The 143,738-nt window shown below is 37.4% G+C and overlaps 10 protein-coding genes across 16 annotated transcripts; 4 read left to right on the top strand and 6 right to left on the bottom strand.

The window, feature by feature from the left end:
- Nucleotides 1-2,189: 2,189 nt before the first annotated feature.
- On the bottom strand, nt 2,190-10,574 carry mrpl38 (mitochondrial ribosomal protein L38). The gene is made up of 9 exons (XM_030121415.1): nt 10,477-10,574; nt 8,818-9,006; nt 8,578-8,709; nt 7,136-7,338; nt 6,207-6,279; nt 6,061-6,106; nt 4,316-4,474; nt 2,595-2,731; nt 2,190-2,423 (listed from the first exon to the last, which is right to left on the bottom strand). Exons 1-9 carry the CDS (start codon nt 10,559-10,561, stop codon nt 2,287-2,289), a joined length of 1,161 nt encoding a protein of 386 aa, XP_029977275.1. The 5' UTR covers nt 10,562-10,574; the 3' UTR covers nt 2,190-2,286.
- Nucleotides 10,575-11,171: 597 nt separating this feature from the next.
- On the top strand, nt 11,172-18,286 carry trim65 (tripartite motif containing 65). 2 transcript variants are annotated; one of them, XM_030121406.1, is made up of 8 exons: nt 11,172-11,270; nt 11,651-12,105; nt 12,217-12,312; nt 12,717-12,947; nt 13,127-13,295; nt 13,623-13,712; nt 14,079-14,296; nt 15,069-18,286. In XM_030121406.1, exons 2-8 carry the CDS (start codon nt 11,677-11,679, stop codon nt 15,375-15,377), a joined length of 1,542 nt encoding a protein of 513 aa, XP_029977266.1. In that variant the 5' UTR covers nt 11,172-11,270; nt 11,651-11,676; the 3' UTR covers nt 15,378-18,286. The 2 variants fall into 2 exon arrangements, with proteins under 2 accessions (XP_029977266.1, XP_029977267.1); XM_030121407.1 differs by having other exon boundaries at nt 11,196-11,270; nt 11,654-12,105.
- On the bottom strand, nt 18,135-24,921 carry wbp2 (WW domain binding protein 2). Its single transcript, XM_030121421.1, has 8 exons — nt 24,698-24,921; nt 23,569-23,677; nt 23,229-23,364; nt 23,023-23,115; nt 21,696-21,842; nt 21,476-21,598; nt 19,758-19,834; nt 18,135-18,445 (listed from the first exon to the last, which is right to left on the bottom strand). Exons 1-8 carry the CDS (start codon nt 24,754-24,756, stop codon nt 18,398-18,400), a joined length of 792 nt encoding a protein of 263 aa, XP_029977281.1. The 5' UTR covers nt 24,757-24,921; the 3' UTR covers nt 18,135-18,397.
- Nucleotides 24,922-27,407: 2,486 nt separating this feature from the next.
- On the top strand, nt 27,408-45,935 carry unc13d (unc-13 homolog D (C. elegans)). Its single transcript, XM_030121402.1, has 34 exons — nt 27,408-27,544; nt 28,976-29,002; nt 30,383-30,439; nt 30,526-30,582; nt 30,657-30,764; nt 30,844-30,903; nt 31,065-31,131; nt 32,619-32,799; nt 32,875-32,919; nt 32,998-33,069; nt 33,156-33,225; nt 33,819-33,923; nt 35,118-35,210; nt 35,317-35,417; nt 36,001-36,118; nt 36,901-37,022; nt 37,103-37,193; nt 37,278-37,334; nt 37,438-37,535; nt 37,696-37,747; nt 37,843-37,973; nt 38,068-38,185; nt 38,862-39,014; nt 39,123-39,218; nt 39,304-39,510; nt 40,093-40,167; nt 40,250-40,329; nt 40,554-40,668; nt 42,031-42,105; nt 42,209-42,292; nt 42,927-43,047; nt 43,121-43,244; nt 43,338-43,564; nt 44,889-45,935. Exons 1-34 carry the CDS (start codon nt 27,485-27,487, stop codon nt 45,002-45,004), a joined length of 3,363 nt encoding a protein of 1,120 aa, XP_029977262.1. The 5' UTR covers nt 27,408-27,484; the 3' UTR covers nt 45,005-45,935.
- unk (unk zinc finger) lies at nt 45,033-58,687 on the bottom strand. Its single transcript, XM_030121403.1, is given in 16 exon segments — nt 45,033-47,682; nt 49,214-49,474; nt 49,581-49,762; nt 51,062-51,247; nt 51,370-51,471; nt 52,111-52,132; nt 52,134-52,295; nt 52,427-52,492; nt 53,671-53,969; nt 54,063-54,147; nt 54,864-54,981; nt 55,082-55,217; nt 55,654-55,784; nt 56,258-56,434; nt 57,481-57,690; nt 58,177-58,687. Coding segments are annotated over 16 exon segments (2,442 nt in total). The 5' UTR covers nt 58,326-58,687; the 3' UTR covers nt 45,033-47,526.
- Nucleotides 58,688-58,710: 23 nt separating this feature from the next.
- Nucleotides 58,711-60,759, top strand: LOC115410022 (histone H3.3). The gene is made up of 4 exons (XM_030121427.1): nt 58,711-58,824; nt 59,583-59,720; nt 59,806-59,959; nt 60,047-60,759. Exons 2-4 carry the CDS (start codon nt 59,593-59,595, stop codon nt 60,173-60,175), a joined length of 411 nt encoding a protein of 136 aa, XP_029977287.1. The 5' UTR covers nt 58,711-58,824; nt 59,583-59,592; the 3' UTR covers nt 60,176-60,759.
- LOC115410010 (uncharacterized) lies at nt 60,455-81,259 on the bottom strand. The gene is made up of 17 exons (XM_030121413.1): nt 80,485-81,259; nt 77,315-77,449; nt 76,968-77,075; nt 74,137-74,212; nt 73,867-74,023; nt 71,950-71,995; nt 71,758-71,816; nt 71,601-71,636; nt 70,104-70,156; nt 69,876-70,008; nt 66,132-66,346; nt 64,880-64,925; nt 64,739-64,804; nt 64,576-64,635; nt 62,167-62,252; nt 61,817-61,911; nt 60,455-60,905 (listed from the first exon to the last, which is right to left on the bottom strand). Exons 2-17 carry the CDS (start codon nt 77,349-77,351, stop codon nt 60,871-60,873), a joined length of 1,308 nt encoding a protein of 435 aa, XP_029977273.1. The 5' UTR covers nt 77,352-77,449; nt 80,485-81,259; the 3' UTR covers nt 60,455-60,870.
- LOC115410011 (butyrophilin subfamily 1 member A1) lies at nt 79,940-92,733 on the top strand. The gene is made up of 10 exons (XM_030121414.1): nt 79,940-80,125; nt 82,550-82,641; nt 82,744-82,842; nt 84,173-84,280; nt 86,838-86,990; nt 88,605-88,745; nt 89,579-89,630; nt 89,969-89,995; nt 91,211-91,237; nt 91,315-92,733. The coding sequence occupies exons 2-10, from the start codon at nt 82,579-82,581 to the stop codon at nt 91,872-91,874; spliced, it is 1,230 nt and encodes a 409-aa protein (XP_029977274.1). The 5' UTR covers nt 79,940-80,125; nt 82,550-82,578; the 3' UTR covers nt 91,875-92,733.
- On the bottom strand, nt 92,459-116,636 carry itgb4 (integrin, beta 4). 4 transcript variants are annotated; one of them, XM_030121378.1, is made up of 42 exons: nt 116,160-116,636; nt 114,099-114,181; nt 113,432-113,514; nt 113,138-113,239; nt 112,827-113,031; nt 112,648-112,744; nt 112,385-112,556; nt 110,947-111,210; nt 110,772-110,861; nt 110,516-110,638; nt 109,639-109,806; nt 109,477-109,553; nt 109,166-109,374; nt 108,089-108,192; nt 106,889-106,984; nt 106,639-106,771; nt 106,392-106,523; nt 106,077-106,195; nt 105,959-105,992; nt 105,051-105,245; nt 104,794-104,897; nt 104,645-104,703; nt 104,379-104,551; nt 104,098-104,277; nt 103,833-103,981; nt 103,539-103,746; nt 103,125-103,445; nt 102,758-102,921; nt 102,480-102,660; nt 102,220-102,357; nt 101,946-102,128; nt 101,731-101,859; nt 100,627-100,779; nt 99,123-99,290; nt 98,896-99,042; nt 98,374-98,508; nt 97,175-97,324; nt 95,968-96,156; nt 95,696-95,851; nt 95,450-95,614; nt 94,370-94,489; nt 92,459-94,279 (listed from the first exon to the last, which is right to left on the bottom strand). In XM_030121378.1, the coding sequence occupies exons 2-42, from the start codon at nt 114,172-114,174 to the stop codon at nt 94,149-94,151; spliced, it is 5,982 nt and encodes a 1,993-aa protein (XP_029977238.1). In that variant the 5' UTR covers nt 114,175-114,181; nt 116,160-116,636; the 3' UTR covers nt 92,459-94,148. The 4 variants fall into 4 exon arrangements, with proteins under 4 accessions (XP_029977238.1, XP_029977239.1, XP_029977240.1 ...); XM_030121379.1 differs by lacking the exon at nt 98,374-98,508 and having other exon boundaries at nt 116,160-116,635; XM_030121380.1 differs by lacking the exon at nt 100,627-100,779 and having other exon boundaries at nt 116,160-116,634.
- Nucleotides 116,637-122,555: 5,919 nt separating this feature from the next.
- On the bottom strand, nt 122,556-141,611 carry sap30bp (SAP30 binding protein). Of its 3 annotated transcripts, none has more exons than XM_030121417.1 (10): nt 141,470-141,611; nt 139,988-140,097; nt 138,989-139,033; nt 136,117-136,156; nt 130,241-130,329; nt 126,092-126,183; nt 125,821-125,933; nt 125,682-125,740; nt 125,157-125,247; nt 122,556-123,324 (listed from the first exon to the last, which is right to left on the bottom strand). In XM_030121417.1, the coding sequence occupies exons 1-10, from the start codon at nt 141,567-141,569 to the stop codon at nt 123,143-123,145; spliced, it is 921 nt and encodes a 306-aa protein (XP_029977277.1). In that variant the 5' UTR covers nt 141,570-141,611; the 3' UTR covers nt 122,556-123,142. The 3 variants fall into 3 exon arrangements, with proteins under 3 accessions (XP_029977277.1, XP_029977278.1, XP_029977279.1); XM_030121418.1 differs by having other exon boundaries at nt 122,556-123,321; XM_030121419.1 differs by lacking the exon at nt 138,989-139,033.
- Between the last annotated feature and the right edge of the window lie 2,127 nt (nt 141,612-143,738).

The following is a 143,738-nucleotide window of genomic DNA, read 5'->3' as shown; positions in this document are numbered from 1 at the left end:
TCCAATGTGACACTTCGGCCTGTTATGAAGAATAGGTTTAATGAGTTGAGCTTTAACTGGCGTGGACTAAAGAATTCAAGACTGATCAGCATTCAGTCAAGTATGAATGTTTACCCTACTTTACAAACGTGCTTGTGACTGAACATGCCTTCATCCATGATGTAAATACCATTTTAAATGGCAGTCAATCGTCACTGGGCACAGGTACCAGATCGGCCAGCTTTTGTAATACATTTACAGCACGCTAAAGAGAGAATGACACCCCCCACTTCAAATTTACACAGGCTAAACAGACTCTACATGTTACAGGATGAAGGAAATGTGGAAACTAGTTTAATATATTTTTTGGGAAAAAAAAAAAACCCACACACCCCCAGAACAAAAAAATGCCACAATATTGTAAGGCTTCACACCAACCTTCTTTAGCAAGTAGCAAAACCCTGGACTCTTTTGACTTAAGTGAGAGAGCATCTTTAATAGATACATCATTGGCAGACAGGTCTGTAGGACAAGAGTTTAGTTAGTCACATAAAATATTCACTTTGGAATACTGGGTTGCCAGTGTTTTTACCCTTCAATCCCCTCATCTGATCTCTCAACATGATTCCCCTTTGCCGAACATCACTTGACCATATTCCTGCACCACAAACAGGGAGACATACAGAGTCATAAGAATTAAGTTTTTGGTACAATATATTTGAGTTTGGGTAAATTACATTTTACTACAGGAATTTACAATATCTTTGCATTAACATTTTCCAGTGGTTAAAACCCTCAAGTTTTCTTCTTAATCTTTAATCTTACTGTTTAGTCTACCCTTGGAATAATTAGGCCTAGCTCAAAGAAGACTGTACAAACCTGTGGTGGCCCAAGCAGTCAGCAGATAGAGGAACAAAATCCAAATAGCTTCCATCACTTCAGTCCCCAAAAGCAACTACTATGTGCACCTCATGTCAGGTTTATATAGTCAGTCCATGTGGCACAGCTGCTGCTCCTCAGGTGTAATTAGGTCAGAGGTCAGGGTGAAGCCACTTCTCCTTTACTGGATTTAGATTTTCTGTGACTGTTGATTGTAGCTCTTAGTCCCACATTTTTATGGAACTCTGATACTATGAGCTCACAGAAAAGGAAAAAATATTACAGCATAATTTTACTTTAAAATTGTCATGGATGAAGGGGATTAAGAGGATTTATATTATGTTCCATGCTCAATATGTATTCAAATAAAAATTCTAACACTGCACCTCCTCTTAATTATACAGCAGAAATGCATTGAATTAATTTTCTTCAACTCATTAAAATTCAGACACTTAACCTGTCACTAAAGTACAGATTTCACTTTCTAATACAACTGACAATATTGAACTTTCTTAAGATTTTTTTCAGATGCAGCTTTATTGGAGCATGCCAAGTGAATTTAACAATTTAAGAGAAGATATATGATCATGCATTTGTTGGTGGGGACTGAATGAGGTTCATCTGTGTTTATAATTGTGAAAGAGTTCAATATTTTATGTCATCTATTTGAGAAATTAAACTTGTAGACTCACGACATGCACATTAAATGTTTAATGCACTTGTTTATTCAGATATACAGTATACTACTATATTAGACAGAATCAATACCTTTAGGTTTATCTAGCATATATTTACTTTTTAATACACACTGTAACACTGACAAATGTAAGTGGACATGAAGATGAGTGAGACTGAATATTAGTGCAGGTTTAGCTTTTATCCAAGTCCTTGTTTTAAAATTAAATAAATCTAAAGGATTCGGTAATTTTTACTAGCTTTGTATCTGACATATTCTCATTTTGCCTAAATGGACTGTCATGAGCTGTCAGCCATTATCATCAAAACTGTAAGAAAAAGGCTTGAAAAATGTGAATGTTTGTGTAGAGAAATAGAAATATGTTAGTGTATGGTTTTAATTTTTTTTTTAGATTCATTAAAAAAACTGCTTGCTATTGGTATAGAAAGTGAAAAACATGACTTTTTTTATCATTGTTTTTTTCAACCTACCTGTTTTGTTGAATATATTTTTGAGTACCCAATGTTATTGTCTAAATAACATGTCACATAACCACCAAAATTAACCAGAATATCAAATTTATGATACATGCAAAGGATGAACTGTGATAAAAAATATGAACTTGCAACAAAGAAATTGCAGGAGTAAACATCACAATTTCAGCCCAACTGAAAAAAAAAAAAAAGTTTATTTTTTTATTATAAATATGAACATAATTCCTCATTTACGAGGGGCTGCAGCAGATTTTCTCATTAGTATATTCCATAGGTGTGCTCCTTCCCATCCCTGTATCTGTCCAGGTAACGAAGCGGCTGCTGATGTGGGTATTTCACCTGTGGAGGGTGGTACACTGGAGGCCGAATAAACTCAAACACAGGCTCCTTCATGTCTGCAGGGAGGAACAGAACAAAGTAATTATTACTAGACAGCAAATGGGCAGCATCAACACACCTATCTATGTTGTTTTGATCCTAACATTGACTTCACAACATCTAGGTCAGAGTGAGGAACAATACAAGACCAGACTTGTTCTGCGTTTGAGAGGATTTGCGTGACTCACTGAAGGTGTTGTGGAAGGTATTGGTGACAGATTCATCCCACTGGCTTTGAAAGAAGGCCAGACCCGCAGGCGTCATGTGGTCCTGGTGCTTTCTGTAGAAATCTACTGTCTTAAATGTGCGATCTTCCAGGGAGTGGCTGCACACAGGAGAAAACAGAAATAATATCAGCACACACACACAGCATATGCATCCACAAATCAGTCCATCTGGAGTCCATCAATGGCTATTATTTGATGCAATTTACTAAAAGGTATTGGGTACTGTTATAGTTAGGTGGTTTTTTTTTTGTTTTTTTTGTTTTTTTTTATGTTGTATGGTGTTGAAAATTGTGAGAAAAGTGTTTTTTGTTTTTTTTTTTAACAACAGCCTTGTAAAATGCCATGTGTCAATGACACCTTTCCTTGCCCATTCTACTGCTTCTAACATGTCAACTTTGAGAGATAAATATTCACCTGCTGCCTACTATATCCCACCCACTGTCATGAAATAATCAAAATTATTACTACTTTGTCAATGTTACGACTAGGGCTGCACGATTAATCGATTTAAAATCGAAATCGGATTTTTTAATTAGGACGATTTTTAAAAAAGGGAAATCGTAAAATCGATTTCATCTCTCTCGTGCCTGCGGGCCGCGCGCTTGTGAGCTACCGTAGACTCTTCCTCCTATCAGTGACAGCGGTCTGTCACAGAAGTCCGTGTAATGACCGGACTTTAAATGTGTTAATGAGCCCGCAGTACTTATAGCAATGTAAGCCGTGGCTTCACACACCGATCCCGCAACGGAAATATAACTGCACGTGGATCACTCATCTTACGTTGTCCCGGATCCGTACTGTACTGTCTTCCGAACCGGGTCCGGGTCTCGGGTCATCAGCCTCAGCAGAGGAGCTCAGACAGCCCTGTGCCCACACACATCCACCAGCTCCACAGATAGAATCCCTCCAGCGTGTCCTGGGTCGGTCAGTTCCACGCACGGATCCTCCAGTTTAAATAGAACCGCATGTGAATCACTCATATTCCGTGGTCCACGCACGAACGACTGATGCCTGTCACTGACTTACATTGGTATCACTTCTGTGGGCCCAGATACCCAGAAAAGAAAAGGAAAAAAAAAAAAAAAAAAAAAAAAAAAAAAAAAAAAAAAAATATATATATATATATATATATATATATATATATTTATATACACACACACACAATTAATGTAGTCCTCTGACTTGCTACATTTTTCATTCATAAATGTAAATTCTGTAACACAAAACCAAATATTATTTATTTTTTGAAAGATGTTGAACTTTATTTAAAGCCGTTAGATAAATCTGGAAACAAAAAGGCTATGAAAAACATAAGCATTTGCTCTGATTTGGACATTGTATTGTAGTGTATTCCCCCTGGCAAACTTATGTTATTTTCTTGTTGTAGACATTGTTTGTATACTCTATTTCATTCAATAAACATTTAATTAAGAAAAAATAAACTTCTGTGGATTCATCACGTGATACCATCACATATTTCAGGTCAGAGCAGTGCCTTGCATTGTGGGCTGCTCACGAAAACGACATGCTGACTTCTGTTGTCTTTTGTAGTTTTACCCAAAAATCGAAATCAAAATCGAGTTTTTAGAGGAAAAAATCGGGATTTTTTTTTTTTTTTTGCCAAAATCGTGCAGCCCTAGTTATGACTTATCCATGTATATCCTATATTGTAAATTCCTCACCATGGTGACGATCTAACATCCTCCTGGAAGTTGATAGGTCCTTCCTGCTTGAAGAGGACATAAACATAGCGGTGGAAACCTGTTCCTTTAGCGGGGAAGGGCGGTAGATAGTGGCACAGCTCGTCTCCAGCCTTTACTGCTCCTCCTGGTATGTTCCCTCTACATGGACAAAAGATACAGAACCATCTCAGACTCCCTTGGTCATATAAAAGCAGGTTAGATCTGCAATGATGTTTTCCGATGTAATACTGAAACTGGTTTCTATAAGCTGCGTCTTGTACTTAAAACGGTAATAAAGATCCTCTCCAAGTATGTTTTAAAATACGATACATGTTTTGTTTTTATTTTTCAATCAACACAGTTCTTCTTTACAGTCTTGTTGAAAATAACATGTTCTCCTCCTTGTAATGAAAGTAACACTGGTTGTAATGTGCGTGTCTGTTAAATGAGAGCACAGACAAAACTTTCCACTCCAGCAGATGAGATAAAAAATCAGTGAGAAATTTTTCAACAGCACCTCAAATAGCTATAATAAGCCATCTTTGTCAGCACCAAGATCAAAAAAGTGGCTGATGGTATGGCACTTTCCCTCAGTAACCTAAACCTGAGGCCACTTTCTACAGTTCATTTCTAGCAATACCCTGTCTTAAACAGCAGGTGGTGCTCTTGCAGATCACAAGTAATAATTGAGACATGTCCTTAACCTTTATCAACAAGACTAGGGACAGAGTAAATGTCTATCAAATAGATGAATGAAATTTTACCTGTTGTTTGCATGAAAACATTTTATATACATTTATTTTATATGGAGGCCCATTTCTATCACTATGATGAAAAAAATGTAATTACTTAGCATTTCCAAATAAAGTGAAATACATAGTGACGTAGTATGTCAAAATAATGAGACACTTTCTCAAATTAATGACTCATCCCTTATATACTTTGTCAAAATAATATTCTCATACATTTTTCCTCATTATTTTGAAAAATAAACCAATTATTTTGACTTACAGGGTCTTTTTTTTCCACATCATATGCAAACATTACCTTCCTTACAATTACATATTTTACATTTACAAATGCATTTACTCTTAATTACACCTGATACAGCTGACTTTAAAACCTGATGGACGTATACAATGTTTTGTTTCAGTAACTATAAAATATGTTCAAATATACAGTATGTGTAGATAAAGATGAAAACTCATATGGTTAAAATGGCCACAGTATCCAGTTTAGCTTATCGATCACAGTGATAACAGCATTTGCATTTTTTTGGTAGGCTGGATGCTTTTTCTGGCTTGTCACAGAGAAAGGCTGGTCAATAGAACTTTAATTGTGGATACATGACAGAAGTTATTTATGCATCCGATTCTTATACGTAGACACTATCAGTTACAGTAGATGACTAAACTGTAAATAATTCCAGAGCAGGATGAGCAGGAAGTGGAAACTCTAAAACTGTACCAAGATGGAGCTCGGTCATTGACATTTATCATAACAGAAGCATATTCTGAATGTGTCTCGGTTTGTGTCACTGAGGAAGAAGTAACATGCCCTGAATCACTTGTTTCTCCATATGTGAACTGTAGAGAAGCAAATGTTTGTTATTGCTAATGTAATTTTGTGTGTCATTTAAATATATGGAATTATTTAACAGGACTTTTAACCTTTTGTCCATAATCATAGTTTTTACACGTCTCTCTTAATACTAACAGCTGACATGACTTGAAGCAAAAACTCACACGAGCCAGTGGACATATTCTGCCTCATTGTCCAAAAGATGCTCATCTGAAAGAAAGGCACATTATTTTACGCATCTGCAACAGCTGTTACTATCATGAAGTGCTGCCTCATGTGGATGGTGATTTTACTTCTGGTGGATCCTGACCTGGACATGTGAGCAGAAGAGTCCACAAGGAGCCCTCCTCTGCCTCGAAATGGATCTGAGGTTCAGACGAAGCCTAAAGGGAAGAGTTACAACAGAAAAAAAACAGGATTTAAATAAAATTATACATAATCAGACATTAAAAGTAATTTATATACAAAGGATTCAGATTTTTCTAATGCATACGCGACTAAGATTGATGATGATGATTATTACTATTAATACTACTACCACGACTAATAATAATGATAATAATAATTATTATTATTATTGTTATTTAATAGTAGTAGTAGTAGTGGTCTTTTGTAAAATGCAAAAACAAGTTTCAATTACTGTACATCAAAATGATTTTGATGAGATGAAATTATTCCCCTTTGTGTTGTACAAAAAAATCAGATGCTTATAGGTATGATATTAGCATGGACCACAGGCAGCAAATTTTAGGATATTGTTTATATATATACATATATACATATATATATATATATACATACATATATATATATATATATATATACATATATACATATATATATATATATATATATATATATATATTTATTTCAATGGGTGGATAATTTAATGTTATTTCACAACTGATTTCATTTGATTTCAATTTAAGTAACATGCCAACTGAAAATGGCTGCTTTTAGATTGTATTTTTCTTCAAGACAAATTAATTTTGCAGCCTGTCTAAACAAGATACTTAGTAAATTTGTGAACTGTATATTTATGATTATAAGTGTCTGTTTAATAAAGCAAACAACTAGTTAGTTACAGGACTGTTTTGACATCACAAATGTAATTTTCTTTAATCTTTATTTAATCATCTTTAATATTAGAATTCCTAGAATATGTTGATAAGTTCAATATACAGTACATATGTATGATGACAAAACTGAATTAAAAACTGTCCAGGTTCTCTAACATACTTCAGTAGGTGTCAGCCGATTCCCATGAAAAACTTGACGACTGTTGTCCTGGCTGTAGCTGATGCGGAATGATACTCGAGGTAGGAAGTATGCCATGGGGAAGAGATCTTTGAAGATCCCATAGTGGTCTGCCAGCCTCTTTATATGAAATGGCTGTGTGGTCTTTTCCCACGTTTCCTGCACTTGATTCAGTGGAATCCTGTCTGTGGAAGAAAAAACAGAAAATAGAAGAGTTATTGCATCATAAATCAAAGAACAGCTTATATGCAAGGTTACTTAAGTTACCACATCTGAGGCTAAAAAATGAAGCCAACGCTTAAATCCCAAACCCTGACGTTTTTCAAAATGTCCTCTTGAAGGTCCAAATGCAACTCAGTGTCAAGGTACCAGTTAGTGTTCACCAGGTGTTATAGGCATGTGCCTCAAACACAATGATTAGTGTTCCATTTATCATATTTAGGAGACAAACACAGCAGAATTACTACTGAATAAATCAGTGAAAATAATCTTAGTCAATCATACAATTAAACTGGCATTCATTTTTTAGTAGTACCTTTTTATAAGTGACTAAAGTATTGTCTAAACTCCTGGTTCATTACATCAGTGCATCCTTTCACTTTATGCTCAACTGTGTTGACGTAAATCATTATTTAGGCAGCACAAATGAAGAGCTGACAACCAAAACACAAAGTCTGAAACACGTCATTAAAGCCATGTTATATCAGAGGAATGCATAATGATTTTGTTTGGCAAATGCAGTAGGAACTAATATTATCTTGCTAATAGGTCAATATTAACATGCTAAATTTGTTTTTTTCCCCCTCTAACTAAACTTTGTCTGCTCTTTATTATCACATGGAAAGTAATAAAATGACATCCAACTATATTTTTAGGACTCAGGGACACAGTAAGGCAGCAGATTTGATGCAGACTTATGATTGTAAGTATGCACAGAAACAGTACACAAATAATGATAAATGAGAAATCACCTTTCAGAAAAGTTTACTGGATGTTAATTTTGAGTTTTTAGTTTGGCCCAAGTCTCAAAGAATGACATAAACAAGGCAGAATTGATGAAATAGGCTATACACTGTATCCAGACACCAGGTTAGATAAAAACATTCATTTATTTTTCGAACCACTTTATCCTTAAGAGGGTTGAAAGGATGATGGAACCTATCTCACTTACCAACAAAAGAAGGCAGGTTGTACTTGGGATGCATCGCCAGTTGATCACAGGGATGATATAAACAATCACATACGTTCACTTCAGAGTGACCAATTAAACTATTAAGGGGCATGTCTTTGGACAAGACCAAGATATTTTGGCTTCAAATGTGATGTACTCTCAATGTCCATAGTATATACCTATAGTTGATCACTGTTTAGAAGTCTAATTATTGCATTAATGGATTGGTGGATTATTGGTGGATGCAACTTACAAGTGCGCAGACGACAAGCTCTCTCCAACTCAGCATTCTTCTTGTTGTCCCTCATCACTTGCACCCTCTCTTTCAGCTGTTGGGACCTTCTGGGTTGACAGTACGGCAGCCCGATGTCCACCCGCTCCACACCTACAACGAGACCAAACCTCCTGTCACTGTGAACTCACAAATACTTCAGCTAATACAAAATAAATGGCTATGGTCTAGATTAAAGGTCAGCCTCCAGATGTTTCTTACCATGCTCTGGATCTGCTTTTTCTACGTAGCTTCTATAAGTCTTCCACCAGGCTGGTTTGTTGTTTGCTTCTTGAGCTTCTGTGAAGTAACGATTGTAGCTGCGATACTTATCTAATGATTCCAGGTTTTCAACATCTATGTCCTCATTTGGCATGGGGCCGAGAGGACGCACACGTCGACACATGGGAGCTGTCAAGAGAAAACACCACAACAGATTGATTACAACAGTTTTTGTCAGGTATATACAGTATAACACTGTAGAATTTAAATATTGTATTTAAAAATGAAAGCTACATTTATGAAAAATATGTTGAAATTTTCAGTTCTGCTACTATGATTGGCAGTATCTTTTTCAATGCAGGACCAAATTACCTCTATGTATAACAGAATCTTAGTAATTATACAAATTATTTGATTTTGGTAGCAGCAAAGTGAAAAGTGGTGGAGAAATTAATTTTTTTTAATGCAAAACAATAAACTAAATATTTTTCATTGGTGGAAAAACCCTTCATGGTTCGTTTCATTGCAGGAAAAGTTCATCAACAGCTACTCAAAACAATTAATGTTGTACATGACCCTTTGGATTTGTTTAAAGTTCAGCACAGAAATTAACTATGTTCAGTAAAATGCAAAAGTGATGAGGATGGGAGAAACATTAGGGATAGAAAAAAAGAGGTTAACCCATAAAGACCCAAACATCCACCAGTGATCAAAATCATCTATTGAACTAAAATATTTAATAACTTCTGAACCACGAAACCTATCAATACATTGAAATAATTGTTATAAAGTACAGTTTGTCATCTTTTCATGGTCATCAGATATGACCCATTTGGAGGCTCTGTAGTGAACCTGGAAACACTGCCATCTTCTATAACATTGATTCACCAGTAAAACCCATGGAGTTTGATTGATGACAGTGGATGGAGACATTTGGTTTATGTTAAGTTAGTGATATATTTTGCTGAAAAAGTCATTTTTTTCTTCAGTTTTCTCTGTTTCTGATATAATAACCCTCAACTTGAATCTGATCTTTTATGAACATCTACATGATCAATAAATTAGATATAGGAAAAAACGTTATTTTCACTGAAAAAACACAAAACACAGAGGACACTATCATAATAAATGGTGATACATGACTGAAGAAAGGTTAAATAGAGAGAAAAATGCATTTGGACGCTGCCATAAACGTAGCACTGGGTCTTAATGGGTTAATACTAAATCCAGAACTACAAGAGTAGTGGAATAGAGCTAAAGGATTTTGCAAGATGACAAATTTAATACATGTTGCTACATGAATATTTTTCAAGAAAATCGATTAGATGAATTCGGAAAAGTTTAGAATTTTGTTAGAGTTGGCCTGGAATGACCCATTGCTACTACTACTATTACTACTACTACTATACTACATAAATTCAGTTTCCAGACTGTTTTGAGAGCTGTGCCCCTGTCACAGTCCATCAGAGACCACAATATATTACTACATTATGTTTCTTTTATGAGGGTACTGGCTACACTTGACATGTAACGCAGAGGAACACGTACCGATAACCTTCCCTAATCTAAGGTAACCCCCAGACATAAACACAGAACAACAGTTCGAACCCGTAAACCCCTCAAAGTGGACCAAAACAATGTATCCGATTAGCTATGTACCTGTTGTGACAAATGCTCTAGCATTATTGACCCCTAAATCTGTCCCGCTTCGCCAGACAGTAGTGCAAACCATGCGCAGCGCCATCTTGGACTTTTTTTTTAAGTCTACGGTGGCCTCGAAGACCCAAACTCGTCGACTTTTTTTTTTTTTTTTTTTTTTTTTTTTTAACAGATTACCATTTAAGTCAGACACTGTTGATTTGATGTTTTGGATGCTTTTAACAAACAATTGGAGTATGTAAAATATTTTTGCCATGTGATAGGTCATGTCAATCTGTAGGTATATCGAAACTGATGTTGCAATGACAAACAGAAAATATAGAAGTTACAATTTTCTAAAATAATATCAGATACTTTATATAATTCTTACCATGCACAGCTGCAAATTCTATTCTTGGCTGCTGTGACCCATGTTATTCCCCTCTTTCTTTACTTTATATTTGATTAATTTAAAAGGGTAAGACAACATTACCAAAACATGGCAAAAAATTATAGGGAGACGATGCACAAAATTAAATAAGATCATTCATTCAGAGAAATACATTGAAGGAGGTAGATAAACACATTGTTTCGATTGATTCTTTTTGTTTTCGAAGACTAGATTATTCATGTGTACTATTTGTTTTCATTTAACATTCTAAAGGTTTAGACATGGCATGGCGGGAATAATACAAATTTTCCCGACCGTACGTGAAGGCAGCATTAGTGCGTATGGCGTCATCAGGGAAGCTTCATCATCCTGACGATATTCAGTCACCAACAGTCAGATGCTGTGCACGAATGTAACTTTAATGGTAGGAATTAAATGTTGTTGTCTTTATTGGGTGTTGTCCATGTTGCGAGTGCAACAGGGGATTTATTTACAACTGAACGATACAGCAGATTTATATTTTTATCATCAGTTGTCCATAAGAGTCCTAGCTAACGTGAACTGATATGACTCTAGGCTAACCACAGCTAACGCTAGCTTTTCCTTCCACTTGAATAAGTTATTGTGTGATAGCTAACGTTAGCCTTTTTACCTAGCTTATAACTGTTATATAGCTGACACTGCCTTTGTGTATGTTGTGATAATTTTAAAGAATTCCTTTAAATTGGTAATGTAAATGACAGGCAGAGTAGAGAGCTGTCATCTTGATGGCTACATTTTGAATCCTCTCTTATTTCTCCACAGAAGAAGTGTCAGCTCATTCATCAGAGATGGAGCCTCAGAATCCAAATCTGACCTGTGCTATATGCCTAGAGCGCTTCAGAGTTCCTGTGACCATCCCCTGTGGACACACCTTCTGCCAAAAATGCATCACCATTCACTGGGACACCAAAAGCAAGGCTGATATCGGACCCCAGTGCCCAATATGCAATGAGAAGTTCCCCACCAGGCCCATTCTCAAGCGTAATGTGTCTCTGTCTGTTCTTACTGAGGCTGCGAATAACACAGGCCCCTCTTGCAGAGAGTCACTTATGAGGGGAACTGAAGTAGCCAGAGCTATGCTGCTGTGTGACCGGCATAAAAAACCTCTGGTTTATTTCTGTAAACAGGACAAAATGTCTGTGTGCTGTGAGTGTGGTATTAATGAGTGTGGGAACCATGAGAGGGTGCTCCTGGAGGCAGAAAGAGAAAATCAAGAGGTATAGTATCACTTGTCACCATGTGTGCCCAGTTGAGACTGTAACATTGACTTTACTCCCATATAATGGCTTTATACTCTAGTGTCTCATTATGATTTGCTTTTTCCTCAGCTGCTGCTTGAAAGAAAAGATAAAGAGGTGGGGAAACTCATTGAAGAGACAGAGAAAAGTGTCAATGATTTGGCCGAGAATATCAACCAAGCAAGGGTAAAGTCCAGTCCAGAGCTCTTCCTTATATACCAAAATAAATCAGAAAGATAACCTAACCTTTACTGGAGCACTTCTGGCCCTTTTGTCCTCAGATCCCACCAATTTTTATTCAATAAATGCAGAAGGAAAAAAAAAACAAAGAAACAAAAATTCGCTAAGTGATTATGAGATCAGTTGTTCTGTAAAAGTAGCCTACAAATAGTTTGAAAACATAGTCTCTCTTGTGAACTACTTTATTCACACATTGATATAGTTTTCCCATTTATGTTTCTACATGTATTTATCCTGATGGTGTTTTTACTACCTCCATGATATTAGACTTGCTATTTGATATGACCAGGAGAAAAAAAAAAAGACTGAAGTTTTTCTGCTGCCGATTCTTTGATTTGCTTCATCTTCAGGTGACTCTTCAGCAGACTTCAACATGGGTGAATGCCAAGTTCTCCAGCCTGATGAAGACTCTGGCTGAGAAGCAGGAGGCCTCAGACCTCTTTATCAATGAGCAGAAGGAGGCTGCCATCAATGAGGCTGAGGCACGACTCGCTGAACTGAAGGAACACGCACAGAAACTCAAAGAGAGCCAAGAACAGATAGCAGCACTGCATACTCTCCCTGACACTGAGCTCATCAAGGTCTGTACTGCTGCCCAAGTCAGCATTAATTGACTGATTATAACATAGTGCATCATATTGCATCACAGGACTGAAACATGGTGCTATTTTGTGATCCATAATGCTCGGATGATGCAAAACAATGCATGAATATGCGAGCAGATGAGGCATTATTTGTCATGTATGTCTCTTCTTCTCAGGAATCAATGCTGGTAGAGGTTCCGCATTTCAAGGATATTCCCACAGATGTCACACCAAACCTCCAGGAACGATTGAATGGCGTCACAGATGTGTTATCTAGGGTCTCCAAGCTGGTGCATGAAGACCTGGAGAAAGCTGTGAGTGCAGCTGTGGGTCAGGACAAGCAAGGTAAAACACATGATGGAACCATTTTCCCCTCAATAACCATCACATTATGAAAAATGAGGGGAAATGTGGCATATATTGAATACCATCTGTTTATTATTACAGAATATAGATGTTTTATAAAATTAAAGTGAAATTTTATTTAATTTAGTTGTTATTATATAATAAATAATGATTAATATGAAATACAACTAGATGTTTCTGGATTTTGTTGTTGTCACTCATACTCTGACTTTAATTGTAACTTTCACCCTAAAGTCACATTGGAACAACAAATTGACCGCAACCTTTCATTCCTGGTTCTTTTGTCTGGTTATGGTTGCTCTTCAGGGTCTCCTCAGGATAAGCGGCCCATTCTGGCTGTGGTTCCCAGTCCTGCTGCTCCCTGCCTCCCCGGTGGGAAAGAGGGCCTCAGTGCTTGTGAGTCTTTTATGATATTGTACATTGTCATCAGTTGTGCATATGGGCCACCAAATTGGTACAGACTTAATGTTGCACAAAGAACAAATTGCATAAGTTGAAGTATGCAAATCCTACATGTTTACTGAGATCATTCTGCACCAGTTCAGTAGAACATTTACATTTACATCATGCTTTTTCAGTGTAGAAATTAATTGTACTATACATCCAACTGTTTCTGCTGTGACAACAGATAATGTGAGGTGACATACTCAGGCTAAGGGAGGTCAGTTATATCTGTAGTCAATTATGTTCATGTTGGACCATGAACATACTCATTGTAAGAGAAACAATATGTCCAATTTACTCCATTCTTTCTCTTTGCAGATCGATGCTCTCTGACCTTTGACCCCCGTACAGCCAACGGGCATCTGTTTTTGTCCAATGAGAACCGAAGAGCTGAGCACCTGACCTCAGGGCCCCGCCCTGTTCCTGCCCATGAAGCCCGCTTTGACCACACCTGGCAGGTGCTGTGCTTCCAGGGCTTCACCCACGGTCAGCATTACTGGGAGCTGGAGGTGTCCAAGCCCTGGGCCTACCTTGGGGTAAGACACTTCCTGTGCTGTGGTAAAATACTACTGTCTGGATCATTAAATGTTCAATATGTGACAGTTGTACTGCTCATGTATTTACATGAAGTTTGGATCTGGTTTGTCCAGGGATCCTGTCATTTGTTGATGTTGGGTCCATTTAACTTTATTTAACAGAGACTTTAGCCACTTTTACAAAGAGATTACGGAAAAAAGGTGAGATGGTGATCCCACCTTTTTGCACCATTGACTGATTTCCACAGCCAAGCCAAAGGAGTAACAGAGGTGAGACAGGCTGGACTTTTACACAGCGGACCTGTGTTCCGGAATCAAAGGGAGATGACGCAGCGCAGCATATAGTGTCATGTATAACTTGTGTGTTGGAAATACCCCGAGCATAGCGGCGTTGCAAACCTCTCCAGAGTTCCACAAATGTTAGCATGGATTGAGTCCTCCCCCCAAAGTGACAACAGCTCATGGATCTTGGTGTGTCCCCAATTTGACATCTTTCTGGTCACATTGATCTGTTTGTTTATTGTACACACCCTGCACTCATTTTTAAATCCCCCCATTTACTTTGCAAGAAGTAGTCAACTTCTTATCCTTCATACTTTTTTGCCAATTTTCATCAAAGTCTTTAGATATAACTTGCTGAAGTTGCCAGCAGTCCTGATTAAATGTTTTGTCATGGTTTGTTTCCTATGGGTTTCTCATTTGTACAGTCCCCTTCCCTCCTGTTGGAATTGTGATGCATAAATCTCACAAAAATCATCTCACCTCCTCCCAGGTAACCTATGAGACAATCCCCAGGAAGGAGAAAGGCAAGAGGTGCATGGTGGGAATGAACGAACTGTCATGGAGCCTGCAGCTGGATGAACGGCAGCTTAGTGCCTGGCACAACGGCCGGCGGGAGACGCTGACGGGGCCGTCCCAACACAGCCGAATTGGGATGCTGTTGGACTATGAGGCGGGGACGCTCACCTACTACGGAGACGGCCAGACCAGGCTTCATGCCTTTCACTGTGCCTTCACCCAAGAGCTGTTCCCCGCCTGCTGGATAGGAGAGGGGGTGAGCATCACCCTCTGCTCCACATGAAGTCATTCACAAACAGCAGTGAAGAACAAATTGAGCTGGAAAAGGAACCGCCATCAAACTTAGGCACTAGGTCACTCAACACTGAGAAAACCCCTTACCCATATAGGAAATATAGTTTTTTTTTTTTCTTTTTATAATGACTGATGGCCTTCCTACATACTTTTAATCAGAAAAGTTGACTGTGATGAGCTTTTTAAAAGCTCTTGGATTTTACCTACTATTTGATCCAAGGATAACAAACTATTATAAATTCAAGCATAACACTACTTAAATCTGATGTGGTTTTACCTAACATTTCTCAATACTTAATGTGAGATTTGTCCCAGGTCAGTGTGAAGACAGCCAGTCTGCTCAGAGTTTTAGGCTATTGTATATTCACTACATACAGCCAAGATTTTATGTTCTACACGGCAAGTAGGACATGGTGATCTTACCTGTAACTGACATACAAGGTTAGTTAAGCATTCATTTTTGTGTCCAGACTCATCTAGTGATGAAAGTGCTGAGTTACGTATTAGAACACATTTATTCACTGTGTTGCAAGGCTACAACTAAACCCAGTAATTCCTGCATTATCATCTTAAATTAATTCTAAACATTGGCACAAAGTGCGGCACACGTGCATTTCAGTTGGTCCTCGAAACCAACTCCAGCTTAAGCTGTACACAAAGTAGGGCTGAACAATATGCAATGGTACTTAATCATGTGATTTTGACAAGGAGCGACTGGATTTAGTGCTCAAAATATCATAATCCACTTCATGTGCAAAAAACCACCAAAAATTACCAAGTTTAGGTATCAACGCGCTATCAGTGCATGAATTCAGAAAAACATTAAGCTGCTGTTAAAAGCCACTAATACTGTTCTGAATTCAGGAGCATCACCAGGCCCAGTGTAATGGGAAATAGGTTTTAAATCACATTCATAATGATCGTACAAAGTCTTAAATTAAACTTGTCAGTACCCACAGAAACCCAAATACTGCATTTAACCATGCTGCATTTTGGATGATACTTCAATTAGTAGTTCAGCCCTAAGGTAGACCAGATTCCTCCTGTGCCTGATTGTGGTTGGCTCTGCGTTTCCTCCTGGGATCAGAGAATCATGAGTGACCAGTAAAAGTGCAACAATTAATGGAGATTTATCCAGGCCAAACACATAAACAAGTACCAGCAGCTAAACATAAAGATAAAGGGACATGTTTTACTGCATTTGTTAAGTGTGTGTGTAAAGGCCCAGGAGACCCTGTAGGGTGCTCATTAATCCTCTCCATTTTGGGAAACTTGTAATTTTAAAATCTCTCTTTTACATTAAGAGATGGAAGAGAAACTACTGAGAATACAGAAGTGAGTATCCTGGGAGTTTAACATGAATGCACAACCTGGAACAGCCCCAAACCGGAACGTGTGGTTGAACCTGCTGTACTGTATAGATGTTTTTAGCCTTTTTTTTTTTTTTAAATCATAAGCACTTGGAAAACACGCTGACCTTGGACTGTTGAGGTTCTAAAGGCTCAGGACATAAAGCATCAATCTTTGCAAAACTGCTGTGGATTTGCACAAGAAACATCCAAATGGACTACTGAGAGGGAAGCACATTTCCAGACTGTGATATTAAAACCCCTCCTGCTGCTGGAATATGTTATTATTCTAATGCACAGTGCTTTGTTCAGAACCAACCCATCCACATGTGCTATAGCAGTGTCGAAATAAAAACACACTTCTGTTCCACATCAATCAGGAGCTGTTTAATAAAATGTAATCCAATGCAAACATGCATTAGTCGAGATCATGCTTTGTTTTCTTATTTGAGTAATTTTACATAAATTTCTCAATAAATTAGTTTGAAATAAATAACTGAGCTTTATTATTTTACATACAGCCATAACAGAGCAAACAGGAGCCCGATGCATAGCATTCTCAAAGTGCAGAGAATCAGCCACGGATGTGCCACAGATACAGAATATAGATTAGTGACCAATACAGGAAGAAAGACTCAGATACTGAGGTGCTCAGATCCGCTTTGAAGACTGACCTCAAACTTGAGAGTAAAGATCACAAATACACCAAGTAGAAACGGTGACACAATCCTCCAGTGAGCTGTTCTTGTTAGAGTTATGTTTAGAGGAATGGAAAGGTGAATCCAGAGTCTGACCATGTGTTTTCTCAAATGTTGAGCAGCATGACAAAACAGGATGTGACATCACTGGGTGACTGCTCTGCTCCTGCATGTTATAAAGATAATCCCTGCAGCCCAGCCCTCCACCCCTCACTCTGCTGCTCTTAATCCAGGATCAGGGATTCACTTCTGGGGCTTTTAATCTTTGTGGTCATCTCAAAAACAAGTCAAAGCAGACCAGGCCACCCTACAAGCTGCTCTCTTTTACAAAAGCTACCGTTTCCTCTAGGTTAGTGTTCTCGAGAAAATATCTCCATCTCAAAAGTCTATATATGAAAAGCCTGTATACACAAATAATAGAAAAATAAAAGACTGCATTTAGACTGCTTCTAGATAGGTCAGCAAACAAATTCACATTGTTAGATTCTAGTTTAAGTCATAGAAAATTATAAGTTACCTTTGCAGCATAGCTAAACCTGGACTTTGGGCTGGCAGGCCGACAAATGCTGAAATAGCTGATTAGTTCCCAAGGTTTTATCATCTACACTGGGAAAAGCCACATTTTTAACCACTTTGGCTTGACAATCTTCATTGTGTCACTCTTAAAGACTGTTACCAATAGTTTCCATCAAGTAAAGGTGCTTTTTTAAAGGAAGTCTGAATACATTACATGGATCATTTAAAGGAATGTAAAGATTTGCACCAGAATGGAAATACAGAAGGATGAGAAAGGTTAGCGCAACAGTGGAGTTAGAAATAGGTTAGGGAAGATGGAAAGATGGCATAATGTTGGAAAAAAAAAAAAAAAGCTTTGGTTGTCCTGATGTCCAGTTCATGGAATGAGAGAGGGGCTGATGGACAGTGGACACAGGTGAAGAAAAGGAAGGAATGAGGAAGCAGGTCTACTGGTTCTTCTTGTCTTCTGGTGGAGAGTAGGGAGGAGGCTTGTCCTAGAGAGAAAGAAAAAAGAAGTGTTGGAAAAAGACAGATCTCACAGTGCACAAAAATCCATTCAGAGCACGGTAAAGGCTCTGCAGCTCCACAGTATGCCAAAATCCAGCCAGGCAGAAAACAAAACAAGCAGCTGCTATCAACCTGTAAGCTGTTCATACTAACACCAGTTTTATTTTACTGCTGCTGATGTAACAAATCTTCCCTGTGATGAAGTCGATGGTGATCATGTCTTACAAAATGGATGTAAGTGACTACTTTCATTAAAGAGCTTTTACAAATTAAAAAGAGTAATGTTTTAAATTAGCAATACAAGAACACAACATATTGTATTAAACAGAAGCATAAACAACCAATATGTTGGAAGCAAGGAGAACTGAGCAAAATTCAACTAGTTTGTGGAAATGAAAGCTCATTTATTAGGCTGAAACAAGGTTAATATGAGACATATTCTGCAGCTGTACTCTTTAGAGAAGGTCACACATGTGTTGATAGATAATGTATTCTAAATAGCTATATATGTTTAATCATTTTAAAGTGACAGTTTTAATTACATTCAGTAATATTCAAGATAATATCAGTCTGAATTTTTTAAATACAAAAACTGTTCACTATGATTAAAAATTAAAAACCTAATCACTTTTTTCTCAACACTTTGTGATGAAGGAATCCAAAAAAGAATAGAATAGTTTATTTTGAGGGACAAGAGTAAAACTTGAGAACCAGTATGTTGTGGGCCATGATAGACATGATAATAAAGCAATAAGTCTCAGTGTTCAATCAGGTTTTCTTAAAGACGGCGTGAGTTATGGACCTGCTGAGGTTCTGAAGTTTCTGGATCAGTCAAGGGGTTTAGTCTTGCACTGTTGTATGCCAAAACTGGAGCTGTGACAGTCAAACTAAATCAAGCAGTTTTTCAACATATGCAAAAAATAAATAACTTTATATATTAATTCATCATGGCAGATTTTAGATCCAGGACACTTCTTTTGTAAAGCACATTGAGCTTGACAAATCAAATTAAATGGCCTCTACTCCTCAAAAACACTGTGCAACTATCCTGCCAGATCATTTCCAGTTCTAGAGCCAAGTTTCGTGTTTCTAGTCCATTCTGGCTCACAGCAATTTGAGACGCAGCATATAAGACGTCATCTTATGATGAATATTAAACCACTACATACTCAGTAGGGCTCTAATCCTCTAATCAGCTACTTTAAGAAACATGGGAAATTAAGGGATAAAGCTGAATAGATTAGTAGAGAAACAGAAATAAAAAGTATAATATGTGAATAGTGATGGAGGCTATCTTACCTCTGGCAGGTACACATGTGTTGGAGGCAGCGTAGCACAGCTGGCACTCGCTGCTGCCTCAGCAGCTTTGGCCTCCGCTGGGGAAGAGACACATTAATTAAACATACTACGAATCCCAGGATATGTGAGATGACTGGAGCTAATTGAGCCTGAGGTACAATGTAATGAGGAGGGAAAAAATGGAAAGTGGGACAAATGCAAAGCTGAGAGTGATGAGGCAGCAGTGGAGTGAGATGAAAATTACAGAAATTGTGTTTCCATCTAGTTATAGCACACACTTTAGCTGAAATTTCATTTTACTGCTATTATTTAGTCCATTTTATATATTTTCACTCATTAAATATTTCAAAGTCCTGCTTTTCAGAATTTGCCATTCGTTAAAGCCTTTCTCTGACATTTTTCTTTCTGCAGCTCCTCATTGTCGAGTGTAAATAAAGATAGACACCATTGTTGCCCTCAGCATGTAAATCCAAAACATCAATTTCACTCGGTGGTTGGCTGTAGTAAAGGTCATAAAACTCACCGTCTCCACAGTGTCCATGTTTGAAATTCAGCCAAACTAAAACCCTCCACTCTCAACAAATTTTCCCCAAAGTTCATTTTGGTCTTTTAGGGTAAATTTCATCCAGACCTATTTGTGTTGAAATCCTGTTTCCAATTAGTTTGTTTTAATATGTTATTTGATGTTTGAAAACCAGGAGTTTAACAGCTGTAATGACCATTCATACTTCATAATAAAAAATTAAAAAAAAAAAAAATCAGACTATGCACAGTCTGGCTCCATATTCTATTACCTATAAGCGACATGGCAGCTTCTGTGACAACATGACTTTTTACACAGTAAGACAAACTGTTAGAATATCCATCATTATATACAGTCCATGATATTCATACATGGTGGTGTTTTGATGCCATTTTCAATTTAATGATTTAGTTCAACTAACTGTGCAGCCTGACCAGCCCTCATATTTGTACAGCACCATTTTCCACTGAATGTATACATTTACCTTTTATCAATTCATCAAACTTAACAAAAATAAAAGCATTTTTGTGGCTTTAGAGGTGTGTTTCAGCATTTCCACTCAGGTTTTACACACAAACAGAAAATATGCATATAAACAACTGGACAGAAACATACTTGAAACGCATTTTTTGACAAATATTAAGTCTTTTGTGGTTATACTAGTAATAAACGAATGCTAATTACAAGAATTTGGAAGAAAAAAATGGGCCTCTGAAAAGACTAGTATATGAATCAAATAGGAAATGGCTGGTGCTAGATGACCACCACCTATGACAATTTTAAGTCAGTTATTAAGGCAGGATAACTTTATGCAATTATAACAGATTATCACAGCAATACCATGCTATCATTAACTATCATTCATATAATTTGTTATAGCGTCATACTAATGAAAGCTAAAAACGTATAATGATAATACCCAGACCAACAAATTCAGGTAGTGCAGCATGATAACTTGCAAGTTCCTCAACATTTCAAGACATTTATACAAACTGTAAAGAGGACAATGGGATGGAACCGTAAAAAGACAGAATACAGTTATATTAACTGAGTGAAAAATGTACCTCTACAAATTTCTAAAACATGAGTATTGTTTTGGACTTCACTATTTCTCGCTAATGTTTGCATTTTATTCAGGCTGAACAGTCTGAAGCTACAGATAAGTGGGAACAACATTTCTGCTGCAAAGACTGACCTGCTGCTGAGGAGGGGAGGTCAGGGTCATGTGGTGGCTGCTGGCCCAGAGGAGCGGAGTAAGGTGGAGGAGGCATGTAGGCTGCAGAGGCATCGAATGCAGGTGGGTTGGGGTAAAATCCACCTGGATGAGCGGGGCACATGTCAGATTTCATTACACTTTTCTCAAATTGTAAAGTTAAGGTGAGGAGAAGAGCAGGTGTAGTTTTTCTTGAAGCTACCTGGTGGAGGAGGGTTGGGGTACGAGTATCCAGGTGGAGGTCCAGCAGGGTACATCCCATTGGCAGGGGGAGGAGGGTAAGCATAGGCTCCGTTAGCCATGTAGGGGCATCCACCAAACCCGGGAGTCACTGGCTGACCTCTGGATGCTACAAGAAACAGAGAATTCGGAGAGGGGAAATGAGGAAAATTAAAGAGAATCAACAGAAAATTATATCATGTGGACTGCAATAAAGTTTAATTTAACATGAATGTTATCTGTAGGTAAAACTAAACTAAAAACTTATCTCTGTTTTATAGGTTCAAGATTATTAATTTGAATCAAAATGAAACTTAATTCAATCAATATAGAGATGCCCTAATTAAACAGTATTAATAAATACAATAATTAGCAAATAACAATAATACGATATAATTGCTTTGCATTCCTTAATAAATCAGACTGCTTCCTGGATAGCTAAAACATTATTTAACCTTTTACAAAGGGCTCAGCTTAGTGGCTCTACCAAAAAGTAAAGAATCAAAGAGGTGAAACTGGTGCTGCTTTTTTTTTTTAACTTTTACAACAGCTTTCAGGCATAACTGTGCTTTTACACATTAATGTTGCCATGTAACAAACAATTAGCCTTCACTTTTTATACAGGTGCTTTGACAATAACAAAGAGTACAGAGAAAGACACTGGATGAAACAGCAGTGCTTCTTGAAAACAAAATGAAACAATATATTAGCTTTCCATTTTTGTCAAAATATGCTCTTTGGCTCTACATGAGAACAAACATGAGGATTTCAGCAGAAATACAACCACAAATAAATCAGTATAATATGTTTATCAGGAATGTCAATAGCCAGATTATTGTTATCTTAATGATGGAATTAGCAAATGTCGACAATCAGTTTTGGGCACAAAACTGACTTAACACCACACAAATTTCACACAAAAACATAAACACACAAATCCTCTATAATGTATCTTTAATAGTGGTTTAAATTTTTGGTGCATCATAATTAAATTTGATCTGGGTTTAGACAAATACTAAACCATGAGAAAGACATAAAGAAAGGTCTTCATTTCATATTTTGGATTTTAAGTTCCTTTCAGAGTTTACTGCAACATAATTTAAAGTTGAACAATGAGTGAGGTATAAAATGTTAATTATTGCAGCACAGCCTTAATTAAGTGTGGCCACCTAAATCTTAACAGTTTTAATTCCATAGACACTATCAAATATATGTTATGAAAAATGTAAGACTGCTTTGAGTAAAAAGAATTTGAGGTGCTAAAACAGACACAAGAAAGCTGAAACAAACAAGTTTACATTAAACCTTACCCTGAGCTGCAACTTGCAGCATGTACTGGCCAAACTCAATGGCTCCTCCAGCAGAAAATACCATCTTGAAAGTAGCACTGCCTTCCCAGCCGCCTGGATGATAGACAGCACACAGAGAAGTTCACTGTTTGTTTTGCAACAAACTCAATAAAACTTTTCCATATTTCACACACTGACACAGCCTGGCCTCAGAGACACACACCTACCTCCAGGCTCTGCAGTGACAGTACCCTTGATGTAATTGGCCCCAAGCACAGGTTGTTTGACCTCACAGCCCTTCATCAGATAAAAGGGCATCATAAACGATTGCAATGCATCACGTCCTTTGGCCAAAAATATCACCTGGGGGGAAAAAAAGAAAAAGCAGACTTCACATCACACATTATTTGCTCTCAGGTTTCTCTTACTACCTTACAAAACCTAAAGAGAAACCCGGAGTAGCTCTTCTGCTTCTTGTTGTATACTTGCTGTCAGCAGAGACAGAATTAACGTCAGCATGAAGATGGGGTTAAATAATGAACACGATGTCTGGCTCTTGTCTCTCACCCTGTACGGTGTTAGGTAGATGCTGCCTTTCTTGCTCTTTTTGAAGGCTTCAGGCAGACTGTCTGTATCACAGAAAACCAGCTCCACGTTATCGTAGTTCATCAGCACACTGGTGACAGGAGAACACACAAGAACACAGATTATGAAAATTCTCAAGATTGTATATCTCTAATCTCTAAAACTGGTCTTGAGGAAGAACTGAATCACTACTCAATTCTTATTTACAGTGTAGATTTTATTTTAAATGAATATATTATTAAGATAGGGTTTGTAAGTAGGTTTCAAAACCTTGACCTGGTAACTTAAAGATGACTTCATAATGTTCTTGTGCAACTGTCATGTTACTAAACACACTCATCACTTACTTTCAGTAAATGCTACTACAGTAAATGGATTAGGCTTATGGGACAGCTAGAGACAGTCCTTACAGGTTTGGGGTTAGCTGCAGTTAATGGGTTTATCATCCCACTATGCATGTTCTAGAAGAATCTGCTACTGCAAACAATAAACCTGATCCATGCTCAGAAATAATTGGTGAATATGTTTCCCTCCCTCTTTATAAACTTGCAAACAAAATGCAATGTTTAAATCCAGCATTATGTAATCTGACGAAAAGCTACTGTTGACTGCAGTGGTGATATAACAGGTCGAAGGCCATGTTTTGGGCTACGAGTTCGACACCCGGTTCCGTACGGACACAACGCAAATTTAGGTGTTTTTTCCTGTCACAAAGCATTTAAACAAAACTTTATTTTACTCCGTCATACGCTAGTAACGAACTGTTCATTTCTGCTTATATGTGATATAACCACACAGCAATTTACTGATTTAGTAGGTCAAATATGAGGGCTGAACGGAACAGGTTTTAATAGAATGTGTGTTGCAGCTAGTCGAAGAATGGCATTAAAGTCGATTCAGTTATGCTAAGTTATAACTTTCAGGCTTTACTTTTACGTGTGTCAAATGAGCGAATGTGACCTGTGTGTAAGCTAACATTGTAAATAAGCCAACACTGTCATTGCTTATGTTATAATTCTTATTCCTACTTGACGTTCTCAATAAAGGAAATATCTTTATACATAGCTGAGGGTTTATTGAGCTAGCTAGTGGCTGCACCTGCTAACGGTACCTTTCACTGTTGTTGATGATGACTCCGCCGGACTCCGAGTGGTTCTGGTTCAGAGTCATGTCGACGGTACGCCACAGTCTCCGAAACCAAACACAATAAAGGTTGTCTTATGAAGCTCCTCTGTCAGGTAAAATATCCCCAGGCCTATGTGCAGCCCGCTCGGCCTGTGCGCAGATAACGGTTGTTGTGGCGTTAATGCTGCGGGCTGTTTGCACCTGCCCTTCCGCCTTACGTGGAAACGCCCATAACGTGACGTCACATGCTCCCAGCCAATGAACAGCGAGAGGCATTTCTTTCACTCCTGGATGTTCATAATAAATGTAAGATTGATCTTTTAAAGGATTTTAGTTATATTTGAAGGGAAACCACCATATGTTACATGCACTATCGGTTATCTTATTGTTTTATTTTTATTCATTAGATTAAATCTCTCAGTAGACCTTCTCATAGCTCTATTGTTCCTATAACCTGACTATAACCAAAAGTGGCCAAAGACTGTATGAACAGCCCAAATCACATGGAATCTGATCTCCTCCAAGTGGATGAGGGTGACTTACACATATCATCCAGTACACTGGTCTACAAATGTGTTGGGTCTCAAATGCTTTACACATAGATCAGAAAACAAATTACTAAAATGCTGCTTTGATAATGCTTTAAAAAAGATTACATATATGATAAACTGATATTACATTTGGGAAAAATGTAGGTTTCTGTACAGTTATACAATAGATTGCTGAATGTTATACCAGAATGACAGTGAAACTAAGGACTGAATTGGTTGCCTTGTCATTTGTGCTGCTCCTCTTATCTTTTTATGTTTTTATTGTCTTTCATTCAATCTATCAGCTTGTTTTATGCATTGATTGCAGAGCTTTGATTTGTTTACTTGACCTCTTTCCTAGTGTTAGACCTTTGTATATTAATTTTATTAAATATATTTTTAGATTTAAGATATAAAAAAAAAAGAAGAAAAATAAAAATAAACCAGTGAAACCTGTCCTGCTCAATCCCTCATAACTCTAACATTTGTGTATTTAGTTTTTGTATTATCTCGCAACATAGTTATTAACAGAAGGATAATCTTAGATAGATGGCAGCCTATAGGAGTGCATAGAATTTTTATTTTATATAAAGAAAGGGAGTCAGGAGCTAGGCTAGCTTCTCTTTAAATTATGCATTTCCCACAAATGAACAGAGGAACTTTAAAAAATATATATATTATTCTAATAATACTAATTTTGATAGCCCTCTTTTTGTTTGTTTGTCTCTCATGTAGATTGTTAGCTAGAATTAAAGGCCTTTAAGCAGTTACTTCATACTCAGCCTCAGATTTACTGCACAATTCCTGTGAGACTGAAAGTTATCCAATCCCCTTCATCTTCTCTTTTTCACTTCTTTTTTCTCTAATCACTCAGGCCCTTAGTTTGTGCGGCAGTATAAAGTCTCAAACATTTACACAAACTACACCTTGCAGCTTTAAGATAAGATAAGATCAGCTATAAATTATGAGATGGAGCCGTGTATAATGGTTTACTTCTAGTATCTGATGTTGGTTCAGATAACTGGTTTAGGCTAAAATAAGTTTTGTGGTGTATGTTTTTTATCATTCTGTCCAAAAAAAATACATTTTTGATTAGATTAGTAACAGATTGTGTAAGCAGCAGAATCTATGAGACCAGAGTTCATCAGTTTGGCACATGAATGTTTCTTTTTTTTAAGATTTTTCTCTTGCAGATCACAATAGATCACAGTATTTTGCACTTGCATAGTCATTTTAATAACTCAAATTTTTTTTATATCATAATACAAATAAGTCAAATAAGTGTATGCAGTGGTCGCTAAACAACACATAAAATAACTGATACAAAATGAAACAGCCAACAGGACATCTAACGACCTAATTTTACAACAGGAGAAGAATCTGTTGTCCAGGTAAATAAGTCAAGTACTGCAAAAAAAAAAAAAAAAAAAAAAAAAAAAGACCCGTTTGGATCAATTTCAGGTAAAAGGGTGGAGGGTAATGTTTCAATAAAAAAAAGTGATTATTAAAAAAATAAAGTCATATATTTGGGGAAAAAAAAAGTTAATATTCCCTGACAAATTTACATTACAAACGTATCTTTCTCACTTTGGTTTAGTGCCTTTTTGATTTACTGGTTGAAAATAATGACAGTTATTATTTTGCAATAGTTGGTTAACATTTTGAGTATTAACTTCATCAAAGACAGGATCTTTATTCATCACAGTGGTGGAAATATGCTTTCATAAAGCCTGGTGGCTGTGGGTAAACAATCTTCTCAATAGGATGCAGGTAGAGCAAATACTACACAAAACACATATGAGATGCTCCTTTGTGGAGTGGCTCCTATTGCATGTGGTTTCATTGTCCTACTCTCCTGTTGTTAAATATATGTTATGTGAGATTTGCACCAGGTTTATGTTTGCCCTCGGCTCCATAGTGATAACAGCTGCGTGGTATGCAAAACAACAGATTACAAACAAGTAGCAGCCAGTGCTGTGTATGCATGCTTGGGTAAATAAATACTGAATGCTGAAAATACTGGAGATGAAAACGTGGAGTCTGTATTTCTCTTCAGACACAGTGAAGGCCACCAGATGAAGAAAAAGTCTTAAGTCACAGTTACTGACGTTACCACCTTCTACAGGAAGTGATGACTTCCTGCTGCTGTAAGACAGTTCATCGAAACATATCTCGCACGCAGCTTCCCTATATGTGACAGAGCAGAGCACTTCACCAGGCAGGAGTCAGAAATTAGCATCATTATGTCGACTCAAAGTGAGTCCAGGGACGCAGGAAATAACCAACTACAAACACCTGAACAGGTATGGACCTCACTAACCTGGAGCACATCGGTATATGAAAAATATCTGTTTTATTTTGACTGGTATTTGCCACTTACTTTTCAATGTGGTAGTGATGGGCATGTGATGATGCTGCCATTTTGCCATTTTCACTTTTCTGTCACAACCTATATATATATATATATATATATATATATATATATATATATATATATATATATATATGTACACACACATATATTTATTTATTTATTTTTTTAACACTGAACTTCAAGCTTTTGTTTGTAAAATCCCAAAACTAAAAATTGCCATAGTGAGTATGAACAGTTAAAAATTGTATCCAGGAAACTGATTCATGCTTTCCAACCAGCTATTTCGAGATCCTAAGCTTATGATTCATACTTTTTTGCATGTATGTTTGGATCATATGACGTTTGATGAAGTATGTTTGTTCCTTGAAAACAGATCTACAGTGTGCTTACTGTCTGTATATGGTAAAGTTATTGCAAACCAATGAATTTGAAGGGCATGTTTTATTGTTATTTTAATAGAATTTTACTATATGGAAACAAAATGAAAACTGTACATGTTTGTGAGAGGTTGTAGCATGTCTGCATGTATGAGTATTTATTTTTAGAACGGCTTTGTAGTGATTCAGATTCAGGTGTTTGTTTGTTTTTTTATTTTTTTTGTGTATTGAGTAGACTGCTGCATCATTTTAGCATTTGAGTATCATTATCAGCAATAGAGGAAGTTCCTTACATAGACAGGCCCTATCGGAAATCAACAAGATGAGGGTTTCTTCAGTCATGTGGTTGTAATTGTTGCAAAAGAGTACATGTTATTTTTATTCTAGTATCTTCTAAATGTGAGTCAGGGGCAAGTGAGCAGTAAAACATTATTAAGACAATTCCTCCAGTGAAGTTGATAAGAGAGTGAGTCCCTCCCAGTGCACTTCAAATGCTGGTGACGGTGAAGTTTTGCTTCATGCAAAACTATATTCAAACTTTTGTCTAATGCTAGTGAGCAGCCTGAATCTGTCAGACAGGTGTGTAAGTATAGACAGTGTAGTCAGTGCTGTTGCAGCAATTTCTGTAGGGTAGATACAGGGGGAAACACCAGAATTTAGCAATACAGACTGTCCCTGCAGTTCTGGTCTCAGTCAAAATCAAAAGACTGAATACACAGCTTAGTTATATAAATAAATAAATAAATTCACCAATTGCATTAAATTAAGCAAATAGTTTGGATCCTTCCAATGGAAAATTTCTGTAGTATGTTTCAGCCTGAAACAAGTTTTCTAACCCTAACTGATGCTGTGAGTAGCGTCTCATTTGTTAAACAACCATGCAAGATATAATCCTGTGGTCATGAAAAACATTTAACTCTGTTTCAGAACACTGAAATTACTGTCTTCTTTAAGTTCTATTCTCCATCTCCTCTGTTTTGCAGAATCAAGAACAAGGAATACCACAAAAGGTTAGTCACTTCAGCAACTGACTGAGGCTATTAAAGTCTCAATTAAAACAGACATGTTTTCAGACTTCTATTAGTTGTAAAACCCACTACAGTGACCATCAGCATGTAGACAACACCTGATGAAGTCATCTGGGGAATAATCCAGTTTGGACACAGTGAGCTTAATATGAAATATAAGATCAGTCTTTACAATTGTCCTGATATTAAGGAAGTACAATGAACAATTTATCCATAAAGACCCAAACACACACCATCGACCAAAACCATCCACTGATCTAAACTGTTTAATACCTGTTGATCCACTAATCCTATCAATACATGTAAATAATTGGTGTAAAATACAGTGTGTCATCTTTTCACGGTCATCAGACATGACCCATCTGGACGTTCAGAGGCTTTGTAGTTACCATGGAAACACCGTTATCTTCTATAACATTGATTCACCAGAAAAACTAATGGATTTGAATCAATGACAGTAGATGGAGACACTTGTTTTTATGTTTAGTCAATGATCTTTTTACTGTAAAAGTAGCTTTTTCCATTTTTTACTGTTTGGATATAATAACCTTTGAATTTACTCTGAGCTTTTATGAACATCTACATGATCAGTGAATTAAATATAGGAAAATACATGATTTGCACTGAAAAAAAATTAAAATAAGGAGATTAATATTACGAAAATGGTGATAAATCCTTTAAGAAAAGTTAAATAGAGATGAAAATCCATTTGGGAACTGCCACAAAAGTACCGCTGGGCCTTTATGGGTTCACGCATGTTTTTAGAGAATGTCTTTGGAAGGAGGCAGCATAATAGAAGCTCAGAGGAGAGAAAAAAATGCACTCACAAATCATTACAACATGATTTATACAACACTCAGTAGCAGGGCTGACACGGCATGAGCTTTTTACAGTACAATAACTATCTCAGAAAATATACTGGTTTTACAGTGTTATGGTATTAACACATTTATCATTATTATTAATTAAAAATTACACATAAAAGAATTAAAACGGAGGAGTATTGGGGTTAAATGAGTGAACATTTATTCTTGAAAGATGAAACTAGTTTTAATGGATGTACTTTATATGTAAAATTTTGAAAATAAATAAGAAAGATGGAAACAGGAGCAGGATATTAAGCAAGAAGAAGTACAGAAATAGTACTACTACTGTAGTACATTTTCATTAGCATAAAAGGGGAAGAAAAACATGTATGCATGCATTTATACCACAGTGTATATGGTATACAATTGCAAATCATACAAGTAATAGATATAAATTGTCTATGATTCAGTCACTGAGTTATAATACAAAAAGGCAAGACGTAGCCCCTCTAGGAATCAGCTTTGTCAATGCTTTTTTGTCATTTTCTGCCTAAAGTTTTCACCTGGTAATGTACGAAGATTGGGGTTGACGAGGAAAATGCGAGACAGGAGGGTAGGTTTTGCTCCTGACATTCAGTTTAACACAATTACAGGATTTGTGTAGAACTGTGATGAAAATTGCACTTGTCTCTCTTTTAGGATTTAAAGGAAGATGAAAACCCAGAGGAGAAAGCACGAAGGCACAAAGAGTTTGAGGTAACATAACAGTTCTGGTTTAAGGTCTTTTTTTTTTTTCCTCTCTTTCTGTAACTGTGTATTTCCTTTCACAGCTGAAGCCTCTGTATAAGGAGCTGTTGTACACCATCACACATAAGATGGGCAAACCATCCTTCACTGAGGTTTTCACTGATAGTCAGCTTCACCAATACATTAAGGAGGTAACATCTTAGCTTCACACTTACTACCCGCAACTTAATTACTGCATTGGTAGTGACTGAGATTGTTCCTATCTACCAGGCTTTCACTATGACAGAGTCTGAGCATAGAAGCCTGATGGAGATAGTACAGAATACCGAGGTGAGAAAATGAAATCAACATGTTTAGTACCAATGAAGGCTCCTTTGGAGACCCTTATAGAGTCATGTTAAAGTTTCAGACTTCTCAAACTTTCCATTAACAGTAAACTATTCACCTCTAAGGGTATTTCTGGGTTTGATTCTGATAAATGACTCTTACAGCCCCCAGTACACTGCCTGATGACCACGGTAAAGGAAGCCAAGGGAATCCTGGGTAAAGATGTTAGTGGTGAGTTCTTGTTTTACTTCAGTAGACAGTTGGCTTTATTTTTATGTATTTTAATAGTTTAAACAATCAACAGGGGGGATCTGCATTACTGAATGCACCCACAGCTACCAAAAACATGACTGGTTATTCTAAACAACCCCTGAACTATGTGCTGTGTGCATAATGATGGCCAAAACATGTGTTTGTCTTCATGATGCAGTCGTTTATTTCCTGAATAGGAGCGGAATAGATTCTGGTCAGGTGTAAACACTGGCAGTGGTAGCTATCATGGCATATCATAAAAGAACAGCTTCCTAACTCACTTTGCGAGTCCACCGTGCCACTAATTCAACATTTTTAGTGCATAAAAAGTGCAGTGTGGACACTCATAGCACTTTTCATCAACCATACTATGACACGTAATCCACATAATGTTCATACAATAATATTTTTACACAGTGCTGTGATCTGCAACCTACCCACCTGTTCACCAACCACCCTTAACACAAGGCAATGTTGAAACAATAAATTTACCAAAACACCACAAAATACAGCCGGGACAAAGTTACACTTTTACATCTCCACAGACTGTATCACACACCAACTAAAGTCTGAGGCTGATTTTTCACACGTATCTGTATTATTGTATTCATTCCATAAAACAAAAACTCAGAAAAAAAGTCAAAATAACACTGGTGTCTTATAATCTTCACATACTGCATCAGCTGATAGTTTACACTACTCCCACAAAACACCTCCATTTTCTGTATAGTTATTATGTCATCAATAGATGCACTAAATATCTATTGGAATCATCCAAACAAGGTCGAACAGCGAACTTGGCAAGCAGAATAACTTTATATCCTCAAAAACTCACCAGTGTAGAAGAAATGCTCTGATATTAACATCAGACTCCATTGTTTTAATTTAGAGGTGCATCCAGTGGTGCGAGGAACAGTGATGCTCCTTTTTCTTTTAAAAATCACTTTGTGTTTTTTGACTCTGAAAGTTTCTTTTTAGTGTTTCTTATCTTTATGTGCATCTTGATGTTAGTTTTCAAATTTCATATCTGTGGCAGCAAAACTATTGGTTGAATTCATACCAAATCGACTTTATAGATTGTCAGTGACCTAGAATGGATCTAATTACATTTTGGGAACAGTAGGTCAAAGTTCAAATTTTATATGAATTTTTTAAAATCTTCCCATTAATTATAATGGGTGAAATATGTGCGAGGGGAGGGGTTTGTTGTGCCTGGCTAGTTTGCATATATGTTAAATTTCATTGCATGTTCAGAATAAATCACTAAATCAAACACTTTTGACTGTTTTAAAGAAGAAATACTACATATAGCTCCTTAACTGATATAATGACTTACTTGTCTTGTTTCCTTTCTTTTCCAGATTTAATTAATGAGTTACTTCTCAAAGAAAGCAAAATGTAGGCTAAAACTACTGCTCTCTGGGTGTTACCTTAAGATGGTGGATTTTCTGATGTGTTATGAACAGGTTATAGTGACCCATACTGCCTTCTAACCATAATGGAAGACGAGGAGGAGAAACGGGCACGTCGGGCCAAACCCAAACCCAGTAAATCTGTCGTGAAGGACATTGCATCAACCAACAAAATTTACGAGACAGACATAAAGAAGCAGACTCTGAACCCAATTTGGAACAAAACCTTTGTGCTGTGAGTATCTCTTTATATTTATCTAAAAGAAAAATCAGACTTAAATTGACTTTACTCATGATTTGTTTGTTTTAGAGAGTTTGGTGAAATTGCCGGTGCAAGTTTCCATCTGGAGATGTGGTGAGGGAAAACATCTACACGGATCTTTACATTTGACATGTTCCTATTCATTCATTTATTGTGCAAATGCTGTTTCAGGGACAAGGATGAAGACGTGTCACTCACACAAAAACTTGAGGAGTTCAAAACCAACTTTAATAGCTTAAGAAGGTAGCCTAATAGCCTATTCATTATTTGTTATTCATACAAAGAGTTGAACTTGTGATATCTGAATTTATGTAATTGTATGTGTTAAGGATGATCAAAGAGGCCAAAAAAGAGAAAGGAACAGATGACTTTTTGGGAAGAATTAGCCTAAAACTACAGGTACTAAATATTTCTATTGTTTTACTCCTATTGTCCTTTCTATTTTTGTGCTTCTGATGTTGTTACAGGACAAAAAATACCATGCATTAACATTATTTTCCACTTTTACTGTGTTAAAACTTTCAACCAACCACAGTCCTGATCATTACAACCAGATATTTATTCATATTAACAGTTTAACACCTTTTATTCCAATTCCTGACATGGTATTACTTAGTTTTTGAATGAATCTTATGTCCCTCTTGCTGCACATACACACTTTTCTCTATAAAAAACAGACACAGAGCATGTTAGTTGCATACATTAACATGCAGTCTTCCATCAAATAGTGCAATAGAATAAAGAAGCTTAGGAAAAGAGCATGTACTGTATTGTCCCATAGATTAAACATGAGAAAATGGGTGAGTCTGATTGAAAAGGAGGAAGTTGAAACTCCAGATGTTGCGATAAATAATTTACACCACACACAAAATGTGTTGCATAAGAATTAGCACAAATAAAAGGACCAAAAAAAAATCAATAGTTACAAATTTAGAAATGTCTCTAGCAATGCAAAACAGATCATCTGTTCCTATATGTGATTATCATTGCAGGATCTGCACTGTACAGAAGACAACTGGTACAATCTGGAGCCCAGAACTGAGACGTATCCTGATCGTGGCCAGTGTCATCTCAACACCAAATTTATCCACAAATCGGTAAGAGCCTGAGAATTGTCTCACAGAACATATCTGAGCAAAATTCATGGTTTTAAACAGAAAATATACAGAATTGACAGTGCAATCAATAGGCATGGTCACGGAGAAATCTGTTATTTATGTGTTGAAGGTCTCTGAGATAAATATATATATATATATATATATATATATATATATATATATATATATATATATATAGGGTTACTGGCACACATTTATTTACCATCATGTAGAAAAAAATGGCTCAGCTTTTGCAAAAGTATAATTGCTAGCAAGACTAGTTAGACTGTAAGTTAGCACTTTAATGATATTTATACACCTGTTCCCCACTGAAAATTTCCACTTTTACTTAGCACATTACAATTTATTGTTGCACTTTTCTGTTTGATTGTCTAAATTTTGTGCCAGTTCTGTTTTTTATACTTCTAATTTATTATGTATAGTTTGTTTGCTCTTCTGTTCTATTTTTAGTCTTGTATTCTATTTTTACTGTGTGTCATGCTGCTGCTGCTGCTGCTGCTGCACTGCAATTTCCCAGTTTGGGATCAAGAAAGTCTGTCTGTCTGTCTGTCTGTCTAGTGTTTGGAATGTTTTCATTTGTTTTCTTACCTTCTAAGTACTTTGTTATGCTCTCCCTGTATAGTTTTCTACCTTAGGAGCTGTCTCAAGAGTTAAGGTGCTATGTCAATAATGTCCATCTTCACTTGGATCTATTCTTAACTTTGCCAAAACTCTTATTCTTTTTCATTTTTTTTTATTAGTGATAGTTAACAAGACATTGTGGACAGAAAAACAACAACAACAACAACAACTCATAAACAAAAGGGAAATCAAACAAATAAATAAAACAAAAACAAAAACAATGACAGAGTAATGACAAACAACAACAATGACAACATCATATTACAATGAAAAAGATAATAAATATAAAGAGCAACTAAACAGTGTAGCTTGATCAGGGGCGATAGGGAAAAGTGGAAGAGGGAAGTGTGAATGAAAATGAGAAAGAGAGAGTGAGGGGGAAAATAATAATTGTTGTAATTATCATAATCATTTTTGTGGTAGCAGTAGGACAAACTTTCTTTACCAGGAAGCTCTATGACAACAGCTCCTATGATTTCTGACAGACTGCTGTGTGTAAGACATGGAATATAACAAGATATCACAATATGAGTGCATGCAATTTTGTGACAGAGAGATGGGACACTGAGTGCTGGTTGCAACGCTTACACCAACTACTGTGGCATCCTGCAGCAGTTTGTTCACGCCTACATCTCTAACCAGCAGGTGAGAAACAGGCTCTAATTCTGTTTTTGTATCTGCTGGTATCTATACCTCCTACCTACCTCCTTTCTAAACACTAAATGCTTAAATGTTGTCTCATGTGTCTTAGAGTTCTGCTCCGTGGAAGGGAGCGTTGTGTGGTGAGGCTCAGACACTGCTGGAGCTTTACGCCACACAGAATGACCTTTCACCTTTTCTTCAAGACCTGGCGTAAGAAACACATTAACATCCAGCATCTAGATAATTTAACAGTATATCAGTGTACCATCATAGCCATACTGGGCTAATTTTAAGCACTTTTATTTTCATTCAGTCTTTCAGGTTTTGTTTTTTTTATTTCAATTTACTTAGTTTTACACATAGTTTATTTTTTAGCTGAGGGATGGGTTGGTTTTAATTTGGTCTTTATATGATTGTGCTAAAAGTCTTGATTTGCAGAAGCTGAAAAATGTAGAATGAAAATATGCATCATGACAAACAAAGAAAAAAGAGAGAAAATATGTGTTGTGTTTGACTTTGTAATAAACTGAATAGCTTAAATGTTCATCACTAAATTGAGAAAATCCCCTGATAAAATAAACTCCCCTTAGATTAAGTAGTTACAAAGTAATTTAACCCTAACATATACAGCAGTAAAATACAACACACACATGAATTCAATAGCAATATTAATATAAAATCTCTAAAAGTAATTGTGTATGTTATACATCTCTGTGTAACCACTATAATGTTTCCGTGCCATTTGTATTTTGTCACTAGTGGTGACAATAACTGGTATTTGTGCCCCTGACAGGAAGTGGGTGGCTTACAGCAAACTGTACCAGAGTTTAGAGGTGGACTCGTCTGTGCTGCTCCAGCAGCTCACTAGTATAGAGTATCACTGGCACCAGCAGGAGCTTCCATACCAACAGGTAGGACCCCTCAGCCCTCCGCAGCCTCTTGTCACTCAGTCAGCTAAAGACTATGGAGCAATATTTATGCTGTTTACATCTTTCATGTTTAAACCATGTTAAAATGCAACTTTGACTTACAATGTCACATTATATGGACCACCATTCTACAAATGTTGCCTTATGGATTTCATGTTTAATCTACATTAAATGCAGATTCTATGATGCATTTGTACATGAATAACAGCATAAACATAAGCATTATGTGCTCAGAGATTTTATGCAGAATATATAAACCAAGGAACGTTTTCTATGCCTTAAAAGGGCAACAAATTTTAACACATCGTTGACCTGTTAATGTGACTTTTGTGCTTATGGCCATGGAATATAATCAAGACCCTCATACATTATGGATGCATCTTGGATGTCAAACAATAGCACAAGGTATATTCTGCCCCACTTAATCCTTGAGAAGGTCACAAGACAAGGTATACTGTACATATTTTACTGATAAGGGCACACTGATTTTACTATAGTCATTAATGTGTTAATTCAAATTAAATATTTAATGGGGACTGTTAACATTTATTATGCAGTAACAAACACAGATTTACAGAAGGCAAAATCTCAACGATAAGACACTTTCTACATAATTTGCACAAATACTCCATAAAAATACTATAAAAGTATAAAGTATCAACAATTAGTGATATAAATCTTGACATAAAGTATATCTCTGTTATTAATCAAAAATGATTAATCTGTAAACACAGAAGTGTTGAAAGTTATTTTACTCTGAACAGAAACAGGAACTCGGGGATTCTCTTCATGGTTTCCTCCAGCATGGCCTATATCTTGTGTCCAAATACAGAGACATTTTCCCCCCGACCCCCCGTGCTACGCCAAAACTACGTGCCCTGCTCAGGTACACTGTGTTATATATGTTTGTGTATTAGCTGATATAGTTGACATGTTTTTGACATGTAGGAATGTACATATTTTCAGAATCTTGGTCCAGATCTGTAAGACTCAGGCATTTCAGAAACTGAACCCAGCTCAGTTTGAGCTTCATGAGGAGGTCTGTGAGGCCATACAGGTCAGTGATGACTAAGATAACACCTTACACTTTGTATTATATGTCTCATACATCTTTAAATACTTAATTTTTCTTTAATATCAGACAGGCACACAGGAGTGGTTTTCCATCAAGAAAGGGTTGCATCAGCCTATGACTAAGGTAAATGTAAGCACATTATGAAAGCCTAAGCATGGCAGGATTTTTACACAACATTTCTCAGTTAAATATCTTGCTGTTTTTGGTCTATGTCGACTTATTGCAGGACCTGTCAGAGATTGTGAGTGCCCTCTCGAGCTTGATTAGGGAAGTGGAAGAAGATATTAAACACAACAAGGATACCTGGAACAAGGAGTTTGTCAGGTAAACTGGGGAAAAAACAGAACAGAGAACTAAGAGTTCAAGTCAGGTGCACCTCATGCTTTGATTTCTGTTCTTTTTACTGATTTGGAACTTGGCATTAAAACACCACTGTCAATGAAATATTATTACCACTGTTTGTGCTTCCTTATTGCTGTTACAGTGCTGTGCAGGTGGATGCGTTCACTGTCGTCTATCAGAAATTTGACTCACTGGTAAGAGGCTGATCGACTTTAAAAATTCTACTCAAACTGCAGTGTTCAGACACACTATATGCTACTATCTACTGTTTTTTTCTTTTGATTGAAAGCTTGCCAATGAGGTGAGAGAAACCATATCATTGATGGAAGGTCAGATGGACAAGCCTTTAGCCAAAAGCCTGTTCCCTGTTTACCTGAGTCTGCAGAGCATTCACAAAGACAAGGCTTTCCTGCAGAAAAGGTTTGACATACACTAATACTCATGCTGCACTCTATGATAGACACCCAGTGAAGTGCAGAAGAGAATGAGCAGGAGTTTGCTTGGGTTGTTTCAGGGGATTGTTGGAGCTCACAAACTTCCACGAGGATTTCAGAGAGGCTCTGCCGTATTGGCTGAACCAGGCATTCAGCACTACTCAGGACAGGGTGGAGAAGGCTGTGCAGGTGGACCAGGTAACACATTACTATAACAGTAGTACAAAGAACAGTCAAAATGACAAACTTATGGTGGACCTGAGGCTCAAAACTCCACAACATGTCACAAACCACAAAACACTGTGAAATGTATTTTCAGAAATATTATAGTGTGAAGTTTTGTATTACATAAAATGTTCTGTTTTCTGAAATGTGATGAAATGTGGTAGTGAAATACTAGGTTTTGTGATATATTGTGTTTTCTGAAATCTTGTTCCCATGACCATACATACAGTTACAGCAGTTTAAAAAAAAAGTTTTTGGACACCCTTAAAATTTTACATGATCCCAAATATCATCATGAAATAATGCGACAATTTTTTTTTTTTGGTGTTTCAAAAAGTGCGGCTGCTTTACAAACAACATACAAATACAAATTACTTTTTTGTTTATTGTTACAAGAAAAAAGAACAAAACTAAATTCTTGACAGTGTCAACCGGATGTGTTTTATTATGTTGCTGAAACATCCAGTTTTGATCTTGATGGAACAGAGCATGTGCAGAAGGGGACATGTGGGTTTGGAGAATGGAAGCAATACTTGGCAGAGTTAAATGACTTCAAAGTAATTCTTAATGCAATATATCACAGATGCATGGAGTGTCCAAAAACTTTTTTTACACCACTGTATATTTTAACCCTGTCCTGTCCCCTCAGTTGCAGCCCTTGCAGTCTGGTGCAGTGCCCATTAAACACAGTTCGTCTGCTGTGGATCTGGTGGCCTGTATTCAGCCGATCTGCCAGCTGTGGGAGCAGCTGTCCTGGCCTGACCCCGAGGAGGCCTTCATGCTTATGGTCAAACTCACTGAGGTACAGCTAATCCTGCCGCTGATGGGTGCTTTTAAGAGGGGACACAGTTTATAAAAAACTTGGGAAAGCTGGTATTTGACAACTTCTACTTTCCTTATGTGTGTTCAGGATGTGTGTAAGATTGTGGTAAACTACTGCCACATCCTAAAGCAGAGGGTCAGGGTCCTGTCTGAGAACTCTGACCATGGCTGTGCCATTAACATGGTGAGACCATGTGACAACCTCACCAGTGATATTTCTATTACTGTATATATTGTGCACAAATCTCACTTCCCTCTCATGTCTGCAGTTGTGTGTGGTAGTGAATGACTTGGAGTACTTGCGGTCAGTGCTGTCCCGCCTTCCTACACAGCTCAACTGGGTGGGGCTTCGAGAGCGCACACAAAATGTCATTGGGGAAAGCCAGTTCCATAATACACTGCCTTTACAACTTCAGCAATCCCAGAGCATTCTCAGCCGAGAGATCCGCACTGCTCTGGACACTCTTGGCAAACAGGTGTGTTCATGCTAGTATTACATCAACTACTTTAAAGGTAATGTTGACATTCAGAGTGAAGGAAACAAGGCCAAAAATTATTCAATTTTCAAGGCTTTCAGTTACCTATCCATCCTTACTAGTCTCTTTGATTCTAACTTCAACTATCAACAGAAGTGGTGAAACAGTAGGTACTCCCCAGGTTATCACTGCACCTGTCAGAGTAAGGTCTGTCATTTACTAAACAAATGTGAGAAGATTTTCCTTTTTTTAAAATGCAGAGCTGGCTCCATAAAAGTTTAGACAGCCAAAATTTTAGTAACACTGCGATCTTCTTCAAATATGATGCCAGCCTGTTTATTTATTGTAACCACCAGTACATACATTACAACCACTGAACCATTAGAAAAAGTTCTTAATTTAGTATTTAGGGAGTACACCACCCCTCTGACTACATGGTTGTTTCCCCTTAATGCCACCTCCATTCTGAATATTTAGGGATAGTGTCCAACTCACTACAAGACGTTTTAGGCATTTAAGTAGAAATATTACAAATATCTACTTTAATAAATCATATCACACATCCTTGTGCCTGTTCCACAGCTAAATACAGACATTGAGACTCATGTCAGAAGCATGTCAACCAGGCGGAGGATTCCCTCTAAGTCCTCGGAGGATGTAAGTGCTTGTCACTTTAAGAGTATCACATATGTTTACTATCTCAGTTAAATCATGCAGTCTCCTCTACTCACTGTTTTAGGCTGCAACCCCACTGATGCATTACCTGGAGCAGGAGCTACAGTACATGAATGAAAACCTGGTCAAAGAAAACTTTGATAGGTAAAGGCTACCTTTGTACATAAAGTTATTTCTTAATACTTTAAAAAGTTGACAAGAGAGTGATTCATGCATACAGTCATTAGATATAAAAGTACACATCTACAGAAATAGCCTTTTATGTAAATTTAAGAGCACGGAAATAAATCTCATCTGACCTGACAATGACAATAATATATATAATATATGGGGAAAAATATCTTATCTTATCCTCATCTTTTGTCAAGTCTTCTGACGCCTTTGTGGAATAACTCAGTGAAGATCCTCCATCAAGTGTCTATTCAGCATCCGCAACAAGAAGGGCTCATGGTGTTCTGCCAAAGACTTCTGTATACACTCCAGGTCAGTTCACAATCCCCTTTAAATCTGCACCTCGACTACCATGACTGAAAGATGATTAATTTAGTAAAGGATAGGTCAGTAGGAGGCAGTTTTTGTGATTCTTGTCACATAAGGGTTCGGTCCAGATATACACCAAAATAAAAGTGTCATCAAAGTATTTCTAGAAATCACAGGACATAGAGTTGTACTTGTATTCTGTGGTATACAGTGAGAATGTGAAGGAAGCTGAAACAGTCCCCTGTGGAGCCCCAGCGCTGCTCATTAGTGCCCCAATGACACAGGGCCCCAGCCTAATGAATTGTTCCCTTCTTGTCAGGTAGTTTATGACCCAGGAAACAAAGGAGTGATCCACCCCCATCCATTGGAGATTGTCTCTGAGCATGGAGGGACAGATTTGGTTGAAAGCACTTGAAAAAATCAAAGAACCTCACTTAACCACTACAGTCATTCAGATGAGAGTAGGCTTGGTGTAGCATGCAACACATTGGTATGCAAACTGCTGGGGATCCACTAGCCTGTTGTTGTTTGGCTCAGCCTGAAGCTCTACTTTTTCATCATGTGGCCACACCTTAATTGAAAAGAACAGCATTTGGAGCTTAATTTAGTCAAGTAAAAAGGACTATATTTTAATTGTGCCATGTTTAACCCATAAAGACCCAAACATCCACCAGTGACCAAAATCATCTACTAATCTAAAATGTTTGATAACTGTTGATATGTTGATCTTATCAATACGAGAAAATAATTGGTGTAAAATGCAGTTTGTCATCTTTCCATTTGGATGTTCAGAGGCTCTGTCATGAACAAGGAAACACCATCATCTTCTACAACATTGATTCACCAGTAAAGCCCATGGAGATGGATCAATGACAGTGGATGGAGACACTTTGTTTAGGTTCAGTTAATGATATATTTTACAGCAAACATCACTTTTTCTTTAATTTTCTCTGTTTTTGATATACTAAACCTCAACTTTAATCTAAGATTTTATGGGCTGTCTATATGGTCAGTGAGCCAAATATAGGAAAATGCCTGATTTTTACTTAAAAATCCAAAATACTGAGCATAATATCAGAATAAATGATGATAAATCACTTCAGAAACATTAAAAATAGAGAAAAATGCATATGAGAACTGCCACAGGAGTAGCACTGGGTCTTGATGGGTTAATGTCATTTGATTCATGTTTGGTATTGGAGGTGAAATCGCCATAGAGCTACAGCAACAACTTTGTTAGCTGTTAGTGTTAGCTATAGCGACTACCAAAATAACAAACAAATGTAGAAGACTGTTGATAAAAATGGCAGCAATTAACTCTGAGAATACATCCTTGAGACTTTGTGTTTTTTAATTTTGTTGTAGTGCCTGGAGCAGTGTTTCCATGCTGAGGGAAATGGACTGCCTTTAAACATCCTCCACTCCGGTGATGAGTACAAGGTAAGAAATGAGGGACTGATGTAAAAATGTTTGGTCGAAGTGCCCACAATGGCTCTGCCTCCTAGATACACTACTAACATCAGAATTTGTCTTTTCCGAACAGGCTTTAAAAGCTCACCTGACTCACAACTCTCTGAACACCAGGGAGCTTATGGAGAAATTTTTTGAGAAGAAAATAATGGAGCAGGTGAGATATCAGACTGCTTCATGTTGCAGTTGGATAACAAACTTGTGTGACTAAAAAACAAATATCAGTCATTCTACATATTGATTTACCCTTGAACCTGCTGTATTATATGTTGGGATGCATTCCAAAAGACATGTTGTATGGAGACAATCTGTATATTTTAAGAGTATTATTGTTAATTGCAATGAAAATGATAACTGTTTCTTGGAAGAAGAATCAACCCCCCTCAGTACAACAATGGACTGAAAGATTGAGACAAATGTACATAATGGAGGAAATGACAGCACAATTGCAATTGAAAAAGGATATTTTTATGCACAGGTGGACATCTGTATCGTGATATCTGTTGAAACAGCAGAATATCTAGATAGGGGTGTGGTCTCTATGTTTTTTTTTTTTTTGTTTAGTGTTTTTTCTTCTCTTTAGCTTTGACTTGTGCAATTCATTTTCTTCCTTTCCTTCTTGGAAATTAACTGGTATAGTAACTAATATTGTTCAATGAACTTTGTTTTCAAGGAGTGTTCATGATGGTATGTGATCAATGTTTGACCTTGATGATCAATAAAACTAGTTGAAAAAAAATACACTTGTGTGACTGTATCTGATGAACCTTGGTTTCTTTTCCTCCTGACAGAAGGTGTTCAGCGGAGAGAAATACGGTGCAGTCACCCTCCTTACATCTTACAGGAGATCAGACCAAAAACTGAGAGTAGAGGTGTTGAATGCTGTCAACCTTTTGCCTATGGACTCAAATGGTGGGAAAATCATACCTAAACACATACATATTGCTGTGGGATTCTTTCTTCTTACTCTGCACTATGCTGGCAGGTTTCAGTGATCCATTTGTGCAGCTGTGTTTGGAGCCAAACCACATCTTTCCAGAAGTCGAGCCTCGCTGCACACAGATCAAAAGCTGCGACCTGAACCCCCTCTTTGACGAAGCCTTTGAATTGTGCGTTATTTCTTATACTCCCATAAATAACTGAATGTTTTCTTCTGAGGTGATTTCAATCCTCTTTATCTGCACCATCTACTCTTATCACAGCATGGTTTCTCTAGAGCAGTGCAAGGCACCAGGAGCTTGCCTAATGGTGACAGTTCTGGACCATGACACCCTGGTGACAGATGACTTCGAGGGTGAAGCCTTCCTGGCCCTAAAAAGCATACCAGGAATCGCTGGATCAAAGCAGGACGGAGCAGATGGACTTAATTCACAAACAGACGCCACCCCTGCTCAGATACGACTACCTCTAATGCATCCTAAACCCAATGGTATGAGCTGGCAGAGAGTTTAGACAGAGGAACCAGTTGATTCTGTATGGAAAATGTACATACAAACAGAAAGTAGTGGTTTCTTAATTTACTTTGACTTGGAGTTTCATTGCAGACTGAAATCACTGAAGATTCCAATGTTTTGCCTGGCTTTTTCATTTGCACACACATATCCATTACTATGATTCAGGCCTTCAATAGATATTTGTTTCTGATTTTCATGAGGAATTATCAGTGGGTGTTCATTGACTAAATGCCTGTGATTGTTGGGTCCTAATCATGCATAGTCAAACCTATTTCCACACTAGACTGATCTCCACATGGTAGTATTATCCACATCAAAAAACAAACAAACAAAACAACCTTGTTGTCTGGCAACTTTGTTACCTCAGCATTCCCACCAGACTGGAAGTTTTTTGTCAATATAGGCATGAAATACCTAAGTAGAAAGTTTAGATTGAGTCACCAAGTTTATTTTACAGTATTCCTGAGCACTAAAATGTAATCCATCAACAAATAACCTGGATAGTAATCAAAGGTAATGGGACTTCGATGGTCATGAGGTCAAATTACTGATCTATCAGTGATTATTCCTATTTAAAAATGGGTAAAAAAAAAAAAAAAGTTTCAGCTAAATTTAAACTGATATGGTTGAGGTTGTATTTTAGACACATATTAAAAAAGGAAATTTTCTGAAACTAGAGGTTATAACATTTCAAACGAGGTGCTATTGATAAATTCTGGATTTTTTTAAGTTCCAGCGACTTCAGTTATAACTTATTTGAAATTTGTTATGGTAAATAAGAAACAGGAAACAGAAAACAGGTTAAAGGAATCACACTCATCTTGGGTGAGATGCAGGAACAATCTAACTCTAAAATTGTGCACTTTTTTGTTGACAGATGGTACAATAACGTTCAATATATTTAACCAGGTAGTCTCTTGAGAATAAAATGTCTTTTTCCGGGGAAGACCAGGCTAAGAACGTTCATACAAAATGCATAAACTCCAACTTGGCAAAGACGTAATAAAACAAACCAAAAAACCCCCCAAAAAACAGATACTGAAACTTATTCAGAATCAAGTCTTGTCTCTCTTCTGAGAACTATTACTAAAAGTATTTTTAAGGTTAACATTAAGATTTACTCATATTATTGTCCTCATATAGAAATTCAGTTTCTGCACAAACCTTATTTTTGTTGCATTTCTAATTTAGTTTTTGTCTGTTTGACCTTTCCTAAGTGATTTGTCATCATTTACTCAATAACATCCTCTGCATGCGGCATTTTTCAGCTTCTCGTTGTTTCTTTGTGTTAATTTCCAGACGACAGCATTCTGAGGTTACTGGAGTCGAGGAAGGGAGAACGGGAGGCTCAGGCCTTTGTGAAGAAACGCAGACAGAGGGAGAAACAGTCCCAGGAGGGGATTCAGCCACGATAGAAAAAAAAACCACACACAATGTCTTTCTCCAAAAATATACAATTTATTTAATGATCTGTACCAAAAACAAAAGAAAATCCACTCAGAGGCAAACACTGGTGTTGGATGAGTGTGTATGTGGACAGTATGCTGAACATGAGTTTACCAGAGACCATCACAGTGATCATGAACACTTTCACATCTGCATGTAAACCTCACACAGCTTTACATAATCTGTCTGCTTCCTGATGCTTTGTCTAATCAGTGCAAGAGATAAGTATGACATCACGTAACTATGTATGTATATATATATTTATATATATAATATATATTAGACTACATTTGACACACTGTGAAATGTCAAAGATTACTACAAATGTAAAGATTTTGGCAGAAAAAAAAAACCTGTCCCATATTGATTTTTAAACATAGCAAAAGGGCCACTTTAAACAAAAACATGTATTCTTGAGTTAACATGAAACGATTGAAAGTAAAAATTTAAAAATGTGTCATTTCAGACTACACAAGTTGACTGAGTATATTTGCCTTGATTGTGTTAACATGCTTTTCCTCTTACAGTTCACCAAGAAGAATATTAAGAGAACCTGAGTGTCTTAACAGAGACCATCTGTTGTATATTCAAACAAATAATACTACATATTTAAATATTTTCTGTCATTGATACGCATTGACAATTTTAAAATTCTTTAAGCTAAAAAACTATTTTTAAAAAAATCAAAATTAAAGAAAGTCCCTATAAGCACTACCAGCTGACTGGTCTAACGCCCCCCTTTGGCTGTAGCAATATATGAACGTTATCTGAATGAAACTAATATATGCCCTTTAGCTGTTAGCAGTCAGACCTGTGGATTTTGTTAAGACAGCTCTTTAAAAAAAAAAAAAAAAATGCAGTGTTGTCCATTAGTATAGTTGGTTTGAAGATGTCTGCTTTCACACATCACAGCTAGTTTCATTGGTATTTGTCTATTTGTGTCAATCCAGACTTCAATGTGGCCACTTTGAACAGTTCAGTTCTGCAATATTAGGCTCATCAGGCTGAAATAAACAATTAAAACATTAATTCTCATGTTGCCATTTTACTTCTGGTAATTCTGTGTAAAAGGGATTTATTTGTCAACCTAAAGGGTTCGTTCTGAATTTCTAAAGTGCGGCTGTATGAAATATTTTCCCACTAGTCAGTGCATTATCTACAAAAGTAAGAATGCGCTCAGGCACGAGGATCGTAGCAATGTTCCGCTGTGGACTGGTCACACCTACAAAACAGCTCGCTTTGCCAATGGGGAACTAAAACCCTCAAATGCTCATTCAAAGCCCCCAGTTCCAAAATCTGTGAATTTTATATGGAGTTGTTGGTCTACCAGTGTGTATCTTTTATTATTGACTGAAGGTACAATGTGTAACAGTGCTTGTGTTGTTGTTCCAATGTATTAACCGACAATAACATAACCTAAAAACTTGCACCTTTCCTGTCGTTCTCAGTTGCCTACATCCGTGATAACAGTCTGTACAGTTATTTTCAAAGTGAAAATGCTTCCCAAAGCCAAGGAGGATGTCCTCACTTGTCTTACAGAAAAAATAAACAGAATATATTCACATTTAGGAAGCTGGAATAAACTTTTTGCCCTTATCCTTGCCAAAAAAAATATTTAAAAAGTCCACCAACGTCAACAAATCACCAACTCACTAAACAAAACTCCAACACAAACTCACCCTAAGGACACAAGCATGTATGAATGTTACATATTGTACCTTTAACATATTAGTCTGAAAAAAAACTAACAGATGTTCAGTGAAATTTGTCTCACATAGTAGCTTTGAAGAACTTAAACCTTTGCATGTTGCACTTCAATGAATCCAAAAGAACCCTTTAAATCATAGTGTTCGTGTAAAGTGTGTTTTTCTGTTTAAAGAGATGATTTTCTGTAGATTATTCATCCTAACACTGAGCATTTGTATGACATGTTAAAATCTCTCAGGGCCAAACACAAAAGCCTTGACGTTTGTTATACTAAAGTGACAGCAGATATCTTCAAACTTCAACAAAACACACCGATAGTACTGAGATAAATCAACAAAGTAAATTCCAAATACGAGGAGTAATACATCCATTTGAGTGGACTGACCCTTTAGAACAGGTCATAACCTGAGAACAGGTTCGGGCTAGAGAAGAAAACAGCAGGTCTATGAGTTATTTTTAAGAAATGAAGAAAAGGGGTAAAGAACAGTGTTGCTGGTCAAGAGCGTCAACTCATAAAATGCACTGGTGTTCCATGGGTAATACTGGAAAAATGAAGGATCTGAATTCTACATTAAGAGCTTTTAGTTGCCGGCCACAGCTTCTTAAGATGTTCAATTCTCAATAAACGTCATCTCTAAAGTACAAAAAAAAAACCTGCTTGTGTCTTATAAAATGACCTCGACAGAATTGTGAATGGCGGCTGAGATCGAAGGCTGGTTATCTGCAGAATCAGGACTGTACTGGTCTGGGATCAGTCTGTGGTGGTTGGTACGGGGATGGGAGGTCAAGAGAGCTGCTGTTCCAGAGTCTGTTCAGGGCAGAGGGGGCACTCTGTGGAAGAGGAGCAACTCTCACACTGGAGTCCATGTCCGCAGGGCAGCGAAATCGAGCCCTGCTCACCACACGTCACACAGCACTGCCTCTGCTTCCTGTACACCACCTGACAAAGAACACATAGGAGACACATTAGGCCTTTTGTGCCAAATATAGCATCATAATTATGGATCACTGCCCTAACATAACAATGCCAAGGATAGGGCTGTTTATTTATGTTCATATATTTACCTCCGCCAAGGAGGTTATGTTTTTGCCAGGGTTTGTTTGTCTGTTTGTTTGTTTGTTTGTTTGTCTGTCCGTTAGTGTGCAACATAACTCAAAAAGTTATGGACAGATTTGGATGAAATTTTCAGGGTTTGTTGGAAATGGGATAAGGAAGAAATGATTAAATTTTGGTGGTGATCGGGGGTGGGGGGGCCCACGGGGGGGGGGGGCCACTGATCAGCCTTGGCGGAGGTCTGCGCTCTCCGAGTGCTTCTAGTTAGTTTTTATTTCTAGAGGCACTGTCGTCAGTCTTTATTATTTACCAATGTTTGATCAATATACCTGTGCAACCCTACTCAAGATTTTCACGCCAATGTATTTAATTTCAGTATGAAATTAAACAAATCTATAAAAGCAAAAGTCTTAATTCCTCAGAGACCCTCAATACTGACTGAAGTGAATGTAAGGGGTTCATTGGAACATTTTCTGTTCACAAAAATGTGATTAACAAACAGAAAGACTGTTTTGAACCCACTTTTTTTTTAATCTATCCTTATGGCAAATTAAGTCTTTGCATTTCATTTGACCAAATCACTACACACAGCATTAACATTAGCACTTAAAAATTATGAGCAATTAGCCACCATTAAAAAGTGCTCAGGATCAACTTCAGATATTAATCAGCAAAGTGGTCAGGAGCACCAACAGCAGAATTAACCTATGTGTACTTTTTTTCAATGGTGTTGGAAACTGGAGATTTTATGCTTGTTTTATCTTTATTTTTTTAAATCAAGGTTTAAGTACAGGACATTTTCCTTTTTCATGGTCAAAAAGGGTGAACAGAAAACAGCAACCAAATATTCTTCTCTGTTAATTATGAGCACATGCAATGAAGTCTACACTACCACCTTTTCTGACAATGCTATGCAGCCAAGTTTATTTGCTCCAAATTAGTTTATAGATTTATACATAAAGTACACTTTTTTGTGACTTGCTGGAATTTGAAACAAACTTTTCCTAAATTGCTAAATTAATGAAAACATAGCTTTTGCCACTCTTGCCTTGTAAATGAACACATCCAGTCTCAAAATGACTTTTTGTGTCTAATTTCCAAAGACTTTGTTGTTGTTTCATTCTACAAATTAGAAATTAAAATTAAAACTTTTTTTCCAATTCGACTCATCCCTTTGTGGCCATTACAATGAAACAGCTTTTTAAATTTCAATTTTGATTTCTGTTTTAATACTGTCACTGAAAAGAATGTATGATGACCAGATCAAACTGTCCAAAATGTATAACAAGTAAGTACATTTATTTCTACTAGCACTTTTCAGGAAAATCAAAGTACTTCACAGAAATAATTTTATGAAGAAGAAGAAGAGCGTATTATTGTACATAAAATAATGTAGGATGTCCCAGTGCTTTCCTACCTGTTCCACAGCATGTAGACAGGTACAGAGCTGAGCCTGCAGGCTGAGCACTGACTCCAGAGGGAGTCTGTGCAGCAGCTGCAGTTGGTGCAGTGCTAAATGAGGGTTGTCTCCATTCCTTAGACTCTCCAGCGCCTCCTGCAGGAGAGAGGCCTGTCTCTGAGCCTCCTCCTCAGCCTGCCTGGCCCGCTCTGCCTCCATGGCTAACCTGGTGGCGTGAGCTCGAGACTCCTCTGCGTCTGCTTTTAGTGCCGCCCACGACTGCACGAGAGAACGACAGCAGCTGTTCAAATATCAGACTCGTTTCATGCGTTGACTGCAGTCGCTTCACAAACATGCTCGTGCACATGCGGCACTACCTACCTACCTGAGCTGTGTGCCTCCAGCTGTGACCCCACTGCTTTAGAGCCCTGTGAGCCTCCTCCAGCTCCTGTTTGAGCCTGACAGTCTCTGCACAGGGCCCAGAGGACAATAGGGCAGGGGGAGTACCAGGAGAGCCCTGGCCTGAGGGAAAGTGCTCCCAAATATTAGTGCTCATACCATTCAAACCTACAAAAGCACACAGCAAGATATCACCATTTCGTCTACAGGAATGCTTCCAATATCATGTTCAAACATCAACTGAGGGTTGTCCTGCACAGAGAATTACATTTTTGAGACGCCTCCAGCTCTTTGACAAAACTCAGATTAGTGCAGGTGCAGCATTATGCAGATGATGCCATTTCATCATAATCAGTGTCATACACCAGGATTGCTGCTCCCAAACAACAAAAGATGATGTGAATTACTTCAACAGCTGACAGCTTACAGACTGATGGCTGCATCTGTGTTCGCAAGTTTTGAAGTACTACTTTTATTTTAGACCTTATACGGTGATAAACCAATGTTTCACTACATTACTACACGTTTTTCATCCACACTTCCAGTAAGTGATGGTATATGTCTAATCTATAAGTCTGGAGATAGCAAGATATAGATCAAAATTGTGATCACAGTATCCTTTTCATATTTTGTAGGGGTGAATTCACAAATGGAATTAGCTTTAACTTTATCAGAAACTGGATTCCTGTTAAACTGAACATGAGCCTCCAGGTATTTAATCAATATATCTGGCTTAAACTGGCTGTGAAAACAGATTAATTTTTGTTTTTGTAAGCTTTTAGAAGATTATTTATCAGCTAAAACTTTCCTTCACTGTCAGAAATAAGTGGAGAAGCCTGTCAATAGGTATCAGATCCTGATAGCTTACAAAACATCCTTTCAGAACACCAGAGGATGCACACAAAAATGCTTTAGATTGCACAATTTGTATCCTTATGGCAATTACATTTTTAATTTCATCTGTTAGTGAAATTTAAATGCTAATTTAAATGGTTTATATTGTTATGGTTTTGATTGTGCTTTAGTTTTTCACTTTCAACATTCTCATTTTATTTGTTCGGTTTCAAGAATCAATTGTTTTTATCATCACTATTTTCCATGTTCTCTCAATTATATTGCAAATTAGACCCTCATCTCAGTATTTTCTAAGAGTAAATAAAAGTTATATATATATATATATATATCTACACCAAATAGTAAGCCAATCCCATTAATAATTTTATTTGTAATTCATTACAATATTTTTGCTGTATTAAATAACATTAAAACCCGATTATTACAGGGTTTTTATGTGATAAAGATAAAGTTATCACTTGTTGCTTCTGTAACAGTGTTTGCTTGAGCCAGTTAAAGGTGTAGAATACATAGTCAGGAAGGTGCCACTTTTGCCTCATCATGAACCAAGACAATCCCTGGAAGAGCAAACATCATTACTCATCATCCCATCCAGCGGTAACTTCCACAAACCTAAAGAGCTATGAGATGGTCCCAGAAAAGTGCTTTCCGATTGGCCCGGCTGTGGCAGATGTGAGGAGAAGAACGGTGATGCATGAGGCCTAATCGGTGGAGATGGTGAAGGTGAGCTGAAAGGAGCCGAACTGCTGAAGGATCCTGGGATATTGACTGGGGCAGAACTTTGGAGCTGGCTGCCTCCTGTACAGGCGGAGAGAATCAGTATGAGCTGTGCAGGAATGTGACTTTTAATTGCATGCTGGGATGTGAAGTTTATGTGTTCACGTATCAACGGTATGTGTTCATGCTTGTGTGTGCAGTACCCAGCATCACTCCCACACTGGGCAGCGCAGAGCTACTTTCCAAACTCCTCTCCAACGCCGACACACCGAAGTCATTCAGGTCAAGATCATCCAAAGCCGACTCTGTAACACCAACACCGAAGCAATGTTTGAAGCTTGTATTACTATAGATCATATACAAAAAACACTATATTTACTGAAAGAGAAGTAGATTTATTTCTGCCGTCAAATGACAATAAAATGTTAAAAAAATAAAAATGAAAACCCACGCTTTGAAGCTCTTCTCGTCCTACTGTTTTATGTAAAACTAACTGAACCTCACATCATACTAATGTAATGTGAAGATTATTAAATGCAACTGAATGTTTTCTTAGTTTTCACTCATTTTTTGAGTTTGATTTAACAAATGATGCCTTTTGTGACATTAAACAAACTGAACAAACTAAGCACTCACTCACACAGAAGTCCAGGTATGTTTGGGTTTTATTACGTCTTTAATATTTTGATCCCGTTGTACCTTTTTGTTTTTGTTGCATTCAGTCTTATACATAATTTTCCTCTTGTTGCATCTCTTACATCATTTTTCATCTACTATTAATTTACATACAGAGTGGGGAAGTGATATCTGACCATCCATCTCTAGAGACACAATCTCACGCATGATGTGAACAGTCATCCACACCCAGGATACATGTTAAAACCGGGCATGAGCAGAGTTATTGGCATAAAGCGAGGACTTAGAGTGTGTTTCTCTTTACTTACCAACAACTGACTCTACAGTCTCAGCTGGTGGGGTAAAAGGGCAGGGCATTGGCGTTCATTCCTGAGGAGATGCAGGGTCCAGGGGGTCCGAGAGGGGCAGGGCTGGGCGGGGTCGCAGCCAGACTGGAAGGGATGCTGGAAGACAGACTCAAAGGGCTGCCCACCGGCAAAAACACCAACAAGTCCTGAACGAAAAAGAATGACGCAATATGTAACGTGTAACGTGAAAACAATATGTGGACAACCTGAGAGAGAATAATATGAAAGACGGAAAGTAGGAGTTAAATCTTTGGTCATTTTCATGTAGTGACATTACCTGTTTGCTTTGTGCTGATGCCATTTCCCTGTGGCGCTGCTCAAGAGCAAAACTCCTCTGCTTGGCCTGAAACATCAAAGTATACATGATAACAAGATAAAAACATACATTAGAAGTAGCATTTACTCCAAAAATTAGACAGGTCCATTATATTTAACAAAAAGATAGAAAACATGCAACAAATACTGACATATGAAACAGAAGCTAGCCCTAAATAACAACCAGTGAAACATGTGGAATTTTTTTTTTTTTTAACTGATTAAACATGGACTATTTTATCATCTTTACAAAATGTTACATACTTGAAATAAACATTAATGCTTTCACATTAGTATTTCAAGCAAATCAAATCCTTCTCAAGAAAATATAGTTGGGTTCTAAGATTTAGTGGTAGTTTTATTTCTATGTCGCAACAATTCACTTTGAGAGGTAACAGAATAGAAATGGTTGAACATGTTATCATAGGAAATATTTCTCTAATTTATTTGATAATGATTATTCATACAATGATAATTGTGAAATAATTTCTTTGAGGTTAAAAGTTATTTGTCCAGAGTAAATGTTGAAGATTAAAATGTGCTTGAATGACAATTCTGATTCTGATACCACAAATGCTTGTTGAAGAGCAAAACATTCCAGTTGTAAAATCTTTGCTCAACATGAGGATTTATGCGTATATAAAATTAAGAGAAATGTCAACAAAATAAATCCATAAGACCAATGGAAATGTACACAAGAACATTATTTGATGTTTATTTTTGTTTCACTGCCCAGCACTGACAGAATTGTATTTGTAGTACAGAAAATCACAATTCGGGTGCAAGAAAGTTAAAAATAGTGTGGTGCTTAATTTACAAAATAACTTCTTTATGTGTTGCATATTGCAAATTATCTTTTCTTGAATTTTCAGTACAAATTTCAAATCAGCCTAGTGAACGGTGCAGGTCAGGAAAAAACACACTAATAAGGAAAGATTCCCTGCCGTACCCTCCCTCTCCTGAGTAAACTAAACTCATGCTTTGAGAATTTAAAAAGTATGTGAAGTAGAGGATTTTGCAAGGCCCAAATAATTTATAGAACTTGTCATATTCATTTTTTCCAATGAAATCCATGACATGAAATAGGAGTTGAAGGTGAGTTGGTGTTGAAAGACCTGTTGTGAATATTTACTCCTCCTTGCATGCTATTCTAGTACTTTCACATGCAGACATAACCCATAATCCCCTTTTCTCTGTCCTACTCACCTGATCTTCCCTCTCAAATCCAGGCGCCCTGCCATACCCTCCCTCTCCTGCCCAAGGAGACAGAGGCTCGGCCCCACTCACATCCTCACAAAGAGATAAAACACTACCCAGAAGCCCCTGCTCTGCTACACATGACCCAACCAAAGGAGAGAAGGGGTCTGAAACAGAGCTGGACCCTGGCCCAATGTTGTGTTCGCTTGGACTTGATGAAGCCTCCTGGGCAGGAAGCGGGTCTGGAGGTCTTGGCGGTGGAGGGGAGCTGGGGGTTGAGAACGTTGGTTCCTCAGTGACAAAAGGCTCTGCAGGACAGATCAAAACACAACAGAAATCAGACAAATGGGATCAGTGGATGGATGATGACTATGCTTAGAGGTGTATAGTAGGAAACTCACTTTCAACATGAGCAAAGGCACAGAAAGGCCCTCTGGGACAGCTGCCACACTGCTGCATGTCATTACACTTTGTTGATTTATAGATCTGAGATGAAAGAGAATATCACCATTAGCTAACAATCATTTTGGGAGAATCAACAACAACAATATACAATATCAGCCCACACAGACAGCATTTTCTTTCTGAAATTAGGTTTTGTTGGAGCTTTGTTACCTATTCTCTAAATTGTAATTGTGTGTTAATTTCAGCAAACAGCATATATTTTTTTTGTATTTTTCTTTGACCCATTTTCAGTTTTTTCTTTTTTTTTTTTATAAAACTGGTACAAAAAGAAAGGGGAAATTACATCTAAGCCTCTGACAAACCACAGGGAAATGCCTACACTCCAAAAATAGTTATAGGAAATAAGCCATCTATTCTTAAATATTGCCAAATTGTGTACTTAAAAAAAAATGGGATAAGCAAATTTGGCTGGCAAGATTTTTTAAAACTACAATAATATTGCAGTCCCTGAAACACAATGACAAAATCTGAAACAAATATTTAAGCAAGTTGTACCTCAACTTGCAACATTATTCTTACATGAAGAAATTGTGTGAGTAATCTCACTCTCAGCAAAAATATCAACTTGTTCATCTGCTGAGGTGTTATTTGCTAAAACATCATTTTCATCAACATTTTTTTTCCTTTCTTGATGCTCCAGATCAACTGATTATGAAAGTGCTCAACACATATTTGCAATCAACACTTTCTAAAGCAGACTGTATAGGCTTAATGGTGATAGGTGATAGTAGACAAACCTCTGGATGGAACTGCTGCTCAGTTCTTGTGTGGCAGTACTGACACCCCTCTGCTCCCTCACATTTACTGGGATCTCCCCACTCCTCGCTCTGTTTCACAGCTGGACACGGCAGCGCTCTGTTTGGCCACAAAAAGAGAAACCGAGAGAGTTAATTAAAACATGTGCACATAAAGGAAAAACAACTCTGTCATTATTTTACATGACCCAATAAAGAACCTGTATTTGTGCTTGTGTGGACTTCGTCTTCTATCTTTGCTGTTATGGTAATACGGACAGGCATAACCTTGACGGCACAGACGAGGGGGCTTCTTACAGAGCTCTGTCTTATAATGGGACAGGACATAGTTGTTATCTAAGGGAATAGAACACAAAGACAGTAATGGTTACCAGGTCATTCAGGAATAGAACACTAGAACAGTATAAGTTGGCACAGTAAAAGGGACAATTCTGATTAAATGCTTTGGGGTATGCAAACATGTTGTGTTTACCCCAACTACTGAAAGGTGATGAGTTTCTCCCATTTCAGTGATGACTGTTGGAATTATTATAGTAGACTTGAATTCAAGTTTATGTGACTCCTCTTATTTAAATAACAGTTTAGTGAAGTGTTTTACTTTGTAGCATACAGCCAACTGGAAATGTATTGGAACAGAAAGACAATGAAGAGACACAGATCAATATAACTGATTGTAAACATAACAGGAAATGGGCTGCTTCTTTCTTCTGTAGAGTTGCATAAGCAACGGGATGTATTGAGCCGCCATGCAACTTGCTCTACACAGAAGTACCTTGCCAACGAGGTTCCTCGCTCAGAATCTTCTCTATGAGCGCAGTACTTGCTGCCTGTCCTGACTGTCCATCTCCTCCACCTCCCTCTGCTGCTCCTGAGCCTCCTTGAGACTCCATCACCTGCACTTCCCTGTTGAAATCACAGTATAACACAAAGTTGCAAACCAATAAAGCACAAATACACAACCAACAAGTCAACAGATGAAGTTGCTGAAATGCCCAATTGTAATTTTCTTGGCCATTGAATTTTTTTTTTTTCCTAAGTTTGACTTGTCAATTTCAATGACAAGTCAATATTAAGACATTTTCACATTTTTTCCTCAGCTGTACCAGGTTACAGAGCCATTTCTCACTCAGTAAAGTCATCCACCTTATTAGAAAGACCTTTTTCTACAAAGAAAAAGCCACTGAAAACAAATTACAATACATCCACCTTTATGTAATGTACTACTGCTACAGTAGCAGATAAACAATTACTCATAGCTCATTTAAGAAGCCTAATACCTCTGCTGCAACTAGCTACAACATTCATTTCACTTGGCAAGTCACCTCAAATGATTTTGATCTCAGATCAATTGGTGCATCTCCAATTTCTGTGTTTACCTGATATCATAAACAGGGCTTCGCAGGTCATGCGATCCGTGTGCAAAGGCACAGTGGGAGCCATTTTTGCTGCAGTGGCCTTTTGCATCTGTTTCATGGATACATGACCCTGTCTTATAGTATCGGAGGTGGTATCTACGCTCTGTGTCCCCTGCTGTCCGATGAAGAAACGGACACCTGGAAACACAGAAACATAATACATAGATATGGATACAAACGTAAAAATTTGACATACAACCCTTTAGAGGTAACAGTATACAAACAGTTTGAATGAATGAGTGAATGCTACTTTACTTACAAGTAATAGAATACTGTGTTTACATGAAAAGCAGCTGAAACAGTGAATTTAGTACAAATCTTTGTATACAGTGGACATGTCTGGGGTAAAATATGTTTTGTACAAAACATTTACTCTACAATGTTGTAGAACTACTGTTTAATTCAGTACAAATAACTACAGCTCTATCACATTAGTAAGCACAATGTTATTCATTCATTCTTCACAGAGAACACTGCAAGTTTGAAAGATCTCATTTTAGAAAGAGGAAAATATTTTTTGCACCGGCTTCTACCTCATTAATTGCTACAGTCCATATCTATGGACCAAATATAGCCTTTCTACCCTTGTGTACTGATAATATAAAGCTGAGAGAAGAGCTGAAATAGGAGAAGTCTGAATAGGTCACTTTGTACTCCACCAGGTGATTCATTAGTATGTATCAACATCCTGGCTCTACCCTGACTCAGCTTCCATCCTATACATTTGCATTCTGTTTCTTAACAAAGGGCTGCTATTACCGCTATAAAGGCTCATCACATTTCAGTTGAAAAGGCAGTGCCAGCATGTGCATCTGGTCACATTCTTCAAAGATATTCACCTTGTCCTTACAATTGTTATAGGGGTGTGTCCTAATTATCTACTACACTGTCACAGGACAAAAAAGAAGGGCTCTTTGTAATGCAAAGACTGGCATTCTCTGTTAATTCATTTGTGCAATTCTAAGCTTAAATCAGGGTTAAACCAGAAACAACAAAAAACTTAGCAGGGGCGCTTGGATATCTGAGTCCTGAGGAGTTTCCAAAAAATAGTGTGTGCTTTCAAATTTCCTTTCAAATCTTCAACAAAAACACTTCCCTTGTGTTATTACAGCAAATAATCCCACAACAGAGTTCACAACCTATGAAAGCGCAGAAGTCAGCACATCCGTCCCCACTCTACTTACTCATCTCCATCAGGGCAGGTGCCCGTACCCTCATCATACTTGGTACAGTACACGTCTGGGCTGTAGTTGAAGGTCCCATCCCGTCTTCTGATGGGCCTGCGGCGCCGCTGGTTTAGGAAGTGCCAGTGAAAACAGGAAAAAGGCCTGTGTTGGGTACATTTGTGCTGTACGAATAAGGGGCACTGTTCAGTTCTGAACTCCTTCAGATATCTGAGAGAAAACGAAAAAGTCAGAAAGCGTGAAGCATTACTAGACAATTGACTTGTAATAAAAACCAAATTGTTCGTACTTATAGCACAGCTAAGACATACAGTCCCTTGCAGCATAAAGGCCTAACATATTGTATGAAATTCTTTATGTAGCACCGTGTACAAACTGATCAAACCCAAACCAGTAAATATATCTGTAACAGAGCTAAAATATCAAAATCCTAGCTCTTTATCCATGCTTTGCTTCAAATCATGACAGACATTGCTATACTTAAATGAGTAACGTTAGGCCGCTTTACCGAGAACAGCTGCAGCTAGTGTGCATTTTAACGCTGTATAGACTAGTTTGAGCGATCTCAAATGGCATCTCGTTTATGGCTCATTTAATTTGTCCAGTAACAATTTAGCTGTGGTTTAGTAAATGCATTTGCACGTGAGGTTGTGTACACTTTTCTAGCTAATCCAGCTAACAGCTAACAGTACGTACGTGTAATGTTGAGGTTTTTCGGGTAGTACGTTCAACACGGTTGCGGGAGATGTCGAGCCCCCAGCGGGCGAAGACGAAGAGGAGGAGGATGGTCCCCCGGTTGTCGTTGCTGCCGAAGATGATGGGGGCTGTGAATGCGTTTTAGACATCTTATGCGTTTAAAGTGTAACGACAATAACCTTGTTTTTAGCTTGTTGGCTAGCTATTCTTGTTAGCTTCGAAATCCGCATTCTACAACGATTTGAGCTTGCGCAAGGCAGGAGGAAGTAGTAGCCAAAGGACAAATAGGAACAACACGGAACTATGGGACCTGAAGTTTATTCAGAACTCAACTAATGATTGTGTTGACTAAGAATAACTTAATTTATTAATGGCGAGTCATAATGCTGGTATATATTTAGAGTATATATAAAACTGCCTCTTTGTAAATTAGTTTGGTAGAGCTACTTCTTTTTTTCTGTTTTTATATGCTGCCTCCTATTGGCTATCACATCTGCCTATCTCGAGGACAACCCAATGAACGTTTTGAATTTTACAACATGACGTCACTGAATAGTATTTATTCTCGGCCTAACCCTCCTCCTCACGCAAAACGTTTTGAGCGGTGACAGCTGACGATCAAACCTCTAAGCAGCCATCAACCTAAAGGTAAATTTAATCTACATCTTCTTCAGATAAGGTATTTGAGTCATTGAGTGTTAATAGAAATTGTGTTTTTTAATCGGGGTCATTATTTACTCAGCGGCTAATATGGCGATTTGCTAACGTTAGCTTAGCTAAAAATGGAACAATGGACTATCTCAGTTGTTTGTTCCCGGAACATAATCGTTTACTTACTAGCTTGAAATTGTCTCCCAGAATTGAAGTTCTCTACTAAAAAAAATTGTTGAAGACAAGGCGTTATGTTCAGTATTAAGTCTAAGGTCAGCTAATTGTTTTTAAGCTAATGTTGCTTGAGTCGATTCGAGGCAATGTCGCCTGGGGGAGAAACGAATAAAATGGCGAAGTGGAGAAGCAGAGGCTGGCTGTGTCTGGCGCCGACTGTTTCGACGTATTTGTCGCGTGTTCTGACTGCCGCTCCGTTTATGGGATCTCATTTCTGTTGACGACAATCTCATCGTTTCTTTGTTGCTTGAAACATGCGCAAACGTCGGTTGTCCTTTTGGCGGTGCAATGCTGATTATTATTTTTAGGCCTTGCTCAGACGAGTAAAGGGGTGGTGAAAAGCGCACCGGAGCGAACCAGACGCCTCCCAGTAGACTGAACAGGGGGGAGGGGCGCTACGGATGTAGGCTAGGCTAGCCTCTTAGCATAGCAAGAGGTAATACCCGCGATCAGGGATCCGATTATTCCTCAGACTAAAACCTGGCGTCTTGACTTATTGGTTTATTTTTTTACTATTACAGAAAGTACGAGATGGCCCGTACCAAGCAGACTGCCCGTAAGTCCACCGGAGGAAAGGCGCCAAGGAAGCAGCTCGCTACCAAGGCAGCCAGGAAGAGCGCACCGTCCACAGGAGGCGTCAAGAAGCCCCATCGTTACAGGTATGTAATAACACTAAAAGTGGACTGAGTACTTATTTTTTTCCTAAATCTACGACAATCATGACTCTTTAAATGTTTGGACCAGGCCCGGAACTGTGGCTCTGAGAGAGATCCGTCGTTACCAGAAGTCCACTGAGCTGCTCATCCGTAAGCTGCCCTTCCAGCGTCTGGTGAGAGAAATCGCCCAGGACTTCAAGACTGATCTGCGCTTCCAGAGTGCCGCTATTGGAGCTCTTCAGGTAAGTTGATATCCAGCTGAAACTGTACTGTGACTGTAGCTTAACAATGACTTCCTTAACTTAAATCTTTTTCCTTTTCTTCAATAGGAGGCCAGTGAGGCATACCTGGTGGGTCTGTTTGAGGACACTAACCTGTGCGCCATCCATGCTAAACGTGTCACCATCATGCCCAAAGACATCCAGCTGGCTCGTAGGATAAGGGGAGAGAGGGCCTAAACGGCCAGTGACAGCATTGTCAACACAAATGCTCCTGTTTATCGTACTTAACCATTTTTTGTGGACATTATTTCTTGGGTATTTTTTTATAAGTTCTTGAATTTTGTATTGTATTTTAGATTGAGACAAAACATCAACCATTCCACAAGCCTGAGTACACTTAAGGTAGTTGGAAATGTTGTGCAGTAGGATTATATGTACCTATCTCACATGGGTCATGACTACATGTAACGCCACATCCCACTCAAGTTGCTTGTGGGCACCAGGCCTCTCCTGCGGATAGCTGTCTTTGAAGTGAGAATGCATTATTCATACATCTTCCATGGGGTCCATGGTTTGTTCAGTCATACCATTTACACAAAATGCCAGCATGTTTTGCTCAGCAGGTCTCATTGCGGTGTCAGGGTATTGCCTGATACAGCGGTACTCTACATTCAGTGACAAAGAGCATGACAGACCCCTCTGTATTTTTCTGGACTGCTTTTTACATGTTTTCCAACATAAAAATCTTGGCAGCTACATTTAATACTATTTATGAAAATGTTGTCACATGTCTTTCTATTAAAGGTCTTTATGAGTAGAAAGTCCTGTGTGGTCATTGACTCTTTTTAGCTGTAAAACTCCAGACACACTGCAGATTTTACACGTTATCATTTATTTACAACACATAAAATGGTCAACAATGTTGTGGTTTCTCATACAAACCACTCCGTATGCTTGAAACCAGTAGCTGTAAACAAAAAGAATAGATGTGGGTTAACTTTATGGCTGCATATGAGTCTAGCTGTAGGGGTTTTCTCAGCTGACTTCCCCCAGTTCATGACAGGGCTTTTTGTCAGGGGGTGAAAATGAGAATTAAAGAGCCTTTGAGTACTTTTTTTTTTTTTTTCGTTTTTAGTGATTACCCATAAAACACCTGGTATAACTTATTGCATGGATTCCTGTTAGTAACCAACACCCAGTATTCAATTTCTTGTAACTGGCTTTTATTCTGTAGCCCAGTGGTCACCAACCCTGGTCCTTTAACTACTATTCTTTATGGTTTAGATCAGGGGTGTCCAATCCTGGTTCTCGAGAGCTACTATCCTGCATGTTTTAGGTGTGTCCCTCTTCTAACACACCTGATTCAAATGATAAGCCAATCGTCAAGCTCTGCAGAAACCTGATAATAACCATCAGGTGTGCTGGAAGTAGGAAACATCTAAAACATGCAGGATAGTAGCTCTCAAGGACCAGGATTGGGCACCCCTGGTTTAGATGTTTCTCTTCCAGCACGTCTGACAGGACATTATCAGGCTTCTGCAGAGCTTGACGATAGGCTTATCATTTGAATCAGGTGTGTTTGAAGAGGGATACATCGACATGCAGGATAGTAGCTCTCGAGGACCAGGGCTGGTGACCCCTGCTGTAGCCTATATCAGTATATTCAGTTATACTATGTCTTCAACTATATTTTTCCAAAGAGGTTTACCCCAAATTTCCTTTTTTGGTGGAAAAGTTTTTAATTTATTTTCACCAACTGTAATTAGTGACTTTCTTTCATAGGTATATTTATGCTATTTGTCAAAAAAATCTGACATGAACTGAATTCTGGGTGAGTTGGAACTGAGTCACCCCTTGATTAGAGGTGAAGATGCTCACCGATTCGACAGACGATTTCTTCACATTCTTTCATGGTGCTGGCTCTGAGCACCACGCAGCAGAAACCTGATGACTGAGGGGTTTCTGGGGAGTCTCTGTGAACAGGGCCAATCACATGCTTAGATGACATCTGGATCCAACCAATGACAAACCAGCGCTGTAATGACTTGGGTCTTACATCACAACATTATGTATCCAAAGAGGAGCGATGTGACCTCACCACAACAAGCCAGATGTCAAAAACCCAGACAAATAACCTAGTTAGAGCTGAGGTTTTCATGTGCATCTAACAATTAAATATTAATATAGTATAAATCAGCTGTGTGGAAGAGTTGACATGTTATACTTACGCAACACAGAAGGCAAATATAGTGTAGTCTGGTTGGCTGTACCTCCCTACACAGGAAATCTCCGGATAGTGATGCTCAAACAGCTCCTTACGGAAGAAGACACAATTTTCAGCAACAGTTACTACGATTTGTTGTCAATTACTTATGTAAGCAGCAGCTATTTTGATATTTTGAGGAAACCAAATCGAAATTTTCTTATTCCAGTTTTTTTAAACTCGAGTATTCTCTGGATTATTTCCTTTTCTATGAAAGGAAATTAACTATACTTATAAAAAATAGACCAGACAAGGCATTTGAGGGCTGCAGGTTGACATTTTTCAACATGTTAAAGACCAAACAATAAATACATGAATCAATAAAAATTAAAGTAATTGAGACTTAAAATAATCAGTAGTTGCAGTCACAGAATAGTTTTCAATAATTCACACCCTGTGCTTTACATACTCCTGAGTATATTAATTAACTGTTGACCCTGCTGCAATGGGCATTTCAACAACCAAAACACTTCATACTTCAGCCTAAAGGGTCTAATACTGCCTCAACTATAGCATATTAACATTACTTTTTTTACTTAATGTACACGGAACTACAAAACACAACTTCAATTGCAATATACCTGTCTTTTGACTTTATTTATCTCCTGTTTCTGCGGTGTTTATTGCACTACAAAGTAAAGAAATATCAAACAAAAACAGTAAATCTGGAGTACTACACTATGCTTCATGGTACCTTTGTATACAGACCTCTTTTCTATGCAGGACAGGAAGTAAAACAACACATCAGACTACCACTAGAGGTCTGCGGTAGCATAATGCTTATCCACAGTGTATTCTTTTACCTGGGCCCAATTTCTTGGAATTTCACATTTACTGCATCGCTGAGGTGGAAAATAACGTAGTTTATTTTATCTCATTCTCCACAGCTCGCAAATAGTTCAAGCCAAGCAGTTATCAAGACGCAAAATAAGTTGCTTTGCCTTTCACATCACTGAAAATAGCAGTAAGAGTGTGAAGTTGCAGTAATTTGGCAAAATATCAGCTTATATATTATGTTGGTATTTGTGCCAGAGCTCCGACAGCCTTTTTTTTTTTTTTTTTTTTTTTTTTTTTATCCAGGCCTGGAAAAATCATTGAATTAAGTAAAATCATCCTGAAGTATATTTTCCAGCAATGTAAACTTTTCCTCTTTTAGTAAAATTAGAGGGATAAACAGATCATCTTTGAGATGCATTCAGATCCAAGGAAGAACTTAATGCAGAAAAATATAGTTCAAAGTCATTCTCAGGTGGATTTTTCCCTACCCTGATACAAAAATAGAAGGAATGCTGATTAAAATACATTTTAACATAAATTTATAGAGGTTGTCACATCTTTGTGGCTTATTTTATCCGTGATGATTATGAATCCTGTTTTATTTGTCATGAAATTAACAAACTTTATTTACAAGTTTATTCATCTGCAAATGGGAATAACTATTACTACATTAACCCATAAAGACCCAATGCTAATTTTGTTGCAGTTCATAACTTCATTTTTCTCTCTATTTAACATTTCTTAAGTAATTTATCACCATTTATTATATTATTCTCTGTATTTTGCCTTTTTCAATATAAATCATGTATTTTCCTATATTTAATTTCCCATACTAAGTTTAGATGTTCATTAAATATTAGCGTAAATTCAAGAGTTATTATATCAAAACAGAGGAAAGTGAAGAAAAAGTGACTTATCGGTCAAATCTATCATTAACTGAACATAAACCCAGTGTGTCCATCCACTGTCATTGATCAAACTGCGTGGGTTTTACTGATGAATCAATGCTGTAGAAGATGACTGTGTTTCCACGTTCACTATGGAGCCTCTTAAAGTCCAAATGTCCTTATCTGATGACCATGAAAAGACGACTAAATGTATTTTACATCAGTTATTTACATGAATTGATAGGATTGGTGGATCCACAGATATTAAACAGTTTACATTAGTAGATGGTTTTGGTCACTGGTGTGGCTCTTTGGGTTTTTATGGGTTAATACTGTGACAATAAAAAAGAAAACCTGTCACATGTAGAAAAATCTGTCTGAATCCATGACTACAGTTTCATTTGTCTGTCAAAATGCAGCAGATTTCTAACTACAGTGATCTACTTTTATTTGGTGTCGAGCTGAACATTTACACTTTTTCACATATTACCAAAATATCTGCAAAATGTGCTGCAGCTGCACAAAATTCAGCTGATGGGGAACATTAATTACAGAGGTAAATTGCTGATTTGTGAAAGAATAGTGACTGCATTTTGTATCAAACCACTGTACAAGTATACATTTCAGTTCACATAGTCTGAAAAAAATCATTGAGAAAAAAAAAATATTTAGGTGCATTAAATATAGATACAGGCAGAAGGTTTACTCACCAATTTACTGTTTCTGTCAGTACATGTCAAATGTGTTTCCTTCATGTCTAAAAGGACTTCCTGCCGGGCAAATGACAATGATTAAGTGCTGGTGGAATACAACAACAGAATCTAACACCCATTAATGCCAGTATGTTTGTGGGAAAGGGAGAGGTTTTATTACCTTGCTGGGCAGGTTTTTATGCAAAACCTGTGGAATCGCATGCTGTAACACCTCCTTGCCTCCAAACTGCAGGGATATAACAGTTACTACAAGAGACACTATTCATACACTGAACTGTTTGAAGTCTCAGCATTTACTTACCATTCCAATGTTTGTTTTCCCCAAGTACTGCACAATGTGTACAATCCTGCAGATGAGACAGAGGCTTGGAATTAACCTGACTTCTACTAACAAATTCATCCTTAAATGCCACATATGAGTGAGTATCTCTTAAAGACCTATAACTATTAAGCAATTTATCACCATTTATTAAATATAAACATACTTTTACTCACTGGCTTTTGACCCCGCATGAGAATTATGTGGTCTTCTGACTGTCTTTTATTCTATATATTTATTATTCTGATGATTGTAAGCTTATGAACATGATTTTCTTTAAATATATTTTTTATTTATTTTTAAAAAAATATTATTTTACTTATTCGAGTTTGTACTTTGTGCCACACCTTGGAGACTTTGTGTTGGTAAAATGTGCTATACAAATAAAAGTGGTATGGTATGATAAATATTTTCCTCTGAATTTTGCATTTTTTTCGGTGAAAATTAAGACATTTTCCCATATTTAATTTACTGATTATGTAGATGTTCATAAAAGCTTACAGGATTTTTTTGTTTTTTAAATCATTCATCATTTATTATAATATTATCCTCTGCATTTTACATTTTTCAATGAAAATCAAATGTTTTCCTTTTTCTTTTAACTGGCCATGTAGAAACTCAGAGTAACTTCAAATGTTATTTTATCAAAATTGAAAAAAAAAAAAAAAAAATCAGAGAAAATGTTACTTTTTCTGCAAAATATATATTTAATCCAATGTAAAAACAAGCATCTACATCCACTGTTATTTGCCAAATTACATAGGTTTTATTGGTGAATTAACGTTGCAGAAAATGATGGTGTTTCCATGTTCACTATGGAGCATTTGAATATCCAAATGGGTTATATCTGACGACAGGGAAAAGCTGAGAAACTACATTTTTATCTGAATTATTTACATGCATTGATAGGATTAGTGGTTCAAAAGTTATTAAACATTTTAAATCAGTGGATGCTTTTGGTCACTGGTGACTATTTAGGTCATTTTTAAGTATAAAGTGCAAGTGATTTTATATTTCATTATTTCTAAACAATTTTTAAATGGAAAACCTAATACACTAAATAATTTAATGACATTCTGTTAAACAAAGCTGGCATTAATCATGTTTGTGCAAGACATTTACACACTGAAGCTTGAACATTTGCTGAACCTCACATGGCAGTAAGAGAATGGTTCAGATATCAAAACATTCTTGCGTGAGGCCCATGATTTGGCTTGTAGTGAAGTGGACTTGCCTTCCCTCTTTGAGGCACTGTGATGGTGAGGGTCTCTGGTCCTTGGCCGTCGACTGCTGGTTGGAGGCGGGGCCGAGCTGCAGCGTCGGGTTCTCGGTCCTCAGAGCCCGCAGGAGTTTGATAAGGGGTCGATATACTGTTCCATCTGAGGATCGCCATCGGAGAACACGAATAGACAGAGGGCATCCCTTCAGCCGAGATAGTACCACACCTGCCTGGGAAAGAACAGAAAATGTTACGTCTTAAACCACATATATGTTCTGCTTCACACTCAGTTTTGTAACACACATTTTTCACTTTACATGCATTTTGAATAAACAACCGTTCCCTTTACTTGTACAAATAGAGTGTAAATGGCTGCATACACATTCATACGTAAGTTCACGCTTGATCTTCAGTCAAACTAAGAAAAACCACAAATGTGTTTTTTAATGTATTGTGAAACCTGGTGCTCCATGTGCTTCTTCGATGACAATTTCTAAGGATTGTCCTGATGCAACAAGAGGTTATATTAGGTTGGTGAGTAGAGTTTTGTCAAAACAGCCTGTGGGCAATCACAGTGACATGAAAGACTTAACTACTATGTGCAACAAATTCTGAGGCTTGGAGGGAAATGTTAACAAGCGTGAACATGTTTTTCAAAGCAGCATGATTTTCCAATTATGCAAACGATCACAGGGTTTGTCAAGGGTGTGACTGGACCGTGTCTCATGAGTTCATTCAAATACATAAAAAGAAGGCGCTGTTCTATCAGATCCAGCTTGTTGGAATATCTTTGGAGAGGGCTTATTATAATACTTCAGAACATAGTTAATTTAAACATAAGTTAAGGATGGACATTTTGTGCTCTGCTATTTTTAACACTCTTTCAAAACACGACACATGGTTTCTCAACAATGAAATCTCTTGTAGTCACTGTGAAAATAACTGTGATTAAAATGGAAAATGAACCCGAAATAGTACAACACATGAAAAGTGACACTGAAAAAGGCCTTTACTTGACTGCTTTTGTTTATTATTGTACTGTAATTAGTTATATTCCTGTGATTTTAAGGTAATATAATGACTACTGTTCTGTAATTCTACTTTTCTTTGTGTTATGGCAAAAAAAAACTGAAATATGTTTTGCATAAAGGATATTGCTACTGTTCCTGTTTTGTTTTATTGTTGGGTTTCGATTGCAGTTTAATTTTGTCAAGTGTTGTGTCTTATTTGGCTTCTACACAATAACCCAAAATCAAACAGTGTGTAAGTAATTGTAAAAAGCTGAAACAGGACTGTGGAAAACACCATGACACTATTTATGGAGCTGCTCCACTGGTGGTTGGCATTGCTTGTGGAGTGCTACATGCTATGTTTGTCAGAAAATAATGAAATGCAGTTTCAGTTGCATTGTTTGTATTCAGCTTTAGTGTCTTTTGCTTCATTGGGTTCATGTGAGTCCAGCACACCTGCAGTGTTTTCAGTTATACTGTATCTGATTGGACATCTGCTGAGGGTGGAGCTTCGCTGGGAAATGTGCCTCAAGAAGAAGTATTTTTACAGCTGATAAAGTATTAGCAGTCACGCCCTAACAGGTGCAACAAAAATAAGAGAAGAATCAAGGAAACAGCTGTCAGGCACTGTTTGGAAGTGTGCTGTGCGTAACAATATCCAGCAGATAGAATATCTATTTTGAGCATCTTTAAGAGGCTCTGATCTCACATCTTTGGAATTCTTGCCTGGACAAATCTGGAAGTGATCCACATTAAAACTGCAAATGTTAAAGCCTTAAAAAGTCTAATTCTAATCATCTTTTGAGTCTTACAATGCTTCAATATGATTTAAATTGGATGATAAAATTGTTGTCAAATCTATCTATCTATGTATCTATCTATCTTAGTCTGACTTACATGTGTTTTGGGATAGATTTGCATTGATCACACTGTAACTTTAACCGCAAAATTAACAAATTACACCAAAAAAACAAAAAAGCAATAAGCACCAATGCCAACTGTAAACAATTTATCAAGGCACATTCGGACAGTGTGTCCTAATCATAAAAAGGATGGTCACTCAATTTTTAAGCTAAAATGTGTTGATCCCCCTGGTGGCTGGTTGTGGTATAAGTAAACAAATCCTGCCCCCTGTCTGTCAGTTGATGAGACTACAAAATAACAAAGATAATTTCCAATTTTAAGGTAGATTTCATCAGGTATATATGTTCAAGTCATTGTCGTTTTTTACTTATTTGACATTATAAAAAGAGGGGATTGACAGGTATGCCGACCAATTATGGTTAAGTAAAACAAGAGCTTCTGTGTCTGCCATATTTTCCCTTCATTTTTACACAAAACATGTGGAATAAGGGTAAATATTTCTGTTGAGCAGTGGCATGATTGTCATTCTCCTTCCTTCTGCTCTCAGAACAATAACCTCTGACCTTTGTCTGTTTGTTTACTTCGCATATAACATTAAAACCAAACAACAAAAAGATTTATATAAAAAAGAAAACATTCAAAAAGGAGCAGGATAAAGTTTAACTTATATACCCCCGCCCCCTTACCCCTTCCGTCTAGCTACCCTGACCTGCAACTGCAACTACAACCTGAAAATGTCAAGTTTTCATAGACACATTATTTGCTGTATCTTTTCTTTTGCAGAGATCTATTCAGTTCAATACAACAGCATGCTCCCTCACACATGATTCCAACAAAACAACACTATTTTGTGGTGTAGTATTTTTTGTTAGGTCTGGATATGCAATATTATATACAGTCTATGCAAAAGAATAACCCAGTGGTTCCCAACCTTTTTTGGCTCATGACCCCATTTTAACATCACACATTTCTGGTGACCCCAGACATTCAAAATGGAGACTTTTTTTGCTAAAATTTATTTGTTTTTGATCATGTAATAGTTTGATATACTATGTTGCAAATAAACGTTAATTTTAGACGACATTTAGTCTATATAATGTATATTATTATGGACGGAGGCAGAAAAGCCAGGTGTAGATTACTGCACAAAGTGAGAATTTGATTTTCCTTGGTCAGGATATGTACAGTCAGTCCAGCTTGGATTTACAAGGCTGACAATTAATACTGAACAAACAATAACTCAAACTATGAATTATGAAAGAGTTGCACCATCTGAAACCAACCACAATGAACATTTGAAAGATAAATAGTACCACAGTGCCTCAGTTTCAGCTTCACAGTTTGTCATGTTTTTTATGTATTGTGATTGTCTCTCTCAACTCACCATATATTTTTTACTAGTAATTTTTTTTTTTCAATTACTAGAAAATCCACGCAACCCCATCTGAATTCCAGGTGACCCCAGGTGAGGCCCCGACCCCAAGGTTGAAAAACACTGGACTAACCTGACATTTCACCTCATAAAAAATAGCTACCCCTAGAAATAAAACTAAGGTTAAAATTGTTTCTTTTAATATAAATATTTAATATGGATAAGGGCAAGAGATCTGCCTCAAGAAAATCACACCTCACTGTCTGCAGATTAGGAAGAATGGATATAAAGTTGAGTCAGGTAAAAACATAAAGTGACAAAACAGTAGTGCTCTGTATTCACACCATTAGCATCAACAAAGTCAGATGTAAATTTTCCTTCTCAAAGCAAATTCATATTGATGTTAAAAAGTCTTAAATTTAGCCAACTAGGCTTCCAGACTAGAATATATAATAGGTAAAATTCATACAATTTTCACTAGTTATGGTTTTATTGCGCATCAGAACTCCCTACCTGTCCGTTCTTTGAGTTCCTCAGTGACGTTCCGTTGATCTCATCAATAATATCACCAGGACAGATGAATTTGTCGACCTGAGCTTGACCACCAGATGTCAGTTCGAGGACAAAGACACGTCCATGGAGATACCTGACAGACAGGAAGGGACAACACTGCAGTAGGTTGAAGATGTCTATTGAGGAGCTGATACACACACTTAAAGAAAAAACAGTACAGATACAGACCTCAACACCATCCCCACTTCTCGACAGGGAACTACCTCATATATGTCAGACACCTGTACATGTATAAAAATACAAGGTTATTCCACTTATTAAAAATACCAGGTTATTCTAAATGTATTTGGGTTGTGGATGTGAAATTATGGAATGGACTTGATGAATTTAAGTTGTTGACTTCTTTGACAAAGTAAAAAAAAAATAAAATAAAATCATTCAAAAATATGAAGTTGAGATGGAAGATATGTTTTTGTTGTTGTTGATTCTTTTGTTATACTGAGAATGCTTGATGCTGTACACATGTAATTTGATGTGAACAGTGTATCAGGTGAGGCAGATAGGGAAAGGATAAGCTTTTGCTTCTAGCCTATTCCTTTTTTGTGTTTATTGTAATTGTCGTGCTGGGTGTGATGATTAATGTACAAACCAAAGATAAACCATTCATTCATTCATTACAACTAAGACTAAAGCACCATCACGAACAATGCAACATGCACTGAAATAAAAGTGCAGGTAAAATCACCCTAGTTTTTTTTTTTTTTTGTGGGGGGGCGGGGGGTTTGCCCTCAAAGTTTATTATTCATGATGTTCAAAAATAAGATAACTCTGCACATTATTTGACCTTTAATAAAAGAAAAATGCTCTTTACAGCATTTATAAATCAAAGTTTTCCTCCCAGTAACTGAAATACTAACTTAAACTACATAAAATGGTAAAAACTACATTCTTTGAATAGAAACAAAACTAAAAGTCCCCATTCAATGATACAGACTGATGCAGTAATAAACTACAATAACTAAAAGCACATCATTAGCTCATTTTGGTTTCTATAAAATCCATTATTTCGCAAATCCTCTTTGTGAGATCACTGCGCTTCTGATATTCTTCCACAGCTCTTAACCCTTAAAAGACCTAATAATTTCACCATTTCCTTTCACCATTTATTATAGTGTTATTCTCTGCATTTTGCATTTTTCAGCGAAAATAAAGTGTTTTCCAATATTTTTTTTTTTTTTTTTTTTTTTAATTTACTGGTCATATGGAAGCTCAGAATAACTTCAAATGTTATTCTAAATTGAGAAAACTGAAGAAAAAGTGACTTCTTCAGCAAATTATGCCATTAACTGAACACAAAAACAAGCATCTGCAACCACTGTTATTTGACAAACTATACAGGTTTTACTGGTGAATCACTGTAGCAGAAAATGATGGTGTTTCCACGTTCACTACAGAGCCTCTGAACATCCAAATGGGTCATATGTGATGATGATAAAAACTGAGAAACTTCATTTTACCTGAATTATTAAAATGTATTGATAGGATTAGTGGTTTTGAAGATATTCAAAATTTTAGATCAGTTGATGTGGCTGTTTAGGTGTTGGAGGATTAACATTCCGATTGCCGCTAAAGCTATTAAAATATTACTCTGAAGCTGTATTTACTGAACAATAGTTTGGTAATAAGGCTGTTAGTCTCAGTTCATGACTTCAGAGTGTTTCTTACCGGCAGGAGCCAGCTCTCGTCCAGAAAGCTGCAATTCTGTGATGGACCAGATGTAGTTATTACTGAAGAGTCTGACATATTCTCATGGTTCTATAGCCGCAAGAGCACAGTGAATGGAATGTTTCTACATATTAGTTTTCTACGGGTTTACTCTGACCTCCATGTCCAGGTTAAACTCCATGTGAGAAAGGACCAGCAGCAGAGACATGAACGGCTCTGCAACAAGGAAAACAGACGCCATTACTGTTTGTGGAGATGTTGTACACTGATGGCAGTGATGACATCTGTTTCCTTAGTTCGTGCTCAAAGCAAAGAAACAAATCAAGATTAAGAAAAGAAAAGTCCTTACCAACAAATTCCTCATTCCTGAGAATGGAAACAGCTGGACTGTACCACTGCAGAATAGAAAAACCGGCGTTAAAAGTGCATATTAAATCAGGATTAGGGGTTATTCCCATTACACTGTAACGCAGTGTTTTGACTTTTTTTTTTTTAATATCAGTGTTTTTCCAGGCGACCCAAATGGAGTCGCTTGAAATTTCTAGTAATTGATAAACAAACAAAAAAAACTTACTAATAAAAAATACATGGTGAGTTGAGAGCAACAATCCCAATACATAAACACATGACAAATTCTGAAGCTGAAACTGAAGCGCTCTGATACTGTTTATCTTTCAAATGTTTATTGTAGCTGGTTTAAGATGCTGCAGCTCTTTCATAATTCATAGTTTGACTTTATTGTTTGTTCAGTATTAATTGTCAGCCTTGTAAATACAAGCTGGACTGACTGTACATATCCTGACCAAGGAAAATAAAATTCTCACTTTGTGCAGTAATCTACACCTGGCTTTTCTGCCTCTGTCCATATAATATACATTATATAGCATAAATGTCATCTAAAATTAATGTTTATTTGCAACATAGTATAGCAAACTATTACATGATCAAAACCAAATTAATTTTAGCAAAAAAAAAAGTCTCCATTTTGAATGTCTGGGGTCACCAGAAATTTGGGATGTTAAAATGGGGTCACGAGCCGAAAAAGGTTGGGAGCCACTGCTGTAACATGTTGGCTTGTATGTGTTTTTCATGTTTTCAACATTTTAGCAGAATAGCAATATGTTTTAGCTTCAGGAATGCATATTAGGCAAGATCAGAAACTCAAAAAACACTAACCATGAACAATTACAAAATAGGACAGACTGAATAACAGTGTCTTTGGGTTTCCCAACTTCCAATAAATTCTATCTCTATTTTATGTTGAGTCAAGTTAGCTGTAGATATTGGAGCAATGGACGTTTGGTGGCTAAACAGTTAAACATACACATTTTTTTTTTCCTGGATAGATTCTGTGTAAAATAGCATAACAAGTATGACAGGCAGTTTTAACAAGTGACAATTTAAGTTTGCACAGATAAATTCCTACAGAAAAAAGTGTAAGCTCATCGAAACATAATTAAAGAATATTTTGAGTTTTATTATTTTGTAGAGGTTGATTTCAATGCTTTCCCGACATGATAAAATTACTTTCAAAAGAGAATGAAAAGATGTAAAATACAACATTGTCAATTTCATAATGAGGGCCTAAATACATAATTTAACCACTAAGGACCCAGTGTGACATTTGTGGCAGTTCCCAAATGAATTTTTCTCTATGTTTAACCATCCTTAAGTGGTTTATCACCATTTATTGCAATATTATCTTCTGTATTTTGTGTTTTTTTTCATTGAAAATCTGGTATTTTCCAACGTTTAATTCCCTGATCATTTAGATGTTCATAGCAGCTTAGAGTAAAGTTGGGGATTATCATATCAGAAATAGAGAAAACTGAAAAAAGTGACTTTTTCAGCAAAATCTCTCATTAACTGAACATAAACCAAGTGTCTAAATCCACTATTATTGATCCAACTCCATGGGTTTTACTGGTGAATCAATGTTGTAGAAAATGACTGTGTTTCCACGTTCACTATGGAGCCTCTGAACGTCCAAATGGGTCATATCAGAAGACCATGAAAAGACGACAAACTGTATTTTACACCAATTATTTACATGGATTAGTGGATCAACAGAGATTAAACAGTAAACAGTTTAAATCAGCAGATGATTTTGGTAGATGGTGGATGTTTGGGCCTTTATAAGTTAATATTGCTATAAAGATGTGGCTCATGCTTTATAAATTATAGTCAAGTAAATCATCAAGACACTGTATAACATAACAACCTACACATATTTCATATATTTTAGAGTATCTGTTCTGTCTCTGACCTCCAGGACTCGAGGTGTGTGCAGCAGGTGTGTGATGAACTGAGGCAGGGTCTTGCGACTGAGCGCCAACCTCAGCAGGTAGCGACCTCTGCCCTGAGCCGAGAGCAGCTTCCTGCAAACTTTGGTCTGTTCCACGGCCAAAGACACAGCCGACAGCCTACACACAAACACGCACAGACGCACAACGTAACAGGCTTCAGCAAAAGTCACTGGACACTCAAACTTTTCAATACTGTTTACATTCCACCACCGTGAGTTATCAGTTGTTACCTCCCACATGCATCCTGAAGGGGAAGCTGCTCAAAACACTGCCAGTAGTCTCGTTGGACCAGACTGAGAACTGGCTCTGGAAAGATAGTGAACACAACAATGTCTGATTAGAACTCAGTTAAAGTCATTTAAAGTATTATACATAAAATGGACAAAAAATAGGGACACATCATATCAACAGCTGATAGGATTTCTCATTTCCATTGATTTGAAATATTATCATGATAAGGTCAGAACATGACAAATAACCCTAATAAATAATAATTCCATTGTCTTCGATTAACCCATAAAGACCCACACATCCACTGGTGACCAAAACCATCTACTGATCTGAAATGTTTAATAGCTGTTGATCCACTAATCCTATCAATACATGTAAATAATTGGTGTAAAATCCAGTTTGTCATCTTTTCATGGTTATCAGATATGACCCATTTGGACATTCAAAGGCTCCGTCATCTTCTACAACACTGATTCAACAATAAAAAAAAAAAAAAAACATGGAGTGGGATCAATGACAGTGGATGGACACGGTGGGTTTATGTTCAGTTAATGATAGATTTTACTGAAAGAGTCACTTTTTCTTCAGTTTTTGTTTTTGATGTAATAACCCTCAACTTTAATCTGACCTTTTGTGAACTTTTTTATGATCAGTAAATTAAATACATGAAAATACCTGATTTATACTGATAAAATGCAAAATACAGAGGATAATATTATAATTAATGGAGATAAATCACTTAGGACAGGTTAGATATTGAGAAAATTTCATTTGGGAACTGACATAAAGGAGTACTGGGTCTTTATGGGTTAATTTAGAAAACCTAAGAATAGAAACAAGAGGCTTTTGCTCTTAACTTACTCAATATTCTAAATGTTTGTATTTTACATGGGGTCAAATATGTATGATATTGATGTCCATCCCTACATATGATGATATAAAATAATTCACATTAGACATTAAACATCTATAGCAGTAAATTCATCAGTAATGCAGCAGTCATATGAATGTATAACACAAATATAATAGTAAAAGTACTGACATAGACAGTTTTACTGCACATTTTGTGGGTAATACTCATTTTAAATTGAGTATATTGTTACTTGAAGTGCAGTACTCACTTTACATATCTCAAACCCTCTTAAATTATAATTCCTTCTCTTAGATTCATATAAAAAATACATATTTAAATACACTGTTGCTCATAAAGTTGGAACACATTCCTCTTTTCCTGTTTATTCACATCAGTAATCACCTTTGACCAGGTACAATGATTACATACTGAGTCCTAGTTACAAATTATCTGTCAAGATTAAATCACATTGTCACAATAATTTCATGGAAAGAGATACAAATATTTTATTCCAACTTTACGGGCAATTGTGTTGAAATAAGGAGGTTTTTGTTCTTAACTTGACAAAAATATTTGCAATGTTTGTATTCTGCAATGTGTCACTGATGACACAAAATAATTCACATTAGACCAGAGGTGTCAAACTCATTTTAGTTCAGGGGACTCATACAGCCAATATGATCTTAAGTGGATCAGACTAATAAAATACTTAAGTAATAACCAACAAATAATGTCAGTAAAAAAGAGCTAAAAAAAAATAATAAAAAAAAAAATAAAATAAATAATAATAATAATAATAATAATAATAATAATAATAATAATACATTATGAAAAGGTTTACATCTACAAACTATCGTTTTAAAAAATACGAACATGAACAACCTGAAATTTCATAATAAAAATAAGAGCAATTTTAACAATATTATGTCTCAGCTAATCCATTACACATGTGTATTACAATTTACAGATCACAGTGGATCTACAAAGGCACAAAACATCTAGTAATAGGCAGAATATTGTTAAAATTGCAGCTTCTTCTCTTTGTTCTCTTCTTCAGGTTGTTCATATTTGTTCAGATTACTCACAATTTTTGTGAAAGGATAGTTTGTAAAAGTAAATATTTTCATCTAATTTTACTTTTCTTACGCTAAAAGAGAGAAAAAATGTTAATACTATTAATAGGTTCAGGTTGTTATGATAGTATTTTACTGCTCGGACCAACTTGAGATCATATCGATCTGTATGTGGCCCCTGAAATAACATGATTTTTCACACGATAGATAGATAGATAGATAGATAGATAGATAGATAGATAGATAGATAGATAGATAGATAGATAGATAGATAGATAGATAGATAGATAGATAGAATACAAACTGGGTAAAAAATTCTGATAATTAAACAGTAAAATGCAACAGTAAACTGTAATATGCAAAGAAAAAATGTAATTTTCCATTAGGATTGACATAACTTTTGATTGGAAATGGACTTTTTAAGGTTTTAACATTTGCAGTTTTAATGTGGATCACATCCAGATTTTTCCAGGCATGAATTCCTAAAATGTGAGTTCAGGGCCTCTTAAAGATGCTCAAATTAAATATTTTATCCTAGATTATTAAATAATCTAGCCCTGATAAATTGTTTGCAGCTGGTGTTGATGATTATTGCTTCATTTGGTAATTTGCAGTTACAGTTACAGTGTGATCAATACAAATCTAACCCAAAACACATTTAAGTCAGACTAAGATAGATAGATAGATAGATAGATAGATAGATAGATAGATAGATAGATAGATAGATAGATAGATAGATAATAAAAGTACTGATAAAGTAAACTGTACTGCCCATTTTGCAGATAATACTGACTTTACCTTGACTAATGTTTTGAATGCATTTCTGTTACTTGCAGTGTAGTACTCTGACAGTGTGCTCTCAGTACTTTTATGTATTAAAGTAATATATCTGTTTATGTCTTACGTTGGAGCCCCTTCCTGAGGACCAGTTCCAGGAGCTCACAGCAGGAGGCGAGGTGTGGGTTCGTGTTCGTGATCGTCTGTCCATCTGACTGCAGGTTCAGGACGCACACTGACAAGAAAACAACCAAAACATAACATATATAATGATAAATAGTCCATTTGACATTGACAGCGGATCTATCCAGACCGTGAACGATGACACAGCCCGTGTTGACTCTTATCATCGCAGGGTTTTGGTTTTTTTTTATTTTTATTATTATTATTTTTTTTTTTAATCTGTGAAATAAATCACTAATAACCACAGAGGAGAGTGAAGAATCAGCAGCATCCTTCATCACGGATCTTTACCTTTGAGGGTGCCGAGGAGAGGGTCTTTGGGTGCCATGTTGAGCTCATACAGTCCACGGTTGCGATAAGACGCGCACCACGCCTCCTGTCATTTACCCACAGACACTCACCGTAAACACACTTCCGTGAAGGCTCCTGAACATACCGAGACACATTCCACGCTCCTCAGGGTCTCAAAGAAAACACATTAAAACCCAGGATACGTGTGTTGTCGTAAATATAGTCTTTCAGAATATTAAAGTCTATCTGTTAGAGATACAGAGCTCTGAGTAACTATAAAAATACAAAACAATCTGTAGGTAATGTATGAGTGACATCTGCCGTTTGCATAGAATGTAGTAACAGCACTGATGCGTTCAAAGACTCGACGTAACGTAGTACACGCTGGATTCACAAGATTTAGAGGCCAGTTAGTGGATTTTATATTTAATTTTCAAGTTACTTACAACTGAGCTATTATTATAAAGGGCCCATGACTGACAGGGAATATAGAAAATATAGTAAATCATTAGTCATTTTTTAGCATGAAAGAATGTTAGCGTCACAAGGTACTAATAAACATTTGTTTCTTTGCATTAGTTTTGATTTTCTTTTCTTTTTTTTGGGCAGAAAATAATAAATCCAGTAAGAAATGTATTTTTTTTCCCACACTATTCATATTATAATAATAATGTATTATTATTTTTGCACTGAATACTGCTGGACATTAATTAATTGTGTAGGATGCTGAATGTTGTCCAGGGTATATGATGATAGTTTATGTGACTTTTACACTTCTAGTGGCACTTTTTTTGCAGCTTTTTTTTTTTTTTTTTTAGATATCTACACCATCAGGGTTTTTTCTTTAATGTTTTAGTTTTTATACTCTTTTATAAACATTATTTATACTTTTTATGGCACCTAGGGCAATTCTATTCTATTCTATTCTATTCTATTCTATTCTATTCTATTCTATTCTATTCTATTCTATTCTATATTGTACATAATGGTCCATAGATAAAACAACAACAACCTCCATTATGGGTACTGGATGGTTTTAGTTATTATGTTATTTTCAGCTCTATTTGGTATATATTATCAACTGTATCGTTGCATTCTGCAGAGCCAGGACCATGTGTGGGTGGCACTGTTCTTTTATGCACTCTCCTCTTGTTTAATGTTTTATTCTCTATGATTTTAATGTAATTTTATGCCTTTGTAAAACACTTGGAATTGCATTGTGTATGAATGGTGCTATATAAATAAATTTGCCTTGCCTTGCCTTGTCTTGCCTTGCCTTTCCTTGTTATGCCAGGTAGAAGTGTGGAAGTGGAGGGAGAACGGACAACATCATCAACAGCAATACAGACAATGAGGAAGAAACATGAGAGAAGAGAAGAAGGAAAAGTGAAGTGTTCTATTTTATTTGTATATACACTATTTGGGATGAATTTGCAAGGTTAAAAAATTACACTGCAGATATTAACAGTCAAGTTTGTCAAATTCATTTTAGCTCATGTGCCACATACAGTCCAATTTGATTATAACCTATAAATGCTGGCAACTCCAACTTTTTCAAGTCAAAAAAAAAAAAAAAAAAAAGAGGAAAATTACATAATGAAAATGTTTACAGTTATAAAGTATCCTTTCACAAAATAAAATGTGAAACTATGAAGAATCTGAAATTTCTTTTTAAAAAAATAAGTGGAATTTTATAAATGTATGCCAGTTACTAAATGTTTTGTGCCTTAGTAGATCCACAGTGATCTATAAGTTTGTAATGCACATGTGTAAATGAGAAGCTATGGCATAATATTGTTGAAATTGCACTTTTAATTTTTTGCACTAAAACATGAACAAATATTGAAGTTATTATGTATGGGTTATTATGTTATTATTTCACTGGTCCTACCTGCTGAGATAACACTGGGTTGTATCTTTATTGCCCCCCCCCCCCCCCTTTTTTTTTTATATTGAGGAAATATATACAGAAGTACAGAAGAGTATTAAGGCCGCTGGAAAAAAAATAAAAAGGTCCAACAGTTATTATTATTATTATTATTATTATTATTATTATTATTATTATTATTATTATTATTATTGTAAGAAAGAAGTCAGAATTCTGAGATTAAAGTCAGAATTCTAACTTCTGCTTTATGACTTTATTTCTCAGAATTCTGACTTTTTTCCCATAATAATAATAATAATAATAATAATAATAATAATAATAATAATAAATATATATTGGACCTTATTTTTTTTTTTATTATTATTATTTTCCCAGTGGCCCAATACTCTTCAGTACCAGAAGTATACAAACATTTCTGGATGGAATATTTAAAATATTAAAAAAAAAAAAAAAAGAAAAAAAAAAAGAAAAAAGCTCGAGGTTAATTAGAGTTCAGGCAACATTATCTACTTTTCACACAAAGACCTTGTTTTGATTACTTTGGGATTTAAACTTTGCTAAATGCTTTCTAAGCAATATAGCAGTACAACATTGGGCTGTATCTGGCCCCTGAACTAAAATGAGTTTGACATCCTTGGTCTATAATAAATCATACGGCAGTGTAGAAACCCGTCACCAGTGTTTTCCTGGGGCTGTAGCGCCCTCTAGCGGCCTCTCTGCTCCACTGGCGCTCATTTGGAAGAGGTGGTGGATAAAGACGGACGCTCTGCCCCTCCTGCCGCAGATGAAGTGTGGATGAAACGCTGCAGACCTGATTCATGACCGAGTAGCGACCAAACAAGTCCCAGTTTAGCGCAAAAACACCGAGGAACCTCGTAAACTTATCTCCAAAAAAAATAAAAGAAAATTCCTTCCATAATAAGGTAAGATGTTTTGTTTTTTTCTTCACATTGTGCGTTTTAATTGCATTCCTGGTGCAAATGTCTGAGCTAAAATGAGCATTGTGAGTAGTTGTTAATTACTAAAAATTAAAAACACGTGCGCACAAGGGTCGTTTTATTTATTTTGCAATAAATTATAGTCTCATCATTTCCAAACACCTTTTAACAAATGCAGCTTTTTAAGAACAACGCCAAAATGTGCATATGCATGTAACCACGCTTTAGATTTTTATTAAATAACTAAAAAAAATAATAATAAAATGCACCAATTCCTGCATTGTGTGTTTGTTTTGACGTTGACATGGAGGTGGAGGTTGGTCCCAAAATAGAAAAGTCACTACCTGAGCTTGTGCAGCAATGGCAGCGGTGGTAATCCTGGATTTCTTCTTAATCTGGCAGCCCATGTCCAACTCACACAGCTCCTCTTTCATAAATAAAACCTCTACATCCTTCAGCCAATGCGTAAAATTATATTCCAGGTTAACAGGCAGGTCCAGCAGTCTTTAGACACATCTGTTTGCACTGAAATGTGCTTTAAATCCAACCAAACTGTATCCACTTAATGGGTTTAGAAGCTCAGTGGCACAGCATGTCCTCTTGTTTTCTTGCACCTCATGTTCTCTGTGCTAAACTTAACTCAGCCAGTCAGGTGCCACGTTTATTGACTTAACAGAAAGAAAGTTGCCTGTCACTTTGTTGTAAACGGTAGGGCGATAAAGCATATAGGCCTTCTATAAACCAATGTCATATTCTTTAACTGTTACATCCTGTTAAGGTCAAATTTTGCCTGTTGTTACACATAAAAATACACTAAATATACATTTTTTTAACCCAAAATATGATTTTTCATGAAATAACCAAAATGGATGCGATGACACAGTTAAATTTTGTCATAGGAGGCTTAAAACAACAATTATAGTCAGTGTTTGATGGTCATGAATGTAAATCAACCTTCATAATTTTCAATAAATACTGTAATGACTGTTAGGTTTTTATATCTTAGGAAATAAGGAAATAATATCCCATGATAATGGGTGTTTTTATTTTTTTTCACAAGTAAGATGAGAAGAAAAGATTATCCTTTATTAGTCCCACAAGAGGTAAATTTTGGTGTTTTACAGAAGCATAAGGGAGAGTACTATATATATTTTAAAAAAGATATAAAGTGTTTATTTTTATTTTATTTTACTAGGTAATTTAATAGGGACCGTGCATAGTTATGAACATCGTTGTATAAAAAATACACCCATGTAAATATACTAGAATTAGTAAAAATAGCTACTTTTCATCTGCAGTCCCTAGGCAGGTGACAGAACAAGACTAACATTCACTATAAATTTAAAAAAAAAATATATATATATATATACACATAATGATGACATAGATATCATTAGAACAAACAAATAAACAAATAAAAAGTGCAAAAAGATATGATGTAGAATTCAGTAAAAACAGTTATAATAAAGTATGTACAGAAAATATATGTAAAAGACCAAAGTATGAACACCATTTACAGTTAATCGGAATTATAAATAGGCTTTTACACATTACAAGTAGATCTGAGGTCAAAATGATGTGTAATCGACACTTGTTTTGTGCCTGGTCAACACTGACTCCCACTGTGAAGGTACAGATTAGAATATGAACAGTATGTAAGGGTTAAGCATTTAACTTATTATCGGATCCCTTTTGTTGTTTTACCCTAGGAAGTCTGCATTTTCCCTGTGCCTTATTTGCTTTGTAGTCCTCTGGATGTCAGTAGCAGCATCCTTTGGCTCAACTGCCGTCCCCTACACATCACAGAAAGTACAGCAAATCCCCTCAGTGCATCAAATCGGCGTGCAGGGGCGGACTGCTGAATCAACAGCAAACTGGTCCAGCGATCCCCCGCACCCTCCGCAGCGAGTGAAAAGTGCTGCTGTCTTAGATCCCCTTGGAATAAATTTCCAATTTCAAGGCCGTGATCAGGACAAGACACATCGACCCACACACGTTCAGAAACTCTGTCACGGTTGCAGTTTTTTTTTTCCCCACATTGTTTGTGCATTCGCCTCCCGGTTTGTGGTTCATGAGTGGGAGAGCTTCCTCTTTTCACTCTTCTCAGGATGCGTGGTCCCTGTTTTCCATCCTCCTCCTCCTCACCTAATGATAGCTCTGGGTGCCTCATAATGAGCTCTCTGTGGAGTTGGAGTGCAGAGCTGGGATAAAGAACTTGTGCAGTGCTTTTCTCCCCAACCACACACACCTATTCACTACATACCTTTTACCACCTCTCATAAATTACTGATTTTTGCTCTCTCATCGATTTGTGTGGGCGACAGGAGCCCAGTCAGCTGCAGCTCAGTTCCAGCCCCTGACAGAGTGAGTGCCAGTGTACTAAAGCTTTTTTTTTTTATTGTGCCACAGGGCATCGGCCTCACTCTCCAGCTGCCAGCATGATGAAGGACTGCCTGCAGTTCCTTATCGAGCCGGCTAAAAAGCTTAAGATTCGACTCAAGGTACCCACTGTTTTTTTTTGTTTAGTTATAATTCTGTGTATGTTTTTTTTTGTACAATATACCTTTTGATGTGTAATTTTTTCTCTTTTTCCTTTGCTGTAGGAGTCTCGAAAGAGAGTGAAGCTTGAGAAGAAGGAGCCGCTGTTGGAGAGTCAGTTATTTATCATGGAGTTGGCACGAGAACTCAACAAAATCTGCCAGGTTGGCTCTCAACTTCACTGCTTCCCCATGCTCACACAAATCACAGGATTGGGCAACTTGAAAAAACATCTTATGATGAAAAAAAAACACTTAATTATAATAATAAATGTTGAATCATTGTTTTCTGCTCTGACAGAATGTCAGAGAGTCAGCTCAGTTTTATTTATATAACGGCAATTATAATATGCAGTCGCTCAAAAAAATTATTAGAACACCAAAAGTCATCAAAAACAATGGCTATGCAATCAAGTACTAACTCCTGTGTGTATTATGTGACTAAAACAGACAGAAAAGAAAACATAGAATGCCTAAAAGCGTTATTTTTGACAGTACAATGCCATAGCTATTGATGTAATAACTGAAGGGATTTTGGTTATTATAAAAAAAAAAACATGGAAAATGGCTAGATATCAGTTCTTAAATTAAACTCTTATGAGCTGCTTTTGTTGATATCATTATATCTGTCCAAACAAATGCACCTTTAGTTGCACCAGGCATTAAGATGAATGAGAAATTACAGAAAACAAGGGTGGTCTAATAATTTTTTCTGTGACTGTATGATAATCTCATAGCATTTCATAAATGTAGTCAATGCCTTAAAAAGACTATATGGCAAGGAAACCCAATAAATCCTCCAAGAGCAAGCCCAATGCAATAGTAGGGTGGAAGAATGTATATTATAGAAGGAAAAACCTCAAATAGAACCAGTTTCAGGGTCGTAGCCGACTGGATTGACCAGCTTGGGTTAGAGGATATAGGAGAGAGAAAAGAACAGCATAAAAAAGAACAACAAACAACACAAATAGTGGACGATACAGGCAAATCCTGGGCAGATTGGAGTCCAGAATCAAATATCAGGAATGAACAGAGCCTGAGATATGTGGAGATTGGAATAGGAAGAGAGAGGACAGAAAGGGAATAGCACAAAGTATAAGAAAGGGAAGACACAAAGTTAACAAATTGGCAAGGCAAGTTTATTTGTGTAGCACAATTCATACACAGGGCAATTCATAGTGCTTTACAAAAATGGAAAAGAGACCAGTTAAAACACACAATTACAATTAAAACAATCAATAAAATATAAATAATTATCAATTAAAATAAAGTAAAAGAGAAGAGTGCAGATAGAACCCTGTCAGTTGTTATAATTCCCATTGTCTAGTGGTTTTGCACTCTATGTCACAGCCAGAATTAGACAAACACTTACTGATCAGTGGATCATTCTGAACAGTTTAAATCATGTCAAAATGTTTGTTCAACATCAAAATATGCACTTGTAAAAGTCTGTTATTGTTTTATCTCCGCTAACTCATATACCTTTTTACCGCAGAGGTCAAATGTCCTCGGCCACATCTGGACCAGTGAAGACATCTGGCCGGCCAGTGTGTGTCGGGACTTTATTGTGGACTGGGCTGCTATGTTGGAGAAGAGAGTACAGGTACACAATGAGTGACATTAGTCTTTCCATTTGACTGACTAAAAGAGTTTTGCACAGTTTCTTACCTTACAAACAATTTTTCAGAGACAAATCCTATATATGCTGCCTCAAACCGTACTATAGGTTTTCCTGTTGCTTAAAAGAATTTAATTATTAAAAGCTCAATGTATAAGGTAAGGTATAAGCTGTCAGCAATGTACCATAACAGTGGGCGCTACCAACAATAAAGAGAAGTTAGTGTTAGTTTGGAGTTAATGTAGAAACATGCTGGACACAGTGACAGTGATCATTCTAAGGCACCATTTATATACAAGTGAAAACACAACAGTACATCCCAAAAGCCGTACTCACCAAACTTTTAATTCCAAATGGTTAAATTCAGCTTTTGACAACCATCAAGCAATGATATGAACAATGTAACAGTGCCTTTACAGATGCTGAGGGAGCTGAACTAACTGACATCAAGTGTATTATTAGGTGTATACAATGAACTTCTCACAGCAAGAATAAAACTGTGCCTAAAAACAAGTTTTTCAGGAGTTTGTAAAGTTAAGAAATTTCCATACTATACAGCTCTGGAAAAAAAACGAGACCACTGCAAAATTATCACTTTCTCTGATTTTACCATTTATAGGTATGTGTTTGAGGAAAATGAACATTTTTGTTTCATTCTCCAAACTACCGACAACATAAATTCCAAATAAAAATATTGTTATTCATAGCATGCATTTGCAGAACACAACACATGGTCAAAATAACAAAAACATGCAGTGTTTTCAGACCTCAAATAATGCAAAGAAAGTAAGTTCATATTCATTTGATAAGCAACTCAATACTAATGTTGTAACTTGGGAAAAGTTCAAACATCAATATTTGGTGGAATAACTTTGATTTTCAATGACAACGTTCACGTGTCTTAGCTCTCCACCGTTGCTGTTGGATGACTTTATGCAGCTCCTGGCAGAGAAATTCAAGAAGCTCAGCAATGTTCGATGGTTTGTGACCATCCATCTTCCTCCAGAAGTTTTCAAAGTGGGTTCAGGTCTGGAGATTGGGCTGGCCATGACAGGGTCTTCATCTGGTGGTCCGTCATCCACACCTTTATTGACCTAGCTGAGGCCAGGAGCACTGTCCTGATAGAAAAACTAGTCCTCAGAGTTTGTGAACATTGTCAGAGCAGAAGTCCAGTAGTTTTCAATAGTTATTTTTCGATTCCAATTACTTTTGTAGTACTAATAGCACTGTTTTTGCCACCCTACTAGTCCTATTGCAAGAAGATAGCGATGGCCACAGTAGTGTTTTTTATATACTTCTCGTTCTTAAATAAGACATGGATCAGGTGTTTATTCAGTAGAATAAGGTGTGCTTGTGTTGGAATTCAACAGACACAGGAATGGAATAGCTGTCATACATGCAGACATTATGATTTCACAGGAAATTGCAGTGGTCTCCTAATTTTTTCTAGAGTTGGACTGATGAAGTCTCTTGGATAAGAGACAAAATGTTTTCAAGGACAAAGCTAGTCCAATTAAACTTTAAAAACAACTAAAGATGAGCGATGGCCTGGATAAATAAGAACCTACATAGACATCTGTACTACATGACATGTTGACTGCTTTATTGTTAGATTTATCACCTATCAACAGTGATTTTGCTACTGGGAAACATACCTGATCTGATCTAATTCAAGCATGCTGATTTTGGAATTTCACATCACATCAGGATTCTGAGTAGTGCACTAGTCAGTATAAACCCATTAGCTGCATGTCATGCCAACATTTTAGCTCTATGAATTCTAAGAGATCAAGGTCAGATGACTTTAATACCTGGAAGAACATTTTAGGATTAATTTGTGCAAGTGGTGCTAGTTCCAGTTCCAAATTCTGATCAACTACCATGGATATGACTCATCTGTATATGAACCGATGAGTTGCAGAATATCGCTCAAATGTCATGTCCTTCATTCCCGGTTTGGGTGACATAAGTGATCGTGAGTGAACAACTTGATACAGATGTTTTTTGAAATTAAAACCAGATACCAAAGAGCTTCAACCCAAACATGATAGTGATACTGTTGGTTCAACAGTGGGAAACTGTCACAGCCCACAAGAACAAGAAACAGTGTCGGAACTTTGGAATTTTGGAATGTGTTTGATCTAAGCTAATGGGCTGAGATTCTGATGTCTGTCATTCATTGAGCTTGATGTTCATATCTATGAGTAAATTTGACCAGTTTGGCATTAATTATCTTTACACTGTGAATAGGAAACTATTCTTATTATCACTATTCATAGCAGTTTACAACACTCATCACTTAGGAGCTTTTATGTGGGAATGTTAACACAGTGAAGTAAGAATGAACCGAACTTCAATCATTCACTTTATTTTAACACTAATTAGTAATAAGCTTTTAAAAACATGTGATGCTGTTTTCCCAGATTTGTATGTGTTGCTGTGGTTTTACCTGAATTATTTTACATTAGCCTTTTATTAATTTAACAACAAAAACTCTGAGCATTCTAGATGTTCTGCTTACATTTGGATGCTTTGTCTGCAGCCGAGGATCATTTCATCTGAGTATGAGAAACCAGAGAAGAAGGACTGGAAGGAGCACCTGTTGTGTATGCTGGAGGCTGGGGGGGAGGGCGACATGGGCCCCCACAAACGACTCATCATGGACTGGACCAGGGAGATTAAGAGCCGGCCTCAGGTGAGTACATGGATGTGCAGCTAATGCCAGCTTCCGGCAAGCGAGCGACTTGTGGGTGATTAAAGTTTGACCCAATTCCTTCATGTGATAAAGATGATTAACCTAAACCTACCCTTGACAACGTTCACTTATACTTCTGATGTTTATGAAGGCAGATATGAGCATCACTGACAGAGCAGAGGTTCTCAAGGAGGGAAATTTTAAAATACAGAAAAGAAAAATTTGGGGGCGTAATTGTTCAAATATTTAGCACAGAATTTTAAATTGAGGGATTTTAATGTTCATAGATTGAGATAAATTTACCTGAAAATCAGCTTCTTCCCTTCACATTGGTTGACATTTTCAAAGTTCTGTCATAGAGTGTTTATGCACAAAGTAACTGCATTTTTTTTTTTTTTAGGTTTTTAAATAATGATCTGATGTGTAAATAAAAGGCTATGTAAATAAAAACAGAATGTAATGATTTGCAAATCTCATAAACCCATGCAATACAACATAGAAAATGTATGTAATGTTTAAATGACAAAATGTACCATGGGGATGGGGGCAAAAAGTGCTTGAAATGTTCCAACTTTTTGGAAACATGTTTTTGCCATCCATTAAATATGATCATATTTTTTTCTTAAAAGACCACATTTGCTTGGTTTTAACATGACACATATTGTCTGTGTTATATTGTGAATAAAATATGGGTGTATGAGATTTGCCAATCATTGCATTCTTTTTTTCTTTTTAATTTGTGTTTTATATGCTGTCCTAACTTTTTTGGGATTGTGGTAGTAGACCAAAAGTAATAGAATTGATAAATGTTGAAAAATACCATTAACTTAACTCCTTAAAACCTGATGTGTCATCGCTGACACTCCCTGCGCATATGCAGTTTGGATGGCTGTAACTCTTTCTCTGTTTGTGCAATTGGAAAAATTCCAACAGTTTCTGAAACCTGAGACACTGCGCTTTATCGGATCATTATGGTAATTTCACTCAGACCTGTTTCAGAAGCTGGAGAAGAATCCATTTTAGCAGAATTATAACATGGAGTAAATTGTAAGTGACTGCTAGATTCTGAAAGGGAAAAAAGTGCTCTGGAAAAATGGGCAAATAGACTCACTCACAGTACATTTTCCAACCGTTTTATAGTCAGTATAAGAAAAAAAGTCCAGGCAGACCATATTAGGCTTAGCGTTTAAACACATTCTGCTCAAATAAGATTTATGCGACATAACTTAAATATGTTATTTTGAATTTAGTATTTTATCGCTATAATCTGTCAAACCACACTGCTTCATATGTTGGACCTTCTCAGACAGAATTTATTTGCATATTATAAGGGTGATACTGAGACAAATGTTTTGCAGTTTTACACATAACTACAAAACATTTTAGAAATTATTTAGATTGGTAATGAAAATAAATATGGACAGATTTAGAGCAGCTTCAAAGATGGTTTCATTACAGAAGTTATACACCATGTAATATTTAGGCACTAAAAAACAGAAAACAATGTCAGATATATAAAAGAGAGGTATTACAAACATATATTTTTAGGATTTTGCAAAACTTTTTAAAACTCACATAAGGTGTCAAATGATTCACTTGCATGTTTCCTTACAGCCTACGATCTGGCCAGGTGAACCGGTGCTCATGATGCTGGACGACCTGGAGTTCCAGTGGAAGAGGGGCCGTCTGCCCAACCTGCTCCCAGCCATGGAGCTCATCATGCTGGCCGTGCTGAATGCTGACAGTCCCATCAAGGTCAGAACCATCGTTTTGCGTCATGTATACAATGTTGGTTAACAAAAAATGTCTTGATCTAATCCCTAATCTTAAAATGGCATGTCCAGAAGCCTTATTAAATTCAACCACACCTAAAATCCATTCAGTTTCATTTGGATGATCAATTCCAGACTCAAATGAGAAACAAACACTGACTGAAAAGGGGGAAGAAAGAAGGAAAAACTAACATTTGCATGCATTATATGTTGATATTTGTATTATTATGTATGTTTTGCAAGTGCATATATGCTAAATTTCATTGCATGTTCGGAATAAATCACTAAGTCACATTATGGAACCGTATGAACCTGTTCTGATCAGTTTAATCCATAAAATGTCAGGAAAACAACAAAAAAAAGGCAATTTGCAATTTTCCTAAGCTTGAAATAGTATGTTCATCAGCCCAATTTAATTAAGAATCATTCAGTGCATTTTTTTTTCTGATTCTATGTATTTCAGAGATAATGTCACAAAACAAATAACACATTGTAACCCAAACTACTCCACTTTTCATGAGTGAAACAGAAGCGAGGAGAAAAAAAATGTACTTTATTTAAGAATCACACAATAGCAGAAGTACTTTCTCTTCAAAGATGATAGAAAAATGAGCAAGAAATACCCAAGTACACGTTATTTTAGCATAAATATTAACTATTAAGTCCATAATGAAATCAGATCTAACTATACACCGCTTGCTCAGTACAACAGAGTGTAGAGCAGTGAGCTGCATATGTGTTAATCTCTTTATCTGTTTAATTCATCTCGCTGTGCTTTGTCTTTGTCTTTGTGTTTGTGTTTGTGTTTGTGTGTAGGAGGATGTGACTAAGCAGTGGCTGGTGCGAAAACAGCGGAGCCAGAGGATCGGTGAGTGCGCATCTGATAGATCATTCAGAGGATGCTGCAGTAAACAATACCCTCATTTAAAACCTAAATAATCAAATGAACTCCCACAGTCAGCGTTAAGGCTTTGGATGGTCTTATAGACGTGTGAAATGCCATCGATTACAGCCAGACGTGTGCAAACAGTAGCAGTATCGACCGTTACAGGAGCTGAAAAGCCTCATGAGTCATTTCAGCAACAAGGATCGATATTTGGTCAAAGGATGGCGCATAAAAGCGAGTTGGAATAAAGCATGTGGAAGAATTAAGCTGATGAATGAATGGAAAATATTTAAGTCTGCTTTTAATCCTGTGTTTTTTAGATGCCATCCGCTACATCCCCCATAGTGGTGAGTGGAAATCCTCTCTATTCTTTATTGTAATTACACTGTGCTCATTTATATAGGGCTGATCATGATGTTTACACATACCAAACAATTCAGTTTTAGTACAAAAGCAATTTATCTTCTCACATCAGAGCCGTAAAATGAATCTCTTAACCTTCAAAGATATGAAGAGTCATCAGTGACCAAAAACATTTACTGATGTAAAATGACAACTTTTTAACCACTAGTCCTATCAATACATTGAAATAATTTAATTAACATGCAATTTCCCAGCCTTTTACTGGCATTAGATATGACCCATCTGGATGTTCAGAGGCTCTATAGTGAGCATGGAAATACTGTCATTTTCTGCAACATAGATTCACCAATAAAACCCATGTAATATGACAAATGACAGCGATTATAGATGCTAATTTTTACATTCAGTAATGATGTAATTAAGACATTGTTTTTTGTCTGCTGAATTTACTCTGAGCTTTTTATGAACATCTACATAATTTTCACTGAAAAATGCAAAATGCAGAGGATAATTTTCCAACAAATGGTAATAAATCACTTAGGAAAATTAGCAAAATTTGAGTCACATAACTTTTTTTTTTACATTTCTCACCACCTTATGGTGTGGTTACACTGAAAAAATGCATCAGGATTATTTATTTTTTTATATATCTGATGTATTTAATTTTTTTTTAGTATTTTAATTATTTATACATTTATATTCATATTATATTTCTATTTATTTTGTTAAATACAAGTCTTCAACTTCTCTCATGTTTTTTAGTAGGGAGGACAGATGCATGCGAAAGGAAAATTAATTTACACATAGGCTACCGAATGCCTGCAATGTTAAACAGCACAAAAACACCTTGAGATTTGCTTATTTTTTCCTCCAGGGCAGTTTATGTACTTTCATCATATTTTACCTCCAGCTTTCCTTATTTTAGCTGAATAAGCACTGTGTGTCTTTGTGTAAGTGAATTGCTTCACTGTGTCTTTACATTTTAGAGCCCATTATAATCTGTTTAAAATGCTAGTTTTCTGACCCCACAGTACACCTCAGATATAAATTATGAAATAATAATAGAGAAGAGTGCTAGAGAGTAATGGTACATTCACATTCGTTCTGTATATTTTGCTTGAAAGGTGACTTCGGAAATAATTACTTTTTCTTCCAGTCATGTAGTCATCAATAATACTGTCATCTTTTTCTCTCTACAGTGTGGAACTGGATTTGTGATGCAGCAGGTACAAAAACATTTCCAATTATATCATCTACATCTGTATTTATTACAGTCTGAGTTCACTGCGTTGTATCTCCACAGAGGACGTCACGCTCGATTCAGAGTCAGCCAACCCAGACCTGCTCATCTCCTCTGATGAAAAGCGTATGCGATGTGGCCTGGAGCGCCGGGACGTCCCGTGCTGCTCACAGCGTTTCAGCGGCTGGTGGTGCGCAGTGGCTCAGGAAGGATACACCTCAGGACGTCACTACTGGGAGGTGGATGTGGGCGAGCGGGACTGGAGGCTGGGTGTGGCCAAGGCGTCGGCGGTCAGGCAGGGCTTCCGTTCACTCAACACAAGCACAGGATACTTTACCCTCCGTCTGGAGAGAGGCACAGACCTGAAGGCTCTGACGGTGCCGGCCACCCCGCTGACACAGAACCTGACACCCAGGAGAGTCGGGGTCTACCTGGACTATGAACAGGGCCAGCTGTCCTTCTACAACGTGGAGAAGCGCTCTCACCTGTTCACCTACAACGAAAAGTTCACAGAGGAACTGTACCCGGTGTTCGGGACTGTGGAGGTGGTCAAAGACCTGGTGATCAGGCCTAAGGACGTCAGACAGCCGTGCCTCTGCCCCGGGCCCTGCCTCTGGACCTGAGCTTCTCCATGTGGATTTTGGGTTCATGTTAAAATCTTGTCTTGCTCCTGGGTTTGACATTTGTTTTGTTTTTTTCTGTAAGTTGCTTTGTGAGATCAGGAACAAATGCCATCATCCTGCTTCACACCCCCATTACTCTGCCTTCATTGATTCAGTATGAATTGTACAGGTTCATATCACATCTTACAAACAGCCTTGTTTTTAAGTCAGTCCAATTGTTTGAGCAAGTTTTAAGGTTCAGTGTGTGATATTTAGTGGTGCCTCATCCAATAATAACACAAAAACATAAGAATGTCACTGGACTCACAGTTTCATTTGTCTGTTTTGGGCTGTTTGGGTTTTTGTTTTTTTTATGGGATTTATTATTAAATGTGCTCCTCACTCTGTAATGCACCTTACGAAGGGATACCACCTTCCATTAAACTCACGACTCTTTCTAACAGCTATACAATTCTTAATTTCACGTGATTATACACAAATGAAAATACAATTATGTTTCTGTTTCTGCATTCAGATCCCCCTAAATCCCACACACTGAACCTTAAAATGATTATATTTGGATTTTTTTTATTAGTTTTTTTAAAAAACATTTTTGCAAACTAAAATAATAAGTATAAATATGTTGTTCTAAAAGCATGAAGGCACTGTGAAAGGATGTGCAGCCAGCTAACTTATGTCCAGATATTTATGGACTGGTCTGACGCATGTGAAAAGTGAATTTCTCTCTGTTTGCTTCTCTGTTTCTGCTTCCGGCTACATTTCATTCAGGCATGAGATAGTTTTTACAGCTTGGTTTTTCTTCCAGTAGATGACAATGCTTTTTTTCCTCCCAAACATAAATAAATGAACTCAAAATGTCCTTTCTTGTCATCAGTTGTTCATGCATTTAGATTAAGAGACAATGAAAATTCAATAAGACTTTATTTATTAAAACCTTTCAGAAGTGCAATAGAACTGACAATAAAAATAAAAACAATGCAAAAAAAAAACATATGCTCCAAAGCAATGATACATGTTGATCAAAATGAATACTTTACTGTGTCCCATTTTTGGTCTACTTATCTGGCAACATTTATCTCCCAAGAAACAATGTTCTCTCATAAAATACAGTCATATTTTCTACATACTGCACTGAAACAAATACAATCTTTCTGTCTTTGCATACCATCTCTCCACCAGATCTTAACACCAACCAAATACAAATTACAATGGCCTAGTAGAGTAAAGCGTGTAATGCATGAAGACTTGACCACATCATGAATATAAAACATCTCACAAATTGCAAACACAAGATTTTTGATTATTTCTCTGTATATTAAAATCACGCGCCCTTTGCTTGTCAGTAGGAAACGTAAGCACGTAAGCGATAGATGTGTTTGTACGTCTGTATTTGGCATTAATTCAATGTCAATCTGCTAAAGTAAAAAAAATGCATTAAATATAGTCATCTATGCTTGAAAAAACACAAATATAATACAAATCTATGAACAAAAAAACACCTTTACACCTTTGATCAGTCAGTTTAAGACCACTGGGTGAATTTATCTATTTGATGTGCATCTTAAAAAGATGCCTTCAGTGGAAACATGGGTTCAGATTTGGTGTGTGTACCCTGAAGAGGCCCGATCAGAAACAACAGACACAAACAGGAGTCAACAGGAGAGGTCACTTTGGATTACTGGACCCTGCTCAGATTACTGACCCGTGCCGGCCTTATTTAAAGCCCCAGTGTGTCTTATCAGTTCTGAACCAACAGAGGGAGCGGGAGGAGTCTGAAGCGATTTGTTTACAGGACAGAAGCTGAAGTGAAATACACTGAAACAGTCAATGAGTTAGTGAAAATGGAAGAAAACTGGATCTTATTTAAGGAGCAAAGTGTGCTACAGTTTGTAACAGACAAGAGAAAACAACTTTTACTCCTTAACAATATAAGCAGTGAGAGCTTTGAGGGTGGAAAGAATCTCATATTATGTCCGAGCTGTAACAAGACATCAAGTTTTAATGTGTATTTTTTTCAGTGAACCATAAATAAGTCAAGAATCGATCGACCAGTTATATTTTCAATGCACTGATCGATTGTTTACTCTATAAAAGGTAAAAAAAAAAAAAAACTTAAAGATGCCTTTCTGCGAGAATTGGGCACATCATTCAATTTGAAAAGCAAATGTTTGTCATATTTGCTTTAAATATCACTGAAAGTTCACTAGTTGCTACACCTCTGTATGATTCCTCATCATGCTGAACCTTTGGATGCAATTATAAGTTTACCAAATCCTAAGATTCATAAAACATCTTCTTTGTGACTGTGGTTCCTCCCATGACGCTCCTCTGCACCACCTCCTTGGTGATCTGTCGGGTCATGATGCCGCTGGTCTCTGTGTGCTGCGTGGTCATCATCATCCCCTCTGTTCCACATAAAACAAGGGTTCATGAGTGAATATGTTTAACTTATGCCTATGGGAGAGCAGGATTTATTAATTAGACGTGGTTTGTACCTGAAAAGTAGGGATCGTTGATCATAGTGTGGGAGACGTTGGTCCGTGTGTTGACCTCTGTCGGCAGTTGGAAAACCTCCCTCCTTGTCGTTGATTGGCTGTTGTACTGAGACAAAGCACCTGAAGAGGGTAGAGGATGTTAGTGATCTGCAGTGAGCTAGAAGGGAGTTGGATAAATCACTTCAATGATTCAAGACTAGAGATAAAATTAATTGCTTTGCCAGTATCAGCAGAACTGGACTGGACAGTAAACTGGAATTTGATGGAAGGAAAATAACAATTCCACATTTTATGTATAGTGATTCATTGAACTTATTGAGTCACTGTTATTGTTGATTTATGCAGGCCCAGGTCTGTGAGAAGAGGAAAAAAAAAATACATGTAGCATCTGAGCTGAAGAGACCAATACAGGAAAAGGGCTTCACATATTATTATGTATATCATGATGATTTAAGTTTGGGAAAGTAAAACATTTCTGTTGTGTCGTTTATATAACTGTGTTAGGGAAAGTATTGGACCTTGCTTTGCACTGAAGTCTTTACAGTCCCGAAAAAATTATTAGACCACCCCTTGTTTTCTGCAGTTTCTTGTTCATTTTAGTACCTGGTACAACTAAAGGTACATTTGTTTGGTCAAATATAATGATAACAACAAAAATAGCTCATAAGAGTTTACTTTAAGAGCTGATATCTAGCCATTTTCCATGGTTTTCTTGATAATAACCAAAATCACTTAAGTTCTTACTCCAATAGCTATGGCACTGTACTGACAAAAACAGTGCTTTTAGGTATTCCATGTTTTCTTTTCTGTCTGTTTTAGTCACAACATACACACAGGAGTAAGCACTTGATTGCATAACCATTGTTTTTGATGACTTTTGATGGTCTGATTAATTTTTTCTGTGACTGTACACAACTATCCTACAGGTGCCTGTGGAGCTTAGTGAGAATAAACTATAATCCCCCTTTTCATCATAACAAAAAAATCATCATCATAAGCATCGTCATTTGTTATGTAAGTCCACACTTTAGAACTTTAGCAATCATTGGTACTTTGTTTATAAGAGAAGTTGTATCTTACCTCCATCCTGAGACTCAATGGTGATGATGCCCTCCCTCTCTGGACCAAAGCCCTGTGTGGTCCGAGCCTGAACTTTAAACTTATAGGGAACATTCTCCGTGAGATTCTGGACAGTCAGACTGGTCTCAGCACTGTCTCCATTCACCTGGAAGGAGCGGATATCTCCTGGAAGAAATAAAACATCCATGACACCTGATAACTCACGTAATTGTAGAAGTGAAACATAGCTGTTCCTGGAAGCCTTACCTCCACCATGCAGCTGCTCACAGGTGACTACATAACCGAGAATGTCTCCATTGGGTTTGCGAGGTTTCTCCCAGCTCAGCTGTAATGAATCAGGGCTCAGAGCTGTGAAGATCAGGGGCCCTGGGGCGCTGGGAGTGCTCAGAGTGAATGGTGAGCCTGCAGTAAAAGGACAACAAGGGAAAACAGAAGGTAGGGCATTTAGAGTTTTGACGCATCTGGTATCTGCGGGTTAATCCTAAACAGTGTGACACAAAAGTAGTCAAATGAAGTACCTGGCACAGGGCTTAGGGGGCTTTTGGGGTCCACAGCAGACTCGATGGTGATGACTCCCTCTCTCTCTGGGCCCCAGCCCTCCTGGCTCTGAGCCTTCACCTTGAACAGGTACGAGTGGTTGGGCAGCAGATCCTGGATGATGACTGAGTTTTCAGCAGGGTTTGTCACATTGATGCGCTTCACATCACCTGGACAAGAAAAAACATGACTTTCAACAACAGGAGAATTCACGGAAAAAGAGTGAAAAGAAGGGTCTACAGCAAAGTCCACAGTTTTATTTCATAAATAAGTGAAAGAAAGAAAGAAAGAAAGAAAGAAAGAAAGAAAGAAAGAAAGAAAGAAAGAAAGAAAGAAAGAAAGAAAGAAAGAAAGAAAGAAAGAAAGAAAGAAAGAAAGAAAGAAAGAAAGAAAGAAAGAAAGAAAGAAAGAAAGAAAGAAAGAAAGCATTGTAGTATTTTTGCAGGAATCTGGGAGCTCCCTCGACAAAAACTCAATAATTTTTTTTTTGTATTATTATTATTTCAGAAAATGGAAGCCAGCAAAGATTTCTGAAGTAGAAATGCCATCACCAAAATACTAACAACAGGATACAAACAAACTACATCACTGTTACATGACTTCAATATCACACCACTAAGCTTCCAAATTATTATATAATTTCACACACTTACTGTTTTACACAAAACAACTTTCCTCTGAGCTTCACCTAATCTAAACCGTGAAAAGAATTTGCAAGATTCTAAAAGCATAAGTGAATAGATTAATTTATGTGTTTGGAGTAATGAGTCTTCATTTCAATCCCAACTTCCAAAGTCCCAATTAGTCATTTCTTAGATCATCTCTTTAAGTATAACTATAAGTGTGATATTAAGAAATTCTTAACTACAGTAGTTTGAGTAATTTTTCATCTGTTTGTTGTGGATCAAGCAAGACATTTGAGATCTTGGGCTTTGGGGCACACTTTCTCAACATTTTACAGAACAAGTAAATAATAGATTACTAGAGAAAATAATTAACAGATGAATTAATAATCAAAACAGTTGTTAGTTTTTGCCAACAGACCTCATTATTTCAGGCATCTGTTAAAAAACAAAGACCCAACGAGAGCAAGATAAGAAAGGCAAAATCTCAAAATACTATTTGTTGTTTAATGTCTGTCATCAAATGAAAAGATTGGCACAAATCCTGCATAGGGGCCGACAGTACCTCCATTAAGCAGCTGGTAAAGGACACAGTAGCCCAAAATGTCTTTCTCACAGTGAGGCTCCTGCCAGCTCACTTTCAGGGCAGTGGGTCCCAGAGCAGAAAACACCAGCCTGCTGGGCGTGTCGGGGACTCCTGGAGCGAGACGAGCATCTGGAAACACAGAAGCAAGAGTTAGAAACCTGCATTATATCAATACACAGATAGTGTACCACTGTTGTAACCAACAAGGGTGAAAGAAAAAAAAAAGTCTGTATTTTTTTAAATGTTTCATTCTAATTTCAGTGTGAGTTTATGTTTTCAGTTGGGGTTGTAGGCTTGTAATTTCTCAATATGCTAAGTTTTGCTCAGTTCTAATTAATTTCGGTGTTAGTTTTAATCTTTTTTCCTGACTACATTAATGATGACATCGATGTCTGCAGCATGTCCATGTGTTGTGCTTCCATCTGCTGGTGGAAAACTGTCACTTCTTAAAAATTGCAAGGTTTTACTCATACTTAACTAAAATACCAGGCTAACGCATGAAACAAGTATGAAGAAAGTTAGTAATTTTTCATAAATGGAAACAACTAGTTTTCCATATTTCATTAGTTGTGGTTAATGAGAACAACCTTGGTTTAATAAATAAATAACCTCCTGAGACCCAGTAATGCATTTTTGTCCTCTATAGTGGACAAGAGTTTAACAGCTTTACATAAAAAAAAAAAAGTCCACTTAAAAGGACATTATATATATAATAAAAACAATTTAATAAAAAAAGTTTATCTGGAAAAAAAAAACTGCTGCATCATGCTGTTTCCAATTAAGGCAATTATTTCATGTAAAATGGAGAAAATGTTTATTTACTGGGTTTAAGGAGAATAAATAAATAAATAAATTAAGTTGTAAATATAGACATTTGAAATGTGAGCTGCAGAGGTGAGTAACCCTGATTACTATGGTTTAACAATTACTACCATACGATGATAATATAACTTAAGCTACAGCCAAAGTTATATTATTTTCTATTTTACTTCATGCCATCACAAAAATGAACACAAGCCAACAGGTTCAATGTTAGATTTGTTAGTGCTAATGTAAAAAATTGGCTTTGTAGCAACTGAAACATAAAAGAATCAAAACTGCTTAAGACTAAACACAAAGAAGTCACGTGTCATGCAAGCAAACACATCTGCTGCCCATGCTCACATGCTGCAACTTACCTTGGAGCACCCTGTCCAGATTATATAAGGCTTCGCTGACGTCTGACGACTCGGTCCTTGCGCGTGAACCTTGAGTGAGGCTGTAGCTGAACTGGCTCTGAGAGCTGCTCTGCATCCCAGTGTAGCCGAACCCACCTGAAGGCGCATTGAGCAGAGGGGGCGAAGGAGAAGGCAAAGGAAAATGGTGGAAGTAGCAGGTAGAGGTGGGCAGGTGGAGAGTCAAGTAAAAAAAAAAAAAAAAAAGTAAAAAAAAATATATATATATAATTGTGTGAAGACAAGGGGGGAGAGGGAGAAACAGCGATAGTCAGCATAGCTCCTGCAAAGTCACTGTGGATAAGCCTGCTGTGCAGCCAACAGCCCCAACCCGCTAACAGATGTCCAAGCCCTCGGCCTCATGCACTGCTCAGTAAACCTGCCGAGGCATCTTACATATAGCTCTGAAGAAAAATCTTTCTTCAACCCAAAAGTTACGACTAACTCCTCTAATCCTTTAAAATGCAAATACAGAGCCAACATTACCTAGATCAGGGAATTTGGGAATATCTCCCATGACAATAGAGTCACGGATGTGTTCATCGGTGTAAGCCCTGTTCTCTGAGCGCTTCCTCATGATGACATCTGTTGTAGTTACTCCATCTCCCATCATTTCATGTGTACGGGTGCCTCCTACAAGACAAGGTAAGTGTTCAAGGAAGTAACATACACTGATTTCATTTCCCTCATGTGATGAAAGGTGTCAGTTTTACCTGATCCAGTCAAGTAGGTGGTGGTTGTTTCTGTGGTGAAGGAGCCTCCAGCCCCTCTGTAGTTGGAGCTCAGGGTGGACATGGGAGAGGATGATGCAGACATGTTGCGTGTCACTGAACTGCCTGGGAAGAGGAAGTTCTGGTCCCATTTTCCATTCATCATGTAATCTATGAAAAAACACAGCAGGAGCCAGATTTACTCACAAACACAACATGAGACTTTGCATCCAAGAATCCACTGACTGCAGTTTGGCACACTGTACTGTTGATACAAAACACCCAAAATTAGGCACAGCTAACCCATACACAGCACATGTAACAGTGCAATTAAGTTAGAAAACAAATGTAAATGTAATCTGGGGTGAGCAGATTTTACTTGGCATGATATGTCTAATTACTGAAAGACAAAATGGGCCTTAAAACTAGAAACACAATGCCAAAATCTACATCAAACTGAAGTTGATTTTTGTTCTTCTGCTGGTAAATTATATGAACTTTTTCAGCTTCGAACTGGTTAAATCTAGCTCAGTGTTAAATATATTTTCTTAAAATGTAAATCCTTTTCTAATGATAGTTTTCATATTTTCTTGAAATTTCTGTTTTACAGAGTACTGTATGTCAAAACTTATGACATGCAACCACACCAAGACAGGTCAGACAAGAATGTCTTTAAGTGATGGAAACGCATCAACATTTTCCTATTGAAAAGGGCTCAAACATTTACGTCCATTTAAATGTATGTGTTTTGGACTTGCCTACCCCAAAATATTTGCTGAAAAATATATTCCAATATGCTAAAATATTTTGGGGAAACAAATCGCCGCGTCTCACCTTTGCATTCGTAGCTTTAAGTGCTTACATATAGAGGTCTAACATGTGATTGCTGTTCCCCTTTCTCATTGTGGTGAAACCTGGTGTGAAAATGTTTAAGCTGCTTCAGCTTCTGAATAATGCAGAAAAGTTTGCTTTCAAGCTACAGCTCAGTTTTATGAGGTGCACTGCACCAAAAACAGTTTATCAGAGGATAAATCAAATACAATGATAAGAAAAATAATGACAGCTGCAAGAAAAGATGTCATTAACGAAGAAGACAGAGATGCATTTCATTAAATTCCCATTATTTTCAATTCAGGCGCCCAATAATAAAAGCCCAACAAGCTGCTTCAGGATCACTGCCTTCAAAGTGGTATGTGGAGATGACAAGGAGATGAGAGACAGGCACATGGGAAAGCCTGCCCTGATCATCAACTGGAGATGGGGCAGTTGATGCCAGTGGTCCTCTGTGGACAGACGACATTAGGACAGATGGGACAGATGGCAACTCGGAGCAAAGGGATCAAGGACTGAAGCCCGAAATGGAATGATTAGCCAAATTACGAAAGGACGGAATCGCGAAACCAAGGAGAAACGATGTTGCCTTGCTGGATATCTAACTGCCGTGCACATTAGCGACCATGCTGACGCTCTGCCTACAAATCTGTTTCTTTGATGGATAGGTCTTCACCTGGCTGAGGTGCTTGGGTGTGGCTCAGTTGGGGGGTCTCGTCTGAGCTCGCCTCTGTGTCTGTGCTGAGCCGATAGTTGGGGATGACCTCCACACGCTTTTTCCACGACACCTTACGGAGATCCAGGTTCGATCCCACCAACTTGACAAATCCTTGTAATTGTGGTCATGGGGAAGAAGCAAGCAGGTGGAGGATTGATTTTCTGACATGAATTATCAACGGTCTGTTTCACTAAACATGATTTAAGAATAGAGCTGTCACCTGTACGGTATATGGGATTACATCATGGATATACTGATTTATGTCATGAGGTGAAAAGTCAGCATTGTCTTTTACAGAAGACTGACTGGGAGTAGGAAAACAGCTGCAGAAAGCATAACTGCAGCAGTTTTAATGAGATAGGGCCCTGTGGTTAGGGATTGTAAAGCACTCCCATTGCAGATATCTGGGGATGCACTGGAAGCAGATTTTGTTGCTGCCTGGCTGGGCGTTGCCTGCAGGAAAAAATGCCCCCCCCAGATGGAAGTGATAAAAACGACAAAGCCATGAAAATGATTCAGCTTCACAACTCCTCCATACCTTCCCTAGTGTTGCTCTTGTAAAAAGTGGTGGAATATTAATATCAACCTCTTCAAGGCACTTCAAACAGGAGAACAAAAATGCTGCAAAGAGCCAGAGGAGGCCTTTTCAATCCATTGGTTAAGTTTCTACAGCAAAAAAACTGACCATTACATTTCCAGTGGTTCCAACATCTGTCTAGTCTATCCCCAATACATCAAATCCTGTTTGGATGGACTACAGTAAATGTTTTTCACACTGATAATTAGGTTCAATTGATATTATTACAATATTTTTATGCAAATCAACTATTATCAGTAGCATATTAATTTAGGTTCATACATTTACTTCACTTTTATTTATGATAGCCTATACTTTTAGTTGATTTTTAGCATTTATCTGTTAGCTACTTTCAGTTTGTTATATTAAATACTTGTGCATTAAATTTAGATTGCTATTTTTTCATTTATGAAAAGAAAACAGCTGGCTGTCACATTCCGTTTTGTAGACTACTAGTGTAGTATTACTAGTGTTATGGTACCCACCATCACCAGAGACACTGGGCGTCTTCGAGCCAGCAGGAGACTTGAGCACCTCATTGCTGTACATCAGATAGCCGTCATATTCATCTCCTGCTTCTGCATCCACAATAGGGATGTCTGGGATGATTGGAACTGAGGATGAAAGACAAACACATGAAGTTCTTTTTGAGTCACAACATTAAGTAATTGTTCTAAATGTGTGTTTGTGCATTACGTACTGGAGAGCGGTCTCGCAGGCTGTGATGCCAGATTGATGGTGGCATCTCTGAAGGGGCCCCAGCCCACACCGTTCTTGGCACGGACTTTATACTGGTAGGTCTGAGCATTCTGGAGGTTCTCGATCAACAGCATCCGCTTCTTAGGGTTGTCGATCTTGACTTTCTTGTCAGCACCAACTGGCTCTGTGGAGGAAGAAAGAAAATGTTAGGTCATGGAAAAATCACATAAGGCAATCAAGTATACCATATTTCTGTTTTTTGGTGGGACTCTTACTCATGTCATCATCGATGGGTGTGTAGACGACCTCATAGGCTGTGATGTTGCCATTAGTCTCTGCGGGTTCGGCCCAACTGAGCTGAGTGACAGTTGGACTGATGACGTTAAAAGCCAGACGACCGGGTTCACCAGGTGCTGGAGGAGAACAGAACAGGGTTTAATCTGTATTTTCTGAAGAAAATGCCAGTTTTTTAGGAAAACACTTTTAAATGCTTGCAGCTCCTGAGAAATAGAGTATTTGATTTTCTGCTAATTACCATCCTCCAAAGTTTGACAGGTGACAACATCAGTATCAAAGCCATCTCCCATTGCATTGTAGGCGCACACTCGCATTTCATAGTCACAATAGGGATACAGGTTAGTCAGCTCAGCTTGAGGTGTCTTCACATCTAAAACTGTGGCATCTTTCTCCGGGTCACCATAGATCCAGTACTTCACCTAAAACACAAAAGGAATAGAAGATGCATCATTTTAGAAACATGGAAACCACTAATACACAAGATAAAAGTTAAAGCTAACCATCACAAGCATGTACCTTATAGCCCAGGGGGTTTCCAAGTGGTGGTTCCCAGTTGAGGCGGATGTTTCTGGGTCCTGTTGCTTTGGCTTTCGGGTTACCAGGAGACATAAGAAGACCACTAGGGGAGGAGCATTTCGGGCTTGAATAGCCTTTCTGCTGCATTTGCATCATCTCAGGACCTGAAGACACACATGCATTAAAGGATGAGAGGAATGGTTTGAGTCTATCATACTTAAATATTATACATACAATTAAACACCATTATCACCACAAAAAAAAAAAAAAAACAAAAAAAAAAACCCTAAACTACCAAAGCAGCTAAAAACAACACAAAATTTAACTGAAATTGAAAGCAAAATGACAAAATAAAAGCGAAACGGACCTCCACCGTCTGTAACATTGATCATAGTGGTCTTTCTATCTCCAATAGAAGCGTTGCTGCTTGGGTCAAACAGCTCCAGATGGAAGTTCTCGGGTTTAATTGGACCTGGGTGGGCTTTTGGGTCAATTACAATATTTTTCTCTGTCTCTCCAGGACCAAACTTCAGAGGCCCTGACAGCTCAAAGCGCTGGGCCTTCTTGGTGCGCCATTTCACTGAGGCGGGGCTATCCGTGTTACGAGTGCGGACCACAGGGATAACATAGCTTGGGTCAGAAGTGGTGAAGTTTTGCGTTCCCTTCTTGAACATCATCACACTTGGCTCTAGACAAAGAAAGATGACAGAGAGAGTTAAGATCCCTCCGGGTTCAGTGTATTAACCTGGAGAACTAAGATACACTAATGCATCATTATCACCTGGTGAATCTGCGATAGTGACTGTCGTTCTCGGGTAGCGTCCTAGCTTGGCGCCCTGCCGTGGGTTACTCAGGTCCATGACAAACTGTTTGACCTGTTTGTCCTCCAGAAGGCTGTCTTTCTCACCCAGCTCCAGCAGACGAACAGGCACTAACTTCTGGGTCTCACCAGGACCATAATTCAGATCTCCTTCTACAGTCACATAGTCCTGAAGAACAAAACACAAGAAATTACAAAGAAAGCCTCTCAGCTGACCTGTATCTAAACTACTGTGAGTAAACTTGACAAATGTACCTTCTTGTCCTTGGCTGTGAGGTCTCGTGTGCGGTAGGTGACTTGCGTGCGACCGTCCTCTACGATCTCTCTGCTGATGGGGATGTTAGCCACTCCATCCTGTCTGCTATAAGTGTAGGCCGGCTGGAGGAAGGAAAACACACTGGAGGCTGGAACGATACAGAGGATAAACATTACATAAAAACAAAGATTTTTACTCATTTGTCTGTCTTAATCTTCTTGAATTTGAAGTTGAGTTCTGTGAAATATGCAACCTCTTTCTCACCATGTTCTTTGATGATAGTGATGTTGACCAAACGTTTTCCAATCTCAGCAATACCCAGTGGCACATCTACAGCCTCCACTTGTAGTTGTTTCTTGTCATCATCCTCATCCTTAACAAAGAGCGGCACGTGAACATCCACTGACTCCACACCTTCTTGGAACTCCACAGCTCCTGCAGCCTCTGCATGGGGATTAGATGTGCAAAAGATTAAAAGATGTGCAACTTCTCAACATGTATCTTTATCTCAACCAAAATACAAAGTACAAGCCACACAAACATACCTCTGTCGGTTTCCACAGTGTAGTATCCAGGTACCACTTTAAGGTCGCTGAAGTTTCCTGACTGGACATTTTTCTCCGTCAGCTTGACAATATCAGGGTAGCTGCTGCGAGGAGCTGATAGGACAGTGTCCATAATGGTATAGTCCTGCCTTTTCCCCGCATTTCTCTGCATTCTACATGAGCCAGAAGAGATATAGAAGAGTAAGATAACAAGCATCTAATTTCCAAACGTTAAAACAAAAGACATGTATTGTGTCGCCTCGTACCTAAATGAGGTCTTTTGAATCTTCTGGGCGCCAGGAATCTGCTTGTACACCTCATTGAGCTGCATAAATGAGCAAATACGGCATTCAGGTAAACATTCATTTCATTTACTCGTACAACAAAACAACAAAGCAAAGAAACACACACTTACATTATCAGCAACTTCCTTACGGAGCTGCTCGGCATCTCTGGATTCAGGACGAGACAGGTTTTCAGAGAACAACCTGTTTAGCCGGAGGGAGAGTGGAAACTGGACTATGTACAAAGAAAGAATAATATGTTAGAGGAAAACAGAAACAGAGGTTAAAGTTACAATTAACATCTTTTGAAAGTTCAATCCCACATCAATTTGCATCTTTCAACCAAGTGGTGAGTCAGTTTATTGTAGATTAAACATTTGACACTTACTGGTCTCTTTGGGGTTGGGCTTGATCAGAGCCTGAGGGTGATTAGGTGCTCGGTGCACATTGTCATTAACCTTCCAGCGGACCACATCAGTGCCTTTAGGTGGTCCAGTCCTCACCATCGGTGTGTCCAGGTGGTCTGAAGTAAGTAGAGACTGGCGGAGCAGATATTCATCCTCCTTGAAGCCAACCATGCGACCTGAAGGGAATACAGCAAAAGCTCAAATACATACGCGTCATATAGGTCAAATGCTGAAAAACAGCACATTTAGTAAATTACATAAACAATAATATCCTACCATTACGCTGAATGTGACGATATTAGGTGTTTGATAATGGTTATGTAAACATCATTTGCTATTTGTAGCTAATGTTGGATTATTAATGTAGAACATGTAGGAAAAAACAATACTGTTTGGGTTTTCAGGGGATTCTTTGGATATATACAGGACATCTTAAGAAGTCCCATCAAGAAATACTTCCAAAAAATACAGTAGTAGTACAACTGTAGATACAAATGACATAATGTCAGTTGTTCATTGCTTGTTAGAAAACCTTTGACAGAGGTGGTCACCTTCGTTAGTTATGTGTCTATCAACACAGAAATGAGAGAAGAACGAGCATTATGTAGAATCCCTTTGGTTCAACGTAAAATGAGGCAATAAATATTGAAATATTATGGAAAAAACTTTATTAAACATAAGGTTTTGTTTAAGAAAATTGGACATCAATTTTACTGAAAATGTAAATAAGTCACTACCGTTGATTATCAGTCTGCTTGATTGGAAATAGTGTATATTAGTGGACAAGTACTGGGCATATTGCCTTTTACAGAATAAGGCAAAACCCATAATAATAAATGGATGTAAATATAGTCAGAGTTATAGAGTTTTGTGATGTGACGCATCTTACCTCTCTTACAGCACGGCAGCAGGGCCAGACAACTCTGTGTCAGCAAAAGACAGACAGCATTACTTCCACCCTAGCTTACAAACATAGATCAGTCCCGAAGGTAAATGTGTGTTTATACCTGGCAGCAGGTTTTGCAGCAGGCACAGTATTTCCAGCAGCAAAGCAGCAGTAAAGCCAGAAGTAACAAGAGGAACAAAAGGAGAGGAAGCAGCCACAGGAGGCTCGCAGGGGGACAATCTGAAAAAAATAAATAAATAAATAAAATGATTTTGACAGACTGGTTCATACAACTTGCATATTGTGGCTGAATTTGGGCATATTTAGGACTGTACATGATTTTCAATTATATATACTTGGTGTTAAAACTATTTTAATTGTTTTCAAGGCACAGCAGATGAAAAGTGATACAGGAAGAGCATAAGCTGCAGCTGACCTTTCTTCTTGAGCACTTCAACCTCTAGGCCTCCAGGGTTCAGTGCTGGATCTTTGGAAAGGTCAACAGTGTAGTAGTAGGTGCAGTCGTCATCCTCATCCCGGAAACTGCACACATCAGTCACCTTTTCCCCTAAATACATACACATAAAAAATATTAACTTCTTATATCAGCTTTCGAGTATTAATTTTATGCTGTAGCGGAGATGCCTGCATGGACTATTTATGAAGGTAGGTTTTATACTAACGTTCTTTGAGTTCATCCACCATGACACTTTTGAAGAAACACTTGTTACACTCCTCTTCATCCTTCTTCTCTCCTGTTTTCCAGGACTGACACTGAACGCAGCTTCTTGTAGACTCACATGCTCCCAACACAACCTGAACATGAGATGAATGGTGCAACAGTAAACTAAGGCTAAAACAAAGTATGTGGAAAATATCATCAAGTACAATGTGAGATCATCACATGCCATGCATCGTGTTTTACATTCATACCTGGGCACTCAACTCGCAGGTTGAAGTCATTTCATTTCCAGAGTTAGTACATTCACATCGGCCGCACACACATTTACCTCGCCCATTGCAGATGCCCTGGCACAAACAGAGGCAGGTACTGATATGAAATACACTGGCAAAGAATAAAAAAAAAAGACTTGTATATTTGTAAACAGGGTTGCAACAGTATGAGATTTACATTTAGGTTTATGGTACACCATTAACCGGGGGGAGACCTCGGGGAAGACCCAGGACACGTTGGAGAGACTATGTCTCTCGGCTGGCCTGGGAACGCCTCGGGATCCCCCCGGAAGAGCTGGAGGAGGTGTCTGGGGAGAGGGAAGTCTGGGCATCCCTGCTTAGACTGTTACCCCCGCGACCCGGCCCCGGATAAGCGGAAGAGAATGGATGGATGGATGGATGGATGGATGGATGGGTACACCATTATTACAACCATTAAAGTAGTCGCTCCCCAACTTTTCCAGCTTGAGACCCAAGAAATACATTTTATGCATCCTCTGGACCAAAAATTTACACATCTTGAATTGACAGAGTGTCCACATTTATTGTCAAAATAATGTATGTGAAAGTCTCATTTTTACATATTATGTATTCTCTACCTGTCTTCATAGTCATTACCCCATTTACATAATTTTTTTGTTGAATCCTTATTTTGTTGTCATCTAGATGCATTTTTGAATCGTTTTACATTGTTTTTCACCAGTTTTTATGTCTTTTGTCATGTTTGTCCTGTTTTTTTTTGTCTCTTACCTCTCCTCTACATTTCACATAGGTCAACATTTATTTACCCTTCTAGAGAACTCTCCTCTGGTATTTTACTTTGGAAAATGAACTAAAAATATCATTATTTGTATGCATTTTACTTTTATAATTGGCCAGCAAACCTGAAAAGCCAAAGTAAAACCATTATTAAAAGTTAAAAAAAAAAAAAAAAAGTCATCATTTTGAACATTAAGAACAAAGATAAAGTAAACCATACACTGAAACTGAATCCATGTAAAAGGTTGTATGTATTTATATGGACAGTTAAGATTCTCCACCCATTTCAAGTTTTTTTTTTTTAAATACTCACAGAACACACCCCAGATGACACCACTGATTTTGATATCATGCTATTACTTGAACCAACATACTACTGCAACCCTATTTGTAACACCAAAATGTTATGTTTCAGCTGACCCCATTGTTGTCCAAACAGGTCTGGTTGCTCTTGGGACACTCACAGGCGTTGCCCTCCCAGCCCTGGGCGCACACACACTGGCCCATAACGCAAGAGCCTCGGTCTAGAGAAGACAAAGACAGGTTAAATTATTATATCTGTGAAAAGTGGGTGTATGGAGAAATCAGTAGTTGGGAAGTTGTTGATAGTAAACAGAGAAAATTGTGTCTTATAACAATAATAATGTTAACAATGTTTGATTAGCAAAAATATAATTCAACATCAATATTAATTCACACCTATATATGGAAGAATTTAATTTGTTCTATAGCTTTCTATAGGAGACAGTTATATAAAGACATAAAATAGCATTCATTTGAAGTGGTTTCCCTCAACTAAATGTCATTACTTCAATTTTTGTTTCTACCAACACCACAGTGATTTTTTTTTAGGTACTGGAAGATGAAATACTAGATGAAAGGAATCGTAGTTTGCTACTGCCAGGAACTTAATTATTTGATCCATGGATTCATTATTGATAGTACCACTTTATAAAACGAGGGATTTTGGGGTGAAAATCATTAGCAATAATTAATGTCAGGAATTAGTTTTGTTTTTTGTTTTTATGCAACTTCTCAAAATTTTGTCCCAAATTTTCTTAACACTTGACACTATTGAAATGCAGTCACTATAGTTATTTGGTGGAGCTTAGCCATTCACATAGATTCATAGACACACTAACCAGCAGAACTACAACAAAGAAAATAAAGGAGACAGCCATGTATTCAGAGTTGGTAGTTATTGTTGTTTTTGGGTTTTTTTTTTCATACCATCCTATATTCACACCCTGTATTAACTAGAGGCTACATTCACCACAGGTCCACATCCAAAATCCTCCCAAGGGCAAAATAAGAGGTAAATTTGGAAATACAGGCAGAGACCAATGCCTCTGCCGGTAAATATGAGATTGCACACTTTTAATGAGCTGTAAGTGGTGACTGAGGTATTTTTGTACGAGCAAACATATATTTTTACAGCAAAAACCTACAGTATAATTAAGTGACTCATTGGATCATATTTAGTGCTTTAGTTATTACCATTGCACAGGAAGCCTCCAAACCGTTGACACTGGGTCCTATCATACTGGCAGTATTGCCCTTCAAACTGATCTGGATTGTAGCACACGCAGGTTCCACACTCCAGACAGTCTCCACGGCCTGAGCACGCCTCGGTCATGCCCGGACCTATACACAGGCTGGTGTCCACTGTCGAACTACTGGCTGTACAGTTACAGTATGTGCTCACCCTAAGAAAGACACACGGGTAAAACAAAACCAAAATCTTAGCAACCCTAGTCTTAATTTTGATCTTTTTATCTTTCAAAGGATTAATAACTAATCATTCTTACCAGCCATCATAACACTGACACTTTCCACACACTAGGTCCCCATGGAAATGACACTTGGGAGATCTACGGATAGGTTTCTGGAGAACAAACACATGACAATCGGAATGTGCACACCAATGTGATTTTAAGTGCGCCTCTGTTTTCATCTGTTTTTGCATCTACCTGCTCACAGGCACACGTTGGGCACAAAATGGATGCCTTAACATTTACTGCATCATTAAAAGTTGTAGGTTTGACTCTCATTGTCCCTTCTTTTTCATCTGGATTCATCCCACAGACAGGCTGGTCATCAATCATCCGCTGAGCTTTAAGCCGCATCTTGAAGTCACCCTGAAGAGAAAAACCACAATAACACAGTATATTACAGTTACGTCATTCAATAGTTTTATTATAATTTATATTTAACCCATAAAGACCCAAACAGCCACTGATGACCAAAACCATCTACGGATCTAAAATGTTTAAAAACTTCTGAACTACTGATCCTATCAATACATGTTAATGATTGGTGCAAAATACAGTTAGTCATCTTTCCATGGTCATCAGATATGACCCAGTAGGACATTCTGAAGCTCCATAGTGAACGTGGAAACATCGTCATCTTCTACAACATTGATTCACCAGTAAAACCCATGGAGTTGGATCAATGACAGTTGATGGAGACACTTATTTTTATATTGAGTTATTGATATCTTTGCTGAAATGTCAGTTTTTTCTCCAGTTTTCTCTATTTCTGATATAATAACCCTCAATGTTACTCTGAGCTTTTATAAACATCTACACGATCAGTGAATTAAATGTAGGAAAATACCTGATTTTCACTTAAAAACACAAAATTCAAAGGATGATATTATAATAAATGGAAATAAAGCACTTAAGAAAGGTTAAATGTAGAGGAAAAATTGATTCAGAAACTGCCACAAAAGTAGCATTGGGTCTTTATGAGTTAAACATTATTAAGATTTTAGTTATGCGGACAGGAAATGGGTAAAATACTTATTAGTGTAATGCCAGAAATGTAATAGTGGCCTGATCTTACAATTGCTCCAGGCTTGATATTAAGGGCTCCGTATTGAGCAACGCTCCCACTCGAGGTCAAGAAGTCAGCCAGGAAAGCCTTGGGTCTGTCCTCTGCACGGATGCTCATTTTACTACGGATACTCTAGAATGACAGACATGAACATCAGGATTGGACGTTAAACCACAACAGTGTTAGTGAAGGTTTTCTAGTGACAAAAAAAAAAATAAAAAAAAAAATCACTCTTTCACAGCTGTCAAAATGATTGAAGATATACCTCAAAGGCAATCTCCATGACTTGCAGGATATTAGATGAATCTTCTTGCAGCAGACCAACTTCAGCAATTGGGAAATATGTTTGGAGTTTCTACACAGAGAAGTAATCACAATGAAACATGTGTTCAAAACACTGCACAGTGACTTTGAAGGCTGAAAAAAATGAACCCACTAACCGTGTAGTATGTGTAGGAGTGGTTGGTGACAGCAAAGATGGGAATGATGTTGTGCTGGCTGAGTACACGGACTAATGTGGGCACAGAGGGGTAATCCTGATTGGTATCCTCTGTGTATTTGCCATCATCGTCCAAGTGGCAGTTTTCATCATTGCGCATCAGGATCCCAGAGAGCACATTGGCACCATCAGACTCATAATGGAAAGCTGACTCAGTGGAGAAAACCAGAAGATGTGTGCTGTCTTTGCGCCAACCAATCTTATCCTAGTTTAAGAACACAATAAAATCAAGAAAATATGATACAACAGTTTGCAGGGAAACAAGATAATCTAGACATGGAAATTAAACACTTTAGTTTCTATTGAGCTGAAGCTTCACGTGGCAGAGAAAAGTGTAGAGGGAGTAGAGAAAAGTGGCTTTGAATTTCCCTACATTTCCTAAAATTCCTTTGTGTCAGTTGCTGTCAGGGTCAATATGTAATCGCTTATTGAGAGAACTGAGTGGACTTTGAAGTCTGATGCTGTGGATAAGATTGGATACAGCACATGCAGGGGCTTTGACTGTCAATAACATTGAACAGGAATGTCAGAAGAAGCTTGAGTATGTCTAAAATACTAATGCTTGTCAGCTTATATGATGTTAGCATTCTTCTGAGGCTTTGTTGTTTGCAGACATTAGCTAACTCCATTTCTAAAGTAGCGCCTGCCTCAGCTGCCTACATCTTTCATTACAGCTTGAATACTGATTTCTGAGAGGAAATGTATGCAAAAATCCTTATACTCGCTCCTGAATGCCTCATTGTCTCTCTTCTGCTCCTCTACAGCAAAAACATTGCACACAACACTAGTTACTGTTAGCTTAGAAATGGAATTAGCTAAAGTCACCAAACAACCTGCTCCCACCACAAAGAAGATTTTAACACAAACTTCACATAAACACATGCAAATGTTACATATTTCCTTTTTAAAGATTGTGCATCTTAATTAACTGTAAACTGGACACTGGCATATTTTTCACATTTCAGCTAATAATGCAAATTTACACAGCAACAGTTCATTAGCATTGATGTGTTTTAAAAAAATAGTTATGATGGCACAACATTATCATCATCATCAATAAAGGTTAAGGTTTAACCCACTTTATTATCCTTATATGGAAATTTAGTCTTTATTTTGCTCATCCTAATACAAACAGCACCTAGCATTAGCAATTAGCATTAGCATTTTGCACACATTAGGAGCAGTGAGTTGCTATTGAGGGTGCTCAGGGACCAACTCAAGTTCTTGACAGGAAAATTAACCTGTATATGCCTGTTTTTATATTCAAATATTAATAACATTAGTGTAAGTACAGTTGGGCCAATTCTTCAAAGTAATACAGGTAACATTTATGTAGTTCCCAATAAAAATACTGCTTTATCATGAGCAGTTTTACTAACCCCACAGACTGCAGCCTGCAGTATAGCATCAAATCCTCCTTCAGGAGCGTCCAAATTGCCAGATATTCTCTCCCTCTGGAGCTTTGAGGTGAACTCATTCAAGTCACTGGTCAGTTTGATAACATTTTTGAAAGAGAAGGGAGAGTCGCTGTCAGGCCAAGGCTCTTTAAGTCTGTGAGGATAAAAAGAAAGAAAAAGTGTAAGTATTTAAGACTTCTCCATAGCATATGTGTGATAAACATCCATAACGTGTTCTCTCTTACTTTCTAGGTCTCATATCAGTCTGTGGCTCAATTACTTTGTCCACAAACTTTCCAAATCCAATGGTGTAGTCATCAGACAGCTTCTTCACCAATACAGCTACAAGGAAAGGCATTCAAAATCAGTATCAGAGTGACAAAATACTGTAGAGTCAGTACGTTACAAACACAAAGAAGCTCACCAAGTTCATTGCCCATTCGCTTCAGGTTGTCTAAATCGTCAGCCATGGAGTTTGAGAAGTCCATGAGAATATAAAGATCCAGAGGGCCTTTGGTTGGAGAGAACACTTTCACATCCATCACCTTCTCCTCTCCTGGCAGGAAGCTCATACTGACCTGCTGTGGTGAAACCTGTGACTGCTGGAGCGCAATGTTGATGCTTTCCTCCTGAGCAGTGAGCCAAGTGATGGAGGAGAAGGAAAAATCAGATTTGATACCTTTCTTTTTGAATCTATAACTTTAACTCTAAATGTTATGTGAAATGGTGACTTACTCTTTCAATTTGCATTTCACTTTGAGCTGTGATAACAGCAGCAGCACTGCAGCCATGGGCAATTATATTCTCATACAGGTCACAGCGAGGGCCATTAAAGGTCTGAGTGAACAGGAAGTTTGATTAATGGGTCTATTTAGTTTACATTAATCATTAAAAGAGTACTATGAACATGATGCACAAATAGCGATTTGACACTGCTATACAACATTTTCCCCTTTAAACTAACATAGTCCTGAAGTTGAAGGATTTGAAGCCAGTTTTTTATTTTCTTGTTTTTTTTTCTGCTCTCACCTCATCAGGGCAGTAGGCACAGCCTTTGCCAGACTGCAGGCATTCAGAGCAGGTTTTCGCCCTGGAAGCGAAGCAGTAGTTCACTGTGGGGGTGAAGGAGGAGGCAGGGTATCAGTAAATATCAGAGCCGGTGTAAGTAATGATCAAATGTGTGATTTGTAAGGAAAGGATCACACAATAATCAATAAGAATGTATGTAACATAATTGATTCCTTTAAATAAAACTCTGCATTAAGACATAACAAACCATAGAATACCATAACTGATCAATAAGAATTTAGAATATCTATAACACCTGTAGTAACACTAAAAATACATTTGTAGAACATTGAATCCCTAAAAGAAAATACACTGTCTTGCATTTCAAGATATTTTCTCATTGCTGACAGGAAGTTTGTTGGAAAAGGGTAAAAAAAACAAACAAACAACTAGTGTGTAGTCATGGAAATTACAATGGAAAAACCGTCCATTGTCTTTTAGATTTCTTTAAAAAAAAAAAGACATTTCATTTGCGTACAAATGTTTAATGTGAATCAATGACAGTTAATCATTAACTGACCAATCACTGCAGTTCTACTATAATACATGTGACAAATACCAGCTATTTTGTTTGCACATGAGCATATAAAAACTAAAAAAGACTGGTGATAATCCTGATTTTCCTCACCCTCAGCATAACAGCAGGTCAACAGGACAGCGAGAAGACCCAGACCCACTGAGAGATGTAACATCCATCTCCCCATCTCCTTCCTGCAACAAACACACAAAGACAACAATATAGATACATGTACAATAAAGCTCAAATAGCTCTGTTAAAGCAATAGAAAAAGGGGAAATTATCCACTGCTGAATCCTGCGCAGGTGAAGGTGTAACTTGACCCACCTGTACTTTCCCTCGGTCAAGGCTCAGAGAAAGTGAACAGGCCCAGACACTCCCCTACCTTCAGCACTATAGTTGTGAAAGAGCTGCAAACTAAAGCTGGTTCTAGAGTGAAGCTGTAACACTGTATGCAGTCGTTTGGCTTTATCCTATCACCCAAAGTTAACAACTCTTTAAATATAAAGAATCTCATGAACAGACCAATAACAAAAAGATAATTCCTTATTTACAGCTACTTCTCTCTAGTCATGCATCCTCTACACTAGTACAGGGATAAACATAATTTTGTTTGTAAAAGATTGTGTTCAACATATCCAAGATATATTGAATTTAAAGACACTGCTGAATAGGACAATTATCAGAGACAGAGTTTGTTGCATGGCTACATACCGCTGACATAGGCCAGTTTTTTAGTTGCATGTCAGTTTAAAGATCCTCACAGAGAAAAGGCTTTCTGGTACAGACTCATTTTCTGTGTCAAACACATACAAAGATACCAGTATCAAAAGAGAACTCAAATTTTCTGGGCTGAATAGGCTTAGGCAGAGTAAAAACAGTTTATAATTATATGCTGGAATCTCAGATGGAGAATAATCTGATTGACAGGAAGCCACAAAATGATCTGAATTACAGACAGGAGGAGGAGGGGAATGAACAAAGGGCATTATGTGGCCATGAAATGTCTCCATAATTGTCTCAGTGGGCTGAAATCTGACAGTGAGCCATAGCGCGCAAAAACACGGTGCTCTGAGGATTTACAACTCCAAAAAGGAATTTCTCCTTGAGGCGAGAAAATGACCTGTCCAAGTTAAAAACACAGCCTAAAGGCATATGGGAAAGGCACCTTAGCACCTTGATGTGAACCTGAGCTAAACTACAGGTGTGTTTGTGTGTGTGTGCATGAGTTCATGCCACAAGGTGTCACATAAATCACAGACTGAGATAGGTCAGGAAAAAAACTGAACAGACCAACTCCTGTCCACAAAACTTGACCAGAATGCTCAGAGCAGAGGGGATAAAAAGCACTTTGTATTTTGCTGCTTCTCAAATGAAAGGCATGTAAGTGACACTGACAGTAATCTGGGAGACAAATAACAGCTTGGGAGAGCGAAAATAGAAATTACTCATCCCTCCTGCTTTTTGTTTGGTCTGACCGACTCAGTGGCAAAGTTTCAAATTCACAGATTTTTTTTTTTTTTTTTTTTTTTTTTTTTTTTTTTTCTCCACAGACAACAACATGCCTGCAAGGTGAACATACCAGCACTGGGTGTGGGTCATGACATCATCAGTGATGGATCACCAACAAGTTTTGGGGGTCTTAACTTTGACAGCAAACTAAATCACAGCAACACTCACCTGGAACAGTCACACCGATGAACATATCTCTGAATTCCTACTCAAACCCCAAACATGAAAAGGAAATTAAAACAATAGGTCTGTAATTTTAGTATTATCTGCAAAATAGTAGCAAACTGTATCTGAATTCTCTCTCTACTGTTTGCTTGGTCCAATTTCTTTCACCTGTGTTAGATTGTAGTCTGTGCTTTGATGTGGGCAGTCATGCAGAAATGGCCAAGAAAAAAAAGAGAGAGAGAGAGAATAACTGCTAAGCTGAATCCAAATGTGCTCACAACTCAGTCTTTACTCTTGCAAGTAATCTTAAACTTCATGGTGAGATATAAAGTTGCATAACTTTACAGCATACACCTTACTCAGCACATGTACAGATATTACCCAGGAGGATAGTCCACATGTTTTGTAACACTGAAAGAATTAACAGTGCAGTGAAAACAATGGAGTCTTAAGAAAATTTACGACTGACTTAAATAGATTACTAATCAAACAAACCTCTTAGTGCTCTGCCGCAGTCCAAGTCCAAGAGTCCGGCGATAAATAAGAAAAACACTAAATCCTTTCCTGCTTTCTCTGACCCACGATTTGGGGAAAGTTTGTATCCACTTGTGTTGTTAAAAAAAATCTTCAAGCCCTCGTCTCAATTTAAAGGTAAAAAAGAAAAAAGAAAAAAACAATCCTCCACTTTTTCTGTTGTTTCTGTTGCTTGTTCCTTCCTGTGCTCCAGTCCAGTCTGGTCAAATATTGACTGATTTACCCTTAAGCTGAGTCTCGACTGTGCAATTACTTTTCAAGTGTGAGCAGCACAGAGATATGAGAGACAGTAAGACTCAGAGGAACTGAGTGAAAATGACCGAGTGTGCTGTGACTTGATCCCTCCTAGAGGATATGCTCACACACCCACTCACAGACCCACTCTCCCTGCTCTATCCAGGTGAGCTGCCCCGACGGAGAGGGTTAACTCCCTTCCTGTACCTCTATGTCTTCCCCACCCTGTGAAAAAGTTAAAAGCTCCACACCTCTGTGTGTCAAAGCCCCCCTCCTTGCTGCATTCCACCCCAACAGGAGTTCACCTGTGTGGGCTTGAGGCTCAGGAGCCAGGCCCCTCCTTCTGTGGCCTCCTCCCAAGCTTTAGGGAGTGGCACACAGAGCAGAACAGTGCCTGCAGGCTATGGGAAACGCTTTGTGACTCTTGTGTTTACACAATTGCCTGCTCATACTTACAGGCACATTTTCTCCTCAGCAAATATTTAGTATGAGTATTATGATTGCCACATATCTTCATATCATTTTCCTTTCTTGGCTGCTTCCTCTGGTCTGTGAAAGTGGTAAGGTGCCAATCAGGAGGGAGTCTGCATTCCACAGCACAGGGGCCAACATGGCACACACTGATCCTGACACTCAGTGCTAGTGCACACTGTGTTTAATTGTGTTCCTACAAAAATGCACAAAGGGACTGACAGCTCACAATAGGCTGTGCAAAGGGGACACACAGCCAATGGGAGATTGTGTAGATTAGTGGACAGGTTTTGATAACTGCAATAGATCCCCCAACAAGGGCTGCAACTAATGATTATTTTCACTGATGATAAGTTTGTAGATTATTTTCTTGTTTAATCAATCAATCAATCATGTTGTCTCTAAAATGTGAAAAAAAATGGTGAAAAAGTATCTCCAAGCCCACAATGTTGTCTTCAAATTACATTAAGATTACTTGATGAGGAACAAAACCAGAAGATACAGGATTTAAACTTATTTTCTTTTACTCTAATTAGCTTATTGTAATAGTTGATTAATTTAATAGTTGACAATTAATTGTTTAATCATTGTACCTCTACGTCCAACTATAACAAAAATCAGGATATTACATCTACTCTGAAATTCAACATTTATCGCAGTCATTATAAAAATAAGTCAGTATTGATGACTGTTCACGGTCAGATATACCCAATTATAAATCTTCTACTTTACCACATTAATGTTTTACAGCTTTTACGGCACTTTAAACTATTTATAATTATTAGAGGTCACATAAAATCATATAAGAAATGAAAAAGTCTAACATTCAATTTCACATACCTTTAACTGCTGAGAATGAGACTCTTCTTTTGCCATATACTTTACTATTTTTGTCAATGTCAGATGAAATTAATACTGACAAGAGTGAAACTCATCTTAAACTATCAATTAAAGCAGCTTTAAGAAAACTTGTAGTAAATGGTAATGAATGTAAACAAGTCAAGGTATAATGTCTAATAAAACTTGACATATATAATGGATTTTCATTCCTATTTTGCGATCACATTGTAACATACCTTTAAAAATGAGCAAGTTCTCTGATTTTCTCACCAGCTACCATCCATGATAACAGCCTGTGGAGTGATTTCTATGCATTGGGCTGAAGTTTCCAAAGGATGACATTGATGCGCCTCTACAGCAGAAACACCAGTTACCATTAGCAGGAAATTGAACAAATGAACATCATCAACAACTGACACAAATTTCAAGGTTATTTGATATAGCTGCAAATAAAAACACACCAAAAGTTAAAAAAAAAAAAAAAAAAAAAGGGGCCTAGTAATACATTCTTGGGCTTCTTATAATGTTTATATGACCATGGTGATCAGTGAAGATAGTGTGATCCTTTCTCTAATTTTTTTTTTTTTTTTTTTTTTTTTTTTTTTAAACCAAACTGTGTTTAAATATAGGTACTTGTCTTCTTAGCTACTCTCCTGCATACATACTATCTCTCAGTGTGTTTAGATAAAGATGAGTGGAAGGCAGCACACATTTTTAAGTATTATGAACGAATGTCTGATTTGGAATAAAGTTAAAGACTAGATCATTACATAGTTTAACAAATATTACATTCCTGAACTTGTTTCTCCAATCAAAACTGTAATTTGAAGGATTTGCAGGACGCTCATTCAGCTTATTTCACCTGAATCTGCTTTTATTTATATAATCTATTTGGTTATTTTGGGTGTGTATGTCTAAGGGAAATTGGGCATGAAGTAAAGACAGACACAAGTAGTTAACATGACTCAGAGGTGAAAGCAGCATTTTCCTCTCCACAGGACACACAGCACTGAGTAGAACAGGGACATACACTGTCACGCTCCTAGCAACAAGGTCTGATCTTATACAAGGATGAGTCTATCTATCTATCTATCTATCTATCTATCTATCTATCTATCTATCTATCTATCTATCTATCTATCTATCTATCTATCTATCTATCTATCTATCTATCTATCTATCTATCTATCTATCTATCTATCTATCTATCTATCTATCTTATAAAACTTTACTTACTATGGTTGTGTTGCAGGAGGAAGAGTTTCACGCTCCAAGCAAATTATTTTTCTGAAAAACCAAAAGTTACTTATATTTGTCTCTCAAAGTTTTCCCCAGTATTTAGAAGGAACAGCCAACCCAGACATCTCAGCTTTGAGCACCCTGTGTGCACTTCAGTCCGGGTCCAGTCTGTGCCCTACTCCCCCAATTTACATGACAAAAACTGCACTTTTTGGATCACTGACTTCATTCATGGCTTATAATGGCGTCTCACTGTTTCCTACTGGTAATAAATCTGCTGCAGTGATGTAGAGGACAGCACATGGGATACAGGCTAAATCTTTTAGTGTTAACATTTTCATTTAGTGTATGATCTGAAAAAATGTAATACCACTATATGATATTATGCAAAATAGTATCTACAATATATACAAAATGTTATACTAATTATTCATTGATTTAATTTGGAATAAGCCATAGGATACATTCAAACATCTGTAATAAAATGAGAAAAATTTTAAATGTTTGTCGTTTTAGTAAACCGATTACGTAACTGATTAAAAAGTATGAGTTGTTCTTATTTTATGAGTCTTTTATTAAATGTACTGATTCTGTCTGCGTGATGAAGAGGGAGACGCACTGACCTGTTCAGTACATGTTGTTCACTGGGTGTGTCTCGATGGTTTACCCATACCTGCATAGATGCAGTTCAGGAATGGTGAATCATCTCGATAACATCACTGACAGGTTGTAGGAAAAGCACAGTTAACAGTGTTTTTGACATTTTACTTTATGTCTGTGGTGGAGAAAGTAGAAAACCAGAGTAGGAAGCCCTTAATTTAAGAAAATATTGAAAGCACATGAGTATTATCTGCAAAATGTACTAAAATATAAAATGTAAAGTAGGGGAGACTGGGTAGAGTTGTACATTTCCTCAAGTAGATCAGTTTGTCATGTGATCATGTCAGTGCTTACCTCAAGGTGCAAGGGCCTCAGCTCCAAAATGAAGTTATAATACTGCTGACAACCACTGGGGGTAGATAAACTTCTCTCCAAAAATACTGAGTCAGTTTTCTGTTTCTTTTCCATTTTTTCCAGGTCTCATTAGAGTTCCATCTGTTTCATTTGAACCCTCTAATTAGTGATCTGGCAATGCATCTTTGAATTTTTCCTGCATGACAGTTTGCTCACCTGCCAAGTCAGACTTTCAGAGTTTCAGTTTATTCAATAAAATGCATTTTTTTCCCCCTGACAAACACCTCAACTGTAGATATGATGAAAAAATTGCACCAACAAGATTGTAAAATTAGTTTGTGTTGCAATGCAAGATGAACTTTACCATTTTACTGAGTCAGTAAGCAACCACTAAACATCAGCTCACCTATGACCCCTCAGGCTCCCCCATCTTTTGTCCAAATATAGTCATTTCCGGTTTCAAAATGGCAGTTTAAAAAGTTCAATATAATTTTCAAGTTCAAGATTTTTATTATTTTTTTAAATTTGCATTGAAAGTAGATATACAATAAAATGCAATGAAATGGGGCTTAAAATCTATAAATAATAAATAAGTAATACAATAAATACAAAAGAAAATAACTGAATAATTAAATACAATTTTTAAACAATCAGATCAAGAGAGGAGTTTGTAGCAATGTCACCTTCAGTTTGCTTTTTAATTTTTTTTTTTTTAATTTTTTTTTTTACCACTGATATGGTATTAATGATGCTCCAAAATTAAGTGAAAATATACTGTAAACTGAAAAATGTAAAATATCTTAAAATTGCTTCAGGAAAACACAACACCCAAGGCAGCACCTAAACTATCTAAAAACCTTGGTCTTTATAGGATTCTGTAATTATGTGTCGAGAGGTAAAAAAGTCCAACATGATTGTACTATGAATTTGTAGCCATATTCAAGTTGAACAAATAACTCAATATGGTTAAATTTTGGAGAGTAATATAACAATTAGACAATCACAGCCTTGACAATCTGAAGTTAAATCTACCTTCATACTGTAGTTACCTAAACATGACATACCAGACACGTCTTGAAAAAGTCTAAAGCTTTTCTCGCTACAGTATATGCATTCCAGGCTTTGCAAAGACTTGTTGAAATACAAGCAGGACATAGATAATTGTTCACACTATGCCAAAGTGATAACTACTGTAGTGGTTCAGTGGCCAAATGTGGGTATGATTCAAATGACTGTCATATCTGACTCACAGATTCAACACATGCCTTTTCCTCCCTTTCTTTCAATGTTTACTCATTTAGCATCAGACTAGATTTCACTGGAGCCTCAGATTTCTTCATATTATTGCATTTTCCATTTCTTTTGATGTTGTGTCATTGACAACACCATATAAGCCCTTTTCATGAAATGTTTTAAACACATCTTTTAACCCATAAAGACGCAAACATCCATCATTGACCAAAAGCATCTACTGATCTAAACAGATCCAGTAATCCTATCAATACATGTAAATAATTGGTGCAAAATGCAATTTTTCATCTTTTCATGGTCATCGGATATGACCCATTTGGACGTACAGAGGCTCCATAGTGAACGTGGAAACACCATCATCTTCTAAAACACTGATTCACCAACAAAACCCATGGAGTTGGATCGTGACAGTGGATGGAGACACTTGGATTATGTCCTGTTAATACTATATTTCACCAAAAAAGTCACCTTTTCTTCATTTTTTTCTGTTTTGATATAACCTTTGACCCCACTCTGAGCTTTTATGAATACCTTCATGACCAGTCAATTAAACATAGGAAAATAGATGATTTTCACTAGAAAAATGTAAAATTTTGTGGATAATATTATAATAAATGGTGATAAATCACTTAGGGAAGGTTAAATAGAGAAGAAATAATTTGGGAACTGCCACAAAAGTCACACTGGGTCCTTATGGGTTAAAGGAACAAACCCAATCTGGCATTTTATATTCATAGCATTATTGTGTTCTTCATATGACATTAACATGATGGTCATAACATAAGGAAGCCATCTTTGCATATTTAGTTAAGACTGCACCCAAGTCTTGAAGTTCATGTTTTGGTCCATTTTTCAGCTAAGACAACATTTGCATCTTGCAACTACTAGCAAAGGTTTCAGTAACTTCTCTTATTTCATCATAAGGCAGTTTTCACTGAACTTTAACCCTGAGCAATGCCTCAGAGGGGCAGACATCTTGGCGGGACCCCTGGATAGAAATCACATGTGGTAACTGAGATGAAGAACAGTGTGTCTAGCCTCCACCTGGATCACACATGTAGTCAAGAGGAGACAGAAACTGTGTGTGTTTGTGGGTGTCGGCAAAGCAGCCAAACAAATTTTTCAGCCAAGATTCAAGCCAATGTCTGCAGTCAATAGAAATGGTTCCAAAATAAAAGAAGAGTACTAGAACACAAAGATGTGAAGTGGAACAAAGATGTAAAGCATTATGAAAACAGTATTTTTTTTAATGTTTTGCCCTTATCTAGGTGACGAGGTTGATGAAAACCTAAATGTCAGAATGCTCTTGATCACACAAGACCAATAAACTTGAGATGGTGAGTTTGTGGAAATGACAAGACAAAAATCTAAATGAAAAGGCAACATTTGATTCATTTATTCACCTTATCAGTAATACATATATACAAGCGTAAAAAACCTTACCTCGGACTGCCAAAGGAGGGAAAAAACACTGAAAAATTGTTGCCACATTGAACTAGTTGGTACATATTTACTGCTATAGGAGACATGAAAATACCACACCAAAACTATGAATAAAAAAATAAAACATTTTGATCTGATCTTTTTCTTATTTAACCATCATCACGCTCTTATTTTCTGCTCCCTTGACTGTTTTACACTAATATCTGTTGCTGAAATATCTAAAAACAGAAAGAGACTTCCAACGGAAGTGTTGGATTCTATCGTGAGATCTGCATGCATCAGATTTTAGGGATGTTTCCCCAAAGTTAGCATGCTTTATGCAAAGTTGCAGTTACAATCCCAGAGACAGAAGGCAGGTAAGTCTTTAAATTAGTCCCAGTGTAGCAGAGAAGCTTTGGAGATTGTACATAGTTCAGTTGTCTCTGCATTTTTTTTTTTTACATAGATACCAAACAGAGAAACAGTTTTGTGTCAGTCCTTAGTTCAGATATGCTCCTGTCCATTTCTTGTATTCACTGCTTTGCTTTCTTTAGGATGGTACCCACTGCAGAGATAACAGTGGTCTTGGTGCCGCTGGCGGTGGTTGTCACAGAGACGACAGCTGGCAGTGTTGCTGTGGTGGTGATGAGCGTGGGCTGGGCCAGGGTCACTGGGATCGCAGAGTCCCATTTGCTTTTCCTTTTCTGGGCCTCTGCTGATGAGTAAGCAAGGGGAGAATAAGTGGCAGGACACATTAAATCAGCTGCTGCTTCATAACATTTGACTTCAATACAAATAACACTGCAAGTTGTGCATTATTTTGTGGTTAATTTCCAATAGAGATGACCCCTTTTCCAACACAAACCTTGTATTAGTTCTGGATAGATGCTCAAGCTAGTTTGGCGAATGCAGCTAATTTTTAACTTTGGTTGTGATAATGTAACACGTGCTGCTTCTACATGGCATATAATAACATATGTGCCCATAAACCAGAGAAGACAAAAAATAATGGCCAATAATCACCCAAAAAGCTTTAAAATTAAACTTGCACAATATGTCCACTGACGATCAATAGCAGTCATTAGATTTGGGAAGTCATTTTGGTTCATTTTGATGGTCATTTCCTGATATCGGTATGGAAAAATCTACTCCGTCCATTATTTGTCTCACCAAATGATCATTCATGATGTTCATTTTAGCCCCGTCTGGTGGTGTAATCATTGGCTAGTGTATTGATAACATGTTAAAGATCATCACATAGGTTGTCTCATTGTGTGGGAACAGAAAATGTTCAGAGAACTAAGCCAGCTGGAGTTTAGGATTTGTCATCTTTATTGTCATGATGGCTAGCTTAGTAACTGTTAGTCAACATCACCCATTGTAAGACAGAGAATTTGTCACTATGATTGGTTGCCAACATGTGTCATATGCATTATATTGGACTGGCCCAGACTTGTAAATACAAGTAAATATGGGAGGTGTACTTTTTATGATCTATTTAGTAGATAGTTACGGGAATCTCAATGGGCTACAATGGTCTCTGTCTGTGAGGAGTCCCAACGTCAGACTAACATGAGCTAAATTACTTCCAGTAGGTGGAAGGAAATTAATTTCCAAACAGAATTGTACAAACTTTCATTTGTCAAGTATGGGTTAGGCTTATTTTCAATGGCTATTAGCTGCTGAGATGTCCCTGTATAACACAGTATAATGTAGCCTAGTTGAAATGGAAACAAAAAATGGCTTTTTCTGACATCCCTATGGTGCTGACATCTCACATCAGTGTTCTCTCAAACCAAACAATGTGAAATCATTTGATCATCAATTATTTGATAAAAAAGTAACACTGATATGAGAAATGAGCAGCTATGTTTGCTTAGGGTACCTTAGACTGATAAACAGTGCTATCAGTTTTATGTTGTCATGATTCAAGGAGCTAGATGGCACAGATTACAATGACTTCTGTTGACTAAGTCTGTAACAGCTTCTTATGTTTGAGCTGATTAATGTGCACTGTTCTTGTCAAATAAAGCAATAAATCTCCTCTATGAGAAGTTTCTGTTCCAATTTGCATGCTCAAGTTCTGTTTTTTATTCTTCAGATTATCCACACAAGATGCATTAGCTCCCATTTTGCTTAAAATGTCAGTCGCAAAGATTTCGTTGATCTTGCTAGTCATAATAATCACACCCCCTCCCCAGCAATTCCTGGTTCCAGGCCATTAAAGTGTTGGTGCTGCCATCAGAACACAAAGAACTGGTTTGAGATTGTGCATTGGCTTTGGTGGAAAAGGAGTAGAAGTACACACAGCTTCCTGCAGCACTGTGAATCTGCTCAAAGGTATTACTGATTAAACAGAATATTAAATCCATATCCAGTAGCGAGCAATCTGACACTTCTGTTTCAAATGAAGCGACTTCACGTTATGACTCATTAAAATTCTGTTTGTGCAATACTAGCGGAACACTCATTCTGCTTTAATAGACTCTGATGGGAAGGTTTATGTAACTGGAACAGCACAGAGGTGTTGCACTTGTAAACATTTACCTGTAGCTGTGGTGGTGGTTGTGTTGCTGGTGGTGGAGGCTGCAGTGCTCGAGGGGTTGGTGCCTTTCTTAGTTCCCGTGACAAACTCAATCTGAAATACACATAGTGCAATGCCTTACTCAGGGGCAAATCACAAGTATTTTATGGCATGCCCACAGCAAACAAAACTACATGATACTATATTGTTGTTCAGTAACATATGCACACAACTATACAGAGTACAACACCACTTCTAGTATATATGATGAAGAAGAGTAAATTTCATCCCTGCTACTTTCTACAGAATGATAGAGCCAAATAGTGAACATAAAAAAAGACAACTGATCTTTGTATGTTTGACAGGGCATGGCTCAGCTGTAATGCAGCACTGGGCAGGGCATGAGCTTCTCTTCCAAAACCTGAATTTGTTCCATCTTTTGTTGGCAACATTGAAATTACTGCAGCTGGTGGAGACTTGCCCTTGACGCAGATCTACAAGAGCACTGACAGCAGAATAATTCCACTGTTGACTGGTGTTTGTCTCACCTTAGTCCGCTCCTTCTTGGCTTTCTCCAGTTTGTCCATCTCCACTTTCTGGGCTTTGGCTGGAAGGAGAAGACACGCACATGAGTGTTTCGCTGTGACCACAAACCCATAGCTGCAACGAAGATAGAAAGTGACATACCTAGAGCTTCATAATAAGAGTCTTCCGACCAACCGTGAGGATCAAACATGTCCTTTGGGTAATTTGTTCCAAGTTCGTCAATACCACAGAACTGAATGAGCTTCTCGTAAATACTGAAATAAACCAAAACAGCTCAGTCAGACACTTGGGAAAATTTGCTGCTGATTTGTGAAAAGACAATTAATGAGCTTCTTTGGGTTTAAACCAAAACATACAAAGAAATCGGGTATCGTGTGTTGGTTTGGGTGTGTTGCTCAGCTGACTTGCATACCTTGGGTTTCTGAATTCTTTCTTTTTCTGAATGTGGCTATTTGTATCAAAATCTCCATGTAGCTTCCTCTCATACAGCTTGTGGATCTTCTCCTGTTACAAAACAAACAAATCGATGAATGTCGTAAACAGATAGTAGGTCAACTCTCCTGTAAGACATTAACACCTCTGCTCTTACTCAGCTTCCTCTGCACTCCACATAGAGCAGAACACACTGTTCACTTCAGAAAATAAATAAAGCCTACATATTAATAGCATAGTGGTGAATGGAAGTATTGTGAGTAACGTTTCTGATACCTCACAGAAAAATTTGACAACCGGGTTCGGCTGAGCCACAGGTAGCTGGCAGATGGACAGATGGAGTCAACGGTGATAAATTAAGACAAGGTGAAAAGAGGGAATTCTGCTTCTGACTATGAATCAACAAACCATCCATGTACTGTGTAATAGTTTGACATAACTAAAGGAAACCCCTCAAAGCTAATGGTAAAAGATTAATCTGATTATTTTCATTCATTAATCTACTAGTGTAAAATGACTATAGGTTTCCTTTAAAGTCTGTTCTTTAATCATCAAAAAGATATTACTGTTATATGCAGGTAAAGAAAGCAGCAAAACACCACATGTTTTTAAGAACTGAAATTGGCACCAAATATTAATAATGAAGGAAACTGATAACTGTGTTTTGGAACCAATAGAGATTTGCCATGAAGACAAAATTTGCAATAACAAATAACTTTTAGGACAAAACATTACTGTTAAAAGAAAAAAGTGCAGGTAGCAGATTTCTCCAGGTCCTTGAAGTTTTATAAAGTGAAAGAAAAAGGAAAATTAAATCACAGTTATGGCCCTTTTTCCACCACATCTGGCTTTGGATACAACCTGATGCATTCACACCTAAGGTTTGCTCATTTGTCTGTTTCATGACGTTTGGAAAATAGTTTCTAAGCTCTTTTCATTCAGCTTTGAAAATTGGTTGGTAGGTTGTTAAAAGTTATAAGGTACCAATGCAAAGAAAGCGGACGTATCATTGAACCTCTAGGTCTTGTTTAGTGTCATCTCCATAAAAGGACACCAAAATGTACTATGAACATACTGCAAACCGGTCAGACAGAATCACTGCGTCAATGTTATGTGATACTGGACAGAATACATTCAGTCAAGTTACTGCACTATACTGTAGATAACGTTTATTTATTAGATATCATTGATTATATGGCACCCTGCCAAAGTACACCATAGTCAAAGGAGGAGGTGCAGAAAAGTTGGACAAAGTCAAAGATGGCAATGACGTGGGGGTTTCATGTAGTGTTACTATGACGACCAGCCATACAAATGGGAGTATAGTGGGAAAAAAGCAGTATCAGGCATCAAACGTGAGTAGAATCAAGTCGTGCTGTACCATGAAGTGGAAGAGCAGTATTAGCTGTCAAGGTTGACAATGACAGCAGATTTCTAAATTAGTTTATAAGATTAAAAATCATTAAACTGCTGGATCTGATAGCCGATGGTAGATGGGGATAATTAGCAGGGTTATTTGTTGTAAAAACCACCTGGAACAGCTCTAAACAAATTTTTACAGTGATGTTGTTTGGTCACTTGATTCCAAAGTCAAGTGTAAAAAAAAAAAAAAAATAATTAAAAAAATAAATAAATAAAATAATTAATGGTCCTCCTCCAATATCATCATGCCATGTATTCAACTTAGACAGGAGAGGCCTTTTACCACATCAGTTCACATATCCTGTTGGTTGTTTCTTGGTATTTTTTCCATGATACATAAGTTGTTTATTCACTCTTTTGAGGTTCAGCTCAATGCTTGTAGTCAATGACGTGGTAATTATATCAATGTGAGGGTATGATTGCAAAAAAAGCGCTTGGAAACTTGAATTAATAGCATTCCAACAGTGATGAAATGACAGGAAAAACGTCAATTCGCATTTAATAAGAAACGTAACATTTGCGCAATCCAGTTAAAATTGTGTGTGCTTACTTCTCCTGACCCGAGGGCAGGGATAACCAGGCTGTTCAGGAGAAGGTGAATCACTATGTGTTGTATTCTTGTGATTGGTGGGGGAGTGGCACCACCAGCGGGCATAAATGCTGAGTTGTACAGTTACCAAGTTCAGCTGTGTGCCCTGACCTGCCTCCGCTCCACAACAATCCTGACTGCAGTTAGCGGTGTTGAATGCACAGTGGCGGCGCAGCGACAGCTAACTCAGAGAAGATGACACTGTGCGTTGCTTTAATTACAGGGGCGAGTCTCAGAATTTATGTAACCACCAGAATTTATGTCTAACCCCAGAGGGAGCAAGTGAATCTACTAAATTATTCACTTGGCTTGAAGAACAGGTTATTTTGACTCCAAGATAACTCGACCTCTAAGCACCTAAGTCCTCAATCCAAGTCCTGATCTTTGACTCCAAACTCTTAATCTTATGCATCTTCGCAGAAAAAGATGAGCACAAACTGTGTGTCTGCCAGTATAAAAAAAATATCTTGTTTGAGCAAATCACACATCTGTGCTTTTCAGTGCTACCTGGAAATCGTTTATCAAGCACATAAAACAAGCCAAAACACAAAACACGTGGCAGCAGAACTATCATATTACCCAGAATCTCAGCACCTCCCTTCTTTTGTCCGATTGAAACACATAGCTGTGGCCCTGGGGCTGTTCATTGAGATAATATGAGCATGTTCAAAATGTATTTAAACTGCAGTAAAAAGTGCATCATGTAGTGGCGCTAATACAGATATTTTACATCTGGGACAGTCTCATCCACACACAGACTTAAATCACTAAAACAACTTTTAAAGTGAAGATAAAGTTCAGCTTATGTGCATCTGTATGGACTACGAAACTGAGAATTTATGAAACGATGACACTGCACCCAAAACCCACACATCTACTGTTGTTTCGTTAAATGAGCGTCTAAATAACAACAATGCCAAACATATAAGCTAACTGTTTCTTTACACTTGGTTAGCCCTAGAATAGTTAGTCCATGTTTGTGTGCTTATGTGAAGTATGCATGAGTCTAAAACATGCTGGGAGCTGCTGCTTTGTTTGTTGATGTTACCTGACTCAATTCCTAAGATAATAGTGGCGAGTTTTGTTTCCACTGTAAAGGAGCAGAAGAGAGACTAGCTATGTTTCCATAAAATGTAGAGTGAATATGAGTCAAACTTAAAATGTGAAAAAAAAAACAACCCACTAAACTGTGAGTTATGTCCATTTCCATAAACTATTGTGGAGCAAATTAATAAGAATGTCTTGTAGGTTACATTATTGTTTTTAATTTCACCCTGTATATTTCCTTATTATCTGTATATATGCTTATATGTTGTTCATAGTCTTATCTGTAGTATCGAGTTATCTTTTTGTATATTTTTGTAGTAATTTGTTGTACTTTTGTAATATTTGTATATTTAATATTTTATCTGTAGTTTTGTATATTGCCAATACTTACAGTATTTCATGTGATATTTTATACAGTATTTTTTGCACTTTAAGTGTTTGTTGCTTAACAGAAATATAGAGCTGCTAAACTGATTTTCATTATTCCTGTAGCAATGACAATAAAGAGCTATTCTATTTTATTTTATAATTACACAAAGCTCTAATGAACAATAGAAGCAGAGGATTCTGTTGTTTTACATCCTAAATGGCTGTGTTGTCTTTATTCACAGTTGACAGAGAACAACATTTCAGTCTTCTCATCCATAAACAAATGTGAGTTAAACGTTTGCTGTGTCAGAATTTACACAAAACAGCTGTTCCCATTTTGCTACATGCATTTAGTATTGTGAAAATAGTAAAAAAAAAAAAAAAGAGCATTAAATATGTTTATGGAAACACATCTAATGAGATACTTGGGAGCTCAGGAATGTAAGGATTTTCATAGAAAGGCCTGCCAAGTCCCCTAGATGGGAATAAGTGTACAGGCTGTTTGTGGAGGAATCTATCAAAATACTGATGCACATAATCAAACACAAACCATGCAAATTAAATTGAGTGTTTGAAATAATTTTTGTGTTCTCATGTATAAAGTGATTGTAAATATGTGAATAGATTTCCTTTATTTAAACAGAGGGGAAATTGTCCATTTAGAAACATGTCAGCACTACAGTGGTCTAGGCCATCCTATACCTGTAACTGGGTGGAGCAGCGTCCAGCGGGCTCGGGTGGGATCCGGATGTCATCTGGTGACATGTTCCTCACCTTCTCTGAGAAAAGGGCTGGGAAAAAAGACAAACACATCTGTATAAACGCTTATGTTCTCACATCAGCTACCCCCCCACACCCATCTGCACCATCTTACATGCCTTTACATGCTGAAGAAGGATTAGCAAAGAAAGAAACCAGAGTCAGACAGTACAAATGGAGTGAAACAGGGAGTGTGTTTTTGTCATTTTCAACAATAAAACATATCTGGAGCAGAGGTTGGTATGGATATGAAGTGGAAAACTGAGATTCAAATGCGCATCCTGTGTAGTCCTAAGTGTGTGTCCTGTAAAAGCAGTGGGTTTTACAGGGCATTATGGTATGAGAGTGCACGTCGCGGCCTGGGAGTGGCTGCTGTCGGGGCTTGTAAGAAGAAGGGAGGCTCCTCTCTCCTCCCTTTGGACCCTGCCCTTGTTTTCCTCAACCCTGCTCTGCTTTTTCTGACTGCAGGCCAGGCATTCTTCCCTGTCACATCTTTATACCTCAATCAAACAGAGTCTCTTCACAGTCATCCTCCGCTGTCATTCTCATTCTGTATAAATACTACAACCTGTCTACACATACATGCTAATGTAAGTGCAGACAGGAGCTCATCCCTGCTGACATTTCACTGCTGATTATCTACATGTGAGGACTTGACTGGATTGGAGTTTTCCCAAGGGTCTCTTAGCTGACTACTTCATATGGCAGGGAAAATTCCACCATCACTAACACTGCTGAAGGTCAGCAAAAGGGCTGCAGCTAACGATTATTTTTATTATCGATTCCAACAAAACTCGAGGGAGGATTGTATACTGTGTAAAGTTTCATCGTGTCCCACTAGAAAACAAATTGGTGCTATTCTGGATCATGAACCACCAGAGGAGGGTCAGTTGAGTTGTACTTAAAACTTGACGTTGTTGTCTTACTCTCTAGGCATGTTCATGATTCTACAGATAAATTTTCAAGCACCAATTAAAATACACTGTATGAACATTCTCAACCATTAAGGACATGAACCTTTAGTTATTGTATGACAATTAAGCAAAGTTGAATTTTCACTTTTTAAAATTACTCAATTTTATAAATATTGTAAAAAGGAAAATGAAAAATAAATTTTTTTTAACAAAAGTTAAGGAGTTTACATCCTTAAAATGAATTATTATTGTTATAATCTTATATCTTTCCCTAACACTTGACAGTATTTCCTGATCTCCTGACTCTTCCAGATTTTTTATGACTGTGGGAAACTTGTATGAGTCATTTAATATACAGACCTATCTTTACAGGAACTTGAATGACGTTTTAAAATTGTACAATCAACTTCAATAATAAGCTCTCTTTTATTCATTTTCATGATGTTATAATTGCCAGTTTTGCACTTTAACATGGACATATATGGCTAAAAGTTTTGGTATTGACACAAATGTTTTTGTTCACTGAAGGATAATTATATATACAGGTTTTATCTTATTTTATGAGTTGTAAAGACTTTTATGACCAAATATATCACACTTATGTGGAGGGAAAGTTACTGCCAAAATCTTTGGCCACAATGATAAGTCTCTGTTTACATTTTACTCCCAAAAAATATTCAGCAGATCTTTCTAAAGTTCAAGGTTATTTGTTAACATTTCATTTATGAATTAAAACAGTCATCAACAAAGTGAAAGTGAGTAGGTTTTTGTAATATTTTTGAAAAGATAAGTTCAAAAGTTGTTGGTTTTTGCTAACACAAGCCTGATAAATTTTTATAAATTAAAGAAAAATTACTTCTTATGATACTTTTGACATAAGAAAACGATTAATCAGTGCAGCTTTAATCAGACAAGAGCTACAGTTGAATGTCTGTTCACATTTGTACTGTGTGTACTTTTTTATTACCCGGCTCCTGATTTCATTCATCTTTGCTGGTTTTCCTTTTGTCATGTGGAACCAGATTCACTCTCTTGATTTCCTCTTGTCATCTGGGAGGAGCACAGCCCCTTTTGCTTCACAGCTGATATGATCATGGTGTTGGTCTTTTCACTGAGGGGAAAGGAGGGACTGGGCGTTGTCTGTGCTGAGGACACATACTGTAGGTAACGTGTAAAATGCTACTTTACATGCACAGCCCATTTCTTAAAGTTGTAGTGCTAACAAAAATCTTATAATTACCTTTCAGCACAATACAATTCAAGTGGTCTAAGAGGAAACTAGAATTTTACCCCCAATCTACGGACTCTTCAATGAATGTGATATAAACTTTGGCTCTTTAGAGATGTTTTCTTGAAGGTAGGGGTTAAACAGCTGTTAGCCTTATGTTTCTTCTCTTTTTCATCATAGCCAAATCATCTATATTTAGTTTTTTTCATTTGGATTAAGAGGAGAGATGTGCACTAGGAAGGTGTGTAATCTCAACTCGTGGTATTTTTTTTTTTTTAAATCATGATTTCGGCTCCTGCTGCTTAAAACACTGAGAATGAAAACCTGACGAGACAAGTCTAGTGAGATGAGTCACAGGCTTTAGGTGGTTGACATTCATTAAACTGATTCACAGAAACACACTCTGCCACTGGGAGGTTACCAATATGGAGGGCTGCTAATCTCTTCTCAACTACAGGAGATTTACTCGATTGTTTTGTAGCCTTGTTGGATAAACTCTAGTTTAAACATCAATATAAACTAGAAATATCCTTGTTTGTTACTCAGTTCAGTGCAGCAGATCACAAACAGCACAGCCAGGAAGGACATGTACAGGCAGAGTAATAAACAGACAGAGAAAAGATTATATTCTGCCTCCAAATTACCATCTGGCCTCTCCAAAAACAGACTGAAAAGTCACAAACTGTACCCTGAGGGTCTTTTTGGACAGACAGACAATGTCGGTCCCTTCAGAGAACACACAAAGAGCCGTCTTCAGCTTGCTGACGGGCGGCCTTTTGCCAGACGCACTGTGACATTTACTGACAGACGACACAGAGGAGCCAAGCTCTGCTGCAGGAATGTCAAGTGTGCCGATGCAGGCTGTGAGTCACACTACAGCCACTACAGTGCTCGGATGGTGATGGGGGGCTGTTTGGAAAACGAAAAATTGACTCTAGTGCATTTCCACTTTCCTTTGTGACTGCGACAAACCAGCAGAGTGGAAGTGGTGCTGATGAGGGAACAAGTCCACAGCTATACATTCACTTAGCTAGTACTGCTTCTCCCCCAGAGGCTGCTGAGGGGATTCCAAAGGGACGCTGCATGGTTTATTACATTTTTAAACACAGTATAGGCAGCCAAAAAACAAAAAGGATGATGAAATGTATTTTATTCTATTCCTGAGCAGGTCCATTCTGAAGAAATATTACTTAAATTCAATGCATCCCATTTTCCAACAGTGTAAACCTAAAGCTAGATCTAGGCTAGTGCCAGTTCAGAGTTGGTTTGACTAGCGCAAGGCCAAAAAACTAATAGAGAGCCAACATGGAGCAAGGTTATTACCTCCGCCAGGAGGTACTGTGATCACTTTGCTTTGTGTGTATGCATGCGTGTGTGTTTGTTTGTTAGCAAGATAACTCAAAAAGTTACGGACAGATTTTCATGAAATTTTCAGGAAATATTGTTACTGGCACAAGGAAGAAATCATTAAATTTTGGTGGTGATCCGGGGGGGGGGTCAGATCTGTCTTGGCGTAGGTCTGCGCTCTCCGAGCCCTTTTCTTGTTTCATTTCTATTTACAGTTTTGCTTCCAAGAAACCTCATCACCAACGGCAAACAAACCAATATCACACACAATAGCAATGTTGGAAGGTAGCATGCTAACATACACTACGATTAACAAGCTATGACTGGCTAAAACCATCTGAGCTACTACCTGCTAACATAATCCAAGGAACTACTGGCTAAGAGCATCCAAGCTTGTACTTGTAAACACCATCCATGCTACCACCATCTGAGCTACTATCTGCAAACACCATTCAAGCTACCATTGGTTAACACCTAACTACATACAAATTTAGCCCCACTTGCTCAAAATAATGCCACCCCCAGTGTGAGTGTTTCCTGGGTTTAGACTCTGCAAAGTATAATTTCTTGAACCAATATTCCTGAGCAATAATCTGTTTTTTTTGCTCCTGACACAAGAAAACTTGTTCAAGATTAGATGGCAGTTTAAAAAATGTCATCCAATAGTGACAATATTTATCAGTGTTTCCCAAAGCCTATGACTACATCCTAACATTGTCTTGTTTGGACCACACCCCAAAGGTATTCAATTTATTGTCATACAGGATATTGTTTTCAGTCATTCATCTCATCACTGCACCACATTCCTGTTACTCTGCAACTGCATGGATAAGGATGAGTGTTGGACACAACAGTCAGAGAGAGCCAAATGTTTATGGTCACCACTCCCTTTCCTATCAGTCATTTCCTGTCTGATCTGGTGCTCACTCACACACCTGTACAGGTCAGTCATTACACACTAACCGCTGCCAACTCCCTGTAAGAGACCTTCATAATCCATCTGTCAGTCATCTGGTGGACAAAGAGGCTTTTATAACACCACTGGATCGAGTTAGTGATTCATAGGTTTATTGCACCAACACCCAGCTGACAAAATGAATAGTAAACTCAGTGAGGAACACAGAGAGGGGGCAATTGGTCAGGAGATCAGACACATTTGGGGACATATAAAGTCAAGTGAAATACCTTGATAACAACAGCACAGTTTTTTTCTGGCTAAAACAAAACTGAGGTGGTAACATCCTCATCTTGTGTATTGCACTTTAAACTGGATTGAGTCTTTTAAAAAGCAACTGAAGACCTTTAGTGGGGGGGTATCATCATCTATATTATAAAAGCCAAGTGGCCTCTGTGTGTGTGCGTGTATGTGTGTCCAGGGATTCACACAAAATCTGTAAAGAGCTGACTGATGCAGTTTGGCATACTTATGTATTTTGGTCAAGGTACAGACTAGCAAAAATGTCAAGTTGATAGGACCAATATTCTTGGGAGATATTAGTAATTTTGGAATACAATAGCCTTACAATCATGTTGCTATGGCCAGAACGCTTTGGCGGTGACTGCTGGAGAAATGTGGTACAGCATGCACGAATACACAACAGCATAAAAATGACCACATCTAGAACCCCTGGATCCCCACAGGTCAATGCGCTGGTTTACTTTTATGTTTTTATGTTTGTGTCTGTGTATGAAGCTGTATGTTTTCTATACCTGTGGATGTATTGGTGTAACTATGTATTTTATGTCTGACTTTATTGTAAGGCACTTTGTGAAATCTTTCTGCCAAAAGTGCTATATAAATAAACTATTATTATCATTATTAATGTTGTTATTATTATTATTATTATAATTATTATTATTATTATTAATTATTATTAATGTGCTACTTCTTTACAACAAGCTTCTTCAAAATGAGGGAATTATCAATCAATGTTACTGTGATAACAGACTTCTCCGATCACACACAATGAATAAATGTCATCCACTGACATCAGTAAAATAACGTCTTACATGCTGATACAAATAAATATCAGCTGCTACCAGTGGACATTGTTGTATGCTACATCCCTAAATGCTTTCTATGAAGACACTTGTCAGACTTCTGTTGTGAGTTAGAGGTAGCACCAAATTTCATTGAAGGCTGGCACTTCTTCCTCTATGAAGGATAAACCCCAAACACACTACATGTCACCTACTAAATCACTGATATCTTTAATATTTTTTAAGTGGAAATCATTACTTGTTTTTGATTCGTTAAAAGCAACAGAACAATTGGACACAAACAGTTTCATCCTTCAAGTGTTACTCATATGTTTAACATGTGAACTTACCGACTAGTTCATTGGGATCCTTTATTTCTGCTTCAGAGATCTGTAAAAAGAAAAGTGAAGGGAAGGGAGAGAGAAACAGAGAGATACATGGATATTTAAGCCTCCTTTGGATAGGAGAGTGTGCTCAAGCAACCCCTAAAGAGGGGAACATAAAAAGCAACACTGGCAGATATCAGAATGTCTTTTCAAACAATATCAGCAGGAGACCAGCCGTTTGGTGAGGTGGATGTTCTTGTGAAAAATGTGCATCTGAAACAAGCGCTCATTCCATGTGCACGTGACACCTACAAATCACAGATGTTAATGCAACAGGCTGCACAGAACAGTGGCTGACAGGAGCACTGTTTCCAAGAAGTAACACAAAGCAGAATAGTAAATCCAGGTTTCCAGTGAAAGGAGGGGGGTCTAAAATATGCTGCCTGCTGTGCCAGCCCTGTGGGCATAACACAGGTTTAGCACAAAGGAACAGTGCTGTTATTCACAGCCATCATGCCGTCACCTAGCAACTGCATGGGCACATCAAAGAATTGTCCTGATGTTGGACGAAGCATGAGGAGGAGGAGGAGGAGGAGAGGGAGGAGAAGGAGGAGGAAGAAGAGGAGAGAAAGACACAGAAGCACAGCCTGCTGGCAGAAACCCAGATGAGAAAATCCAGGAGTAAAAGGGCAAAGCTTTGTCTGAGACAGAGTCATTACTTGGATGTTCATTATACTTGTCCAGGACAAGAGGACACTATCCTGATGTATTATGGGAAATGTAGCCTTAAATTGGACCATGGGGATTGGTCTTAATTTTAAAACATTTATTAAATTATAAAAGAATAGTGTACACCACCACCATCCTGTCTAAAATATTTTTCACTTGTTTTTAAGTGTCTACACATGAGAATTTGCTGCATATATGATGGAGGGTTAGAAAGTAGAACTTTGTCTTTTGCATAAATGATACTTCACACAGGACTCTACACCATTATTATTTCTCATGACACATTTTTATGTCATTTCATTTTCCTCTATACATTTTTATTTTATTTAACCTTTATTTATACTGGTAGTCCTGTTGACACAGACCATCTCATTTACAGAGAAACCTATTTTGGACAAACACACACACACACACATACATACATACACACACACACACACACACACACACACACACACACACATATATATATATATATATATATATGACAAACTTCTAATTCCTTCTCTAAAATAGCTGCCCATGAAAAATCATTAACAAATGTTTCAAATTTTTAAAAAAATTTCAACATAAACAGAAGTGAAAACACGTGTAGAGGGTGTCTTCCTAAAGTTTCCTTAGCCTCCAAAACATTTACAAAACACCTTTATAGACATAATAGAAGCATAGATACTTTTTAAACCAGAGACTCTGTACCTTGTCCAGCCATTTGTAAATAGCACAAACACATTGACTACTACCTATGCACTTCTTTACTTTTTTGCTGACTCAAATAAAGCATCCAAATTCACCAAATGGCTGAATCAGACACCTCTGACACAATCACATAGATTTATTGCAGAGCTGTTGTATTGGATTGCCTCAGATTGTACAGCTGGTTCTATTTGTTCTGGTATTTCAGCACATATTTTTAACATCAACACCTGGAAACATCTGGTCTTTTTTGGTGTTTTTGGTAGCAAAATGTTTTTTTCTGTGTATTTAACATTTGGCTACACAATAATCTGCCTTCATAACATATTTCAAAATGTTTAAGCAACAAATTACTCCATAAAAATAGGTTTTTCCCAGGGTGCATCTTGGCAACTTAAAATCTTGATATTCATTTTGAAGAGTTTCCTCCCTGATAGCCATGCTGAAACAAATCTTCAAAGACAAATCAAGTGTATCTAAAAGAAAACTCTATAAAGGCCTGCTGGCTTCATTTCAGAGATCACAACTCTGTCTGCAGTCCAGCAAATAAGTTCAACTAAAGCTCAGACCAATGGAACTGGCAAACATCTACAACAACATTTCAAAGCTTTGAGTATTTAACTGCCCAGTTCAAATGAAGCCCACGTTTTCTGTCCTGACCTTCTTATCTACAGTCATATAGAGCTGCTTAAAAATACCAACTAGCTGCCATTCACCATCAACTGATAAGATAACTGCAATGCAAAAATAACAGAGAGGGAGTGAGAGCTAATGCAAACATTCCCTCTCCCCGTTAGTGCATTAAAACTGCTTCCAAATATTCAATCAATATACAGAAAGTCCCTGGAAATGTCCTCTCCTCTAAGGGAATATTTCACATGCTTATACATGTGTTATTGAGAAATCAACCCATGACGTGTTAGAAAAACCACATCTACAGATCCTTACATTGTTAATGCTGTAATTTCACCGTCATGACAAGGCATGTCGAAAACAGCATCTTATCAAATAATAATCCATCAAAGGCAGGTTGTAAGAAAGCCTCCAGCAGACCTGAAATTTTGCATTGTTTCTTCTTGTTTGTGACCTGTGCTAAACAGGTCAGCAGGAAGCTGGCGAGATGCCCATTTCGTAACGCAGACACAGATAGAGCGGGTTAGCGTGGTCAAAACTGTCGACCAAAGCAGCATGCCCTTAAGAACAGCACTGTTAGATGAAGCCTTCACATTAAAGAGACTTAAAACAAACACAAGAGGTGGTTCAGTCAAGCAACTCAGATCCTAATTCATATAACCTGCACACAAAGGGCCTCGATAGTCATCTGAACATTCAGCACACATACATGAAACTGCAGCGCCATCTAGTGAACATGCCTTTTCACAGCATGTGGTGCTGTTCCTTCACTTCAGGTTAGTCACAACATAACAGACACAAGTGAGTCCTTTTCTAATCTCACACCAGGTGCTTCAAATACCTCAACATCATCTGCGTCCCTCCCCTCGTCAGATTCGTCCATCTCCTACAAAAACAAAAATGCAGAAGGTTAACACCATTAGGCTCTAAAGCAGAAAGCAGACCAGGATGGGAACCAACAGCAGCACAGACCACGTGACAAACACAACCCAGCTGTGCACTGTGAAAACATTCACCAATTTATGTAGATTTATGTGGTACCTCGTCATTTATGACTCATCTATCAATCCTAAACTTCAATTACAATATGTAATTAAAATAAGGCATGAACTCAAATATCTGCCATGTTTGGGTTTCTCTCACTGAGCACAAAAGACAAGATACAAATCCATAAATACAGAATAACCACAAATCAGGGGTCTGCTAGAAAATTTACACAACAAATGTTCGCATCTCTTATGAGTGAGGATCAGCTGTGAGTCAGAAAATATCACATAAACCGAAAATTCAATTTTTATTATCATTATTATTATTATTATTATTATTATTATTATTATTAAATTATTGTATATTCCTAATACAACATTTACATGGCAAATGAAAAATGTATATTTCACTACTATACTGGTTTAAATGCAGCCTTGTGAACAGGAATATACTGTATTAAAAATAGGGTTTATTCAAGGTTTTCCAGTGGTGGTTTACATTTAACTGTGCCAACACAGTCTCCCTGCATCGTTCCTAAAACTACCTTCTTGAAATGGTTTGTTTCTCCTTCCAAACAAAAACACGGGCTTTTTCCTTTAAGTCTCCTTCACTAGCAGGATTTTTACCTCTGATGAGCATGAACAAGGGAATTCCTGTTGAAATCTGGTTAAAAAACCCCAAGTGAAAGACATATTCTAAATGTATCCTATACAAGATTTCAGTCAGGAGTCTCATCATCACATCATATCATCATCATGGACATGGCAAAAAGCAGCATAGCAAGTGCTAGAAGCTTGAGTACCAAACGAATGTCATAAAATCTGGACTGATCTCATTCTACTCAGATACTGACCGAGTTGCTTTCCCTACTGTCTTCATCTGCAGACCCCTTGTCTTCTATATCCTCAGTTCGGTTCAAATCATCATCTCCATAGCTGTACACCAGACCACCTCCACGGCTCCCTGGTGCCGGACATAAAAAGAGGGGAGGGAAGGAACAAGGATGGAAAGACAGAGGTCAGACATACTTATTGGATAAGATGTAATGAAAGATGCAATAGTAATCTAGAAATTACAATACCCTAAGTCTGATCTCACCTATATTCTTACCAGTTATCAACATAGGTTGTGATAAAACAAAATTAACGTAAAAACTTCTGTGATGCTCAGAAGATGTTTAAAAATCTGAATGTTTTCCTCCAAATATTTTAAACATTCTGCATTTCTGAAGATTAGCTGTCAGAGCTATTTTCACTGGATCTGTGAATGTCTGGTGATTTAGAAATGAATTCCTCACATCTGTACTTCATATGGCAAATGTGCACAGGATAAACAAAGTCCATATTTTACTTGCATTTACTCACATCATTCCCCAGTTCAGATGTCAAGGACAGACAATTGTTTGAAAGACAGAAAAAGGTCCCTCACTGTAGCTGTCATGCACATCATCTTTTGAGATGTTGCTCTTGTGAAGGATTCATATTTGCTCTATCAGTAAATATCTATATTCCAACAAGAATGTCCTGGATTTACATCCAAAGCACATATAAAACTTTCATTTACAATCACCAGAAAACCTCTACAGTCCTTGATCAGGAAATAGGCTAGAAAACAGCCTCAAGTCCCACCAAATCACAAAGATTTTGATTCATATGGGACTAGTATTATCACAGGACCTTTTAAGTCGCTGAAATAGGGTAAAATAATTTGCTGTGAGATTCTTACCATACAAATAACAGATACGGTATATTAACATGGACTAAGATCATAGATGACTGCTCTAAAGGAAATCAACTAAATTGGAAATCAACTTTTTTCACTTGGATGTTGTCTGTTTACTTAAAAAATTGGAATGGTGCGTTGACTTAATCTATAAGCTTCGAGCCATTTCGTAAATACTGAAATGTCAAACTATGGGAAATATTAGCATTCGGACATTTAATTGTGTTTTTTTTTTTTTTTATCTATCTTCTATGTCCGTTTGATTGCACTTAGCGTACCTACACGAAATAAAACCAAAGTCCAGTGTGAGATAAGAATGCAGCAATTTTACAGGCAAACTAATTAGATCTTCCCCATTTTATCTATTAAACTGTTGTATGACCCAACATGAACATTAAATAGTTAAGTATGCATAGGTAGACCTTATATATTACCAGTTTGCCAAACAAATAACCATACTTGAACATGAACATTTGCTAAGTTCAAACTAGCTCAAAGCTATTGTTCGCTATCACATGAAGTTCCGGTGAGAAATCCACGCCGTAATAATGAGATTTTGGCTCTTGCTATAAAATAAATACACAATAAACATATATGGTTCATTTTTACATACCTGACTCCTCTGGCTCTGGTTCTGGATCAGAATCCGGGTCTGTATCGTCCCCATAATCTGCCAACGACGAAAGTAGAGCACTTTTCTTACCGCTCGCCATTGCTGTGCCCTGTGTGTCGCGTAAACGTTTAGTCGCAGGATAATAACGTCATTGAAACGTTAAGACGTAACACAAATTGCTTCTGGGAGATGTAGTCTACGTATATGTCGCTATTAATTTTCATTTGTTTGTTACGTTGAAATCCAAAAGGGATCTTTATTAGTTCTTGCATGTATTCTTGGCCAGTCATAGGCTACTGAAAGGTAGATGTGTATTTAGTCCACTTATATATAGGTAAGGGGTGTACAGTTATGAAAATTAGCCATTGATGCAGGGTAAAAGTCTGATGTGACAAACCGGAGAGCTTATTGACAGGACCATACTCATCTAAACACATAAGTAGTTTCATGTGCTTTATTACACATGGCTATTTATTGTGTTTTTTCTGTTCCCTCTTCCCTTTGAATCTTTTTTGTATTGTGAAATAAATATTAGCATATGCACTGAATATAATATATGTAACAGTATAACATTAGCCGGATGATGAGTGACACATTAAAAGAAAAACCTGGCCACATCCTCTGTCAGTCAAGGGGTTGATGAAAGCTGTGCAAATCATGGCTTCATAATGGCCTTCATAGTCACTAGATGTCAACAAAACTGAAAACCTATAGTTGAGTTTGGGTGTTAAGCAGCCCTCTCCAGCACAATAACAACAACAACAAATGACAGAATATTTTTTGGTTACAATAGTATTCACTAACACATTATTAATAAATTTAATGTCATTTTTTCCCTTGATTTATCACACAACTGTAGGTAACAACAAAACATTACATGCAATAATGAGTTAAAAAAAAAAAAAAAAAAAAACTTGTCTCTGGGAGAAGAAAAGTTATCCAATTTAATATATATAAGCTAATATTGAGCAAGATTTAACCTGTAACAAGCCAAAACAATGTCTTGCATAACATCCCAGCAGTGGACCAAGATAGCTTTCCTTAATTCAAGAGCGTGATGACTTACACAACTGAATTTATTTAAGATAAGTATTTCTGTTGCTTGCAATCAAAGATAAATTAGTTAGATTTGAGTGTTGTTTTCTCATTAAGTCCATTATGGTATTTTATTCAAGTTTTAGGAAACAAAAAAAATCACCTGTCCAATTTTCTTATTTTTTGCTTTGGTTATATTTTGGGCTATAGATATATACATTTCTCTATCACTGTTTTTGTAGTGTATGTCATAAACAAGAACTGCAGTGGTTGTAGCATAATCAGGATTTTATTGTGCTATCAGTATTTTAATAATGCAAATGTGATCTAACTTAGTGTCTCAAAAGTCATTCAAAACACTCAAGACCATCAACATTTTGTTTAGAATTTTATTGCTAAATGGTAACAGAAATAGGTATTCTAAAAAAAAAAATTAGTGACATAAGATAGTCCAATTTTCACTTGATCTCAGAATGACCCAAGGGTTGACAGACATATTCACACAGAGGTTCAGTTCCCTTCAAACATCTAGATCACATCATTCGACTTCTTCTGCTTCTTTGTTCTGTGGTTCACATTATCTGCACCACAGCAGCATCCATACAGCAGAGCAAACACAACCAGAGACATAGTTCCCAGCACAAACACTCCTATGACCACTGCACCACCCAATGCCCATGGCTCATGATGCAGACGGTACAGGAACCATTCCACCCAATCCTCTGGTGACTCTGTGGGCTTTTGCAGCTGTGGTACACTGCAGAGGAAGGGATAAAGGAGATAAAAGCTCAAATGTAAAAGGAGGCTGGATGTTAAACTCACAGTAATGTTAGCAAACACCATTAGTAACCACTAATAACAACAATAGTAGTAATTTGGTTGATGATCTTGCAAGCTAAAAGTGTATAAAACCAAATAACAAAATGTGAAAGTGCAAAAAAAGCCTCATGTTTTTCATCAGCCAGTCTGTTGAAACCTGCTGATGTTAAAAACTATTGTCACCATCACATAACTGTTGAAAAACTCACCTCTCCATGGCCATGTCCTGCTAAATGCTCGTCTCACGGCTCAGTGACTCGTAACAGTGGAAGAATATACTGAACAGGGTAGTGTTTGAGAACAGATGGCTGAGAGAGTGACCTGATCAGCTACTGTTCTGATCCAGCAACAGCCCTGAAACCTTTTAAATACAATCCACGCATTACACTATTCCATTAATTTATCTGCAGACACT

Source organism: Sphaeramia orbicularis, chromosome 19 (assembly GCF_902148855.1).
Source record: "Sphaeramia orbicularis chromosome 19, fSphaOr1.1, whole genome shotgun sequence".
Taxonomy (NCBI): domain Eukaryota; kingdom Metazoa; phylum Chordata; class Actinopteri; order Kurtiformes; family Apogonidae; genus Sphaeramia; species Sphaeramia orbicularis.
The sequence above is the reverse complement of the archived record's forward strand: the minus strand, read 5'-3'. Positions and strand labels throughout refer to the sequence as shown.

Bases quoted from the DNA above. Each gene is read 5' to 3' on its own strand.
- sap30bp (XM_030121417.1), bottom strand. From the start codon at position 141,569: ATGGCGAGCGGTAAGAAAAGTGCTCTACTTTCGTCGTTGGCAGATTAT. The intron at 130,330-136,116 runs GTAAGTTCACAT...CTTTTTTCCCAG, and splicing joins GGATCCCAATGAACTAGTCG to CCCTTTTCTCAGAGAAGGTG. The intron at 125,934-126,091 runs GTATGCAAGTCA...GGTTTATTTCAG, and splicing joins AAAGAATTCAGAAACCCAAG to TATTTACGAGAAGCTCATTC.
- trim65 (XM_030121406.1), top strand. From the start codon at position 11,677: ATGGAGCCTCAGAATCCAAATCTGACCTGTGCTATATGCCTAGAGCGC. The intron at 12,313-12,716 runs GTAAAGTCCAGT...CTTCATCTTCAG, and splicing joins AGAATATCAACCAAGCAAGG to GTGACTCTTCAGCAGACTTC. The intron at 14,297-15,068 runs GTAAGACACTTC...ACCTCCTCCCAG, and splicing joins AGCCCTGGGCCTACCTTGGG to GTAACCTATGAGACAATCCC.
- LOC115410022 (XM_030121427.1), top strand. From the start codon at position 59,593: ATGGCCCGTACCAAGCAGACTGCCCGTAAGTCCACCGGAGGAAAGGCG. The intron at 59,721-59,805 runs GTATGTAATAAC...TGTTTGGACCAG, and splicing joins AAGAAGCCCCATCGTTACAG to GCCCGGAACTGTGGCTCTGA. The intron at 59,960-60,046 runs GTAAGTTGATAT...TTTCTTCAATAG, and splicing joins CCGCTATTGGAGCTCTTCAG to GAGGCCAGTGAGGCATACCT.
- LOC115410011 (XM_030121414.1), top strand. From the start codon at position 82,579: ATGATGAAGGACTGCCTGCAGTTCCTTATCGAGCCGGCTAAAAAGCTT. The intron at 82,843-84,172 runs GTTGGCTCTCAA...TTTTTACCGCAG, and splicing joins AACTCAACAAAATCTGCCAG to AGGTCAAATGTCCTCGGCCA. The intron at 91,238-91,314 runs GTACAAAAACAT...GTATCTCCACAG, and splicing joins CTGGATTTGTGATGCAGCAG to AGGACGTCACGCTCGATTCA.
- mrpl38 (XM_030121415.1), bottom strand. From the start codon at position 10,561: ATGGCGCTGCGCATGGTTTGCACTACTGTCTGGCGAAGCGGGACAGAT. The intron at 4,475-6,060 runs GTGAGTTTTTGC...TTGTCCATGTAG, and splicing joins GAATATGTCCACTGGCTCGT to AGGGAACATACCAGGAGGAG. The intron at 2,732-4,315 runs GTGAGGAATTTA...TCCTGTGTGCAG, and splicing joins GATGTTAGATCGTCACCATG to CCACTCCCTGGAAGATCGCA.
- LOC115410010 (XM_030121413.1), bottom strand. From the start codon at position 77,351: ATGGCACCCAAAGACCCTCTCCTCGGCACCCTCAAAG. The intron at 71,996-73,866 runs GTCAGAGACAGA...TCTATTCTGCAG, and splicing joins ACACACCTCGAGTCCTGGAG to TGGTACAGTCCAGCTGTTTC. The intron at 70,009-70,103 runs GTCTGTATCTGT...CCTGTCTGTCAG, and splicing joins GAAGTGGGGATGGTGTTGAG to GTATCTCCATGGACGTGTCT.
- wbp2 (XM_030121421.1), bottom strand. From the start codon at position 24,756: ATGACTCTGAACCAGAACCACTCGGAGTCCGGCGGAGTCATCATCAAC. The intron at 23,365-23,568 runs GTGAGAGACAAG...TTTTCCCCCCAG, and splicing joins TCTACCTAACACCGTACAGG to GTGATATTTTTGGCCAAAGG. The intron at 21,843-23,022 runs GTAAGGTTTAAT...TGTTTCTTGTAG, and splicing joins GCTGCAAGTTGCAGCTCAGG to CATCCAGAGGTCAGCCAGTG.
- unc13d (XM_030121402.1), top strand. From the start codon at position 27,485: ATGTCGACTCAAAGTGAGTCCAGGGACGCAGGAAATAACCAACTACAA. The intron at 32,800-32,874 runs GTGAGTATCTCT...TGTTTGTTTTAG, and splicing joins TGGAACAAAACCTTTGTGCT to AGAGTTTGGTGAAATTGCCG. The intron at 35,418-36,000 runs GTAAGAAACACA...TGCCCCTGACAG, and splicing joins CCTTTTCTTCAAGACCTGGC to GAAGTGGGTGGCTTACAGCA.
- itgb4 (XM_030121378.1), bottom strand. From the start codon at position 114,174: ATGGGGAGATGGATGTTACATCTCTCAGTGGGTCTGGGTCTTCTCGCT. The intron at 102,661-102,757 runs GTACATGCTTGT...TTTGTGTTTTAG, and splicing joins GAAACCCCCTGGGCTATAAG to GTGAAGTACTGGATCTATGG. The intron at 94,280-94,369 runs GTACAAACCACG...TATGTGGAACAG, and splicing joins CAACGATCCCTACTTTTCAG to AGGGGATGATGATGACCACG.